The sequence below is a fragment of the Schistocerca cancellata genome, chromosome 1 (assembly GCF_023864275.1).
Source record: "Schistocerca cancellata isolate TAMUIC-IGC-003103 chromosome 1, iqSchCanc2.1, whole genome shotgun sequence".
Classification (NCBI taxonomy): domain Eukaryota; kingdom Metazoa; phylum Arthropoda; class Insecta; order Orthoptera; family Acrididae; genus Schistocerca; species Schistocerca cancellata.
In genome coordinates, this window is record NC_064626.1 from 664669014 (window position 1) to 664813192 (window position 144179).

Genomic DNA, 144179 nt, shown 5'->3' on the forward strand with positions numbered 1-144179 from the left:
CACGGGATACATGCGGACGTGCATTGTCCTGTTGGAACAGCAAGTTCCCTTGCCGGTCTAGGAATGGTAGAACGATGGGTTCGATGACGGTTTGGATGTACCGTGCACTATTCAGTGTCCCCTCGACGATCACCAGTGGTGTACGGCCAGTGTAGGAGATCGCTCCCCACACCATGATGCCGGGTGTTGGCCCTGTGTGCCTCGGTCATATGCAGTCCTGATTGTGGCGCTCACCTGCATGGCGCCAAACATGCATACGACCATCATTGGCACCAAGGCAGAAGCGACTCTCATCGCTGAAGACGACACGTCTCCATTCGTCCCTCCATTCACGCCTGTCGCGACACCACTGGAGGCGGGCTGCACGATGTTGGGGCGTGAGCGGAAGATCGCCTAACGGTGTGCGGGACCGTAGCCCAGCTTCATGGAGACGGTTGCGAATGGTCCTCGCCGATATCCCAGGAGCAACAGTGTCCCTAATTTGCTGGGAAGTGGCGGTGTGGTCCCCTACGGCACTGCGTAGGATCCTACGGTCTTGGCGTGCATCCGTGCATCGCTGCGGTCTGGTCCCAGGTCGACGGGCATGTGCACCTTCCGCCGACCACTGGTGACAACATCGATGTACTGTGGAGACCTCACGCCCCACATGTTGAGCAATTCGGCGGTACGTCCACCCGGCCTCCCTCATGCCCACTATACGCCCTCGCTCAAAGTCCGTCAACTGCACATACGGTTCACGTCCACGCTGTCGCGGCATGCTACCAGTGTTAAAGACTGTGATGGAGCTCTGTATGCCACGGCAAACTGGCTGACACTGACGGCAGCGGTGCACAAATGCTGCGCAGCTAGCGCCATTTGACGGCCAACACCGCGGTTCCTGGTGTGTCCGTTGTGCCGTGCGTGTGATCATTGCTTGTACAGCCCTCTCGCAGTGTCCGGAGCAAGTATGGTGGGTCTGACACACTGGTGTCAATGTGTTCTTTTTTCCATTTCCAGGACTGTATTTTTTCAGTTAACGATAGGACTGAGTTGAAATTTCGGTGGCAGTCGTTGCATTGATGAGTACTTACCGCAACTACGAGGGTGAGTCAAATGAAAGCCTTAAATATTTTTTTAAATATTATTTATTGTGCAGAAGTGGTACAAAGCTGTATCACTTTTCAACATAGTCTCCCCCACGCTCAATGCAAGTCCTCCAGCGCTTACAAAGTGCATAAATTCCTTTACAAAAAAAAAAAAAAAAAAAAAAATTCCTTTGGTAGTCCGCGCAGCCACTCGTGCACCACATGGCGTACCTCTTCATCAGAACGGAACTTCTTTCCTCCCATTGCGTCTTTGAGTGGTCCAAACATATGGAAATCACTTGGGGCAAGGTCTGGTGAGTATGGTGGATGAGGAAGACACTCAAATTGCAGGTCTGTGACTGTTGCAACTGTTGTACGGCCAGTGTGGGGCGTTGCATTGTCATATTGCAAAAGGACACCTGCTGACAGCAATCCACGTCACTTTGATTTGATTGCAGGCCGCAGATGATTTTTTAAGATATCTGTGTATGATGCACTGGTGACAGTGGTCCCTCTTGGCATGTAATGCTCGAAAATGACGCCTTTTTCGTCCCAAAAGAGAGTCTTTGGTTTTGGTGATGAGGAATGGCGCCATTCCTTGCTCGTTCTCTTAGTTTCCGGTTGTTGGAAGTGAACCCAGGTTTCTTCCCCGGTAACGATTCTTCCAAGGAAGCCATCACCTTCTCGTTCAAAGCGCCGAAGAAGTTCTTCACAAGCATCAACACGTCGTTCTTTCATTTCAAGAGTCAGCTGCCGTGGCACCCATCTTGCAGGCACTTTGTGAAACTAGAGCACATCATGCACAATGTGGTGTGCTGACGCATGACTAATCTGTAAACATGCTGCAATGTCATTCAGTGTCACTCGGCGGTTTTCCTTCACTATGGCTTCAACTGCTGCAGTGTTCTGTGGAGTCACAACTCGTTGTGCCTGACCTGGACGAGGAGCATCTTCCACTGAAGTCACACCATTTGCAAACTTCCTAATCCATTCGTAGACTTGCTGTTGTGACAAACATGCATCACCGTACTGAACCTTCATTCGTCGATGAATTTCAATACGTTTCTCACCTTCGCTAAGCAAAAACCGAATAACAGAACGCTGTTCTTCCCCGGTGAAAGTCGCAAGTGGGGCGGCCGTCTTTATAGTGATACTGCGACGGTATGTGTGCATCTGCAATATGATGCCACCTACAGGCCATTCTGTACGCTGTTTGTAGCACGCTTACCAACTTACAGGATAACGGCGCGAAATTTCGATTTGTTATTACAAATTTAAGGTTTTCATTTGACTCACCCTCTCGACTCTTTGACTTTTCTTCTTATTGATGGAAGAATCTCGTGGGTCCGAACAAATTTTCTTTTGCTACATCTGCACATTAAGTTAAGCCGTTAATTCTAGGAAAAATTACAATGAACGAACTGGCTCAAACAGAAGTGAGCAGGTGCTTAAATGTTGGTCTCCCGCATAGAAGGTGCACAGAAGGTTCATTCAACGACTGATATTCACTGTGTGCCATGGAAACGTTAAGAATCACTTCCCACACTAACAGCGGCTTGTGGCCGCTATCCGGTAGGTGTCGCGGAAAGATGCATGTATGTGCGACGTACACCGCCGCTCTTTCTGATTTAGTTAAACAATTAGTTTATTAGTTTGTTAATTAGTCATCCTCTTACGAGATCAGTGAGAGAAAGAGGGAAATAGACAGTTATGATCGACAACAGTACGACTCCCAGAAAGGTTATGTCACGCCTGTTGTTAGTTTATAATGACGACTGTGGAATAAGCGCATACCTCAGTCTGGCCACATAGCGCTGACACCGTGTCTCCTGTGTCGGTGCATGACGGCGGTAGCCAGCGACGAGACGGTTTTCCCACCCCCGCGTCAGCACTCGTCGCCTGCGGCAGCAGCTGACGGTAGCCGCATTGTGCTGATGTTCAGTCGGTGCCTGTCAACCTTGGCTGTATCGAATTCTGCCTCATATTCGTCTTCTATGCAGAACACGGTGGGTATGTTATATGGTGAAGAGCAGAGGTCGCTTCTCTGCTGAGATCGTGCGAAAGTTGTCTTTACCGCCGTTTTTTTTTTTTTTTTTTTTCGTAGAGGCACAACATCTCCGTGGTTATCATGTCTAACTGTCCTATAGCGGTCACAAATTGGGTACTACCAAATTTTTGCACTTGGCGGGATAATCAGAACGGCGTCGACACAGCCTCCTGAGGACCGCAAAAAAATGGTTCAAATGTCTCTGAGCACTGTGGGACTTAACTTCTAAGGTCATCAATCCCCTAGAACTTAGAACTACTTAAACCTAACTAACCTAAGGACATCACACACATCCACGCCCGAGGCAGGATTCGAACCTGCGACCGTAGCGGTCACGCGGTTCCAGACTGTGGCGCCTTTAACCGCTTGGCCACCTCGGCCGGCTTGAGGACCGCAAAGGATCTTGTTCCGAGAGAGAAGATTAACATAACACGCAAGCAGATCCTAGTGGTGAACGAAATTCTCATAAAGAGGATTTGAATAATCGCCGGCAGCGTGTTTCATCCTCTTCGCTCTCCAAACGCAAATCTGGCACTCCGCTTCGCACAACGTCGTGGCGCGACTGCTACGGTCGCAGGTTCGAATCCTGCCTCGGGCATGGATGTGTGTGATGTCCTTAGGTTAGTTAGGTTTAAGTAGTTCTAAGTTCCAGGGGACTGATGACCTCAGATGTTAAGTCCCATAGTGCTCAGAGCCATTTGAACAACGTCGTGGTCAACACTTCTGCTCAACATCATACTTAAATCCTAGCAGCCATACTGCGCAGAAAAGACACACGAAATAAGTTTGATTCTTTTATAATATAGCAGCTATATTACATATTAAAGTCGGTTAGCCACCTCAGTAACCACCTAGCGCGTCCGAGTACAGGGCAGCACATCTGAACTTTGGAATGATGCTGACTTTCGTCCTAAAAGCATGTAGCTGATTATCCCTGCAACAAAGTGCGTCTTAATATAGAAAAACGGTAAAAAATACAATTCTAAAGAGTGAGAAAAGCAAAGAAAATAATATTAAATAATAATTAATCAGAAGAAAGACAATAAGAAAGGTAAAGATTAAAATTAATTTCATTAATAATAATTGAATAATTTAATTAAATTGGTTAAAATTACATAGGCCACCGACAGAAGAAAGACATGAAAAGGGAACCTTCCGTTGACGAAATCATCTCGGCTTATTATTTTGACAATGTTTTGGCTAATTTTCTGTCAATCATCCTCAGGAAAAAGAATCATATCTAAAACATTTACTGAAAGCATGACAATTAAGAGCAGAATATAATCGGAAAAGAGGAGTTCAAAATGAGAATGTAAAATTCACACAGAGCAAGTTGGGGCAGATGTATAAGTAATCTACAGAATTACATTCATGGACAACAAGAAATTTCCTATCAAGCAATCAAAAAATTTAAAGACAAGAAAAAGATATGGTAAACGTTAACACAATCAACGAAAAACAATGAGAAGAACATAACAGAAAGTTGTGATATGGCGAATGAAGCTGAGAAAACGTTCATCAGAAGATACTTTAAAATCAAGGAAAAGCATAAAGGCAGCAAAAAAACTTTCCACTCTACTGGCTGACAGGTACAGTAACCATTACGAAACATTTAAAAAGAAAACGGTCTTCCTTGTAAAATAATGATCATTTAACTACAAAGAAGGGGAAAGAAAAATATTGATACGCGAAGGGGGCTCTCATGCATCTCTACAATGAGGAAATAAATAATTTAAAAAGTCGTCATAAGGGAAAACTTATGTAGTATTCTGTAAATAAGCATTAGTCAAAACTTACGAAATAAGACGTGGATCTATAAGGCAAATATCACGGTAAGAAGTTTTGAAAGTAATAGGCAAAAGGGACAAAAGTATAAAGAAGCCAGAGCAGAAACCACAAACCTTATCTTGAACACAACTGCATCCGCTGACGTAAAAGCGCAGAAATAGGACTACGCTTACAAATCTGGACAAATGTGGCATCATCTGTATACACAGCAGCAGTTTCCTCAAAACAGACACGTAAACGCATACTTCGCACTGGAGGAAAACGGTACGCCGCGAGAAACTTAGTAAAGAAAACTTCATCCTGTTGGCGCGGAAAGACGTAACACAGAAATTGTTGCATGTAAGACGTAGTGGACAGTTATAATATAGAACAACAATAAAACTACGAACTTTACACGGAATTACAAATAAAAAAAAGGAAAGATGAGTAAACTAGAAACATATTGATATTCAATTCGGATATGGATAGAGTGGTGCCGTTGAAACAGTAGCGCACAGTGCAGGCACTAACATGTACCACCAGATGAGATAAGATATAATTATCTGGTAGAAAAATAATTGTAAGGAGGATTAAAAGTAAATAAACAAAAATGCAAATTTCAGAATTAAAATAGAAAGCCACCAACATGTGGCACGAGTATGCAAGAAAATACCACTCACCAGGCAGCAATACAAGCCAAGAATTTTAGCAAGAACAACCGTAAAAAAAACAGAAGTTCATTGCGGCAGTCAAACAGAGGCCGAAAGCCATGAAACGACGGAAGCAAAATCAAAAATTTATAACTAAGGGAACTTTCTAAAAATTGACAATATTTAGTCGTAATAGGATTGAATTTTACTGACCTCGATTCTTCTTCTCTCGCTCAGAGAAAGAAAGAGTTTCCAGTCAGAAAGACTTCCAGAGTACTGGATAATGTACCAAAGGACAGTAAAACAGTAGTAATCTCATTGTAGTAATACAGTGTGCTGTTGTAGTGAGTTGTCTGTTTCTCTTGAATAATCAAGTATAGATTCTGAGCGCCTGTGCAGTAGTTACTCCTGATGTACTGGATCATAATCCTATATAGGGTGCCCCAGGAAGAATGATCGTACTAAGGGATGTAACAGCAACGCTCTATTCAAGCAAAAAAGTTCGTATGGATGTATGCCCTATTCCCAATGTTTTCTGGGACAGAACACGGGCTGAAGATCTTTTACACATTTGAGTAACAACAGCGGTCGTAAGACTGAGCCTTGGGGAACTACGTTAAGTGATTTCTCCTCAGTCGGAAGAATCTCCCCTCATTACATTGGTTTAATTACTAAGTACAATTTTCTGCATTCTTTTAGTTAGATATGACATATACACTAATTGGTTGTACCACCAACCCCATCAATTTATCTAGGAGAATATTGTAATTCGCTCAGTAAAACACCTTAGATAGGTCACAGAAAACACCAACTGATGATATTTTGTTATTAACTGCTTGTAAAATTTGGTGAGTGAACGTGTAAATGGTATTCTCAGTAGAACAACCCTTCTGAAACCTAAACTGTGGTTTACTGGCGATATTGTTGTTGCTCATGTGGGATACTATTCAGGAATACATGACCTTCTCAAAATTTTGGAAACGTATGTCAGCAGTTATAACATATCTTTTGATAAAGGCATATAGGTGAATGCTTGTATCTAACAAAATAATCATAAAACGACATGGTAGTAAATATGTCAAATGATATTCCTGCTTGTGGACTGCCACTTAACGGTTATTACTATGACTTCAGTCAAAATGTTTGCGACTTTCTGTTAATTCAGTAGAATAAACGGTAAAAGACTGTTTCTTTTGATTGTGCTTATGAAAAGGCAAAGTCTTGGAAAAGCCAATATCTTCAACATATTGATGTTTTTCTGGTCTTTGTTCTTTGTTTACAGTCCTCTCTCCCAATGTCTTCCTCTTCTAGTTCTTGCATTGTCACGATACTGATGTAAATTGCACTAGATGTACCTTTCGTCAATAATATCTGCAATATTACATTTGAAACTTTGTTTTCATTCTGTGAAACAACAAGGCTGTCAGTTCCCCTGTTTAAATTAAGTCATGTAGTTAATTTCTTGTCTTTTAAATTAAGTCTGAAGCGGCTTGTTTGGTGACGCAACGATAGAGTACCTTAAGTGTTCTATTATTAGTTGTTTTATTACTAAAGGTCGGGCCCGCGTGCTAATTCGAAGTCCGATCAACTTTTCATAAAATAATTTCTTTTCAATCACATTAACTACTTACGTGGTTATTCGTCACTAAGTGCACCATTAACCAACAGTGATCTTTTTGCCTCAAGCAATTAAAGTCAGTGAGTATAATTTCATTTGAAGTAAAAACAATCAGCATTTACGATAATTTCAGTTACCAACGATAATATCTACACTCCCTATTTTTATCCGCTTCGGACTGGATCGTTTTGTTTGAGACTTTATGCTAGCTTATAATCTGGATAATAGACCAATGTATATGAAAGGACCCACTTCACAGTGAACCAGGTCGGTGATGAATGACATTCCTCTCTTGCCGCCTTTCTTATAGACGGGTTTAGCTATGGCGTTTTTCAGTCTCTCCGGAAAAATGCCTTAAATCAGTGATACGTTACATATTTCAGGACGGGGTTAGTTATGTGGGAAAACAGCTGTAGTATTCCGTTTGAAATATCACCAAATCGAGTGATGCTTGGGGAACCGCATATGTGATTCGTCCCCAGTCAGGAGAATCTCCCTTGACTACATTGGTTTGAATTAGTAAGTACAAATTCCTGCGTTCTTTTGGTTAAATATAATCTTATCCACAATTTTTTAAGAGAATACTGGTATGTAATTTTCTTAATTTCACAAGCTGGTCGTACATCCATACGACTGAATTTATTGAGAGATGCTTTTTCAGCATACTGCTGCGATTCTTATCTTGAAGCTGAACACGTATTATGTTCGAGTATAATGACTTTTCTGGACACTAGAAATCTACTCTGTAGGAATCAGCATGGGTTTCGAAAAAGACGATCGTGTGAAACCCAGCTCGCGCTATTCGTCCACGAGACTCAGAGGGCCATAGACACGGGTTCCCAGGTAGATGCCGTGTTTCTTGACTTCCGCAAGGCGTTTGATACAGTTTCCCACAGTCGTTTAATGAGCAAAGTAAGAGCATATGGACTATCAGACCAATTGTGTGATTAGATTGAAGAGTTCCTAGATAACAGAACGCAGAATGTCATTCTCAATTGAGAGAAGTCTTCCGAAGTAAGAGTGATTTCAGGTGTGCCGCAAGGGAGTGTCGTAGGACCGTTGCTATTCACAATATACATAAATGAACTGGTGGATAACATCGGAAGTTCACTGAGGCTTTTTGCGGATATTGCTGTAGTATATCGTGAGGTTGTAACAATAGAAAATTGAACTGAAATGCACGAGGGTCTGCAACGAATTGACGCATGGTGCAGGGAACGGCAATTGAATTTCAATGTAGACAAGTGTAATGCGCTGCGAATACATAGAAAGAAAGATCCTTTACTATTTAGCTACAATATAGGTCAGCAACTGGAAGCAGTTAATTCCATAAGTTATCTGGGAGTAGGCATTAAGAGTGATTTAAAATGGAATGACCATATAAAATTAATCGTCGTAAAGCAGATGGCAGACTGTGATTCATTGGAAGAATCCTAAGGAAATGCAGTCCGAAAACAAAGAAAGTAGGTTACAGTACACTTGTTCGCCCACTGCTTGAATACTGCTCACCGGTGTGGGATCCGTACCAGATAGGGTTGATAGAAGAGATAGAGAAGATCCAGCGGAGAGCAGCGCGCTTCGTTACAGGATCATGTAGTAATCGCGAAAGCGTTACGGAGATGATTGATAAACTCCAGTGGAAGACTCTGCAAGAGAGACGCTCAGTAGCTCGATACGGGCTTTTGTTGAAGTTTCGAGAGCATACCTTCACCGAGGAGTCAAGCAGTATATTGCTCCCTCCTACGTGTATCTCGCGAAGAGACCATGAGGATAAAATCAGAGAGATTAGAGCCCACACAAAGGCATACAGACAATCCTTCTTTCCACGAACAATACGAGACTGGAATAGAAGGGAGAACCGATAGAGATACTCAAAGTATCCTCCGCCACACACCGTGAGGTGGCTTGCGGAGTGTGGATGTAGATGTAGATGAAGCGTTCGCCCCTATATTTCCTACTATATTTAAGAAATGATTTATATAACGTATGTAATTCAGTAGTGATACTATCCTTTTCTGTGGCGTATGTAATTCAGTAGTGATACTATCCTTTTCTGTGGCTGCATCTCGTATAGCCTTAAGTTCATTATTGTTGGAATTACTAATTTCTGACATAATGTGCACGTTACTTGATTTTTAAATAATTATTTATAATAAATCTGAATAGTTTTTGTAGTATTCAACAACTGCAAGATCTCTACTTGTTGTTTCCAGCATATATATTTCTCTTTTCCTTTCGCAAGATACTTTAATTTCTGTAGTGACACATGGCTTTTTACATGGGTGTTCAATGAGCTTTCTAATTAGCTTATTGGAAAGTTATTTTCAAATAATGACATGAATTTATTATGGAATAGATTAAATTTTGCCGGCCGGAGTGGCCGTGCGGTTCTAGGCGCTACAGTCTGGAACCGAGCGACTGCTACGGTCGCAGGTTCGAATCCTGCCTCGGGCACGGATGTGTGTGATGCCCTTAGATTGGTTAGGTTTAGTTAGTTCTAAGTTCTAGGCGACTGATGACCTCAGAAGTTAAGTCGCATAGTGCTCAGAGCCATTTGATTAAATTTTATGAAAACGTTTGTTTCATTATAAATTTCATCTAATGGCATATCTTCTAAACTATTCTTAAAAATATATGTTCTTGAGTCATTAATTTTTCTGATTTACACTGAGAAGCATCCCTACTGTAAGGCACTATCTTATTTATCTAACTATCTGTGCATCATGATAACAGAGAGCATATACTGCTGGGTATACAGGTACTTTCTTACTTTGAGCTTCATCAAAGAAAACGTTGTGAACTGGCGTCCTACTGTCTTTATCCACTCGTGTTGGGAAGTTCTTCCTCTGTGAAGCTACGTTACATAGAGTTTGTTTCTTACTCATTCTAAGTGATATTCTTGTTTCGCAATCAGAGCATACCGTTTGATGTCTTACTATAACATGACCTTCAGTTACTTCCAGAGATCTCCGGTTTCCCACTGTCTATATCTTAGCTGTCACACGATAACCTTTTCTGGGGGTGCTGTTTCTCAATTTGCTGCCATAATTCAATGATATTACTTGTAGCTAAGACGATTGTTTCGCAGGATGCAGATTTTCTCAGCGAAACGTCCCCTGAGTAGCGTCGTCATCCTCATCACTTACTATTTCAGCTAGGCCTTCTTAGCTCCATATTTTACTCGGGAGACCTGCGTCCCTCAGACGTTTTTTTTAGGGCTTCTGCCTTGTTTCATTCTGCTCACATGTTCCTTTCATTTCTGCTTATTTGTGTTGATTTCTGCTGTTATTGCAAATATTTCAAGCTTATTTCTAACATCTTTATAACTTAATCCACGTCCTAGTTTACATCCTTTAACTAGTCTGAGGAATTTCATTTCGGATGTCACTAATCGATTTGTATCTTCCTCCTTTGCTGTCCAAACCTAAATCCGTAAAACAGCGATGGAACAGCTAGCGTTTCATTGAATTTCAGTTGCGTTTCTGTGGTTGTCTTTTTGTTTAATGTTCCTTTTCTTGTTCCTCGAATATCCTGAAGTTTTACTGTTTTATTCTTTATATTTGTATCATGATCAAAAGTATTCCTGGTATCACATCTGTGGCCTTCCTCTCAGAATGGCGCAGTGCCAGTATCCAACTCAGCATCCCCACCAGACTCACTGGGATCAAATGGTTCAAATGGCTCTGAGCACTATGCGACTTAACTTCTGAGGTCATCAGTCACCTAGACTTAGAACTACTTAAACCTAACAAACCTAAGGACATCACACACATCCATGCCCGAGGCAGGATTCGAACCTGCGACCGTAGCAGTCGAGCGGCTCCGGACTGAAGGGCCTAGAACCGCTCGACCACAACGGCCGGCACACTGGAATCATTTCCGATTTCTCTTCCAGGTTTAGTTATTTAGTCACTGATATTCAGTAGACTCGTGACTACGTGCACCGTTGGAAAGGCCATGTGTTGAAAGTTATCCTGTCGTAACTTCAAGTAATGTTTCGCTATCTGTAGCGGTAGTTAGAACTTGCTGGCCTGTAATTCATAATGAACTGTTTTGGCTGCTACTAATTCACGCTCCAACGGTTTTGAATTTGAAGTTCAGTATTTATTCCGTAAACAGGCAACTGGACAAAAATATTTGTCCTAGTTGCTGAATGTACGACTGACTGTTACACACTTTCGTTTCATGCTATGCTTTCCCTGTGGTGCACATGTGATGAATTGTTCCTTCATTGTCAGCGGTGCTCCGATTGCAGTCCAATGTACGCGAGGCAATGTTCAAGCTGTTAAACTCTGCCATAATCCAAAGTGGTCATCGCAATTCCGTGACCAACTGAATGTCGTTCTGTTACGAAAATTATGCAGAGTGCCATAATTTGTGCTAAGGTCATTTGAAGCCTGCTGGCAGTGTATAAACCCATCACCTTCACTAGAGCAAAACTGTAGTTTAGTGAACCGCGCGGGGTAGCCGCGTGGTCTCGGGCGCCATGTAACGGTTCGCGCGGCTCTCCCCCTCTCCCCCCCCCCCCCCTCCCCGCCGTCGATGACCTCAGCAGTTTGATCCCACAGTTCTTTCCAATTTGTAGTTTAGTTTTATTATCTTCTTTTTTACTTATATTTACCAGTGACGCGTTTATTTAGCTATTAGTCTACGTCCTGCAACTATTACTTTTGGTATTCGTCTACAGGTGGATGAGTTTGGAAGGAAACAGACAACGTGAACAAGAACAACAAGAATAGAAAGTAATCGTTTTCAGTCTATCCCTTCACTAAAAATGCAATACTGACATTTACTCAATGTGTGAACTAGATTTCCGAAGATGATCTGACAGTTCGATCGGAAATAATGATAATATATGACTGAAGTGTCTTACAAGCTGTTACCAGAAACAGAATGGCCAATGTGCTGTTGTGTGCTCTTTAGACAGAACTATGGCGTGTATTTACCGAATCGCCAACAGCAAAGATTATCTCTTCAAGGAATTTTATCGGTAAATGAACCAAAATTCATACGTGGAAGAATTCAGACACAAAGGAATTACAAACATTGGCTGCAAGCGGGCATTGACTGAAATCAACGGGGAAAGTTGAAAATTTGTGTCGTAATTCATAATGGCTACTCGACAAATATAGTGTCTGCTCTTTCGGACATGTCCGAAAGAAAAGACGCCACATATATGCGGAAGAACTGAAACTGTGTTTCATAAGAAAAATAAGATAGTGTGCCACAAAAATTAGAATAAGAAAGAATTGGTTTTCATTAATGTAAACACCATTTACTGCGTATCTGAAAGCCATTCTACATGTTAAACAGTTTCATCTTTCTCTATATTTAGCACTGTGTATGTTACAAGTCACAAGTATTCAACAGCTAATTTTGGCTATGTTTTGTTGAAAATACAAGGTTCATATGATAACAGACACATAAATATACTGGACTGAAATATAATAAAACTGGAGCTCACGTGTACACACACACACATACACACACACACACAGACAGAGTTTCGAATAGTAAAGCTCATGTCTAAAACCCAAGTTCACATCTTGCCGAGTATGTTTTTAAATACTTCATTTTTCCTTAGGCAGCTCACAAAATGCGGTACTATTTACTGAAAGCACAGCCGTCCTCCTCCCGTATTCGAGTCCAGCGTGCTGGCCACTGCTTCAGCTCACTCAATGAAAGTTCGTGTAGTCCATACGACAGCACAACAGAGCTCATTAAATGGAGCACTTAAAGCGTCATTGTTCTCTCGGAGCAAAGGGGGTTAATGCAGTCGAGACACATTACGCAAACTTTTTATTGCCTCCATAGCATGTGTCCCGTGGTGAGGCCGAGAACAAGGTATGAGTGATTATGGTGCGTACGGAGGAAAATAATGAGTTACCTGAGAAAAATTGTCTTGACACGTATTAGTGGACATTAATAGGGAGGTGTGTCCATTCATTGCCTTCATGATGGCTTCAACTCTAGGATACTTTCAATGGAGTGTCTGAATGTCTGTGAAGCCCATTCCTCCTCAAAAGCCGAAACCATGAGAGGTAACGATGTTGCAGGCTGGGGTCTGCAGTAATGTCGACGTTCTCACTCATCTCAAAGATGTTCCATTACGTTTAGGTTGGGACTGGTCAAGCCAGTCCATTTCAGGGGAATATTATTGTACACAAACCAGTGCCTTGCAGACGCTGCTATAAGAAAGGGTCCAATATCTTGATCATAGAATCAGCGTCTCCAACTGTTCCTCTTCTGTGCGCAGTAAATAACGCTGTAAAATATATTGTCCGCAGCTCGTGGTCGCGCGGTAGCGTTCTCGCTTCCCGCGCCCGGGTTCCCGGGTTCGATTCCCGGCGGGGTCAGGGATTTTCTCTGCCTCGTGATGACTGGGTGTTGTGTGATGTCCTTAGGTTAGTTAGGTTTAAGTGGTTCTAAGTTCTAGGGGACTGATGACCATAGATGTTAAGTCCCATAGTGCTCAGAGCCATTTTGTAAAATATATTCCTATCCTTCTGCAATTAGCGTTTTCTTAATTGCAATAAGGGTGTTGTACGATAACCACGGCAGACAGCCCCACTCCGTAACAGTACCTCTTTACTGTCACTACACAGGCAGAGTTCTCCAGGCGTTCCCCAAAACCAAACCGTCCCATCGCATTGCCACATAGTACAGCGCGATTCATAACTCTAAACCACTCGCTTCCAGTCATCCGCTGTCCAGTGGCGTCGCTCTATAACACAGCCTCAAGCTTCGCTTACTGTTTACTACAGAAATATGTGACGTATGAACTGCTCGACCATTGTTGCCCCATTTTATTTCCTACGCGCAGTCACTGCACTACCTTGACTGCTGGCAGCACTAAGGAGCTCATGGGTGTTTCCCTCTGCTGATTTCATGTGATTTTTGACAACCACCTTTACAGTTTTCGGTGGCCCCTGCCCGTCAGTAGACTACACGAGGTCTGCCTGATCTTAGTTTAGGTTAGGGTGTTCTTTCCCGTTTCCACTTCGCAGTCACATCACCAACAGTCGACTGGATTAGCTTTAGATGAGTTTAAATGTCCCTGATGGATTTGTTATTCAATGGTTATTTGTTATCCAATGGTTAGTCCAAGTTCTAAGTCACTGAGCTGACCAATACTTCCTGCTTTTACTACGTCTCTATTGACAACATAGAACTCCTCACCTCCTTTTATACTGGCCTCTCGTGGCATCTAGTAGTTAATTCCGCATTACATAGGGTTGTCTGGATAATATTGATAAGGTAGGGTATGCATACTGAACAGTGCAGTGAGCAAGTAGGTTGTGGAATAGATATAAGTGTAGAACTTGAACGACACCTGCGTGTCCCACGTGCTTTGAAAAGCAAAGACTACTCCCGTAAGTAGTTATAATTAAGTGGGTAATTAAATCCTAATCCTCAGTCCTACATAATATTCCGACAGTGAGTGAGATTACGGGGCATAGTGTTTCACAAACAGCAATCAGCAAAACAGCACTCGTCGACGTACCTTTATCACCTCCTGAAACCTAACAGCAAACAAAGAATGTCGGCCTCTTATCAATATTTCTTAGTGGCCGGTCAGCAGGTGACTGCCCGTCCAACAGAATGTACATAAGTTGCGAAGCGAGCTCACACCAATAACAGCGACGTGGCACAGTCTCCAGCAATAAATAACAAAGAACGACCATGTTCCTTGAAATAAACCCAAAAGAATTAGAACAGTAATTTTTTCTGTTATCGGTCTTTCCCTAAGTTGCTTTAAATTCGTGGAAGGAATGTACCGTCTATGCAACTAATTGAAGGCAGTTTATTTATTGCCATATGCGTTCCGCTTCTTTTATTTGGGAGGAATCATCAGTGGCGATTTTAAGCGCCGTTAACGTATGCGTGTGGTCCTGGAGATGTATTCGCTATTTTTCATGCTCCAGCTGGCCGATTTTTGGCGTTCTTTCAGTCACATTTGTCACATCGCATATATCACTTGCCCTTTCCATTCTGTGATCAACATGTTGATATATGAAAGAACGCCATAAATCGGCCAGCTGGAGTATGGAAACTTACGCATACATCTCCAGGACCACATGCATAAAGTCACCTGTTGACCTGCCACTAACAAATATTGATAAGTGGCCGACATTCTTCATTTGCTGTTAGGTTTCAGGAGGTGATAAAGGTAGGTCGACGAGTGCTGTTTTGCTGATTGTCGTTTGTGAAACACAATGCCCCGTAATCTCACTCACTATCGGGATATTATGTAGGACATCATCGCCACTGATGATTCCTCCCAAATAAAAGAAGCGGAACGCATATGGCAATAAACAAACTGCCTTCAATTGGTTGCATAGACGGTACATACCTCCATGAATTAGAACAGTAAACGTTTACATTGTTTCAGCACGTGAATAAACAAGCTAACGAACCAGCATAGGCACGCGAATCCACAAGTACAAGCGTCATATTCACGACAAACAAACAGATAATCATGATCGCATCTGACGACTCTTTAAGAAGCAAGAATGTATTTTGTACTTAATGAGAGGGTAACAACCTCTAATTGAGAACAAGAATAAGAGAAAAGATAATTTACTGTGCTATAACCAGCTACATATAGGCAACATATGAGCATCCATTTTACGAGTATGACACACAGGCATATCGTCCGATGCCTACTCGCTGTGGTCACAGCTGAGCAATACCATTCTAATCTCGCCAATCTCAACAATTTCCAGCGAGATAAGTAAATTAAGTCTCGCCAAAAGTCTTTGCGCAATCTCCAAGACAGCATGTATCTCCACGAGAGCACGCATCTCCACCAGACAAAGGTAGTCCTCCTCTCAACATCTGAACACGGCAAAGACACGGTTACCAATTCGGAACAAGCAGAACTTCAAGATGTAGCAACGTCGTACGAATATTATTGGCAGAAAGGAAAAAACTGACTCCCCAAGACCTAAAACCGCTGCAGTAACTATGCAAAGAGATTGCTGCAGTGCTTATATCGTTTAATCGAAGCTGATTACAAATAAATATTCCGATCCACTGGAAAAACAATATAATAGGAACAAAGAAAAGTGTCAGATAAACAGACACCTGAGGACGATAACGTTCAGCCGAAACCCACATTGCCAACTTTATTGTCGAAAATATTTGCGGCTAACGTAGCACATGTGATTTTGTAGCGAAATTACAAATTTCATTTGCGGATATCAGCAAGTTCCGCATGTAAGATGAACATTTAAAGGCTCAGTGAATGATGCGTCAAGCAATACATTCATCGGTGCTAAAACTACCTTGTCACTGTTCTCCGCGCTTAACTAGGTTACAGACACCTCACCACTGTTACTCACGTAAATACAATTAGCTTCCAGGGATGGGATCAGCGTGTCATACGGGCACGGGGAAGATAACACTCGAACAAAGACCGAAACAGATCTGTTGAATGAACGAGACAATAGAATTGTCGACAACAGGGAAACTGCCGACAACAGGAAAACATTTGCTCTGTAAGTGAGAGCTTTGGTTACTACCATTCCAAATTACATAGCAGCTGAACAGAAAAATAGAGTGTGTTTTGGGAACTCATGTGCCGACAGATGTAGTTCACAAAGTAAATCTGATATCAAATGATACACCAACCGCAGGAAGTTCCGAACAATAGCGACACAACGGAATAAAAAGCTGACTTGTGTTAATAGCAACAAGGTATACGTTTTTCCTACGCTCGTCAGAACATAAAGCACATTGTAACTAGTTGATCTCATACTTGAAGACTACACTACAAGAGCGATTATCTTAGCTACAAAATACTTAAATACTGCATATTCATGGACGATATTCCTACTAACTTTTAACACCATTAAGCCAGAAATATTAAAGGAAAGGTGGTCCTACACATTCTTTTTTGAGTCATCAGTCTTCTCACTGGTTTGTTGAGCCCCGCCACAAATTTCTCATCTGTGCCGCCAACCTCTTCATCTCAGAGAAGCACTTGCAACCTTCGTCCTCAATCTCTGTCTTCCTCTACAGTTTTTACCCATACAGCTCCCTCCGGCACCAAAGAAGTTATTCCGTGACGTCTTAACAGGTGTCCTTAACAGCCTGTTTTCCATATATTCCTTTCCTCGCCAATGCTGCGCAGAACTACCTTCCTTAACTTATCAGTCCACCCAATTTTCAACATTCATCTGTAGCACTACATCTCAAATGCTTCCATTCTCTTCTGTTCCGGTTTACCCACAGTCCATGTTTCACCACAATACGATGCTGTGCTCAGAAATTTCTTCCTCAATTTAAGGCCTATGTACCATACTAGTTTTGCCTTGGTCAGGAATGTCCTTTTTGCCAATGCTAGTCTGCTTTTGATGCCCTCCTTGCTCCGTCCGTCATTGGTTATTTTTCTGCCTAGGTAGCAGAATTCTTTAACTTCATCTGCTTCGTGATCATTAATCCTGATGTTAAGTTTAACCCTGAGCCTCACTTCCTCTTTCTCCTACCGACATTCCTTCAGTGCCAAGGCACGTAATCGAGTGGTAAGACAATATTTTTCCGCGTCAGTCTGAAAAACGGCATGCGTAGAGGCACTCTATTTGCTTACTGTCTACCGGATAGTAGACGTAAACAATCGAGAAAATTACGAATTCCGTAAATGTGATGTTTTACGGGGGTGTTCGGGAAGTCATGCAAAACGTGTTTTCTGAAAGCAGGTTGATTTTCTAGTACAGCTTATTATTCCCACTCTTTTGGTTACAAGACGCTATTTTTCCAACATAATCTGTTAAAACTTTCATTTGTTTTACAATGATTCCTGGTCCTGAGAACCAAAGGCATCGAAGAAAGGTAATACGATTTACCCATAGCCGGCCGGTGTGGCCGTGCGCTTAAAGGCGCTTCAGTCTGGAACCGCGTGACCGCTACGGTCGCAGGTTCGAATCCTGCCTCGGGCATGGATGTGTGTGATGTCCTTAGGTTAGTTAGGTTTAATTAGTTCTAAGTTCTAGGCGACTGATGACCTCAGAAGTTGAGTCGCATAGTGCTCAGAGCCATTTGAAGCCATTTGATTTACCATATCTCTATTGTAGACCTCTGCGATCTGAAATGTCCGATATGCAATGGCGTCACGGCTGTTAAAACTTTCGAGACATGCAACTTTTATCGACTTTAGGTCCACGTACCAGAGCAACGGTGACCCAGCCATCACCGTGCTGATTGTTATCATTGTTGCTAAGGGTACCACAGAACATTGATGGACCATTCAAGATGACTTGTGCAGCTACATAGTTCTGGGTATTAATAGCAATATTGTCTATTGCTTTATACACTGTACGGCCTTCTCCTCATATAATATCGTGGCATTTTCTGTGTGACCGGTCCATTGCTGTTGCTCGCGCTGTCGATTGCGTGATGTGGCAACCCAGAGGTGCGTCCATAGAGAGCATCCCAGAGTGCCCCTGAGAGCTACAACACCAAGAAGAATCGCTTCTCGGCTTTTGGCAAGATCAATGTGTAGTTTTTACTGGTAAGGATGAAGGAAAGGAAACAATTTATTTAATTTCTATAATAATGGACCGGTGACACCGAAAATGCCACGATATTATAGGAGGAGAAGGGGTACCCCCGCCTTACAGTGTATAAAACACTCCGTCTACAGGCCACAAGTGGCCCATCGGGACCATTCGACCGCCGTGTCATCCTCCGAGGAGGATGCGGATAGGAGGGGCATGGACTCAGCACACCGCTCTCCCAGTCGTTATGATGGTATTCTTGACCGAAGCCGCAACTATTCGGTCGAGTAGCTCCTCAATTGGCATCACAAGGCTGAGTGCACCCCGAAAAATGGCAACAGCGCATGGCGGCCTGGATGGTCACCCATCCAAGTGCAGACCACGCCCGACAGCGCTTAATTTCGGTGATCTCACGGGAACCCGTGTATCCACTGCGGCAAGGCCGTCGTACAGTGTATAAAGCAATAGACAATGTTGCTATTAATACCGAGAACTACGTAGGTGCACAAGTCATGTTGCATGGTCCATCAGTGTTCTGTGGTATCCTTAGCAACAATGATAACAATCAGCACGGTAATGTCTGGGTCACCGTTGCTCTGGTACGGGGACCTAAAGTCGATAAAGTTGCAGGTCTAGAAAGTTTTAACAGCCATGACGTCATTGATTATCGGACATTTCAGATCGCAGAGGTCTACAATAGAGATGTGGGTATATCGTACTACCTTTCTTCGATGCCTTTGGTTCTCAAGACCAGGAGTCATCGTAAAATAAATGAATCTGAATCTGTGTCAGTGTGGGTGAAAGGTGTTGACAACTGCAAAAAAATTAAAATCGTGGGTGATCTCACGCACTGTTATAGAAATTAAATAAATTGTTTCCTTTCCTTTATCCTTACCAATAAAAACCAAGCATTGATCTTGCCAAAAGCCGAGAAGCGATTCTTCTTGGTGTTGTAGCTCTCAGGGGCACTCTGGGATTGTCTCTATGTGACGTATCTCTGGGTTGCCACATTACGCCACATTTTTGGAACGAACTGTATACCCGCAAGGTACCACTCTACTGGTCGACGTCGGAGCCAGAGTCTTGCTGCATCAGTAACCTCCCCACCATCCCGTACTGCTTCCTGCGGAGTGCATCCTTCATTGGGACAAACAGATGGAAGTCGGAAGGTGTGAGACCCGAGCTGTAGAGTGGGTGAGGAAGAACGGTCCAGTGAGGTTTCGTGGCTCCTCTCGGTTGCGCAGACTTGTGTGATGCCTTGTGCTGTCATGAAAAAGGAGAAGCTCGTTTGTATTTTTTTAGCGACGTATTCGTGAAATAATTTCTTCGGTTTCCTGAAGGTAGCACAGTACACTTCAGCATTGATCGTTGCCGCGTGAGGAAGGACGTCAAACAGAATAACCCTCTAGAGCACAGGAAGACAGTCGCCATGACTTCGAACTTTTTCTTCGGAGGAGAGGTGGTGTGGCTCAACTCCATGGATTGCCGTTTTGTTTCCGGTTCGAAGTGATTAACGACCAGCCTGGTAGCGCGCAAGTAGTCCGGCACAGAATGGCCTTCGTTGCTCTTCAGTCTCCCGTTGGGCGGCGATGAACCCAGCAGGCACACTTCTTGAGTACTGCAACACAGGGACTGGCGTGTCAGCACTACCTACAGAGCAGTGCAGTTCGGCAGAGACTCGTTTGATTGTGATCCGTCGATCACCTCGAATGAGAGTGTCCACATGTTCCAACACAGCAGGAGTCACAGCTGTGTGCAGCTGGCCGGCAAGCGGGAGATCGTACAGGTTTGTACGACCTCTTTCCAGTGATGACATACGCCTCGCCCAACGACTCATTGTGCTTTTATTCACTGCCAGATCTCCGTAGACACTCTGCAAGGATCTGTGAATATCTCCGAGGCTTTGATTTTCCTTCAAAAGAATCTTACAACTCTCTGCTTGGAAAGCACCTCCGTTACAGACGCCATTTTGAAGGCCACCAATCGGAACTTCATTGAACTGCAGGGGCGGAAGCGGGAATATTCCACGATGTCCGACAAAAAATTCCGCATTTTCCAACCGATCGAGAAAAAAAAGTGTTGCAATACTTACTGAACGCTCCTCGTATACCCACGACTAAAGCCATGCAACACAGAAAGTAATCATTTTAACGTGACATATGCCCCTGGCGTTAATTTTAACGTCAGCTGATGATACACTACCTGGGAGAAACGCGTACTAAATAGATTATAAATCTGCTTCCTACGACTGTGATGAACCCCACTTCGAATTTTAGTATCAGCACCAACCGATTAGAAGTCTGTGTCTCTAGTTTCGTTTGTTGCTACTCTTGCTGTGCATACACTGGTAGGGACCGTTCCCCTATGCTTTACACACTTGTGCATTCATCTACGTAGTTGGCTTGCGTTGTCAAGACTGGCTTCTGTGTGTGTAAATAATCACCTTGCGTGTCATCGTTTTCTGGTCGCAGTCTCCGTCGTGTTCAGTTGCCTTCCACCGTCGTAGCCGCCGCCGCCGCAGCAGCATCAGTCGTCCTATCCGCCTCTTTCGTCGCCGTCGCTGTCTCGGTCACCGCTACCGCCACCGCTGCAGTCTACTCGCCGCCGCCGCCTCCGTCTTCGTCTTCACCGCTGCCGCCGCCTCCATCCCCATCTGCTGTCAGCATATTACACCAGACGTCGCTGCTGTCATCCCCCACCATCCCGATGACTCTCCGCCACCGGTAATTATCATCGACCTTCTGTCCCTTGCTTCCTGTGACCCCAAACGCACTCCAACCACCTCTATTATTTACACCTTCCTGCACCTTCTCAGCTACCATCCACCACTACATGGAGCGTTTCTTCTGATCCACCGCCATATGTCCAGGCCCCCTCCCCTTCCCCACAGTTTCTTCCCCATCTGCAGTCCCCTACCTGCAACACCTTCACTACCCTCCACTTTTTCATTTACCTTCCCTCCACGCTCAACCTATCCCACACTCAACACTGCCCATGCAACACCTGTATGTGTTACATCTCAGCCGGCCGGAGTGGCCGTGCGGTTCTAGGCGCTACAGTCTGGAACCGCGAGACCGCTTCGGTCGCAGGTTCGAATCCTGCCTTGGGCATGGATGTTTGTGATGTCCTTAGGTTAGTTAGGTTTTGAGTAGTTCTAAGTTCTAGGGGACTGATGACCTCAGAAGTTGAGTCCCATAGTGCTCAGAGCCATTTGAACCATTTGTTACATCTCAGTGCGCCACCATCACTACACCAGACGCCACAACACCATCCATCAGCAGCCACAAAACTCTAGCCCATTGGAAGCACATGCCCAGTATAACATCCCACTCTATTTCCTCAATCCCCCACCCCACCTCATCCCATAGTCACCAAAAAGCCAGCGTTACCGCCAAAAAAAACAAACACAAACCAATACCCAGGCCCCACTAAACACTGCTCCCTCCCCTCTCCCCCGACTTTCCACACTTTCCTCCTATTCCACCCTGAACCTCAATTCCTAAATGCCAAATAAGTCTCTATAGAAATCAGAAAATCTGACCCCCAAATTCCTCACTCAGATCATCCCTGACAATATTTGGTCCTCATCAAATTCACCAGTCCTAACTTCCACACAGACCTTCTACTCGAACTCATCCATTTTGCCTTTGGTCCTCATGCACTTCCTACATCATTCAGCACCACCCTCGAACCAAACAGCTCTAGCCTCCTCACTGACTCCCACTTTCACTGCTGTGATCTCAAAGCTCTTCCCCGAGATCACAGCAGAGGAGGTGGTTGCAGAACTCATTTCTAATCCTTTCCTACAGATCCACTCCATCCACCATATCTACAATGACTCTGGTCTCACATTCCTCATGCTTCACAGAACATGCTCCCATCATCGATCGCCTCCTCACAAAGGGAGCCTTCATCTATAACAACTGTGACCAGGCTGAACCCTCCAAATCCCCTCCATCCCCCCCCTTAGTCCTAACAATGTCAAAAATGCCTCCTAAATAACCAATATATTACTGCTGCTTGTAAGAACCCTTCCATCTGGACCCACAGTAAGCAAACCCATTTCCTTAAGCAATGTGTCAATCTAGGTCCCCACCCCACGCCACCTGCAACACCTGCAATGAGGCTCCTCCTACTTTCTCTGCCAAATGCAAGATTGAACCCACACCTCTCAAACCTGAAATAACTGTGCTTCTCCAATCTATTTAACATCCCAGCTACTCCCTCCACCCACCCACCACAGCTGCCTTACCATCATCCAAAACTCTTCAGCAAAACGCTCCTTGTTGCCTGCTCAGAATTCAATCTGAAAACTCGAGCCACATACTCCCAAAACTGGCCCCACTCAGTTTTGACATCCTCATGTAAATCTCTCCACCTCGAAACTCTGCAACCCACTTCATAGCCTCTCATCATGGTGCAACAGCACTACAGCATATTATATAGCAACATTTGCTCCCTGTCTACCCACAAGCTCCTTTTTATGCATTGCCTGTCCCAAAACAACACTGACATCTTCATCCTTAATGAAACATTCCTCTAACCACACCATCCATACCTCTCCCTATATCCTCCACTGCACTGATAAAAGCCGGCCGCTGTGGCCGGGCGGTTCTAGGCGCTTCAGTCCAGAACAGCGCGACTGCTACGGTCGCAGGTTCGAATCCTGCCTCGAGCATGGATGTGTGTGATGTCCTTAGGTTAGTAAGGTTTAAGTAGTTCTAAGTTCTAGGGGACTGATGACCTCAGATGTTAAGTCCCATAGTGCTCAGAGCCTTTTGAACCATTTTTTGCACTGATAAACCTGTTCCCATGGCCAGAGATAGAGCAGAATTTGGCCCCCCACAGGAACATCCCTACCCAGCCATAAGCCTCACTCAACAGTCCCACTGAACACCTTACCTTTAGCCTCTTCTTCACAGTACTCTCTGTTACCCATGCTGCCATCTACATCAAACCTAACAAACTATCGCCTATGGTTTCCACACCCTTATCAACCTACATTACTGCTGCTTACCTCAACATCCATAATACATGCCCTGCAGAACTCCAGCAGTGGCATCCCTCCACAGTGACACTGTTCCCATTCCACAGCATGCCTGTCCTGAAAGCAACACCATCCCCAATGTTATCCTAGCATCCTACCATTTCCTTGGATACCTCACTGCCGAAGTCACCGATCCAATCGGAATTGAGCACCTATCTGTCCTCCTCAACATGTCCTGCACACTACTGCTGCTCTCCATGAACACACAAATACCACAATCTCAACCCTGGCTCCCAGCTTCCAGTACTTGAACAATATGCCAAAAACGGAATTAAACACCCCAATCACAGCACAAGAGATAAAACAAGTACTTGATAGAAAATGCAAAATCTCCTTTCTTACCACCCTTGCAACCCTGTATACCACTATTCTCCCCAGGGCTACTACCTCACCTACGGAAAACCTCAAAAATTCCATTTTTCTTCAAACTAAACGAACCCCCATTGATACTTCCTCATACCAACCCATCTGCCACACTTCAGTGTTTAGCAAAGTCTTTGAATTCATCCATTTCCGATACATCTGCTACCATCTGCACCAATGCCATCTGCTTCCTATTACCCAGTGTGGTTTCCATCCCTCCTTCTCTGCTAACTCTTACACCTCACCTGCCTCCTATCCTCACAGCACACCAACCATAAATCCGCCATGTTTGTCTCCTTTGACCTGGAACAAGCATACAACTGCATATGGCATTCCAATCATGTTTTCAAACTCCAGACTTTTGCACTTCCAATCAACTATGTCCATCTTTTTGCATACTTCCTCTTCAGTCGCCCATTCCATGTCATTGTTAACAACATAAATTCCTGTACCTCCCACCTCACTGTGGGAGTGCCTCAACGGTCCGTTCGCTCCTCTCTCCTTTACGTCTTATAAACTTTCAATATGTCCAAACCACCTCCACCAGTCCACCTCCTACAGTATGCTGATGCCACCGCTTTCCTCGCCCTCTGTCCTACGCCCCAGAAATCCCAGCGATCCCTCCAAATCCACATCAGTCAGTTTACTTCCTGGTATAATTAATGGCCCAATGAGACTAACCCCTCGAAATCCAAGGAAATAATTGTAGCAAGCACCACCTGCACCTTCTGTCTCCATGACTTATACCTCATCATTTACAACTGTCCTATCTAGCTAACTAACAAATTACCTTGGACTAACCTTGGGTCGACAACCAACGAGGAAACCAGCAGAAAGGTGCCAATTGACTAAAACTACTAACACTACAAACCGACCGAACACAGGGTCTACAATATCCACTGTCTTTCACAAGTACAAATCAATGATCCGCCCCATCCTTTGCTGTGCCATTGGTGCATGGATCTCCCCACCTTTCAAGTTCCATAGATCCCACCAGATCAATATTTTGACAAACTTTGGCAACGGTTAAGGAATAGCAGGTGAATAAGACAGCCAACCAATTGCAATAAGTAGTGGTTTTCGATTAACGTTAACCATAGTTTCAATGGATTCAAACCCGACTGCTTCAGAAGGGCAAGAAACCTGCATACAATGTGACAACATAAATTATAATTAAAACATCACAGTCTTGTAACTACTCCTTTATCGCGTGCCAGTTAGTTAAATGAGTTAACTGCCATTAAATCGATCACATTCAATAACGGGTATGACCAGTGCGTGGTAGAACACGTCTTCAGAAATAAAACCTCTCCAAAATGTTTGACGTTGTGCAACGACCTTTCCTCCCACAATAGAAATTCATATACGTTCATTTTTTAGGAACTAATTCTTATAGGATTAAACGTCTTTTAGCGAAAAAATATAACTGTACTGTCTCTTTCTCTACACACAATAGTTTGCAGAGAAGACTTTTGCATACAGTGGAAAATACTGGCGACTAGTTTTCCAATTCAGTTGTCTATAAATTAACCTGCAACAACTTCCCATGCTATTACATTGGTCAAACAGGCAGAGCTATGAGGACAAGATGTAAGGAGCACCTCTTAGGAAAGAAAGGAGCAAACATACGTAACACTACGTTTGCTGAACATCTGCTGAATGCCAATCACACTTCGAAAAGTTTAGAAGACACAGTTACTATTCACAGAGAAATCAAAGGGTGTAGGATAGATCTTTGGGAAGCAATAGAGATCTATAAACATCTAGACCATCAGTTGGGCTTTATAAAAGATAAAGGCACCAGAGAGGCAATTCTGACATTGTGGCTGATAATAGAAGCAAAACAAAAGAAAACTCAAGACACGTTCACAAGATTTGTCGGTCTGGAAAAACGTTGGACAATGTAAAATATTGCAAGATGTTCGAAATTCTGAGAAAAATAGGGACAAGCTACAGGGAGAGACGGGTGCTATACAGTATGTACAAGAGCCAAGAGAGAATAATAAGAGAGGACGACCAAGAACGAAGTAGTCGGATTAAAAAGGGTGTAAGACATGCATGCAGTCTTCCATCCCTACTGTTCAGTCTGTAGATCGAAGAAGCAATGATGGAAATAAAAGAAAGATTCAGGAGTGGAATTAAAATTCAAGGTGGAAGGATATCAATGATAGGATTCGCTGATGAAATCGCTGTCCTGAGTGAAAGTGAAGAAGAATTACATGATCTGTTGATTGGAATGAACAGTCTAATAAGTACAGAATATGGATTGAGAGTAAATTTAAGAAAGACGAAAGTAATGAGAAGTAGCAGAAATGAGAACAGCGGGAAACTTAACATCAGGATTGTCGGTCATGAAGTACATGAAGTTAAGGAATTCTACTACCTGGGCAGCCAAATAACCAACGACGGACGGGGCAAGGAGGACATCAAAAGGAGACTAGCACTGGACAAGAGAAGTCTAAATTTGAGAAAGAAATTTCTGAAATCGTGTGTTTGGAGCACAGCATTGTGTGGTAGTGAAACATGGACTGCGGGGAAACCGGAACAGAAGAGAATCAAAGCATTTGTGATGTGATGCTACAGACGAATGTTGAAAATTAGGTGGACTCATAAGGTAAGGAATGAGGAGGTTCTGCATAGAATCAGAGAGGAAAGGAGTATGTGGAAAACACTGAGAAGGAGAAGGGACAGGGTGATAGGACATCTTTTAAGACATCAGATAATGACTTCCATGGTACTAGAGGGGGGGGGGGGGGGGAGGGCTGTAGAGGGCAAAAGCTGTAGAAGAAGACAGAGACTGGAATACATCCAGCAAATAACTGAGGACGTACAGGTAGTTTGCAAGTGTTACTTTGACATGAAGAGGTTGGCACAGGAGAGGAAATCATGGCAGTTAGAAGACTGATGACTCAAAAAAAAAAAATGTAGAGGGAAAAGATAGAAATTTACTAAACGACCGGCTGCAGCTCGCCTGTAGACAATTTTTCGATGGTTTCAAACCCATACTGTTTACAACAAGAATCTTCATAGACTGCCGGTAGTATTTGCGAGTGTTTCATTGCCTCAAAATTCTATTATACAATTTTCGTGCTTACAGTTTCGTTTATGAATTTATGTTCTACTAAGATATGGATGCCACCCTTCTTGTTGCATTGTTACTATACAGGAACCTATGTCATTATACCGATGAATTTTGCTCTCTGCTGTCATTATGCTTATAATAAGGTATTTATGCACGGACATCATTATTTTGCTACGCTAATGTACTGACCGTCCTATAAGGGTCCTAATGTATGCTAGTGTATTTTTTGTGTTTGTCTTTTTTAACATTTTATTCTTTACTTGTTGATTTTTATGTTGTATTTCTGTAATTCTGTTAGTAATTTCAATATGCTTACACCTATTAGCTGTTTATGCCACCAAGCGTACTTGTTTGTCGACGCATGCGCATCAGGATTTGTTTTCCTGGTATCCACCCTCTCCACTTCCCCATAGTCGGCATGAAGCTTTTAATTTGTTCTGGTATTTTATGTGATTGATTTTACTGATGTGACAAGCCCTGATATTAGAGGCCTTAACTTTTCCAAATGGATGTACAGGTCGCTGCCGACACATTTTATATGTTGTTAGACTGCTTTAATAGTTGACTGAAAATATGAGGTTTATAAGTTGGTATATATTCTGCTGTTCCTGACATGCCAACACGTGTTATAGGTAGCAGTTTCCGTATGACTTGTAATATTGGTTGATGATGAATGATTTAATTTACACTACTGTCACACTGTATGCAATTTTCTTTTCCATCTGAAGAAGAAGGGTTTAAATCCGTCTAAACCGTGGTTAAGGTTAACTGAAAATCACTATTTATTGCAACTAGTTGGCTTCATTATTCACCTGCTATCCCCCCAGATCCTCGAAATCCTTGCTCTGCGCCTCGTTTCCCACATTCGTTTACACTCCCCCACAAGGACTCTTTACCAATGCATCAAATTTTCAGCTCTCGTCCCTCCAAATGAACACCTCCGAATAACTTACACCATCCATAAACTCGACTCTGTCAATCCTATTGTGTCCCGCCTCCTTTCCGAATCTATTGTCCTGCCACACCTATGCCTACACATCCCAAGAGCCCTTCACCAGCACCCCCTCCAGGTCTTCTCCCAAAGAAATTTCAATTGTCTCAGTCTCCCGGACCATGAACTCCACCCTGAGATATACCCATCCAACCAACTCTGAATTTACCCTATTCTGCCCCCCCCCCCCCCCCCCAGGGCCGCACCCATCTCCTTCCTCTCTACCACACCACCTCCTTTTCCCTGTCACCCCCCTCCCCCCACCTCCTTATCGCCTCGAATCTACAGCTCCCAACACCAGTTGCCACTCTCTTCTTGTCCCTCACAGCCAACTCTGACTCGTCACCACCTCTTACCAGTCCTCCATCGTTCTCACCATCAGTCGCCTATCTCACTACATACCCACTTTTCTTTTCATCTATAATCGACCGTCCCGCGGCAGATCCTTTTCCAGTTTTAGTGAAAGTGCACAGTGATCTGTTTTCTATGGTCAGTGTATTTTCTATCGTGTTCAGTGTTTTTCAAGTGTTTGATGTTCTTTACTGTTGCTCAAGTGTTTTAAGTGAGCTGCTATCCATATTTTTATCACTGTTTTCAACCAATTCACGAAGACAACATTATGTGATTTATACTTCTTTTCACGCCACCTTTTCAAACAATTCTAAATTCATAGTACAAGTGTCTCCTTATTTTCTTTTGTTGTTTTTGCATCTAAGTTAGCGTTCGGTTCTACTGGGTGAAGAGCGATTATTTGTACCGCTGCCAGCGCATCCTTCCCTCGCCCCGCCTACATGGAGCGAGGAGGGATGAAATAACGATAAAGAGAAAAGAAAAACTGCGACGAACATGTTCCAGTAGTTTCTTCAACTTCCTGACGTTAGCACAATATACTTCAGAGTTGATTGTGCACCATAATGGAGGATATCAAACATCTAACAGAGTACCGGAAGATCGTCACCGTGATTTTACCGGCTGTTGGTGCGGCCTTGAACTTTTTCTTCGGAAAAGACTCCACGGATTGGTTTTTTTTTTCAGTTCGAAGTGATGAATCCATGTTTCATCACCAGTGACGATGTTCGACAAAAACTGTCACGATCAGCCCGGTAGCGCGCAAGCAATTCCGCACAGATGGTCCTTCGTTGCTCTTCATGGTCTGTTAGGCGGCGAGGAACCTAGCAGATACCTTTGCGTACCACAACAGATAGACGAGCGTGTCATATCTACCTATACAGACGTCCAGTTGAGCAGGGAAATGTTTGATAATGATCCGTCGATCACCTTGAATGACAGTGTCCTCACGTTCCAACATCGCAGGACATTCTCCCTGTGTTTTCCAGATTTGGCTGTTGAGACGGCCGTGGAGCAGTTAATAAATTGTGTGCCGTATCCTGGTCACTGTTTAAATTAAAAACCCCGCCGGCCGATGCGGCCGAGCGGTTCTAGGCGCTTCAGTCCGGAACCGCGCTGCTGCTACGGTCGCAGGTTCGAATCCTGCCTCGGGCATGGATGTGCGTGATGTCCTTAGGTTATTTAGGTTTAAGTAGTTCTAAGTCTATGGGACTGATGACCTCAGATGTTAAGTCCCATAGTGCTTAGAGCCATTACAAACTCCACCAGGGCATATTTAGATGCAGTGTGTCTGTCTTTAATTTGGAACGAAAATCTTAACAGATACGATATTTAAGTGCCTATGTTGTTGAGAACGATGATGCAATATTCTTTCAGACATGCATGCATATGGCTTAGAAGTACGATGCACAAATGCAGTGCAACATCGGATTTATCCACTGACTTCTGGCAAGCCACTTTCAATTAATTCTTCTCCCCAGTACGAGAATATACATAATGGATGTAAGTGTGTAGACTGTAGACACATGGTTAACGACATAGAAGTTGGGATATGGTCGTGAAGCGTGCTCGGATCGGATAGCCTAAAAAAAAAAAAAAAAAAAAAAAAAAAAAGAAATACTACGGAGACCGCTCTTCGAGTTTCAGGCTGGCACAAATTTAATTTTCATTGTCGACGTTCCATCATGAAGCTGATGGTTGTCCACATTCGCAACAGCAAATACATGTCATATATTTTAATAGATGGTTCTACTTTGTCCTGAAATGCACCCTTAGCTAAGGCATTGCCGATTGGAAATCAATTAGCTGCACAAATAGCAGTCGTCGACGCCGTCATGCGTGAGTATAATTTTAACTAACGCAGTAGGATGTCCGAAACAACAGGCGATTCTCTCAGCATGTTAGACCCATCTAGACTTTAACACTGTCATGCTCAGTACATGGTTTCTACTACGACCAGTAAAGTAATGCACCTACAAATGTGTGAACTGTGAGCAGTGACCAACAGTGTGAATATGCTCGCCTGCCTACATTTAAATACGATTCCTGCATGGACACGCGATTAATTGCCATGCAATGTAACTGTTCACCTGCCAGATGCAGAATAAGGTACTGATACGTAGCATCGTTTCCGCAGACAGAATATTGTCTTCTTGTTTGCTGCTCATGCGACATGATCCCCTACTCCGGACGAAAACTTCTTACGGCTGCGTGTTAAGCTGAGCCTCTAAGCCCAAATTTGACACAAAGTGACGTTAAAGATAAGGAAATATAAAGCCGAAGGAAACCCGCAAAACAATTGCTGTTGGATGTACAGACGCTGTCACATAGTCTCGTTCTGCTGTTTATGCCCCTTCCTGGAATTCTCCGAGTTCCTAGTCATCTTACGTAGCGTTCGCCATTGCTGAACCTGCTGTTGACGAAACTCGAAAGCCCCTGCTTTACTTCTCCTCTACGAAATCCGTGGCTGTGTCGGCTTGGAACAGCGTCTTCGGCTGAAGATAAGGAGTAGGAAACTCTTCGAAAGTTTGTTGCAAGACGACACTGTTGCTCGACTGATAACTCGAAAAGATTTCATGAATGAAAATAGGGCTTTAAAGTCTCGTCAGCAGCACGGTCACCATTGGCGAATGCTACGTAACTGAGACTTCGCATGAAGATGATGAGCAAGAGACTCGGTGAATGTTCTTTCAAGACTCTTCTACCATTCTACTAGCAGATAAAATTTCATCAATGAATTTTTCTGAGGAATCCTGCATTGTTATGTACTTCACTTTCTCGCAAGATAATAGAGTTAAGCTCTGCTGGCACGGTTCTCACTGCACACATTTCTCTGCTTTTCATAGTAAAGTACACTACTGGCCACTAAAATTGCTACACCAAGAAGAAATGCAGTTGATAAACGGGTATTCATTGGACAAATATATTATACTAGAACTGACATGTGATTACATTTTCACGCAATTTGGGTACATAGATCCTGAGAAATCAGTACCCAGAACAACCACCTCTGGCCGTAATAAGGGCCTTGATACGCCTGGGCATTGAGTCAAACAGACCTTGGATTGCGAGTACAGGTACAGCTGTCCATGCAGCTTCAACACGATACCACAGTTCATCAAGAGTAGTGACTGGCGTATTCTGAACGAGCCAGTTGCTCGCCCACCATTGACCAGACGTTTTCAATTGGTGAGAGATCTGTAGAATGTGATGGCCAGGGCAGTTGTATTACTTAAAGTAAAGTAATCCACAGCCACAGCGTTCAACAGGATCACTTTCATTTCGGTAAACACCGCTACGTAAGTTCCCTACTTATCCAACATGAGAGACAGTGCGTGTTAACTCTAATGGTTCCGTTGTACACGTCGCAAATGAACCGCAGTGTGAGGTGAGAGGCGACAGGCCGCGTACCAGGCAGTCTCTTTACCGCGCTCAGCTCACGAATGGAATAGGAGAGAGAGTGGCAAATAACCCTAGTAAGTATTCTCTGTCATGTACACTACTGGCTATTAAAATTGCTACACCACGAAGACGACGCGCTACAGAGGCGAAATTTAACCGACAGGAAGAAGATGCTGTGATATGCAAATGATTAGCTTTTCAGAGCATTCACACAACGTTGCCGCCGATGGCGACACCTACAACGTCCTGACATGAGGAAAGTTTCCAACGGATTTCTCACACAAAAACAGCAGATGACCGGCGTTGCCTGGTGAAACGTTGTTGTGATGCCTCGTGTAAGGAGGAGAAATGCGTAACATCACGTTTCCGACTTTGATAAAGGTCGGATTGTAGCCTATCGCGATTGCGGTTCATCGTATCGCGACATTGCTGCTGGCGTTGGTCAAGATCCAATGACTGTTCGCAGGATATGGAATCGGTGCGATCAGGACGGTAATACGAAACGCCGTGCTGGATCCCAACGACCTCGTATCACTAGCAGTCGAGATGACAGGCATCTCATCCGCATGGGTGTAACGGATCGTGCAGCTACGTCTCGATCCCTGAGTCAACAGATGGGGACGTTTGCAAGACAACAACCATCAGCACGAACAGTTCGACGACGTTTGCAGCAGCATGGACTATCAGCTCGGAGACCATGGCTGCGGTTACCCTTGACGCTGCATCACAGACAGGAGAGCCTGAGATAGTGCACTCCACGACGAACCTGGGTGCACGAATGGCAAATCGTCATCTTTTTCGAATGAATCCAGGTTCTGTTTACAGCATCATGATGGTCGCATCCGTGTTTGGCGACATCGCGGTGAACGCACATTGGAAGCGTGTATTCGTCATCGCCATACTGGCGTATCAGCCGGCGTGATGGTACGGGGTGCCATTGGTTACACGTCACCTCTTGTTCGCATTGACCGCACTTTGAGCAGTGGACGCTACATTTCAGATGTGTTACAAATGGTGGCTCTACCGTTCATTCGATCCCTGCGAAACCCTATATTTCAGCAGGATAATTCACGACCGCATGTTGCAGGTCCTGTACTGGCCTTTCTGGATACAGAAAATGTTCGACTGCTGCCACTTCTTTATTTTTACCAGTACGCGGTTTGAGCTTTCGTCCACCTTCAGTTGGATTAATACATACGCTCTAAAACAAAACAAAAAAGACGTACAGCGTAGGAATTACCCAAATGGGACGAAAGTCGGTACATGTGAAGTACGTATACGTACAAAAGAAGCGATTACAATTACAAAAAAAACTGAATGATTTATTCAAGAGAAACAGTTTTAGAAATTGACCAAGTCGAAAACGCGTTGGTTCACCTCTGGCTCTTATGCAAGCAGTTATTCGGCTAAGCGTTGATTGATAATGTTGTTGGATGTCTTCCTAAGGGACATCGTGTCGTATTCTGTACAGTTGGCGCCTTAGCTACTCGAAATACCGAGGGAGCTGGTGGGCCCTACCCACAATACTCCAAATATTCTCAATTAGAGAGTTCCGGTGACGTTGCTGGCCATGGTAGGTGGCAAGCACGAACACAAGCAGTAGAAACTCTCACCGCGTGCGGGCGGGAATTACCTTGCAATGTAGGCCCAGGATGGCTTGCTATGAAGGGAAACAAAACGGGGCGTAGAATATCGTCGACGTACCCCTGTACTGTAGGATGCCACGGATGACAACCAAAGGGGTCCTGCTATGAAAACAGATGGCATCCCAGTCAATTACTTCTGGTTGTCGGGCCGTATCGCTGGCGACAGTCAGACTGGTATCCCACCGCTGTTTCTCATCATTGACATGAGGAGAATTTCTTCGGTGAAGAGTCCAGCTTCGAACTGAAGTCCGATGACCAGCGAAGGTATGTGTGTAGAAAACCTGGTCAGCAGTGGGATGCCAACCTGACTGTCGCTCGCCAAACGGCCTGACAACCAGGAGTGATGACCTGGCTTGCCATTTCTTTTCGTTGCAGGACCCCTTTGGTTATCATTCGCGGCATCCTTGCAGCATAGCGATACGACGACGATATTCTATGCCCATTTTGTTGGCCTTCGTGGTAATCCATCCCGAGCTTATATTTCATCAAAATAATTCCCACCCGCACAGGGCGAGGGTTTCCACTGCTTGTGAAACCCTACGTTGGCCAGCAAGAAGCCCAGATCTATCCACAATTGAGAACGTTTGTATGGGCAGGGCCCTTCAATCAGCTCAGGATTTTCACGATCTAATGCACCAAATGAAGACAATTTGGGACGATATCCCTCAGGAGGACATCCAAAAATTTTGTCAATCAGTGCCAAGCAGAATAACTGCTTGCTTGGGGGCCCTAGGTGGACCAATGCGTTATTGACTTTTTCAATTTCTGAAGCTTTCTTTTGAATAAATCACCCAATTTTCTGTGATTGTAATCATTTGTTTGCCTGTACACGTACATCACAGGTAGGATCTACCGATGTCCGTCTTTTCGGATAATTCTTTCGTGGTGCACATTTTTTTTTTTTTTTTTATTTGATGAGCATATCGTTAGAAGCATCGATTGCAATTTGGGTGCTACAACTGTCGCAATGCAAAGTAAGAATTGTATTTAACTACTACGAATTACAAGCTGTAGTTTACAAATTATTACTCATTAGATGCACTTACTTACTATTATACTTATTCCTGCTCCAATATTCCACATTTATAAGCGTAACACATACTCTTTTTCTTATTATGTTCGCATTCGGTAGGACGACGATCCATTCCCACGTCCGGCCATGCTGACTTAAGTTTTCCGTGATTTCCCTAAATCTGTTCAGGCAAATGCCGGGATGGTTCCTTTGATAGGGCACGGTCGACTTCCTTCCCTAAATCCGATGAGACCTACGACCTCGCTGTTTGGTCTCTGCTTTTGTGTACTTTATCTTTCGCTCGACGCCCATATTCAGCTATATGCAAGGCGAATATGGATTTTGTAATTACGTGATATTGTTAGGAGGAGAGCGCTCTCCACTGTATATCAATGTGAAAAAGCTTCTAAAATAGAAGTTTCATTGCCAAGATCGTAGTTGCAACATATACTGATGAACAGTTTTAGCAGAGTTATATTTCCATCTTCAGATCATCCGATACGGGAATTATAAAGCCACTATGTGGATATGTATAAGTTTTTAAACAAAGAGCATCCGTATGTTCACAGAATGGTATTTTGAAGTTACTTTCTGTTTGGGCAAAGTACACATATCTTCGGACAAGACTTTCGCTTAAGTTTGTACTTTCCAACCGGCTGTATGCCTAGTTCTTATTTTTAATATGGGGGTGGTTTCTTCCTTTATTTTGTTATTTGTGTAAATTGTGATTCTGATATTTGTTCCTCGGAAAAGGCTTGGTACTTTATTTGACAATTTTCCTGAAAAATAGCATGTGACATATTTTTCTGGCAGCTGTAAGGTGGTGTTATTTAGTGTTGGTTTGTCTTCGTGATTAGTTATGTGGAAATTTATTTCAAGATTTAGCATATCTATTAATTCTGGACTGTAACCATTATTGTAAGCAACTGCTTTAAAGGCCTTTGTTCAAGAGTTTGTCAGTTGTTTCTAATGAGATTCTGTGCATTTTGTTTTGTTCTGTTTAAAGCAAATTTGTGCCTATCTGACTGACATAAGGTTTTCAATAATTGATATTGTAGTTATATAGATGACGATGTTTGGTTTGTGGGGCGCTCAACTGCGCGGTTATCAGCGCCCGTACAAATCCCCAGCCTTTGCTCAGTCCAGTCTCGCTACTGTCATGAATGATGATGAAATGATGAGGACAACACAAACACCCAGTCATCTCGAGGCAGAGTCTATGGGTGAAGTCCTCGTATTGTGAAATTTGTTTCTTTGTCAGTTGAATGTTAATACTGGACGTCATGCATCTTCAAATCTGATGCCGGATTTCCTACGATATGTCGCCGCTCAGCGGCATTTAGTCCACGCGCATCATTCTCCCACTGTCCCAGTTCGTATGACATGACCATCAGTCACGTCTAGAAGGCTACCCGATTCCGCTGCGACAGTTCCGGAGTCTTTTAAAGACAGTGTACGGTCAGTAGCACGCAAGTACCCAGATCATGCAATGCTACTCGAAGGCGACTGTAACCTACCAGGTCTATAGATTCATTGCAGGTGGTACAGACAGATGTTCTCACGAAGCACTTTTGAACACGTTTTCTCAGAACTGTGGTGAGCAGGTAGTACGACAGCCAACACACAGTGGAAATACCTTACACCTTCCGGCTACAAACAAGCCAGACCTTATCGACAGTTTCAGTGTAGAGACGAGCATTAGTAATTATGGTGTCATTATAGCAACTGCGGTCGCTGACGTTATTAAATCAGCCAAGAAGGCAAGGAGAGTGTTTTTTCTAGAGAGCAGATAGGCTGTTGTTAGCGTCTCACTTTGACAGTGAATTGACATCACTTAAAACCATAGAGGTATTATGGGAAAAGTGTTAACAGATTGTAAAAAGTGGTCTGAAGAACCATGTGCTTAGGAACTGGATTAAGGACGGAAAAGACCCACTGTAGTTTAACAATGAAATTAGGAAAATTCTAAGTAAGCAAAGGCTGTTGCACTCTCGGTTCAGCCGGCCGGTGTGGCCGTGCGGTTCTAGGCGCTTCAGTCTGGAACCGCGTGACCGCTACGGTCGCAGGTTCGAATCCTGCCTCGGGCATGGATGTGTGTGATGTCCTTAGGTTAGTTAGGTTTAAGTAGTTCTGAGTTCTAGGGGACTGATGACCACAGCTGTTAAGTCCCATAGTGCTCAGAGCCATTTGAACTCTCGGTTCAGAAGAGAATTCGCAAATGGCGACAGGCAAAGATTATTAGAAATTCGTGCGTCTGTTGAAAGACCTATGCGCGAAGCATGCAACAACTACCACTGTCGTAAATTAGCAAAAGATTTGGCCGAGAAAATTCTGGTCCTACGCAGAATCGCTAAGCGAGTATATGGCTTCCATCCAGTCACTTCTTAACCAGTTTGGTGTGGCAGTTGAAGAGGACAAAACAGAAGTCAGACTTTTAAATTTCGCCTTTGAGAAATCGTTGCAGGAGAGATTCTCATAAACATACCGTCGTTTGACCATCGAACATACTCCCGTATGGACGACATAGTAGTAAGCATATCTGGCCTAGACATATCTGAAAGAGTTGAAAACAAATAAATCTCCAGGTCCGGATGGAAACCCAGTACGGTATTACAAAGAATAGTGTATGGCATTGGTCTCTTATTTAGCTTGCATTTATCCTGCATCTCTCGCGCAGCGTAAAGTCCGAAGCGACTGGAAAAAGGCGCAGGTGACTCTTGTTTATAAGAGGGCTAAAAGAACAAATTCGTAAAATTACAGACCAATATCCTTAAAATCGGTTTACTGCAGAATTATATAGCATATTCTGAGTTCGATTATAACAAGTTTCCTATAGACCGAAGAGTTGGTGTCCACGATTCAGCACTGCTTTAGAAAGCTTCGCTCGTGCGGAACCCTGCTTGCTCCTTCCTCGCATGATGTACTGTGAACTATGGATGAAGGGCAAGGGGCTGATCCCATATTTCTAGATTTCTGAAAAACATTCGACACGGTGCCCTATTGTTGTCTGTAAACGAAGGTTCGAGCATATGGGGACATAACAAGTATATACAAAGATGGAATAAAGGCCACTCTAAAGATCGTAACAGAACAGAACTACCTCACCCTCTAGAGAGAGTTCTGTATGCAAAAAGATGGCCTACCAATGGTCTCACCCATCAGTGGGTGCAAAGGCAAACTTATTTCTAAACCACACTGAAAACAAAATATTCAAAGAAATCATACATCCAAAACAGTACAAGATTATATACTGGTACCGGTATGTAGATGACTCCATTTGCTTGATTGATGAAACAGATATCCAAATAAAACAATTACACAGTGACATAAATACACTTCACCCAAAAATAAAATTCACCATTGAGACAGAAGAGGAAATGAATCGTAGTTTCTTAGACATTACCATACACAGGATCAACAACAAACATAGTTTTGAAATTTTCAGGAAACCTACAGCCACAAGTACAACCATTCACATCAACTCCAACGACCCACAAGCACACAAACTCTCAAGTTTCAGACACATGCTGCACAGGCTTAATAGGACTCCACTGTAAAAACTCAGCTACATACAGGAACTAAATACAACATGCCAAATAACCAGAGAGAGAATGGATACAATACACAAATGATAACCAAACAACAAAATTAAAAAACAAATTAAAAGAGAACATACCATCAACAAATCACCAGCCACAACAGAGAACCAAGAACACAACCTCCAGACAAACACAGGATACCAGGAACACCCTACAAACAGTACAGCATTGCCCACACTAACATACAGTAACAAAACGTACACAGGGTGGGAAACATACTGAAGGAACAAGGGCTACAGATATCATTCCTCACAAATAACACAATACAGAAGAATCTAAGAGCTAAGAACACCTCTGCAGACAAATTCTCCAAATCTGGAATATATCAGTTAACCTGCAGTTCATGCCAATCGGTCTACATAGTCCAAACACGCAGAAATTTCAAAACGAGGTACTCCGAACATCTCAGAGCCCTAAGAAGTGATAGTACACACTCCACTTTTGCAGACCATCTAATACAAGAAAACCACTACCCAAAAAACATGGAGACTGATCTGAAGATCCTCAGAGAAAGTAACAGTCTCTATCAAAAACTCACAATAGAGGAGAACTACCAGATACAAAAAGCAATAATACAGGGAAAGAGAGTAATGATTGAAAATACAACACTGTGCAACAAAACACTGTTTGGAACACTCAACGAACTGTACAAAAATGACTCCCCATAAAAAACTTTCGTTTTCTGGGTTCTCAACCCACCTCTCTTTCCATCTCTCTCTCTCTCTCTCTCTCTCTCTCTCTCTCTCTCTCTCTCTCACACACACACACACACACACACATTCAAAACCAGCACCATAGCAAACACAAGACCAACGATGAACAAGTAAGCAACGACAATAACATGTCACCTCTCATTCAGTGTGTTGTTAGGAGTGTCTGTGCATATCACATTTCGCTACATTTTGTGTAAGAGCATGTGAAGTGAAGTAGTGAGCGGAAATTTGTGATAAACTGAGTCAAAGCAATGCACTAAACAGCAGCTGATTGAGACACCAACCAGAGACACGAAACAGGACAGAAAATGTAAGTACAGAAACGTACATAACCTCTACCCTCGAGACAGCCCTCCACAAATACGTAATGATACAGTTAGCGACGTAATTTTAAGGCGAGTGTCCAAAAAAAAAACAAAGCAAATTGCAAATATTGTATTTCTTAGGCCTACATCAGTTAAATTATTACAAACATGATTACAAATGTGATGTTGTACTTGACAGTAATAAAATTTGACCCACAGAAGATGACACATTGGTGTCGAAACATGTCTGGGTAAATATAAAAAAAAAATAAGCTAATTGTGTTTGCATAAGGCTGATTTCCAGAGCCACCCAGTTTTTAAATAGCAAAGACAGAAGAAAGAAAAGAGGAGTTTCAAACCTTAGTAAAATGAGCATGTGGAATCAGTTCACAGATATGTGAGTGGCTCGAAGACTTCTTAAGTAACAGAACCCTGTGTGTTGTCCTCAACGACGAGTGTTCAACAGAGACAAGGATGTCGTCGGAGTGCCCCAGGTAATTGTGATAGGACCGCTATTATTTGCTAGAACTGGCGGATAGGATGGGCAGCGGTCTGCAGTTGTGTGCTAACGATGCTGTGGTGTAAGGGCAGGTGCCGAAGTTACGCGACTTTAGGAGGGTACAAGATGAAAGAAACAAAATTTCTAGTTGTGTAATGAATGACAACTAGATCTAAATGTAGAAAAATGTGAGTTAATGGCGATGGGGCGGAAAAACAAAACCTGTAACTTTTGGATACAGCATTAGAAGCGTCTTGCTTGATTCAGTCACGTCGTTTAAACATCTGGGCGTAACAGTGCCAAGCGATATGAAATGGAACGAGCATGTGAGGGAAGGGGAATGGTCGACTTCGGTTTACTCGGAGATATTCCTAGATTTCCAGAAGGCTTTTGATACTACTATCAATCAAATCGCGTGCATATGGAGTATCGTCTCAGTTGTGTGACTAGATTCGTGATTTCCTCTCAGAGAGGTCACAGTTCATAGTGATAGACGATAAATCATCGAGTAGAACAGAAGTGATATCTGGCATTCTACACGGTAGTGTCATAGACCCTCTGCTGTTCCTGATTTACATAAATGATCTAGATGATAATCTGAGCAGCCCCCCTAGATTGTTTGCAGATGATGCTGTAATTTACCGTATACTAAAATCATCAGACGATCAATTCCAGTTACAAAATGATTTACAGAGAATTTCTATATGGTGCGAAAAGTCGCAAGTGGCACTAAACAAAGAAAAGTGCGAGGTCATCCACGTGGGTACTAAAAGAAATCCGATAAATTTTGGGTATACGATAAATCGCACAAATCTAAGGGCTGTCAATTCGACTACATTACGAGCACCTTAAGTTGGAAAGACCACATAGATAATATAGTGGTGAAGGCGAAACAAAGACTGCGTTTTGTTGGCAGAATACGTAGAAGATGCGACAAACCCACTAAAGAGACAGTCTATATTACACTTGTCCGTCCTCTGCTCGAATATTGCTGCGCGGTGTGGGATCCTTACCAGGTAGGAATGACGGAGGACATCGAAAAAGTGCAAAGAAGGGCAGCCCGTTTCGTGTTATCGCGCAATAGGGGTGAGAGTGTCACTGATATGATACGCGAGTTGTGGTTCAAATGGCTCTAAGCACTATGGGACTTACCTGCTGAGGCCATCAGTCCCCTAGAACTTATAACTACTTAAACCTCACTAACCTAAGGACATCACACACATCCATGCCCGAGGCAGGATTCGAACCTGCGACCGTAGCGGTCACGCGGTTCCAGACTGTAGCGCCTAGAAACGCTCGGCCACCTCGGCCGGCTACGCGAGTTGGTGTGGCAGTCACTGAAACAAAGGCGGTTTTCTTTGCGGCGAGATCTATTTACGAAATTTCAATCACCAACTTTCTCTTCCGAATGCGAAAATATTTTTTTGACACCCACCTACGTAGGGAGAAATGATCATCATAATGAAATAAGAGAAATCAGAGCTCGAACGGAAAGATTTATGTGTTCCTTTTTCCCACGCGCCATTCGAGAGTGGAATACTAGAGAAGTAGTACGAAAATAGTTCGATGAACCATCTGCCAGACACTTAATTGTGAATGGCAGAGTAACCATGTAGATGTAGACGTAGATTCTAGGAAAGTGTGGTTCATCTGCAATGGAGGGCGCTAGTTTGACCTATTCCTGAATGTTTGTGGAGTATTTGAAATCGGCACCAGGTGGGATTAAACGAAGAACCAATTCAGAGGCGGGTTTTATGGAAATGCTTCATGAACTCCTTTGGGAATCCACGGAGGGAAGATGACTTCCTATTCGAGGAGCAATATTGAGAAAATTTAGACAATCGGCATCTGAGGCTGGCTGCAGAACGATTCTGCTGCGTCCGATATACATTTCACGTAAATACCACGAAAATAAGATACGAGAAATTAGAGCTTATACGGAGGCATATAGACAGTCGTTTTTTCCTCGCTCTATTCGCGAGTGGAGCAAGGAAGGAAACGAATAGTAGTGGAACAGGGTACCCTCGGCCACGCAGGGTTCAGTGCGCTTGCGGATTATGTACCCAAAGATAGACGTAGAAGCCGATTGGGTAAGCTGTCTTTTAAAATGACTTGCAACTCCACAGTAGCATATGCAGTCCTACACAATACACACTGCTGGCCATTAAAATTGCTACACCACGAAGATGACGTGATACATACGCCAAATTTAACCGACAGGAAGAAGATACTGTGATATGCAAGTGATCAGCTTTTCAGAGCATTCACATAAGGTCGGCGCTGGTGGCGACACCTACAACGTGCTGACATGAGGAAAGTTTCCAACCGATTTCTCATACACAAACAGCAGTTGACCAGCGTTGCCTGGTGAAACGTTGTTGTGATGCCTCGTGTAAGGAGGAGAAATGCGTAACATCACGTTTCCGACTTTGATAAAGGTCGGATTGTAGCCTATCGCGATTGCTGCTGGCGTTGGTCAGGATCCAATGACTGTTAGCAGAATATGGAATCGGTAGGTTCAGGAGGGTAATAAGGAATGCCGTGCTGGACACCAACGGCCTCGTATCACTAGCAGTCGAGATGACAGGCATCTTATCCGCATGGCTGTAACGGATAGTGCAGCCACGTCTCGGTCCCTGAGTCAACAGATGGGGACGTATGCAAAACAACAACCATCTGCACGAACAGTTCGAAGACGTTTGCAGCAGCATGGACTATCAGCTCGGAGACCATGGCTGCGGCTACCCTTGACGCTGCATCACAGACAGGAGCACCTGCGATGGTGTACTCGACGACGATCCTGGATGCACGAATGGCAAAACGTCATTTTTTCGGATGAATCCAGGTTCTGTTTACAGCATCATGATGGTCGCATCCGTGTTTGACGACATCGCGGTGAACACACATTGGAAGCGTGTATTCGTCATCGCCATACTGGCGTATCATCCGGCGTGATGGTATGGGGTGCCATTGGTTACACATCTCGGTCACCTCTTGTTCGCATTGGCGGCACTTTGAACAGTGGACGTTACATTTCAGATGTGTTACAACTGGTGGCTCTACCGTTCATTCGATCCCTGCGAAACCCTACATTTCAGCAGGATAATGCACGACCGCAAGTTGCAGCTCCTGACGGGCCTTTCTGGATACAGAAAATGTTTGACTGCTGTCCTGCCCAGCACATTCTCGATATCTCTCACCAATTGAAAACGTCTGGTCAATGGTGGCCGAGCAACTGACTATTCACAATACGCCAGTCACTACTCTTGATGATCTGTGGTATCGTGTTGAAGCTGCATGGGCATCTGTACCTGTACACGCCATCCAAGCTCTGTTTGACTCAATGCCTAGGCGTATCAAGGACGCTATTAAGGCCAGAGGTGGTTGTACTGGGTACTGATTTCTCAGGAACTATGCACATAAATTTCGTGAAAATGTAATCACACGTCAGTTCTAGTATAATACATTTGTCCAATGAATACCCGTTCATCATCTGCATTTCTTCTTGGTGTAGCAATTTTAATTGCCAGTAGTGTAGACAGTCGTTTTTTCCTCGCTCTATTCGCGAGTTGAGCAGAGAAGGAAACGAATAGTAGTGGAACAGGGTACCCTCGGCCACGCAGGTTTCGGTGCGCTTGCGGATTATGTACCCAAAGATATATGTAGAAGCCGATTGGGTAAGCTGTCTTTTATAATGACTTGCAACGCTACAATAGCATATGCAGTCCTACACAATATAGCAAATCGTTTCCCGGTAAGTCGCATAAACGCAAAAACGCGACAAGTTGTTGCAATTTGTTAAAATCAGATATTTGTTCCGCCAGCAGGTGAAACCGTACACCGCTCCGAAAAGTCAGTGTTCCGAGAATACCCTTGACGCACTGGCAGTGCGACGAAACAGCACTTACGCAGGCAGGGATTTGGGAACGGTCGCGGAAACTAGATCCGCTTCCGGAAGCGACGCGTCAGCTGGCAGCGGCGCGACAAAGGGGCAGAGCGGCGCGGACCGAGGTTCACGGAACGGCCCTTGTGCCAAGCCACGGCCAGCGTCCCTGGCGGCGCGGCGCCCGCCTATGAATAGCGGAGGCTGCGCTCGGCCGTGCCGGGCTGGCCCGCCGCGTCGGAAGGAAGCGCCTCTATTCCTGGGCGCGCGGACCTCCCCGCCGGCCACGTGGACTCGAGACGCCGGGGCCGCGGCGGACGTCGCGCTCCACTGTGCGTCATCAGGGGCCCCCGCCGCTATTCTGACGTCTGTGGTTGGGCTCCTGGCTGCCAAATGGCGAGACGACATTGCTGTTTATTTTTTGGTTTTCCAAATATAGGGTAAGAATTATTGAACTATACGAAAAAAAGCAAAATACTAACGCGAATTCTTTACAGACGAATGGAAAAACTGGTGGAAGCCAACCTCGGGGATGATCAGTTTGGATTCCGTAGAAATGTTGGAACACGTGAGGCAATACTGACCCTACGACTTATCTTAGAAGAAAGATTAAGGAAAGGCAAACCTACGTTTCTAGCGTTTGTAGTCATAGAGAAAGCTTTTGACAATGTTGACTGGAATACTCTCTTTCAAATTCCGAAGGTGGCAGGGGTAAAATACAGAGGAGCGAAAGGCTATTTACAATGTGTACAGAAACCAGATGGCAGTTATAAGAGTCGAGGGACATGAAAGGGAAGCAGTGGTTCGGAAGGGAGTGAGACAGAGTCGTAGCCTATCCTCGATGTTATTCAATCTGTATATTGAGCAAGCAGTAAAGGAAACTAAAGAAAATTTCGGAGTAGGTATTAAAATCCATGGAGAGGAAATAAAAATTTTGAGGTTCGCCGATGACATTGTAATTCTGTCAGAGACAGCAAAGGACTTGGAAGAGCATTTGAACGGAATGGACAGTGTCTTGGAGGGAGGGTATAAGATGAACATCAACAAAAGCAAAACGAGGGTAATGGAATGTAGTCGAGTTAATTCGGGTGATGCTGAGGGAATTAGATTGGGAAATTAGACACTTAAAGTAGTAAAGGAGTTTTCCTATTTGGGGAGCAAAATAACTGATGATAGTTGAAGTAGAGAGGACATAAAATGTAGACTGGCAATGGCAAGAAAAGCGATTTTGAAGAAGAGAAATTTGTTAACATCGAGTATAGATTTAAGTGTCAGGAAGTCATTTCTGAAAGTATTTGTATGGAGTGTGGCCGTGTATACAACTGAAACATGGACGATAAATAGTTTAGACAAGAAGAGAATAGAAGCTTTCAAAACATGGTGCCACAGAAGAATGCTGAAGATTACGTGGGTAGATCACATAACTAATGAGGAGGTATTGAATAGAATTGGGGACAAGAGGAGCTTGTGGCACAACTTGACTACAAGAAGGGATCGGGTGGTACGACATGTTCTGAGGCCTCAAGAGATCACCAATTTAGTAATGGAGGGCAGCGTGGATGGTAAAAATCGTAGAGGGAGACCAAGAGATGTATACACTAAGCAGGTTCAGAAGGATGTAGGCTGCAGTAGGTACTGGGAGATGAAGAAGCTTGCACAGGATACAGTAGCATGGAGAACTGCATCAAACCACTCTCAGGACTGAAGACCACAAAACAACAACAACCAATAAAACAACGTAAATAATTACAAACTACGGCGTGCACACACTTTATTCAACATGTAAACGTCACTACACATATTCGGATTTAGGTTATGACATGCTCAATATGCCTGCCATCATTGGCGATGATGTGGCGCAGACGAATAGTGAAATTCGATGACTTTCTGAATGGCTGTTTTCAGCTCAGTAATGCTGTACACGTCTTTAATATAGCCCCATAAAAGCAGTCGGATATGTTCAGATCCGAGGAATAAGTCCGCCAATCGAGTCTCATGCCAGTGGCACCTGGGTACCCCAGAGCCAAAATGCGGTCAGCAATGTGCTCCTACAGGATACCTCCTTTTTCGACAAGGTCGAGCTCCGTCTTGTATGAACCACATCTTGTCGAAATCAGGGTCACTTTGGATAATGGGGATGAAGTCATCTTCCAGAACCTTCACCTACAATCAGTGCCTTCTCTGCACGATACCAATAGAGATACTATCGAAGACAGTAATGCCTAAGCAGAGTTACTAAACACAGCCTTCCGAAATGCCTTCACAAAAGAAGACGAAGTAAATATTCCAGAATACGAATCGAGAACAGCTGTCAACATGAGTAACGTAGGAGTAAATATCGTCGGAGTAGTGAAGCAACTTAAATCACTTAATAAAAGCAAGTCTTCTGGTCCAGACTATACCAATTAGGTTCCTTTGAGAGTACGCTGATGCAGTAGCTCCATACGTAACAATCACATACAACCGTTCGCTCGACGAAAAATCCGTACCCAAAGACTAGAATGTTGCACAGGTCACACCAATATTCAAGAAAGGTAGTAGGAGTAATCCACTAAATTACAGGCCCATATCGTTAACGTCGATATGCAGCAGGATTTTAGAACATATATTGTGTTCGATCTTAATAAATTACCTCGAAGAAAACTGTCTATTGACACATTCAACATAAGTTTAGAAAACATTGTTCCTGTGAAACACAACTAGCTCTTACTCATATGAAGTGTTGAGTGCTATTGACAAGGGATTTCAGATCGATTCTGGATTTCTGGATTTCCAGAAGGCTTTTGACACTGTACCACACAAGCGGCTTGTAGTGAAATTGCATGCTTATGGAATATCGTCTCAGTTATGTAACTGGATTTGTGATTTCCTGTCGTAGTAATTGACGGAAAGTCATCGAGTAAAACAGAAGTGATTTCTGGCGTTCCCCAAGGTAGTGTTATAGGTCCTTTGCTGTTCCTTATCTATATAAACGATTTTGGAGACAATCTGAGCAGCCGTCTTCGATTGTTTGCTGATGACGCTGTCGTTTATCGACTAATAAAGTCATCAGAAAACCAAAAAAGTACAAAACGGTTTAGAAAAGATATCTGAATGGTCCGAAAAGTGGCAGTTGACCCTAAATAGCGAAAAGTGTGAGGTCATCCACATGAGTGCTAAAAGGAATTCGTTAAACTTCGGTTACACATATTAACAGAATCTTCCGTCGGTTCTTGGTACAATACAATATTGTAGAACAAAAGCACACTGGTGCTTTTCATTTATTCGGTTACACAATAAATCAGTCTAATCTAAAAGCCGTAAATTACCTAGGTATTACAATAACGAACAACTTAAATTGGTAGGAACACATAGAAGCCGTTGTGGGGAAGCCTAACCAAAGACTGCGTTTTATTGGCAGGACACTTAGAAAATGTGACAGACCTACTAAGGATACTGCCTACACTACGCTTGTCTGTCCTCTTTTAGAATACTGCAGGGTGGTGTGGGATCCTTACCAGATAGGACTGACGGAGTACATCGAAAAAGTTCAAAGAAAGGCAGCACGTTTTGTATTATCGCGAGTGTCACAGAAATGATACAGTATCTGGGCTCGACACCATTAAAAGAAAGGCGTTTTTCGTTGCGACGGAATCTTCTCACGAAATTCCAATCAGCAACTTTCTCTTCCAAATCAGAAAATATTTTGTTGACACCGACCTACATAGGGAGGAACGATCAAAAAGGTAAAATAAGGGAAATAAGAGCTCGTACGGAGAGATACTGGTGCTCATTCTTTCCACTCGCTATACGAGGTTGGAATAATAGGGAGTTGTGAAGGTGGTTCGATGAACCCTCTGCCAGGCACTTAAATGTGATTTGCAGAGCATCTATGTAGATGTATATGTACTCATAATGAGATTTTCACTCTGCAGCGAAGTGTGCGCTGATATGAAACATCCTGGCAGATCAAAACCGGATGCCGGACCGAGACTCGAACTCTGGACTTTTGCCTTTCGCGGGCAGGTGCTCTACCGACTAAGCTGCCCAAGCATGCCTAACGACCTTCCTCACAGCTTCAGTTCTGCGAGTACCTCGTCTCCTACCTTCCAGACTTCACAGAAGCTCTTCTGCGAACCCGAGTGCGAGTCTCGGTCGGCACACAGTTTTAATCTGCCAGGAAGTTTCCTTCACGTGCCGTTCGGTAGTCACTGTGCCATCAAGAAATATCGCACCGATTATTCCGTGGCAGGTCACTGTACACCACAGAGTCACACGTTAAGGGTGAAGAGCCTTCTCGATCGCGAAATGCGGTTTCAGTATTCCCAATTCACCTGTTTGGCTGCTTACCACCGCGGCAACACTGAGACGTTGCCACAGAAACTCACAAAAAACCGCGGTACGCGATTGTTGTGATAGACGCGATGCAGCCGGGCCACGCCACATCGTCTGTCAGGGATCTTCTCTTGCCGTACGGACTACAGGTGGCGTCTGTGTACAGAAGTGGCTTCAAGCACGAGTGGGCTGTTAGGCTGCTGCCGGCTGTGCTATATCGCGGTGGCAGAGGGCGGTCGCAGTATGGAGCTGCTGGATGTGTGGCACAGTGACCGTGCTCCATTGGGTCCACCGGATCCCGAACGACTGCTATCGGTGTCTGACGGAAACTTGCAGTTCCGTTGCCATCTTTAACACCTGTGAGGTGGTATCAATACGTGATACCACACCTTCCTTCTGTGCTTCGGGGCTTTCGTGACTTTGTATAATGTCAGGCCTCTTAACGATGTTGTGCAGTGGCAACAATAGCATAGCATAAACTCCGTTGATTTATGATGTATATGAGGGGGCACCCAAAAGGAGATGAACCGATTCAATCACTCATTAAATACAAACCTTCAATCCCCTTCTCAGTAACTCTCTACTCGGGGAGTGAGGAACAGGGGTCATACCGTTTTTGGTAAAGAACTGTCGTACAGACAAGGCTGTGTGAGCAGGGGCACTGTCATGATGGAGAAACGAGTCACCCGACTGCCACAAATCAGGCCAATTCCGCCACAAACTGTTGCGAAATGTTTTCAAAGTTTCCAAGTAAAAGCCTGGTTGTTTGTCTGACACTGCGGAACAAACTCCGAATGGACGACTCCTCCCACATCGGAAAAACAAATTAGCATTGCTTCTATGTTTCATTTCACCTGGCGAGCTTTCTTGGGGCGAGGTGAACTGGAAGTCTTCCATTGGCTTGATTGTTTTGATTCAGGATCGTAAACATAGCACCAAGTTTTGTCACGTGTGATAATTTTTTTAAAAAAATTTTGGATTATTTCGGGACTCCTCTTTCAAAGCGCGTGACTCTTCCACGCAATCTTGTTTTTCTTCAAGAGTCAGCAGTCGCGGCACGGATTTGGCAGCCACCCTTTCCAAATCTTCTGTCACAGTTCGCTGAGCTGAACTCCAAGTCACTCCCGACAGCTCCACAATTTCTTCAATGATCCTTCCTCGACCTTCATTGACGGCTGCACGAATTTTTTCAACTGTTCATGTGTTCAGGTCTTGGAAGGACGACTGGAATGAGGTTTGACATCAGCTGACATTTCACCATTTCTGAAACGGGAAAACCACTCAAATACTCCAGTTTTCCCCCAAAGTATCGTCCTTGCGCGCCACTTTTAACATTTTAAGAGTTTCTGTTCCACTTTTTCCGAGAAAAAAAATTAGAATTTCACCGTCGCACACCGTTCATGAAAATCACCGATTGCAAAAACGACAATCACACAAAACAGTTGTCACTATAAACCCTTTCGAAACTAGTCCTGACTTCCTTCAACGACGGCAGTCGGCCTACAGGCTCTGGACTATTCACTGTATGTTCTCCTAGCGGAAAACGAAGTTGTTTTGGGCGCTCTTCATATATGTAGACTGAAGCGACAAATGAAAATTTTTTACCACGACCGGGCTTCGAACCTAGGCCTCCCGCTCACTAGGCAGATCCGCTAACAACTATGCATCCCTGGCCACTGCAGGGTGGTGTGGTGGTGAGCCTATTTACCTAGAAAGCAGGAGACCTGAGTTCGAATCCCGGTCTTGGTAAAAATTTTTTCATTTGTCGCTTCAGTCTGCATACATACATCACAGATATTTGTAACTGCAACCATATAGGTTTCGATGAATTTGCAGGCCCATCTTGCTCCAAGAACTAAATATGACGAGAAATACACTATACTTACTGATTTTTAACGATTGATAATAATCCAGTTAATAGAGTTTTGAAGGTAGAAGGGGCAGTCAAACGAGAAGGTAAAACGAAACAGACGGGAACAAGTATGTAAATTCTTTATTATTTTAAAAGTAATAACCTTAACTGTAACACATTTATTCCGCTATGAGACAAGATGGCCAAAATTTTCATAAAAAAGTGTTTGCGGTTGACTACGAAACCACGTGCGGCGAAAAATAAGGGTGGTTGGTTGCATAATGTTATAAATCCAAATAGTGGCTGCTTGAGCTCGGTACGCTTCGCCGTATCAGGTGTCCGTCCCGATAACTGAGTAGAGCCAGCACGGTAGCTCAGCGTGTTCGGTCAGACAGCTGGTTGGCCCCTGTAACAAAAAAAACTGAGTGAAAGGATCAACAACGAACTTGAAAGGATGTCATATGACGTCCGCAACGACCGAACACAAAGATCAACAACGAACAAAATGAAAAAAAAAAGAAGTGGTCAGCGCGACGGATTGCGTCATCAAGGCAATCAGACGGCTGCACGATACAGGAATGACATCCTCCGACGTATTGTGCAACCATATCGGTAGCATTTCAGAGAGGGATTCGTGTTGACGGACGACAATTCTCGCGCCAATCGTCTACGTTTAGTGAATGCGTTCCTTCATGATAACGAAATCGCTAGATTAGAATAGCCACATGTTCTCCAGACATAAACCCTATCGAACATGCCTAGGATCCACGCCGAATCGCCGTTGCGGAGTGGGACAATCTGGACCAACAGTGCCTTGATTACCTACGCTGCGGCGAATACAGGCACGCATCAACGCATCAGGACGTGTTACTGGATGTCAGAGGTACTGGTGTATGCTGCAGTCTGGAACACAAATTCAGAATGTATAGTTTATTATTGTACAACTTGCAGTATTTTGTTCTCGTGAGCAATAAAGAGAGCTGAAATGTTGTTTTTGCATATCTCTATTCCATTTTTGTTGGCTCTGAGCACTATGGGACTTAACTTCTGAGGTCATCAGTCCCCTAGAACTTAGAACTACTTAAACCTAACTAACCTAAGGACATCACACAACACCCAGTCATCACGAGGCAGAGAAAATCCCTGACCCCGCCGGGAATCGAACCCGGGAACCCGGGCGTGGGAAGCGAGAGCGCTACCGCACGACCACGAGCTGCGGACTATTCCATTTTTGTGTAAAGGGTCAGGAAGTCTTAGACCACCGGTAATGCAATGTTTTTTTTATTATTTGTGTACATATGACCCTTAGGCCATACGTCAAAGTTACATCTTTTTTACATCTAAAAAATTATTCGTTTGTTTCGTGTCCCATTCATATTGTCGGAGGTCCTCTTGCTCCAAGCTATCCACGACGCCCCCAACTTGGAGTGTCAAAGCATATCTGTGTCCTTGTGCAGTAAGTGAGTGGCGTTCATCCCCGGACGACCCGCCGTTGCTCTCGTCGTTACAGCTCATGCACCCTCTGTACAAACACAGATTGGTGCGCATACTATCTGCTCCTTTTATCTACACCACACAACGTATATCAGCTACCACGGTCATCTTAAGCAGGTACGAATACTAAGAGTGAAGCAGAGTACTTGATAAAACGCCTTTTTACACTACACGTGATTATATCCCGGTCTCCTCCTCTTTGTCCGAAGCAAATCGACGACTACGAATGCCTTTCTTCACGGCTCCAAAATATGGAAATCGTAAGGGGAGATATCAAGGCTGTATGGAGGCCATGTATGGGTTTCAAAAAAAAACTTCTGCAGCGTAGTCGACACATCAGGCTCCCCAGCTCCGAGAAATTCATGACGAACTTTTTTTTTTACTGCTGTGGCGCGCTTCTGATTAACTTTCTGCAACACGGCGCCACAATTAAGGCACAGCAGTATGTGGACTCCTTGCAAAATGTGAACTGCGACATTAAGTCCAAACGCCCAGGAATGTAGGACGGCGGCATCATTCTGTTGCAGGATAATGCCTGCCCACTTGTCGCCAAAGTTGTTTCGACTACGTTGCAGAAGATTCTCTGGAAAGCTCTGACACAAACAGTCCCTATTTTTCCCCACGCGATGTACAATTTTTGAAACCCTGAGGAGAGACATTCGCAGCCGTCGATTTGCTTCTGACGGGTACAGTCATGCTTCCGTAGGCATCCGCAAACGTTTCTCCATGAAGACATTGACCGTCTCGTTTTACAGTAGCATAAGTGTGTTAACAGGTATGGCGATTACTTTTGATATAGTAAACAGTTTACTTACTTTTTTTCACCTGTCTAGTTTTTCTTTGACTGCCCCGTATAAATTATTTTAATGTCTAAAACACAGAGCATTTTTTTGTGTTAATAAGACGAAATGACGTCTTCATATGCGTATGTTCCGAAATAAAGATATAAAGTATTCACAAAATATATGAAGATGGATCAAAAAGTAATTCTTCTTGCGACACAAAAATTTAACCAAATTGCAACCGAATTAGTGCAGATCATATATTGGACTGTCGTCTTCACAACACTACCACGTTTATATACATTTGTGCCGTCGTTGAACCAAGGCATAACAACCGGTTTGGAAAAATTCAAGTTTTTGCTGCCTGACCCCGATTTTAAAACCTTAGAAAGTAAAACCCTAAACTTTTCTAAACTAGTTTTGATGTGTGCGTTCAGTGATTATGAAAATGTGTACAAATGCGTGGCCACTAGATTGAACGGTAGTGCTGTGCAAAGGACGGTCCAGGCTGTGATGTCTACTAATTCTGTTCTTAAATTTTGTTCATTATTAAATTTCTCATGACACAGCAGGCAATACTTTTTGATCCACCCTCGTATTTCTGTTTACTTGTCAGCTGCGTTAGGTTCAGAATGGAAAATAAAAACCGGAATTAAATAAATCCGAACAGTACATAAAAAACTTTCTGGATATCTGTAAAGTCAGTCAGTAACAAATGCTACTAACAATTAGGTAATACTCTTTAAAGTGGAGAAAAAAGAAATACTCGAAAATATCTCAAGTTTGATGTATCAAACTTTACTTCAAGATGACGTCAAATTCTACATCACACGAGGGAAACAGTACAATTTCCTGTGAATGTCCTGACAGATAGGTAATCCGATAGTATGTAGTTACTGATAAATCCCCACTACTTCCTGTCGCACTCGGAAATTTTAAACCTGCATTTCAGTAATATCGCAGACAATTATTTTTTTTAGAAATGAATTCCAGGAGGTGCTAGGTGCCCCCTCTTGCCACCCCTTGCAGGTGCCTATGGTAGCGTCTAACTTTGACCTAAGAGACAGCGTTAAAATTCTCACTACTTGAAACTCAATAATTTATGCTCTGTAGCTGTCCATCTGCTATCAGAAAGACTCCGAGATCCGACGACTCTGAATGTAATATGTACGCAGCCAACAGTTCACACAGCTTTCTCAGACTTGCTCCTGACAACTCCTGCCAGTAATCTCGGCAACAACAGAAGCAGAAATATATTTCAAAGTCACTTGACAAAGAGCTACACAAAACACCGCACTTCTATTTCTACGCAGACGGATATAATTTATTGGCTTAAATGAAAATCTCGCCTAATCCGCCTAGTTCAGTAAAACAAGAAATGTTCATCTGGCCTCTTGGCTCCACAACGTGATTTAAGGACTCCGCCTACTGCCGTTGCTATATGGCAACACACTCCTATCAGTGGATTTACACCCCGAACACATGTACAAGTCTCTGATTTAAATCCCCTTTTGATGGTGAATGGTATGAATGAGTTACAGAATATCTGACGCTTTTAAAAACTACTGTTGTAGACGCGCACTATAGTGTTTAGCTCCCTATTCTATTACTTGAAAGTTCCAGAACAGTATGAAACGTGGAAAATGCCTCAACCCGCCAAACTGTCACAGTTTTTATTAACGTGGAATCGATTTAGCATTGTCCCCGACGCCCGACATAAACTTCATTACAGCGTTGTACCTTTGAGGCAACATATTCCGAAAAGAAGTGTCTTCTTAAAATATATGGCGTGTGTTTTTTCCCACAGTACGATTACAATTGAATTTGTAACTATTTTCAACTCTATTTGCGATTTTCACAAAATCATTTACTTAAGTCATTATTATCTTCCACTGGTTTCTGTTATGTTCCCAGAATGGTGAATTTGTTGAAGAGATGATCCATAAAAACCTTAGCTAAATTGTTCATCAAAGATTTAAAAATAATTTTCTATATATGAATCTGTCACGCGACAACAGAAACGTATATCGCTAACATCTTTCATAAAATCTTTGACTTTCCTTCCTTACAACTGAACATATTTTCGGTCACTATTAATGATATATACTACTATTTCAATTAAACTTTCCTAGAATCGTCGCACTCTAGCACTACACCAGAATTGCTCTGTTTAATTACACTTGCTGTTCTTTTCTTTATTGTGTGTAGTAAAGCAGATCCATATTTTTAAAAATGACATACTTTGTGTAACTAAGCAGCCACTGAGAGGCGTCGAGACTTAACATTGTTAACACAGACGGGGACGGTTTACTTTCTTGTAAGGTCAGTAAGCTGCATTTGTGCTGTAAATTCCCAAATTCTTTCCCACCAAATTGTGCAGGGTGTTCCGAAGCTATTCGCTCAATTTGACGCAGGAGATAGAGAATATACTTAGTTATGGTACATAAGGTCGCTGACCGCGGTTTTCAATTGTAGGGAGGATTTATACAGAAGGTAGGGTAGCATACAATTAAAGGAGTGACATTCACAGGAACTGCTCGAATGCGTGACCATTAGCTCGTACGCACGCAATACATCGTTTGACTATTGACTATCGTGTGCGTTCGAAGATTCCTGGCATGTCCGAAATGGTACCAGCAGCGACGGCAATTGCAGAGAGGAGGTCTTCTTGTTTCCACAACGGTTTCACACACCAGCTGTTTCAGATGCCCCCAGAGGAAGAAATACACGTGAGGTCAGGTGGCCTGGGTGGGCAGGACACAGGTTCACCTCGGCCGATCTATCGATTCCCGAAGGTGGCTCTCAGATGATTTCTCACAGCAACGCTGCAATGGGCTGGTAAGCAGTCGTGCTGGAAGTACAGCCTTTGTCTTACATTCTGAGGTACATTCTGCAGCAGTTCTGGCAACACATGTTACACGAAGCAGATTGGAAGAACGTAAGGTCCAGCCTATCTATCACGGAGAATGCCGGCCCTCACATTAACAACGAAACCGGTATAACACAGACACTGCAATATCGTATTTCTCTGCCGAACCCGGCCAAGCGACTTTCAAGTACAACGTTTGACCTGTACAGGAATATACATAATAGATGTAAGAGCACAGGTCGTAGACGCATGGTTGACGACATATGGAAGTTTGTGTCTGGCCATGACTCATGCACGTATAGCCAAATGACGGCTAGCGATAAGCGGGAAACCCGGGTTCGACCCCCGGTCTGGCACAAAGTTTCATAGTCGTCATTCCAGTCTACAGCTGACGGTTGTCCTCGTTCGCAATTGCAAATACATTTAATGTATTAATACCGAAGAGCTGTTTATGCTAGCGAATCAGTCGGTTTGTTTCCAAGCAGACCTCAGAATCAAACTTTCGTACACAGAGCACTTATGAATGTCAGTACACATTCACAGTATGCACCACTAACAAAATGTTGCCTAACATTAAAAATTGACTTCAGAGGCCATATATTTCTTATCTAAACATATTTGTTTTGATCTATGAAATCTTCACGGGTTATCAGCCGAGTGGCGTCGTCTTCTAGTCGCCACGTTTCAGTGGATTGCGGCTAGAAGACGGCGTCACTCGGCTGATACCCCGTGAAGAATTCATAGCTGAGATACGCCGAGAAAGCCTGCAATCGCATATATTTGTTTTGTTGTTCTATACTTCTTGTATTACTTTGTTCGAATACTTTCGGAACATCTCGTATATTTCATAAACTATAGTGAAACATATTTGCTACCGCTACGTGGTTTTTGTGGAGACTCAGTTGTTGAAATAACCTCAGCGCATGTGCTTGTTTCAGGTTAAATAAATTAGCCACTTTGATAACCAATTGATCACAAAAGCATTGCCAATCTGGACTGGCGACCATACAAACAAACTATGTTTTAATGGTTTACGTGTCGCTAAATTAATTTCGAAGCACCTATTCCTACTTACCAGTATAAAATAACTGAAAATAAAATCTCTGCTGACCCAACAAGAAATGCCAATTTTGTCCGCTGTTTTGGAATGCTCGAAAGCTAAACCTGAAGTCAAATTCCGTTCTATTATTTGGCCACCGATGGAGTTTTGCACTAAGAGATCCCACGCAATATTTCTCGAAATTGCATCTGTATTCGGTAGAATATGTGCTGTAAATTTGTGTTTGAGGGCGTTAACTGTGAGCTATTCCTGAATGAACGAACATAATTGGCTGGCATCCAAAGACAGTGACACAGATCATCAGCGGATCAGGTCTAAATTTAGGCCGGCGTTCTCATGGGCTTCACTCGCTGAATCACGTTTCTCCCCATGACGGCGGTAAGTCGCTGCCAATACCAACACCCATGTCGCCAACTTCCTGCCTTTCTTCGTCTTCTGTCCTTTCTTTGTTATAGGATATTTACGATCTGTGATCAACGAGAATTTGCTGTGATATATGTATCCTTTTGTTCGTCAATGCTAATTGCATGAAACGTTCGCATATAAACATTTTGTTGCATCCATCGTACATAACACACTTTCTATGTTGCCGTGTTGACCGTAACTGGCTGACATGTATTTTATTAAGTAATTGTTCATGCAAAATTGCCCATAGCTTTTATTATTGTTCTCACCAACAGAATACTTGGCAACACCCTAGGAGATGAAATTAGTTAGTCGCAAAGGAAGTCAACTGTTTATTTTAAATCCGAAAAAACCTATATGAAGGAAAATATGTTTTTAATGGTTCCTTTGTACACTTTTAATTTCTTCGATGAATTAAGTAATTTTCTGTTGCTATTCTGTATTATTACAGTTATGTCAGATATTTTGCATTGAAACCTTATTTGACAGTACCGTCAAATCCGACATAAGTAAATAAAATTTATAAATAATTAAATAAAAGTAGAAAAATGGGTGCAGTTCGTCCTTGCACCTGATTGTTGTTTACCTGTGCTTTCCGCCAAAAGCAGCGAAACGAGTACCTTGAAATGTTAGGCGGAGCTTACAGAACGTTGCACAAAACGTTAGTCGCAGCCATACAGAAAATCTTATCGCTGCACCATACGAGACAAATTACGTATTGTGGGGCTCCGCTGACTTGATCGTAAGAATTGTTAGTGGACAGTAAATGGTACTTTTATGTTACACATGCCCATTTCTGGTGAACTCCACGACACTGACATCTACTTGCAGTACTGATGAAAAAGATGATGCAATGTTATAAAGCATCAGATCCGACGATGGCAAAGCTTTAATAGTGATCTTGGCGTTTGAAAGTTTCTTCAGAGTCCACATTACTGCAGATCACCCCCAGGCTGATACAATGTCAGGAATATACAACGTTAAACGTCTCACTACACAATAATCAGCAATTGAAGCCATCTAGCTAACTAGGTGCGTTTGAAGTTTAAGGCTGTAAATACCGCGATGATGAATACCACAGTAGGCAGTGTAGCTGCAAGGGCAATAAGAGAAGATGAACAGATAAATATTGTGACCAAGAAGATAACTGCGAGTAAACGTTGAGTAACAAAAGAAAAACGAAGACAATGTTAAAACGTTCAGGAGAAGTGATGTTTTCAGCAATATAAATCATTTTACAATGAAATAAACAGGAATTACGGGGAATCCAAGCCAAAATGTCTGTGGGAAAAGTGCGAAGAGATCGATACGGTGGTCGGAATGACTGACTTAGCGTTCAGGAGACTCAAAACAACCTTCGGTGACATTAAAAGCAAAGACGTCAAATTAAGAGTGCAAGAGGAATGTCACTGTTAAACGTAGAGACAGAGCGGGTAGGTGGAAAGAGTACATTAACGATGTCTACCAGGGGGATGAACCGTCTGAAATGATAAAAGAAGATATCGGAGTCAACATCAAAGACAGAGTAGATTCGGTATTTAAATCATAACTGATCATAATGTTGGAAGACTTGTCATCCAATAAGGTGGAAGGCGTGGCAAACACTCCAACGAAATTTCTAAAACCACGTGGGTGAAATGGAAATCGTTTATTGAAGTCAGTTTGCAGGATGCATAAGTCTAGAGACATACCACCAGACTTTCGAAAAAATATCATCCACACAATCCCGAAGATAGTAAGGGCGGATAAGTGTGCGAACATAGCAGAATCAATTTAACTGATCACGTATCCAATTTGCTGACAGTAATAATACACAGGAGAATGGAAAAGAAATTTGACAGCTGTTAGATGACGATTAGTTTCAAAATGTTCAAATGTTTGTGAATTCCTAAGGGACCAAACTGCTGAGGTCATCGGTCCCTAGACTTACACAGTACTTAAACTAGCTTATGCTAAGAACAACACACACACCAAGGCCCGAAGGAGGAATCGAACCTCAGGCAGGAGCTGTCGCGCAGTCCGTGACAAGACGCCTCAAACCGCGCTGCCACACCGCGCAGCCGATTAGTTTCGTAAAAGCATCAAAGTGCCAGCTCTGACACTGAACAGAATTATGACATAAGAAAAATCAGTGTACTTTAACAGGATTCGATGATTTAGGAAAAGAGTTCGGTAATGTAAAAATGTTGCAAATTTTAGGGAAGCATGTGTAAACTTTAGAGGAATACGGCCAACATACAATATCCACAAGTACCAAGATGAAAAATAAGCATGAAAGACTAGGTACGAAGTGATAGATTTAGCAAGGATATAGGACACAGGTTTTATCATTACCCCCAGTGTTCAATCTATACATCGAAGAAGCATTTACGGGAATAAAACAAGCTTCAAGAATGGGATTAAAGCTCGTGGTGAATTAATATCAAATAACATTGTCTGACGATATTTCTATCCTCGGTAAGGGTGGGAGAAAACTAAAGAATCCGTTGAATGGAACAAACACTCTAATGAGCGCACGCTATAAACTGATAGTAAACCGTAGAAAGATTAAAGTAACGAGATCTAGCAGAACTGAGTTTAGTGATGAAATCAAATATGGACACCAGGAAGCAGACGACGTGAAAGAATTTTATTACCTTGGAAGCTAAATAACAGCTCACGGACGAAGGAAGGAGGACATAGAAAGCAAACTGACACAGGCAACTAGGGCATCTTTGGCCGAAACAGGTGCACTAGTATCAAACATACACCCTATTCTAGTGAAGAAATTTCTGAGAAAATATATATTGTGAAAGCCAAGATCGTTTGTTTTTAAGATCTTTATTCCAATTACTAGTTTCGACAGAATCGTGCTGCAGTACACTGTATAAAAAGAAAATAGGTAATCGGTAAGCTGCACAAGATACAATCATTTTTGGGATGACCCAAATTTTACAACTTTTACATACCTTTGTGTACATGTTCACATACATGTGTCGTCGACATTTTGATAATAAATTGTAAAAACATTTTAAAAACTCCACGTGGTTTGTCATTTACAAAACGGAATGCTCCCAGATGGGTTGTCAAATGAATAAAAGGTAAAAGTACAACATACATGGCACCAATAGACTTAAAACTACACGCCATGTTGACGGCCTCAGTGGACTAAACTGAGACGCCGCAGAGCCCATGTGATTTGCCGTGTAGAAGTCAAGTGACTCTGTCGTGTTAAGCAGTGATGTACTGAAATATTTCGAAATTAGTCTCGTGAAAACTTTTTTGTACCCGATTTAGCGTATTAGATACTAGTTTTCACCCCCTCCCCAAACTTCGCCGCCCGTAGTGGCTGAGCGGTTCTAGGCGCTACAGTCTGGAAGAGCACGACCGCTACGGTCGCAGGATCGAATCCTGCCTCGGGCATGGATGTGTGAGATGTGCTTAGGTTAGTTAGGTTTCAGTGGTTCTAAGTCTAGGGGACTGATGACCTCAGATGTTAAGTCCCATAGTGCTCAGAGCCATTTGAACCATTTTTTCCCCAAACTTCCAGCCCCTCCTTCCACCCCCCCCCCCCCCCACCCGCGCCCACTCCCCTTCGCTGCCCCCTCCCTCTTTATCTTATTGTGTTTAAACACTTTGTACCATTTTTCAGTCTAATGTTTCAGATTCCTTTTTTCACTTCAATTGATTTTCTGTTTTAAATAAAAAGAAAAATACGTTCATTTGAAAATGAGCGTCACTATATATACCACAGTATGATTTCAATGTCTTCAAATTTGAGTATTGTTATTATGCTTCAGCACCTGTGAGGTTGCTATATATATATTTAACAATATATATTATGCTACTCATGAACCAACCTTTCCTCCTGTGTTATAGTAACTAATATACTACCTTTCACTGCTTCCAGAACTTTTCTTCTACACATTGACTTAGATAATCAACTTAGAAGTAAAACTTTTTTTTTAGTTTTTTTTGGTTTGATGCTGCCAGCCACGAATTACTCTCCTGCACCAGCCACTTGATCTCAGACTAACACTTGTATCCTACGTCCTCAATTATTTGCTGTATATATTCCAGTTTTTGTCTTCCTCTACATTTTTTGCCATCTATAGCTCCCTCTAGAACCATGAAAGTCATTCGCCGATGTTTTAACAGGTGTCCTATCATCCTGTCCTTTTCCTTGTCCATGTTTTCCACATATTCCTTTCCTCTCCGATTCTGTGCAGAAGCTCCTCATTCCTCATCTTTTCAGCCTATCTAATTTTCAACATTCGTCTGTAGCACCACATCTCAAATGCTTCGATTCTCTTCTGATTTGGTTTTCTCACAGTCCATGTTTTACTACCATATAGTGCTGTTGTCCAAACGTACATTCTCAGAACTGTCTTCCCGAAATTAAGGCCTATATTTGTTACTAGTAAACTTCATTTGGCCAGGAATGTCCTTTTTGCTAGTTCTAGTCTGCTTTTGAAGTCCTCCTTGCTCCGTCCGTCATTAGTTATTTTGCTGCGTTGTTGTTGTTGTTGTTGTGGTCTTCAGTCCTGCGACTGGTTTGATGCAGCTCTCCATGCTACTCTATCCTGTGCAAGCTTCTTCATCTCCCAGTACCTACTGCAGCCAACATCCTTCTGAATCTGCTTAGTGTATTCATCTCTTGGTCTCCCTCTATGGTTTTTACCCTCCACACTGCCCTCCAATATTAAATTGGTGATCCCTCGATGTCTCAGAACATGTCCTACCAACCGATCCCTTCTTCTAGTCAAGTTGTGCCACAAGTTCCTCTTCTCCCCAATTCTATTCAATACCTCCTCATTAGTTATGTGATCTACCCATGTAATCTTCAGCATTCTTCTGTAGCACCACATTTCGAAAGCTTGTATTCTCTTCTTGTCTAAACTATTTATCGTCCACGTTTCACTTCCATACATGGCTACGCTCCATAAAAATACTTTCAGAAACGACTTCCTGACACTTAAATCTATACTCGATGTTAACAAATTGTTCTTCTTCAGAAACGCTTTCCTTGCCATTGCCAGTCTACATTTTATATCCTCTCTACTTCGGCCATCATCAGTTATTTTGCTCCCCAGATAGCAAAACTCCTTCACTACTTTAAGTGTCTCATTTCCTAATCTAATTCCCTCAGCATCACCCGACATAATTTGACTACATTCATTATCCTCGTTTTGCATTTGTTGATGTTCATCTTATACCCTCCTTTCAAGACACTGTCCATTCCGTTCAACTGCTTTTCCAAGTCCTTTGCTGTCTCTGACAGAATTACAATGTCATCGGCGAACCTCAAAGTTTTTATTTCTTCTCCATGGATTTTAATACCTATTCCGAACTTTTCTTTTGTTCCCTTTATTGCTTGCTCAATATACAGATTGAATAACATCGGGGAGAGGCTACAACCCTGTCTCACTCCCTTCCCAACCACTGCTTCCCTTTCATACCCCTCGACTCTTATAACTGCCATCTACTTTCGGTACAAACTATAAATAGCCTTTCGCTCCCTGTATTTTACCCCTGCCACCTTCAGAATTTGAAAGAGAGTATTCCAATCAAAGCTTTCTCTAAGTCTACAAATGCTAGAAACGTAGGTTTGCCTTTCCTTAATCTTTCTTCTAAGATAAGTCGTAGGGTCAGTATTGCCTCACGTGTTCCAACATTTCTACGGAATCCAAACTGATCTTCCCCGAGGTCGGCTTCTATCAGTTTTTCCATTCGTCTGTAAAGAATTCGCGTTAGTATTTTGCAGCTGTGACTTATTTAACTGATAGTTCGGTAATTTTCACATCTGTCAACACCTGCTTTCTTTGGGATTGGAATTATTATATTCTTCTTGAAGTCTGAGGGTATTTCGCCTTTCTCATACATCTTGCTCACCATATGGTAGGGTTTTGTCAGGACTGGCTCTCCCAAGGTTGTCAGTAGTTCTAATGGAATGTTGTCTACTCCGGGGGCCTTATTTCGACTCAGGTCTTTCAGTGCTCTGTCAAACTCTTCACGCAGTATCGTATCTCCCATTTCATCTTCATCTACATCCTCTTTCATTTCCATAACATTGTCCTCAAGTACATCGCTCTTGTATAGACCTTCTATATACTCCTTCCACCTTTCTGCTTTCCCTTCTTTGCTTAGAACTGGGTTTCCATCAAAGCTCTTGATATTCATGCAAGTGGTTCTCCTTTCTCCAGAGGTCTCTTTAATTTTTCTGTACGCAGTATCTATTTTACCCCTAGTGAGATAAGCCTCTACATCCTTACATTTGTCTTCTAGGCATCCCTGCTTAGCCATTTTGCACTTCCTGTCGGTATCATTTTTGAGACGTTTGTATTCCTTTTTGCCTGCTTCATTTACTGCATTTTTATATTTTCTCCTTTCATCAATTAAATTCAATATTTCTTCTGTTACCCTAGGGTTTCTACTAGCCCTCGTCTTTTTACCTATTTGATCCTGTGCTGCCTTCATTATTTCATCCCTCAAAGTTACCCATTCTTCTTCTACTGTATTTCTTTCCCCCATTCCTGTCAATTGTTCCTTTATGCTCTCCCTGAAACTCTGTACAACCTCTGGTTCTTTCAGTTTATCCAGGTCCCATCTCCTTAAATTCCCACCTTTTTGCAGTTTCTTCAGTTTTAACCTACAGTTCATAACCAATAGATTGTGGTCAGAGTCCACATCTTCCCCTGGAAACGTCTTACAATTTAAAACCTGGTCCCTAAATCTCTGTCTTATCATTATACAATCTATCTGATACCTTTTAGTATCTCCAGGGTTCTTCCATGTATACAACCTTCTTTGCTGCGTAGGTAACAGAATTCCTTTACTTCATCTAATTCGTGACTATCAATCCTGGTGTTAAGTTTCTTCCTGTTCTCATTTCTGCTACTTCTCATTACTTTCGCCTTTCTTCCATTTACTCTCAGTCCATATTCTGTACTCAATAGACTGTTCATTCCATTCAGAAGATTCTGTAGTTCTTCTTCAGTTTCACTCAGGATAGCAACGTCATCAGCGAATCGTATCATTGATATCCTTTCACCTTGAATTGTAATTCCACTCCTGAACCTTTTTTTAAATTTCCATCATTGCTTCTTCGATGTACAGATTGAACAATAGGGGTGAAAGACTACATCCATGTGCTACACCCTTTTGATCTGAGCACTTCGTTCTTGGTCGTCCACTCGTATAATTCCCTCTTTGTTCTGTTACACATTCTGTATTACCTGTCTTTCCGTAGAGTTGACCCCAACTTTTCTGAGAATTTCGATCATCTTGCATCATTTTAAACTGTGGAACGCTTTTTCCAGGTCGACAAATCCAATGAAGGTGTCTTGATTTTTCTTTAGTCTTGGTTTTATTATCGACCGCAACGTCAGAATTGCCTCTCTGGTGCCTTTACTTTCCTAAAACCAAACTGATCGTCATCTAACACATCCTCAGTTTTCCTTTCCATTCTTCCGTATGTTATCCTTGTTAGCAACTTGGATGCATGAGCTGTTAAGCTGATCGTGCCATAATTCTCGCACTTATCAGCTCTTGCAGTCTTCGGAATTGTGTGGAGGATATTTTTCCGAAAGTGAGATGGTATGTCGCTTGACTCGTACATTCTACACACCAATGTGAATAGTCATTTTGTTGCGACTTCCCCTAATGATTTTAGAAATTCTGATGGAATGTTATCGATCCCTCTTACCTTATTTGATCTTAAGTCCTCCAAAGCTGTTTTAAATTCTGATTCTAATACTGGATCCACTATCTCTTCCAATTCGACTCCTGTGTCTTCTTCTATCACATCATACAAATCTTCCTCGTCATAGTGGCCACCAATGTATCCTTTCCACCTCTCTCCTCTGCATTTAACAATGGAATTCCCGTTGCACTCTTAATGTTACCACCCTTGCTTTTAATTTCACCGAAGATTGTTTTTTCTTTCCTATACGCTGAGTCAGTCCTTCCGACAATCATTTCATTTTCGATTTCTTCATATTTTTCTTGCAGGAATTTCATTTTGGTTTCCCTGCACTTCCCGTTTATTTCAATCCTCCGCCCCCGAGCCTAGGTGACTGTGAGTTTTACCACAACAACAGAACTGTAGTTTTGTTTAACTGCCACCCTGCTCTTATGATTATATTAGTTCATGCACACTGTGGCATTAGTGTATTATTATTTCCTTTTAAGCACCATATTTTACCTACTGATCTTTACAAACATACTGTAAATTCAATGTGACAAGCAAATGCTTTTATTCTTGTCATGACAAATAACTTTTAATCTTGTATCACCTCACCTCTTCTCTTTTTGTTCCCCTCCCCCTTCCTCTTTCTGTCCCCTTTCCTATACATTTCCCTAACCCTCTAGAATTCCTTCCCACTCTCACCCCTCTTCTCTCATTACCTCCCTTCCTCCATTTCCACTACCCCTCTCCCTATCCTCCCCTACCCAATCCTGCCCCCCCCGCCCCCAATTCCCCCACCCCACTCCCTCTGATTTTTGGATTTATTGTTCTATGGCGTGTACAATAACTTTTTGTATGACTAGGCTTGGATGGATTAGTAAATCGTATATGTAGGGCATAAATAAAAATATCGTCATGTACACTGGGCGAGCTCATCCGCTGTTGTAGCCTTGGACCACATAATGACAGGCTAGGAGGATTACAAATGTTTCTCAATACATGAAATTTGTATTGGTGAAATCGGCCACATCTGTATATATGAATCAGGTGTAGAGATTTACCTCTGTGATTCCTATAATATATAATAAGCTCTTTAAATTTGGTATAAAAAATTTCGCGAGACTAATTTCAAAATATTTCAGTATATCGCTGGTTAATACGATAGCGCCACCCAAAGTCTACACTACAGTCAGAATAGCTCTGTGGGGCCTCAGTTTAGTCCACGTGGGGTCGTCGACATGGCGAGTAGTTTTAACTGTATTGGTGCTTTGGATGTTGTACTTTTATCTTATAGTCATTTGACGACTCATCTAGGAGCATTCTCTTTTATAAATGACAGACCATGTGGTTTTTTAAATGTATTTACACTTTGTTCTCAAAATGTGAACGACAGTGTATGTGAACGTATACCAAAGGTATATAAAAGTTGTTTCTGTCTCGAATGATGTGCTTCGCTCCGATATTTATCCTTCCAACTCTGACCCTCCTCTTCCTTCCCCCTGATTCCTAGGGTTCCCTCTTCTTTCCCTCCCCCTATGACGTTTCCTCCCTCTTACTCTTCCTGTCCTTCTAACTTCTCCTTTCTCAGTCCTTGCGCTCCTTCCTGGGTTGCTCCCTTCTGCACCCTCGCCGTCTCCTTGGTGTGCTATCGGCTCCCCCCTTCCGCCCCTTCCTGCCCATCCTCCTCTCTCAACCTGTCTTCTCCCTCCCCTTCGTTGGCAAGTCCTCTCAGTTTTAATCCAGTCTGTCATATTTTGGTGCTTGCCATGTACGTTACGTAACTGCAGTGTGCTACTCCTTCGTCGAGTATAATCTATTAGTATGTGGATTTTGTGTACAAGTGCTTCGTTAAAGCCGCTCGGGGTAGCCGCGCGGTCTAGGGCACCTTGCCCGTCGGAAATTCGAGACCTCCCTCCGGCATACGTGTGTGTGTTGTACTTATCGTAAGTTTAAGTTAGATTAAGTAGTGTGTAAGCCTAGGGGCCAATGACCTCAGCAGTTCGGTTCCGTAGGAACTTACCACCACAACCACTGCCTCATTAAACTATCCTGTTTTGTATATTTTAACTCTAACTGTATAAACTTCACCTTTTATCCCCGTATTTTATATGTGTAACGTTTCTCGTGTGATATTTTATACAGTCTCTTGGCTGAAGAGCGGTGAATTGTGCTGCCCACATGGGGGAGGGGGGGGGGGGGGGGGGAGGCGTATGAAATAATAAAGGAAGAAAGAATAAAAGTTGTTCTAAAAGTTGGGTCATCGGAAAAAAATGGTTGTTTCTTGTACAGCTTACCGATTGCCTAATTTCTTTCCGTGCAGGGTAATGTCAATCTGAAGACAGCACGATTCTGTCGAAACTAGTAATTGGAATAAAAGTATTAAAATCAAGCGATTTTGGCTTCACAAAAAATATTTATATAATCAGAGATCGACCCCAGCAACATGTGTAACTCGTATCTAAGAATTTAGATTTGGAGCGCAGCATTAAACAGAAGTGAATCACAGGCTTCGGGAAACCGGAAAAGAAGAGAATCGAACGAGTTTAGATGTGATGTTATAAAAGTAAAGCCAAACTGATCGTCATCTAACGGATTCTGAATATTATTTCCCATTCTTGTGTAACTTATATTATTCTTGTCAGCAACATGGATGCATGAGCTTTTAAACTGATTGTGCCACAGTTCTCGCACTTACGTCACTTTGTTATCTTCGTAACTGTGTGGATTATGTTCTTCCAAAAGTTTGAAGGTATGTCTCGAGACTCACATATTCTACAAACAAATTTTGAATAGCCTTTTGGTTGCCATCTGCCCCAATGATTTTAAAAATTTCGAAGGAATCTTATCTATGCCTTGCACCTTCAGTGGCTCCAACGTACACTATAGCCACAGGATGATGACAAAGACACAGTTATGGAATAATATCTTACAAGCCGACCACTCGTTCCTTGTCTTACTGACGACGTTCTACCATGGGACCTGGAAGTGTTCGTGGACAAGGAACTTGGCGAGTTTAGTGACGTCACAGCGTGGAATTTCATGTTGCACTACATTGAGAAGCATGAGAGGAAGAATCAGCCAAGTCGGCATATTGTCTCGTGGAGAGGAGCGTAGCCAATGAGATGCAAGACAGCTTTTACGAAACATGGAGAACTTACCAGACACTGTACTGGATTAAGTGCTGTGGAGCTGGAGTCTGTGCCTGGTGGTTTTTATATTGTAACATGTTATGAATATAATGTATTTCAAAGCACCCGCTCATTGACGATCTCTAGTAAGCGAGCCTTTATGGTAGGATTTCTTGTAATAAAATGATGGGTACTTAGTATCGTTAGTTGAAGGGTTATCGTATTTCATGCTTTTCAAGTCTGCCGCAGTTGTTATATCGGTTACTGTTGCTACAGTAGCAGGTTATCAAGATTCAAGTGAGTTTGAATGTGGTGTTATAGTCGGCGCACGAGCGATGGGACAGAGCATATCCGAGGCAACGACGAAGTGGAGATTTTCAAGTATCACCATTTCACGAGTGTACTGTGAATATCACGAATTCTGCAAAACATCAAATCTCCGACATCGCTGCGGCCGGGAAAAGATTCTCCAAGAAGGGGACCACCGACGATTGAAGAGATTCGTTCAACGTCACAGAAACGCAACTCTTGTGCAAAGTGCTGCAGATTTTTATGCTGGGCCATCAAAAAGTGCCAGCGTGCGAACCATTCAACGAAACATCATCAATATGGGCTTTCGGAGCCGAAGGACTACTCGTGTACCCCCCATGACTGCACGGCACAAAGCTTTACGCCTCGCCTGAGCCCGTCAACACCGACATTGGACTGTTGATGACTGGAAACATGTGGCCTGATCGGACGAGTCTCGTTTCAAATTGTATCGAGCCGATGGACGTGTACGGGTATGGGGACAACGTCATGAATCGAAGGACCCCGTATGTCAGCAGGGGACTGTTCAAGCTGGTGGAGGCCCTGTATTGGTGTGGGGCATGTGCACTTGGAGTGATTTGGTATCACTGATGCCTCTAGATACGACTCTGACAAGTGACGTAGCATAGTTTCTGATCACCTACATCCATTCATGTCCGTTGTGCATTTCGACGGACTTGGGCACTTACAGCAGGACAATGCGACACCCCACACGTCCAGAATTGCTAGAGAACGCTCTTCTGAGTTTAAACACTTCCGTAGGTCACCAGACTCCCCAAACATAAACGTTATTGAGCGTATCTGCGTTGCCTTGCAACGTGCTGTTCAGAACAGGTCTCCACCCCCTCGTACTCTTGCGGATTTGTAGACAGCCCTGCAGGATTCATGGTGTCAGTTCCCTCCAGCACTAATGCACACATTAGTCGAGTCTGTGCCTCCTCGTGTTGTGGCACTTCTTCATGCTCGCAGGGTCCCTACACGATACTGGGCAGTTGTACCCGTTTCTTTGGCTCTTCAGTGTATATGGACACTCCCGGAAAAAATTGCAACACAAAAAAATAATAAATGTTGAAGGTAGAGGTGAGGGGTGAGTAGAGGAGAGGTGGGGAGAGGAGAGGAGGAGAGGAGAGGAGAACAGAGGAGTGGAGGGGGTAGAGAGGGTGCAGGGGGGGGGGTTACAGAGAAGAGAGGACCAGACAAGGGAAGGAAGAGAGGAGAGGTAAAATTTCGGTTACACATTTGTCTAGATGACGTATTTTACTGATTGACATTGCAAGATCACATGGGAAACACACCCTGGAATGCTGTTCATGAATGGCAGCACAACAGGTCGAATCACCAGACTGACGTACAAATATGAAGTCAGGTTGCGTGACATAGCCACGAGAACGATCCTACTGTCATACGCCATAACGCCAGATACCTGAAGCTCCGTGCAGCACACCCTTCGGCCTGGGAAAAGACTATGGAAATTGATGTGGGAAGAGATGGGTCGTTGTGCGACACGCTCTCGTCAGGTTGATCCGATGAGACCACTGTAACAGCAGTAATTGATGTAACAACTGCGCCAGAGACTTGTTTTCTTACAAAGATGTTGCCGACCGCAGCGCCGTATTCTACCTGTCTACATATCTCTGTATGTGAAAACGCATGTCTATACCACTCTCTCTGGCGCTTCAGTTTACATTTTCCACCTTATGTTTGCTAAAGTATTCTGAGACTTTTTCATTAATTTAATAGAAGCATGATAAATACATGATGCTGCTGCTCTAAACCTGAGGGAGAGTGTGCTCGATTTGGTGAATGTGCCACGTATCATGCACCAAAGGATTGAAAGGCTGCAGTCCATCTGACTGGCTCAATCCCTCGTTCTTTGACGACCAGTAACGCGGCAATTTTATGCGCGTCCATTTCGGTAAACAAACTGTGTGATTTGCGTGCCAAATGCAGCTGGTAACTGTAGGCTGGAGAGCGCTGCGATCGCAAATCACGACAAGGAGGGCGTTCCGAGACGTTAGCAGGTCGTTACAGAGCGCGCAGCAAACGCGACGGATACCACGTCCGGCGTGCTTCGCGATGAAGAACACGTCCCGTTTGAGGACGGCTTTCGGGAGATGCGAAGCCGACGTGCCTGAGCGGTGCGACAGAGGAGGCGAACGGCGTGGCAGAGGGACCAGGAGGCAGAAGGCGGCGGAGACCACCCGCTATCCGGTATTCGCCGGTCCCTCCACCCGCTGCCGGCCTGAGTGCAGTCAGTCACTCGTGGCCGGCGGCCAACCGCAAACTGCGCAGGAGTGCGAGCCACGGCGGCGGCTGCGCCTTCTCAGAACGCGACTGCGTCCGCGGCTGCCTGCTGCTATTTCAAACAGCGGCGGCGCACTGTTTTGAAAACAGGGCCGGCCACCTGCCGGCTGCGCACTTCCCGAGGCGTTGCACTCGGCGCGAGTCGTTTTTTGACCGACGGAGCAGTGGCCCGACAGCTGGCCGGTTGATGAACGATGGATGGTGAGAGGGTGGGGTGGGGAGGGGGGGGTGTCAAATCCCATCGATATTTTCTCGATAGTTCGCAAGCTGACAAAGTTGTATCAGAAAGTATATAAAATTCATCAAAAGTAGGCTGGTTAGGTTATTATGTTGGTAACACCACGTAGCGCTCTGTATGAAAATCACTGACTGTGCTGTGGGCAGTCTGTGGCTGGTTGGCGTTGTTGAAATATTTACTATTGTAGTGGTGGGCAGTTGGAAGTGAACAGCGCGTAGCGTTGCGCAGTTGGAGGTGAACCGCCAGCAGTGGTGAATGTGGGGAGAGAGATGGCAGAATTTTGAGAGCGGACGATCTGAACGTGTGTCCATCAGAAAGAGTAAATTTGTGATATTGGATATCATGAACTGATATATATATATGATGACTTTTGAACATTATTAAGGTAAACACATTGTTTGTTCTCTATCAAAATCTTTCATTTGCTAACTATGCCTATCAGTAATTAGTGCCTTCAGTAGTTAGAATCTTTTATTCAGCTGGCAGTACTGGCGCACGCTGTATTGCAGTAGTTTGAGTAACGAAGATTTTTGTGAGGTAAATGATTCATGAAAGGTATAGGTTATTGTTAGTCAGGGACATTGTTTTGTAGGGATTATTGAAAGTCAGATTGCGTTGCGATAAAAAAATATTGTGTGTCAGTTCATAACGTAAGAGGTTTATCAGTACAGTAATTCATTAATTTTTCAAAGGGGATATTTCAGATGTCACAAGAAGCTAACCCGCCATTAAAAAAGGAGGCGTGGAACTTGTTGTCAATAGAGAAGCAGTATCAGCAAAATGAGTGAGTCAGGAGAGCTCAGTGACTACGAATGTGGACCATTCATTGGATGCCATCTGAGCAACAAGTGCATCAGGAACATTTAAAACCATCCACACCTGCCCAACTAAACTATTGGCGATGTGATTGTCAAATGGAAACGCGAGGGAAGCAACACAGATAAATCAGGCAGATCTCCCATGTACTGATGGGCGGGGACCGTTGAGCACTGCAGAGCTTTTCTCTAAAAAAGTTGCGTAAAATCGGCGGAAGGAATTCTACATCTACATCTACATCCATACTCCGCAAGCCACCTGACGGTGTGTGGCGGAGGGTACCTTCAGTACCTCTATCGGTTCTCCCTTCTATTCCAGTCTCGTATTGTTCATGGAAAGAAGGATTGTCGGTATGCCTCTGTGTGGGCTCTAATCTCTCTGATTTTATCCTCATGGTCTCTTCGCGAGATATACGTAGGAGGGAGCAATATACTGCTTGACTCTTCGGTGAAGGTATGTTCTCGAAACTTTGACAAAAGCCCGTACCGAGCTACTGAGCGTCTCTCCTGCAGAGTCTTCCACTGGAGTTTATCTATCATCTCCGTAACGCTTTCGCGATTACTAAATGATCCTGTAACGAAGCGCGCTGCTCTCCGTTGGATCTTCTCTATGTCTTGTATCAACCCTATCTGGTACGGATCCCACACTGCTGAGCAGTATTCAAGCAGTGGGCGAACAAGCGTCCTGTAACCTACTTCCTTTGTTTTCGGATTGCATTTCCTTAGGATTCTTCCAATGAATCTCAGTCTGGCATCTGCTTTACCGACAATCAACATTATATGATCATTCCATTTTAAATAACTCCTAATGCGTACTCCCAGATAATTTATGGTATTAACTGCTTCCAGTTGCTGACCTGCTATTTTGTAGCTAAATGATAAAGGATCTATCTTTCTGTGTATTCGCAGCACATTACACTTGTCTACATTGAGATTCAGTTGCCATTCCCTGCACCATGCGTCAATTCGCTGCAGATCCTCCTGCATTTCAGTACAATTTTCCATTGTTACATCCTCTCGATACACCACAGCATCATCTGCAAAAAGCCTCAGTGAACTTCCGATGTCATCCACCAGGTCATTTATGTATATTGTGAATAGCAACGGTCCTATGACACTCCCCTGCGGCACACCTGAAATTACTCTTACTTCGGAAGACTTCTCTCCATTGAGAATAACATGCTGCGTCCTGTTATCTAGGAACTCCTCAATCCAATCACACAATTGGTCTGATAGTCCATATGCTCTTACTTTGTTCAATAAACGACTGTGGGGAACTGTATCGAACGCCTTGCGGAAGTTAAGAAACACGGCATCTACCTGTGAACCCGTGTCTATGGCCCTCTGAGTCTCGTGGACGAATAGCGCGAGCTGGGTTTCACATGACCGTCTTTTTCGAAATCCATGCTGATTCCTACAGAGTAGATTTCTAGTCTCCAGAAAAGTCATTATACTCGAACACAATACGTGTTCCAAAATTCTACAACTGATCGACGTTAGAGATATAGGTCTATAGTTCTGCACATCTGTTCGACGTCCCTTCTTGAAAACGGGGATGACCTGTGCCCTTTTCCAATCCTTTGGAACGCTACGCTCTTCTAGAGACCTACGGTACACCGCTGCAAGAAGGGGGGCAAGTTCCTTCGCGTACTCTGTGTAAAATTGAACTGGTATCCCATCAGGTCCAGAGGCCTTTCCTCTTTTGAGCGATTTTGGACCGGCCGAAGTGGCCGAGCGGTTCTAGGCCCTTCAGTCTGCAACCGCGCGACCGCTACGGTCGCAGGTTCGAATCCTGACTCGGGCATGGATGTGTGTGATGTCCTTAGGTTAGTGAGGTTTAAGTAGTTATAAGTTCTAGGGGACTGATGACCTCAGAAGTTAAGTCCCATAGTGCTCAGAGCAATTTGAACCTTTTGAACCAATTACTCACGAGTTCCATCGAGCTACCAGCAGTGTAACTGCCCCAATGAATGTGCGTAGGGAGTTAAAAAGATGGGGTCCAGTGATCAAGCAGCTCATAAGTCACACATTTCTGTAGTCAGTGCCAGGCGATGCTTGAGGAGCCGTATAAGAACCGACATCACTGGACTGTGGATGACTAGAAAAGAGTGATTCGGAGTGACGAACCACTCTATGCCTTGTAGCAATCCGATGCAAGTCTTTGGCGAAGGCCTGGAGAACGTAACCTCTCGTTGTGTGTAGTGCCAACAGCGAAAAACGCAGGAGGTGGTGGTGGTAAACTATGAGGCTGTTTTTCGTCGTTAGCGATTAAGAAAATGCTAAATGTGTTTTATAGCATTGTGTGTTGCGTACCGTAGAGGGACAGTTTATGTACGATGATAGTTTATGTCACCATGACAGTGTAGGCAGTCTAAAAGCAGCGTCTGTGCGGCAGTTGTTCTGTGGATTGCCCTACCCAGAGTCCCTGTCTCAACCCAATGGAACGTCTTTGAACGTCTACTTCGCTGCAGACCTTGGCGTCCAACAATAATACTTCGTCTAGTTCGTGTTCATGAGGAAGAATGGGCTGTCATTCCTCCACAGACATTCACACACGTCGATGAAAGTGTACACAACAGAGTTCGAGCTGTCATAACGGCGAAGGGTTGACATACCCCGTATTAATGTCCTGTATTGGTTGTCCAGACACATTCCATCACGCAGAGTACATCTTTCTTGAATCAGTGTGGCAAATGGCTGAAAACTCAGCTCTAGTGGGACAGCAGCTTTGTCGGCACATTGAACTTGTGCAGCACTGGCTACCGAGCTGGTCCAGCTAACCTGCAATGATGTGAGCACCTGCAGGCGAAAAAAAAGACGAGCAAAGAAGCAATATAGCATCGAATGTCGTTTAATTTTTAAAGAGAATGAAATAATATTTGACAAAACTCCAGTACTTCCGCACGCTTCTTAGGTGACCAGACGGAAAGCATTTTATGCTCACGTTCTCACCTGCCATGGTATTCTAATTACAAGAAAGAGTGATGAAAATTCCTAACTTAAACATAGGATTTTTTTCTGAGCAAGTTACGTGTGATGCAAAAGCACACTGTAGGGATTTCACCGTACTGTTGAATACTGAAGCCACTGGTATTAATGAGTCGTCTGGTGATCTCTTAGCTCCTTCCTTATCCGAATCCCAGAAATACATTTCAGCTCTAGAACTGTCATCTGCTACGTTGGTAACGAGTCGATCAAGAACAGAATCCTCGAAGCCACCCAGGCTCCGCATTTTCTCCTCTTCTTTTATGACGTGCCGTTGTATATCCCGCCAGCGTTCGGCAGGAAAGGTGAAAAAACTGTGTGCGTTAGTTCCTGTACGTCTGGCAGTTTGACAGTCGTATTATTTCTCGCGAAAAATCCCTGAACTTGGTTCAAAATCAGTTCTATTGTGTTTATGTTGTAGTGGTACAGTGGCATGTAAAACTGCAGCATTTGTGTGGTGTGCTCGATGCTGTGAGAATGATTGTTTTTCATGTTCTAAGGCATTTATCACTCTGGTTCGTGTGATACTGCATCTGTGGTATAAAACAATGGACACATTCCAAAATGAAGAGCATTTGGTTTTTCATTTTTGTCTCAAAAAATTAAATTGTTATCTTTTCTTAATTTCAGCAACCTTTAATAACAACCGTCCATAAAATATCCATAATTAAGATTTTATATTTGAAGCGAAAACAGGAATTTCGCGTGCAGTAGGTAATTAGAAACTAGGAGACGTGAATAATTCACAAAAAATGATGATTAATTTTACAATTACGACATGTAGGTGTTTCAGATTCAACGAAAAGAAAGGGAATGATTAAGGCGATATTTGAACCAGCGAGCCGCGAAAACAGGAATTTCGCGTGCAGTAGGTAATTAGAAACTAGGAGACGTGAATAATTCACAAAAAATGATGATTAATTTTACAATTACGACATGTAGGTGTTTCAGATTCAACGAAAAGAAAGGGAATGATTAAGGCGATATTTGAACCAGCGAGCCATGAACTGCATCATACACTCCTGGAAATTGAAATAAGAACACCGTGAATTCATTGTCCCAAGAAGGGGAAACTTTGACACATTCCTGGGGTCAGATACATCACATGATCACATTGGAAGGTAGGAGACGAGGTACTGGCAGAAGTAAAGCTGTGAGTACCGGGCGTGAGTCGTGCTTCGGTAGCTCAGATGGTAGAGCGCTTGCCCGCGAAAGGCAAAGGTCCCGAGTTCGAGTCTCGGTCGGGCACACAGTTTTAATCTGCCAGGAAGTTTCATGATCACACTGACAGAACCACAGGCACATAGACACAGGCAACAGAGCATGCACAATGTCGGCACTAGTACAGTGTATATCCACCTTTCGCAGCAATGCAGGCTGCTATTCTCCCATGGAGACGATCGTAGAGATGCTGGATGTAGTCCTGTGGAACGGCTTGCCATGCCATTTCCACCTGGCGCCTCAGTTGGACCAGCGTTCGTGCTGGACGTGCAGACCGCGTGAGACGACGCTTCATCCAGTCCCAAACATGCTCAATGGGGGACAGATCCGGAGATCTTGCTGGCCAGGGTAGTTGACTTACACCTTCTAGAGCACGTTGGGTGGCACGGGATACATGCGGACGTGCATTGTCCTGTTGGAACAGCAAGTTCCCTTGCCGGTCTAGGAATGGTAGAACGATGGGTTCGATGACGGTTTGGATGTACCGTGCACTATTCAGTGTCCCCTCGAAGATCACCAGTGGTGTACGGCCAGTGTAGGAGATCGCTCCCCACACCATGATGCCGGGTGTTGGCCCTGTGTGCCTCGGTCGTATGCAGTCCTGATTGTGGCGCTCACCTGCACGGCGCCAAACACGCATACGACCATCATTGGCACCAAGGCAGAAGCGACTCTCATCGCTGAAGACGACACGTCTCCATTCGTCCCTCCATTCACGCCTGTCGCGACACCACTGGAGGCGGGCTGCACGATGTTGGGGCGTGAGCGGAAGACGGCCTAACGGTGTGCGGGACCGTAGCCCAGCTTCATGGAGACGGTTGCGAATGGTCCTCGCCGATACCCCAGGAGCAACAGTGTCCCTAATTTGCTGGGAAGTGGCGGTGCGGTCCCCTACGGCACTGCGTAGGATCCTACGGTCTTGGCGTGCATCCGTGCGTCGCTGCGATCCGGTCCCAGGTCGACGGGCACGTGCACCTTCCGCCGACCACTGGCGACAACATCGATGTACTGTGGAGACCTCACGCCCCACGTGTTGAGCAATTCGGCGGTACGTCCACCCGGCCTCCCGCATGCCCACTATACGCCCTCACTCAAAGTCCGTCAACTGCACATACGGTTCACGTCCACGCTGTCGCGGCATGCTACCAGTGTTGAAGACTGCGATGGAGCTCCGTATGCCACGGCAAACTGGCTGACACTGACGGCGGCGGGTCACTAATGCTGCGCAGCTAGCGCCATTCGACGGCCAACACCGCGGTTCCTGGTGTGTCCGCTGTGCCGTGCGTGTGATCATTGCTTGTACAGCCCTCTCGCAGTGTCCGGAGCAAGTATGGTGGGTCTGACACACCGGTGTCAATGTGTTCTTTTTTCCATTTCCAGGAGTGTATTAGCAGTCTATTACACTGCCGATTCTGCTATTCATCCAACGTCTGTTTCAATCTCCACTGTATCAAATACAGTCCCTGGAAAACTTCAAAGCCGATTTTCTTTTATAAATTTATGAAAAACATTAAGAACAAACTATTATTCGGCACTTTTTAACAGTGCTCCACACGTGTGTTCCGCTATGGGGCAGGAAGCGGCCTCAGCCAATTTAATCTGCGTATTAACAGCGCACAATTAGAGCACAACAATATAGATATTATGACTGTACATGACTTTTGAAATAAAAACTACATAGCTAATGCGTGATTAAGAAAAACGTTGATGACTGTTAATACGTTAGAATATCTCAAAGTTTCATTTAATATAACTGAGTAAAAGCGTATCTTATAGATAAGTAGGGCCTACTTCTAAAAGCGTAACAACACCATCGTACGTGTGCTGCGGCTTCTGATCAATCATCGCGTTTGTGTTCGCTTACATGAGGTTTATTCTTACTATGAACAGAGTATAGCAGTCATTCTTCGTTAGGTGACACTCCTATCGCCTAGACCGGTTTATATTGATAGTATGTCGGTGGTCATAATGTTCTGGCTGATGAGCATATGTTGCAGTGAAACGAATTTTTATTAAAATTTTCATCTGACATTTAACCAGTATTCATTTTGTGTACTGTATTATATGTTTCTTGCTTGTTGAGTTCTCGTCAAAACTTTACTCTTTGAAGGTTATGTTACTTGTGCAGGTTCCCTCACAGTGACCAATGCGTTTTAAAAATATATTGATTAATACTCGTCCTACCGAACCTTTATAAGAAATGGGGTTAGGTAATCTTCAGTTTGCTTATGTATGTTAATGATAACGACGTATAAATACATCACAATAAAAATAGCACCCCACTTTGCAAATTGCGAAAGTGTCTCAGAATCGAAAAACAGGCGAACTACTTCAATACAGTTTTAGACTGTGTGGTTGGTTGGTTGTACCGGGGGAGGAGAGCAGACAGTGGGGTCTCCGGCCAAAAGGTCCAAATGGCTCTGAGCACTATGGGACTTAACTTCTTAGGTCATCAGTCCCCTAGAACTTAGAAGTACTTAAACCTAACTAACCTAAGGACATCACACACATCCATGCCCGAGGCAGGATTCGAACCTGCGACCGTAGCGGTCGCTCGGTTCCAGACTGTAGCGCCCAGAACCGCTCGGCTACCCCGGCCGGCGGTCATCGGCCCCATCAGATTAGGGAACGATGGGGAAGGAAATCGGCTGTACCCTTTCAAAGGAACCATCCTGGCATGTGCCTGAAGTAATTTAGGGAAACCACAGAAAACCTAAATCGGGATGGCCGGATGCGGGTTTGAACCGTCGTCCTCCAGAATGCGAGTGTAGTGTGCTAACCACAGCGCCACCTCGCTCGGTCCTACTGTGTGACGAAATGCAATTGTATACAACTGGTTTCATGTTTATAACTGTTTCTATAACAATATATTTACAATACACAAATGAGCACCGGGTCCTGGTTCCCAGTTGGCTCTGTGGCAATTTATGGACCAGCTTTTTCTTTGTTGGGAGTCACTTGGAAGTCGAAACACGCGAAAACCATTTTTGCAATGACTAGTGTTGCTGAGTAGCCACCCATATTTACGACGAATTCTTCATTACTTTAAATTAGAAAATTCCACTCGCCGTGACTCGTAGGTAAATAAGCATGAATATCCTATACTCTAGGGAAAACATGGCGGTCAGTTCAACTCAGGTTTTAGGACTGGTTGGCGAGTCTGAAGCGAGTATACGGAGTTCATTTCACATACGGTCCTTTGGGTTTTCAGCCAGATTTCGAGACAGAGTTTCGTTGTGAAAACTATTAAAATTATCTCGCTCTGAAATCCTCTCTAAATTTCGAGCTTGTGTAACAAAACAATGTCGGCATTGTTGGTAAAATGTGATAATGAGCTAGAAACAGACAGCCTTGAGCACAATTGAAGGGAACAGGGGAACAAAATGCACGTTGCTGTACTAATGTTGCGCAATCGGTTGCAAGTGCGTGGCTGCTGACGCTACGGAAATAGCCCCCACGCGCGCGGTTTGTGTGTAGGGTGACTGTGTGTGGGGGGGGGGGGGGGGGGTGCCGCCTGGCGGGCCGTGACTCAGGTCAGTGCAGCCGACCGCCTCCGTTAAGCCTCCAGCAGTGAGCACGCCTCTGCCTGCCCTACTCTAACCGCCAGCGGCAGCCACCAGCTCCAGACACCTGGCCCCAGTTTCCTTCCGGGAAGTGTGCAAGCTTACGCCGGCTGCAGGGTGTGATAGCTGCGCGCCTTCGCATTTACCTCGCTGCATCGTGCAATAGGGATGGCGGTTATCGCCTAAAAAACCGATTTTCGATTACAGCAGTTCTTTTCTTCTCCACGTGATCTGACTGTTAAACCCGTTCAATTTATCCGGTTTCTGAAATAATCAGTTTCTACTGTCGCGTCTTCTCAGTATACAACAGCATCGTATACAACAGTATCATCAGCGAAAAGCGCCAAATTACTTCCAACGTTATGTGCTAGGTCACTTACACACTGGGTGAAAGGTAATTGTCCCATAACATTCCTTTGGGGCACACCCGAAGTTACTTTTACAGCTGAAGGCGTGTCTCCGTTCAGATTGACATGCTGTGTCGTGTTTTCCAGAAATTCTTCAATTCAGTCACGTAGTTGATCTGATATTCCGTACGCTCGTATTTTGTTCATCTGGCGGCAGTGAGGAACTGTATCGAATGGCTTCCGGAAGTCAAGGAACGCGGCATCTGGCTGGGTGCCTGTTTCTACTGCTGCCTGGGTCTCGTGGCCGAACAGAGCGAGCTGGGTTTCACAAGATCTTTGTTTTCAGAGCCCATGTTCGTTCCTGCGAAAGAGATTTTCGGTCTCCAGAGATTTCGTAGAACGAAAGCATACAACATATTCCGAAAATCTACAAATGATCGACGTCAGAGATGCCAATATTTTCGTAAGTCGGTTCGACGACCCTTCTTGATAACGGGAACGATCTTTGCTTTTTTCCAATTACTAGGAGAACGTCACTTCTCCAAAGACCTACGGTACACCGATGCTACACGAGGGGCAAGTTCTTTCGCGTGTCCTATGCAAAATCATATCGGTATTCCCTGAAGTCCAGCGGCCTCGCCCTGTGTAGAGCGATTTCAGTTGATTTCCTATCTCGTAGTCACTTATTTCGGAATCAGCCAAACTGTCGCTTGTGAGACGATTAAGATATACCACAGAGCTATCTTCCTCCGTGAAATAGTTTCGAGAAAAGACATTTAGTATTTCGGCCTTTTCTTTGTCGTCCTCCGTCTCAGAGCCATAATGGTCACAGAGCGTCTGGACAGATTACTCTGTTTACTGATTTAACATAAAACCAAAACGTCTTAGGATTTTCTGTCAGCTTGGTAGACAGGACTTAATTTCGAATTCACTGAACATTTTACATATGGCTCGCCTTACGTAAATTTTTGCTTTGTGTAACTTTCCTTTGTCTGACACGCTTTCACTGCATTTTTTAAAAAAAGTTTTATCATCATCATCATCATCATCATTTAAGACTGATTATGCCTTTCAGCGTTCAGTCTGGAGCATAGCCCCCCTTATACAGTTCCTCCATGATCCCCTATTCAGTGCTAACATTGGTGCCTCTTCTGATGTTAAACCTATTACTTCAAAATCATTCTTAACCGAATCCAGGTACCTTCTCCTCGGTCTGCCCCGACTCCTCCTACCCTCTACTGCTGAATCCATGAGTCTCTTGGGTAACCTTGCTTCTCCCATGCGTGTAACATGACCCCACCATCTAAGCCTGTTCGCCCTGACTGCTACATCTATAGAGTTCATTCCCAGTTTTTCTTTGATTTCCTCATTGTGGACACCCTCCTGCCATTGTTCCCATCTACTAGTACCTGCAATCATCCTAGCTACTTTCATATCCGTAACCTCAACTTTGTTGATAAGGTAACCTGAGTCCACCCAGCTTTCGCTCCCATACAACAAAGTTGGTCGAAAGATTGAACGGTGCACAGATAACTTAGTCTTGGTACTGACTTCCTTCTTGCAGAAGAGAGTAGATCGTAGCTGAGCGCTCACTGCATTAGCTTTGCTACACCTCGCTTCCAGTTCTTTCACTATGTTGCCATCCTGTGAGAATATGCATCCTAAGTACTTGAAACCGTCCACCTGTTCTAACTTTGTTCCTCCTATTTGGCACTCAATTCGTTTATATTTCTTTCCCACTGACATTACTAAAAAAAGTTTTATTTAAAAATAAAAAAATTTAGCACTGCTAATATGCAAATTGATATGTTGTTTTTTTACCAAGTTATATGTAAACAAAGAAAAAAAACTGTTATAACTGAGACCAAACAAATACCGAAAAATAAAATATCGGTGTCGTTCAGCCGGGCGGCTATTCCCATCCCTATCGTTCAATGTGACACGGACTTCTAAAGACCAAGCGATCACCATCGCAAGAAAGTAAACCGTCGTCTGTTCTGCGTGTCCCGTTTCTAAATTGTTTAACTGCAGCAGTTTGTCACTTTCAAACACTTTATATCGTTCTCTCATATCAGATGATTCAATGATCGGAGTCATCGATGAACGTCACCAAGTAGTTCACCTGTATCATACTATTCTTCACACCCCACGTCATTTCTCAAACCCAGTTTCATTTGAGATACCTTTCATCGGCCTCGGGAAACTCTGGATAACTGCAGCTAAATTTATTTGACAAAATTCAGCCTGTAATGGGCTGTTTGGCACCACCAGTACACATTTAAGCGACCACCACCTACGTTTGACGTCCATATACAGGGTGTCCCAGCTATCTTGTCCACCCAAAATATCTCTGGAACAATAACAGCTATTGGAAAACGACTTTCACCGGTATCAATGTAGGGCTGGGCCCCATGAATGTACATATTTGGAAACATTCTAAAACGAAAGCATATGTGTTTTTTAACACAAACTTATGTTTTTTTAAATGGACATCCTATATTTTTTCTTCAGCAATCCATAGCATGACAAAGCACATACACAATGGCGTTGATTGCATCGCAATATTCCCATTACATCCCGAGATATTAAGACGCGAAGTTGACGCTTCAAACACCCGATATGCGCTGCTAGCGCACGTCCTGAGGCTCAGGCGTGAACCCCATGCTGCCCGTAATCGCGATGTGAGTGACATGCGTAATCACACTTCCATACTTATCAAGAGGTCCGAAACGAATAATACGGTCTGCTGCCATCCTGCTGCGATTACGGGCAGCATGGGATTCACGCCTGAGCCTCAGGACGTGCGCTAGCAGCGCATATCGGGTGTTTGAAGCGTCAACTTCGCGTCTTAATATCTCGGGATGTAATGGGAATATTGCGATGCAATCAACGCCATTGTGTATGTGCTTTGTCATGCTATGGATTGCTGAAGAAAAAATATAGGATGTCCATTTAAAAAAACATAAGTTTGTGTTAAAAAACACATATGCTTTCGTTTTAGAATGTTTCCAAATATGTACATTCATGGGGCCCAGCCCTACATTGATACCGGTGAAAGTCGTTTTCCAATAGCTGTTATTGTTCCAGAGATATTTTGGGTGGACAAGATAGCTGGGACACCCTGTATAATAACTACTCACAGACGGCAGGTGGAAGCACTAGTAATGGAGGGTATATAAATCGTGTCGATGGCGGGGGTAGGGTGGGGGGGGGGGGGGAGGGACACCGAAAACAGTGTAGTCGTCGTGGAGCTATCCAGAACATGAGTAGCGGCAACGTTGATGCACCACGGACGATAGATGACAGACATGGATGATGGCTGCGGGGATGTGTACGGGCAACTGTTCAGCTGGCGGAGGTTCCAGTCCTCCCTCGGGCATGGGTGTGTGTGTTTGTCCTTAGGATAATTTAGGGTAAGTAGTGTGTAAACTTGGGGACTGATGACCTTAGCAGCTAAGCCCCACAATATTTCACACATATTTGAGCATTTTTTGAACTGTTTAGCAGCTGGGGGCCCAGAAGAAACGAGGGGCTACCAACAGTATCAGCCCAACGACCGTTCAGCGAACATTGCTTCGCACGGGCCTCACCAGCACACGCCTGGTTCATACACCAGCGATGACTCCAGTTCATCGATGACGGAGGCTGGAATTTACACGCCAATACAGCAACGTCCACTCAGTTGCGGCGGGTGGCCATCGGACAGATGGCCATTAGCGTATACAGCCTGAAAGTGATCTCGTCTTTTTGGAAGGAATAATCGATCAACATAAACATACATCTATCTTTTCGGACCATGCCCATCCCTAGATACAGTTGGTTTTCCTCAGGACGGTGGCATCTATTAGCCGGACAATGCAACGTGTCACACAGTTCGCACTATATATGCGTGATTCCAAGACCACCAGGACGAGTTTACCGTACTGCCTGGGCCACCAGACTTCCCGGATTTAAACCCAATCGAAAATCTGTGGCACCACCTTGATCGGCCTGTACTCGCCACGTATCCTCACCTGGGAATTCTAGTGCAGTTGGCCACGGCACTCAAGTCAGCATGGCTCCTCATCGCTGTCGGTACCTTCCAGAACATAACTAGCTCTCTACCTACACATCTCGCAGCAGTGCACGGTGCAGATGGTGGTTACTCAGGCTTTTGACAGGTGGTCACATTAATGTGGTTCGATGAAACCTGTGCCTGGCACTTAAATGTGACTTGCAGAGTACCCATGTAGATGTAGATATTCACGAAAAACTTTTTTTGTATGTGTATACATGTTGCAAGCCATTTGCGGTACACTGATAAGCATCCACCGCGAGACTGAATGTTGCCTGGTGGCATAAGATCATGTGATTCACCAATCCACTAGTATAAGAAGAACAGAGACCAATGGGAAATCACTGTAACGATGACATTTGTTGCAAATGGTGAAATCCATTGAAATAAGCGACTTTGACAAAGGGCAGGAAGCAAGAGAACATCTGGTTAAGTGGTATTTTTTTATTTTATTTTTTGTCCCCAGCAAAAATCGCTTCTGGAATTGGTCAAAGACGTATCTACACCTGATCTATGTCAATAGTCCACAAGCCACCTTAAGTTGTGTGACGGGGTGTACTTCCGCTACCACTAACTGAACTCCTCTTCGCTGTTCCATTCGCGAAAGGCGCGTGTACTAGTTTCCCAGTGGATTTGCGTTGCGCACAGCAGAGGGTTACGGATTCAATGTCACTGAGGCAAATGTTATACCTGTCAAATCTTATCTCTCTCTGTCTTCGTGGCAAGATTTGCAGTAGAAGGCAGGTGAGGTTTTTTGAAAGTGCACACCATATTTTGCCATTCAGTAGGGAATTTTCCCTCCACCGATTCCATTCATATCGACTGAGTGTGCAGGGAACGACCAGAACTTCAAAGTATGCTAAGAGGAAGACGCAACTAAGAACCGTTTTGAGATGATAGAGTTTTAAAATTATAGGCGTGCTTACTTTGTTTCATCTTTGTCAATCAAGGAGTCTGGATCCAAGCGAGTAAGGGCTTAGTTTCATTAGCGCGAGGTCTGTGGATCGAATCTCACTGCAGGCACATTTTCTTTTTTTCCATTCCTATACAATTCTAACAAGAGATATGTGTTTTTCGGTTTAATATCAGCCCATATACTTTCTCACTAGCCCAATCCACTCAAGTTATTCACTTACATTGAGAATAGAAATGTCATCAGCGGATTTTCTCACTGATATTCTTTTACCTAAATCTTACTCCCACTCTTTGATCTTAAAAAATGGTTCAAATGGCTCTGAGCACTGTGGGACCCAACTGCTGAGGTCATTAGTCCCCTAGAACTTAGAACTAGTTAAACCTAACTAACCTAAGGACACACAAACATCCATGCCCGAGGCAGGATTCGAACCTGCGACCGTAGCGGTCTTGCGGTTCCAGACTGCAGCGCCTTTAACAGCACGGCCACTTCGGCCGGCTCTTTGATCTTACTTTCACTCATTACCGTTACATTTTGTCTGCATTTGCATTACGTTTAGCCATATGTTTTGGGTGTATTGTGCATTGTAAATGGCTCTGAGCACTATGGGACTTAACTGCGGAGGCAATCAGTCCCCTAGAACTTAGAACAACTTAAACCTAACTAATCTAAGGACATCACACACATCCATGCCCGAGGCAGGATTCGAACCTGCTACCGTAGCGGTCGCGCGGCTCCAGACTGTAGCGCCTAGAACCGCTTGGCCACTCCGGCCGGCTGTGCATTGTAAAGTAAGGATATTTTTAATATTTATCCACTATTTACATTGTCATTTTTGGAAGGGAATAACTTGACAGCAGTCATGTTATCGCTCTTCGGTCCTTGATTAAGTAATTAACTATCTCATTTACATATACGAGGGCGTGAAGAAAAGTGATGCCTCCTATTTTTTATATGAAAACTCATAAAGCTTTTTAAATGAAATAAACGCTGTTAACATTGTACATGTCTCTTCTTAATGTCTACATATTTATTTCTCAACGTTGCCACCCTGACGACGAACACATTTATTTCAACCGACCTGTTTGTCAACATGGTTACCGTAGAACGTTTGACTATGTTGACTGAGCCACAACATTACCTCTGCTTTCTCGCTATCAAAGTGAAATCTTACAAGGTGTTATTTAAGTTTTGAAAATAGGTTAAAATTGTTTGGGGCCAAGTCGGGACTCTATGGTCGATGATCGATGACAGTGAAGCCAGGGCGTCAGGTGTTACAGATGTCATAGAGCTCGTGTATGGTCTGACATTGTCATGCTGAAGCAGAGGGCTCTCCACGTGTGGGCGAACTCCTCAGATTCGAATCTCTGTTACAGAACTCTTCTTTTCATGCACCGACATAGTTAAGTTACACACCGCCACGTTACTTGCTACAATTTGGAGCCCTATAGCGGCAGAGGGCTGCAAATATGTGAACATGATCAAAGATGTAGAGTGTTATTTTATTTAAAAAGATGTAGAGTGTTGTTTTATTTAAAAAGCCTTGAGAGATTTCACGTATAAAATTCGTAGGCTCTTCACTATTAATGATATGCTGATGTGTAAGATTTCGTGATTTTGTCGGCTCCTGGTAACATTGTCTAGACGAGGACGATGGATACAGATGGGCGAGGAAGTGATACGAGAAATGATGTAGTGCTGCAATGCTTCATGATAGGTTGTAGGAGGCAGCTTTTTTCCCAGCTACGCAAGGAAAGCAATAATCGGAAACATTTGGAAACGGAAAAGGTAGGATGGTGTATGGATAGTCGTCCTGTGTCATTTCTATTCCCTGTAGTCGATAGATGAGCGAGAAAGAAAAAAGAATGATGCAGTACTTCTACGTCGTAAAAAAAGACTGCCCGTTTAGGCTAACGTTCAGTGCGATAGTCCGCGATACAGGGTGATGCGCCAGACAGACTGAATCCGCGCAGTGTATTCATAACCATTGGTCTGGTATACCGCCATGCCTGAGAGATAGAACAAATCTGTTTTAGGTAATTTTCCACGCTCTTTTAGGTAAATGCTCGGTCAGCTCCAATCTCCACCTCAAAAAGTGTGACACGCAGACAGTTTAAATGTAATAACATACAGAACAAAGCTTATACAATTCATATACAGATAGCGTGCACAGATTCTCTCCCTTAAGGTGAATCCACAGGAAGTCTTTCTCCTGCTCAATTCTGCGCATCCGCTTACACTGCAGACAGCGCAAGCACGGGTGGGTATTTTTTTCGAATTAGAGGGCTTGCGTCGTAGTACTTTGCTTGCCTGCTTTGATGGCAACACGGCACAATCACCAGTCAATGTTATTGCGACTGCATCGAATAGCGCAGGTGGAGCAGCTCTTGAAACGAGAGGATATTTAGCGAATGGACTGGCCTGCCCATTCCCTCTACTTAAGTCCCATCGAGCACGTGTGGGATGAATCTCGGGAGACATAATGCACCAACGACTACCCAGCAGGGGTCAACCGCGCTTGTGGACGATGGAATGCACCACCACAAGAACTCTGTACCAACCTTGTGGCCAGTCTACACTGTGTAAGGTTTCTTGCTTATTTTTGGTATTCAAAAAAAGCGTAAGCTGTATTTTCACTCAGTGTGTCATACTTCATACCTGTAAACTGGATATTTTTCACACAGATACCGTTTCCGTAATTATATCACTTGTGTTATTGAGAACAAACAGATACACGAAATTGAAGACAGGAAATCAGTCCAGGTTTAGTTCAAAACAAACATTTTATTTAGAAATATTACGATTGCCATCTCTGGTCATCACACATACTATTAAGAAACACTTCGGTAACATGGTGTAGCGGTTCTTCTACGTATGGTCCAATTTTCATCGACACATGATGTGAAAGTTGCTTTCGCTTTTACGTTTTGCAGACCAGTGTAGTCCCAGTGCTGCCGTCCTCCGCAGCCGAGGTCGTTACTGCCCGCCTGTGCTGTGGTGCTCGACTCTGAGGTACGCCGTTTCGAATACTGGTGGTGAAAAATTTTCACATTTGGCTGGAAAGGGGAAGAGAAGTGGTGGCACAATGTTCCCGATCACTGGTGGTCGCGCCAACGTACTGGATTAAATATCTAAACCTCTCCGCAGTATCTCATGAAATGAGGGCATATGACACTGTTGACTGTGATCCGTCCGTTGGATGGGGCGATACACTAGGCAATCCCCGTGGTGCTATTCGAGAGGAGCAGGCTATGCGCTGGCACCAGGTTTCACCTTTTCCCTTCATATACGACGCGTATGAGAAAAATAATGAGAGTGACAACAATGCGAACGATATAGCAACGCTGTGTAGTTCTACTTGGGTAGGCAGGTGTGTTCATCCCTTCCAGATGCTCAGTCCGAGTTTCAGCTCCGTACACCCATCAAGTTATTATTGAGGGCGCCATCAGTGGTGTGTTACGAATATGTAACAGCGGAATTTATAGCAACGTTATGCCATCAAGTTTTGTGATAAACTTGGGGAATCCACGAGTGTGACCTTTGAAAAAAATGAGACAGGCCTACGGGGAACATACCTTATCAAGTGCACAAGCTTTTCGCTGGCTGAAAACATTTTCGGAATGCCGAAAACATTTTTAGATGAACCTCGCTCAAAAAGACCTTCAACTTCAAAAATCGACGGAACCGTATTGTGAGATAAAACCGAGGTTTAGCAGTAACGATGATGGGTGACCTGTTAAGCACTTTCACCGTACATCAAATTTTGACCGACGTTTTGCACATGTATGCTGCATCATGACAACGGTCCATGTCACATGGCCACGTGTTTCACGGATTTTTTGACCTTAAAGGCATACCTGCTGTTCTGCAGTCCCCCATTCACCTTATCTGAGTCTTCGTGACTTTTTTCTTCCCTCGAAATGGAAAAATGTATTAAAAGGATGTCATTTTGGGGTTCTGAAGAACATTCAAAAGAATGTGACCGACATGTTAAAGGCCCTACCAGTTGAAGCCTTTCACTGCTGCTACCGAGATTGGGAACAACGACTCCGTCTGTATACAGTTACCGAAGGGAACTACTTTGACGGAGACAATATTGGTATTTGAAGAAATAAAAACTTTGATAAAAATCAGTCTCAATACTTTTCTCACACACCTCGTATGGGAACACAAGCGCTACACTTCACTCTACCAGCAGTCCGCCCCTGGTAGCTAAGTGGTCAGCACGACGGAATGTCATGACTAACGGGCCCGGTTCTATTCCCGGCTGGGTCGGAGATTTTCTCCGCTCAGGGACTGGGTGTTGTGTTGTCCTTGTCATCATCATTTCCTCGCCATCGACACGCAAATCCCCGACGTGGCGTCAACTCGAAAGACTTGCACCAGGCGAACGGTCTACCCGAGGAGAGACCCTAACCAGTCGGCATTTCCATTTTTACTGTACCAGCACTTATCACTGTCATCCAAATGCCACAGGTACACACTTGACATTTGATAATAGATCGGAAGAAGGCAAAAGCATACCACTTCCATTAAGATCTTGCACAGAACGGTAACTTTAGAGATATTATTTAAATAATGTTTAGCCATAGCAAAATTCGCGCTTTCTTCATCGCATCACAATAAATGGATCGCGAAGTCAACGAGAAAATTAGTTTGGAAATTTGTGGTAAGGTCTTATGGGACCAAACTGCTGAGGTCATTGTTCCCTAAGCCTATGTGCTACTTAATCTAACTTAAACTAACTTACGCTCGCGGGAGCACTCGAACCTCCGACGGACCGTGACAAGGCATCATAGACCGCGCGGTTACCCCGCGCGGCAGGAAATTGGTGGAAGACTGCTCGAAGCATGAGGCAATGTGTACACCCTAGGGACGCCGGCATACAGTACGTTCTTTCTTCTGAATTTTGCGCAAGAGCTTTTGTAGCCATGCATTGCGCTTACCCATGAGGAAAAGGGCTTCGTCTGGGCATACTTTCACGTTAACTGACGACCGTAGCGACAAAAAGGGCATTTGGATGCAGAGTTAGGATAACGAAAATTAATTAAGTAAATCACAGAAACAGCGGACACTGTACGGCGGCATAAACGCTAGGGAGGAGAGAAGCTGTGTGGACTGCCAATGCGGATAAGAACGCACGAGAGGAATGGAGAGGTGGCGTATGAAAGAAAGGGGGAGAAAGGAAGGAGCTAATATTACGGATGACATCCAACCAAACCTAGCGATGAGAAGGACACGTGTTTGGCAGCGGCTATAGCCAGAGTTCGCCGAACTCGGCTCTACGCTAAGTGTCCTGAAGAGGCGTCCAGATGGCACCAGAAGTCGGCTGCTACCTGATGGACCGTGTCTGGCGGGTGGGAGCTGCGCCTGCCAAGCGGCGCAGGTGGCGGCTTTGGAACGGTCTGCAGCGGGAATTTTCCGCTCCGGTTTTAGTGAAGGGGGTGCGGAGACGGCCGGATTAAAAGAAGCTCCTCTCGTTATTCGCCAACGTCAGCAGTTTATGAATAAACTAGAGCCGGAGACCTTTTCGGTGGTGACGACTGCGAACTGGGAAGAGATAAGACGCGAGGGTGGTAGCAGCTGGGGGTGGGAGGGGGGGGGGGCTGGAGAGGTCCGTTCCGCCAGAGAGGTATGTTCGCAGCTAATTAATGCCAGCCAGAAGCGCCTGTGGAGAACGTGGCAGCCGCCGTGTCGGCGCGCTCAGCTGTTGAGCTGTCGGGGAGCGCCGTTTGTGGGGCAGCGGAGCGTGGAGCGGCCGTGGCACAGAATCAAGGCGGTCACTCAACTCGGACCGGCTCAGGCTAGGGTCGGCGGCTCTCTCGGAGGACACCAGCTGCTCGACAAACTGCCGAAGCGCATCCACTTCTAGTTCAAGCCTATCCTTGCCTATATTTCTTCCCTTTTCTTTGTTGCAATAGCGTTCTTTCCTACAACACGTCTTCCATAATGCGCTAAAGATCTTTAAACAGTTGCAGTGCAAGCCACTATACTGTCAGTGGCGTGTCCACTACTACTAATTCCCTTCCCTATTCGACTCGCAAATGGAGTGACAGGAAAACGACTGTGTGTCTCCATGCGAGTCCTAATTTGTCTTACCTTACATTCGCCGTTCTTAAGCGAAATGTACGTTGGCGGCAGGTCTACATCTACATCTACGTTATTACTCTGCCATTCACAAGAAAGTGCCTGGCAGAGGGTTCAATGAACCACCTTCATGCTGTCGCTCTAGCGTTCAACTCTCGAACGGCACGCGGCAAAAACGAGCTCTTAAATTTTTCCGTGCGAGCCGTGATTTCTCTTATTTTATCGTGATGATCATTTTTCCCTATGTAGGTGTGTGCCAACAGAATGTTTTCGCAATCGGAGGAGAAAACCGGTGATTGAAATTTCATGAGAAGATCCCGTCGCAACGAAAAACGCCTTTGTTTTAATGATTGCCACTCCACTCCGATTCACGAATCATGTCTGTGACACTATCGCCCCTATTTCGCGATAATACAAAACGAGCTGCCCTTCTTTGTACTTTTTCAGATAGTTGCAGATGTCGGTTCACTAAATGTTCTCAACAATGCTTTGCAAAAAGAACGTCGTCTCCCCTCCAGGGATTCCCACTTGAGTTCACGAAGCATCTCCATAATATTTGCGTGTTGTTCGAACCCATCGGTAATAAATCCAGCAGTCCGTCTCTGAATTCCTTCAACGTCTTAGTTTAATCTTGCCTGGTACGTATCCCCAATACTAACAGTACTCAGTTCTTGGTCGCATCAGTGTTCTATACGCGTTCTTTATAGACAAGTTGCACTTTCCTAAAATTCTCCCAATAACCGAAGACTACCTAAAGAGCTCGTCCCATTTCATATCGCTTTGCAACATTGCTCCCAGATATTTAACCGACGTGACTGTGTCAAGCATCACACTACTGAATACTGTAATAGAAAATTACGGGATTTTTCCCCTACTCATCTGCTTTAGCTTACATTTTTCTGCACTTATAGCAAGCTGACTTTCATCACACCAAATAGACATTCTCACAAAGTCTTCAAGTATCCTCCTGCAAGCACTCGGCTACAACACTTTCCCGTACACCACAGCGTCATCACAAAACAGTCGCTGACTGCTGCCCACCCTGTCCGCAACTCATACAGGGTGTTCAGAAATTCCCGTTACCAACTTCTAGGATTTGAAGAGGGGAATGAGTACGTAATGTTTTGAATACGAATCCATACCCGGAAACGTACCGTTTCCGTTCTACAACGGTTTGAATTCAGATGTGTAACGCGCCCTCATCTGCTAAGGGAAAGAGAAAAGTATTAAAATTGCTTGTCCTGGTATGCAATAGGACAGAAAGGATGACGTGTACTACGTCAGACGTTCACCTGCTGTTGTAATACATCAGTACTGTTCTTGGTTCTTTTCTGTTTTGGAATAACGTAAACACGTAATGCTTAAGTGTTAATCAAAAGCCGGCCGGTGTGGCCGTGCGGTTCTGGGCGCTTCAGTCTGGAACCGCGTGACCGCTACCGTCGCAGGTTCGAATCCTGCCTCGCGCGTGTATGTGTGTGATGTCCTTAGGTTAGTTAGGTTTACGTTGTTCTAAGTTCTAGGGGACTGATGACCACAGATGTTAAGTCCCATAGTGCTCAGAGCCATTTGAACCATTTTTTGTTAATCAAAACAAATGCGCTTAAGTCGTAAATGGATGTTTAGCTATGTTTCCTTTCGAATTGTTACCTAATAAATGTACTGCGTCACGCCTAATTCGGTTCCTCTCAAGCAGAAGTGGATGTGTTAAACATCTGAGCTGAAACGATTCGTTTCCGTATACGGATTCTGTTCAAACTATTATGTACTCACTTACCTCTACGAGTCCTGGAATTAGGTAACGGGAATTTCCGATCACCCAGTATAAAAAACATATATGATCTTGTCACAGTTTCCTGGTACACTCCTGATGGTGCCTTGTCGCTGGTGAACACTCGTCGTCCACGACAGCGCTCTTTACTTAAAAAGCCATCGAGTCACTCGCATATGAGGAATGTAGCGTCCCCTTAGAAAAATTACTAAATTGCTGTGCTGGTAAGCCCCTACGTTATTTGATTTTCAAACAGCTGAGCAGAACTGAACGTACTCAGACATTTCGCATTTCGCTCTTTATCTATTCTGATCAATACTAAAATGACACACAATATTTTTAGCGCAACGCAATCTGACTTTCAATAATCCCTATAAAAGAATGGCCCTGACTAACATTAAAACTATACGTTTCACAAATCACTTACCTCACAAAAATCTTCGTTACTCAAGGTACTGCAATACAGCGAGCGCCACTACTGCCAGCTAAATAAAAGATTCAAACTACTGAAGGCACTAACTACTGATAGGCATAGTTAGCAAATGAAAGATTTTGATAGAGAAAAAACAATGTATTTACCATAATATTGTTCAAAAGTCATATTATATATATATCAGTTCATGACATGCAGTCTTACAAATTTACTGTCTCTGTCCAGATCATCCGCTCTCAAAACTCCGCCATCTCACTCCCCACATCCACCACTGTTGGCGGCTCACCTCCAACTGCGCAACGCTACGCGCTGTTAACAGCCAACTGCCCAACACTACAATAGCGAATGTTACAACAATGCTACCCCGCCACAGACTGCACACACCACAGCCAGTGATTTTCATATAAACCTAAACAGCCTACTTACACTATCCCGTACGCTCGGACCTTCATTAACTGTCTGCTGGGGAACACTGTGTCAGACGCATTCCAGAAATTTAGAAATATGGGATCTGCCTGTTGCCCTTCATTCGTGGTTCGCAGGATATCAAGTGAGAAACGGGCAAGTTAAATTCCGCACGAGCGATGCTTTCTAAATCCAAGCTGATCTGTCTATAGAAGCTTTTCTGTCTCAAGAAAATTTATTATAATCAAACAGAGAATATGTTAAAGACCTCTGCAGCTAACTCATGTTGAGCATATTGATCTGTAATTTTGTAAGTTCATTCTTTTATCCTCCTTACGTAAAGGAGTTATCTGCACTTTATTTCTAGTCGCTAGGGACTTTTCGCTGGCATAGAGATTCCCGATAAATGCACGCTAAGTAAGAAGCTGGTGGCGTAGAGTATTCTCTTTAAAACCGAATTGGGATTCCATCCTCAACTGACGACTTTTTTTCTTTTCAACTCTTTCAGTTGCTTCCCTACGTCGGGGTTGCCTATTACTATGTCCTCCATAGTGATCAAGTGTCCATTGATGTTTATACCATTCCGAGGTTAAGAAAAAACACCGCAATCACAGGTAACTAAAGTTCTTTAGGTTCTTTTCCTTTCCTATTTGGTGACCACTAATTCCGAATTGCAAACCAGCACTAAAACCACCCATTAAATATGCATTAATGTTCTCTGTATAGTGATCAGTTTGTTTGTTACTATTCATTCTCTACGCTTAAATGTTTGTAGGACCTATGAAACAGATGACATACCGTCAGACTTTCGGAAAAGTATCATCCATACAGTCCCGAAGATATAAAGGCAAGGAATTGCGAGAACTACCACACAATAAGCTCAGTAGCTCATGTATCCTAATCGTTGACCGGAATAATATACTGAAGAATGCCAAAGAAAACTGAGTATCTGTTATTATGATCGGTTTGGCTTTAGGAAATGTGAAGGCACCAGGGAGGCATTTCTGATGTTGCGCTTGATACTCGGAAGCTAGACTTAAGATAAATCAAGACACGTGCAAACGGTTTGTTGACTTCGAAAGGGGTTTCGCCAATGAAGAATCGTACAAGACGTTCGAAATTAGTCAGAAAGTAGGTGTAGCTATAGGGAATTACAGGTGAACCAAGAGGCGAAGATAAGAATGGGAGATTAAGAAAGAAGTGCTCGGATTTGACAGTGTATAAGACAAAAATGTAGTCTTTCATCCATACAGTTCACTCTGTACGTTGACAACCGGACAATATCCGAACATTTACGTTTGTGGGAGCGAACTGTGATACCAGTAACAATGAATGAAGGAGATGCAGATACATGAGGACTGTGTCAGGGGCACTGGAACGCTTTTGTGGCCCGTCGGGAGATGGCAATGAGGTCTCTTCGACAAAGAAAATAAAAAACTTCAGAAGTGGGATTAAAATTCAGGGGGAAAGGATATCAGTGATATTAGTGAGGGTGAATAAAAATTACAGAATATGTTGGGGAATGAACAGTGTAATGAATACAGAATATGGATTGAGAGTAAACCGAAGAAAGACGAAAGTAATGAGAGTAGCAGAAATGAGCACAGCGCAAACTTAACATCAAAACTCGTGTCATGAAGTAGAGAAAGTTAAGGAATTCTGCTATTTTGGAAGTAAAATAACTCACGACGGACGAAACAAGGAGGACATAAAAAGCAGGCTAGCATAAGCAAAGAGCATACTCCTCGCCAAAAGAAGTCTACTATTATCAAACATACGTCTTAATTTGAGGAAGAAATTTCTGAGAGTGTAGGTTTGTCGCACACCATTGAATGGAAGAGATCACGGACTGTGCAAAAACGAGTGCTACAGAAGGATGTTGAAACTTAGGGGGACAGATAAAGTAGAGAATGACGATATTGTATGCAGAATCGGCGAAGAAAGAAACATATAGAAAGCACTAACAAAAGTAGGGTTAGGATAATAGGATATGTGCTAAGACATCAGGCAGTAACGTCCATGGTGCTATAGAAAGCTGTAGATGAACCCTTACACTTGTAAGGATTCACTTGTTCAGTGTGAGTGGTTTCATTCAACCTTAGGAAGGAGGTAAGATTAGGGTTTAACATCCTGTCGATGTCGGTTTATCCTTGCTTAACACTGTGGTAAACTATAAACGAGAAAGATGAAATGAAACAATGAAACAGAACTAAAAGTGGTCTGGAAAGCTTTTATCAGGAGGAACTGCATACAACTGGACAATGTCCGATACATTTACGTTTAGAAGAGCGAACTGTGATACCAGTAACAATGAATCAAGGAGATCCAGATATATGAGGACAATGCCAGGGGCACTGGAAATTTTTGTGGCCCGTCGGGAGATACGGAATGAGGTCTCTTCGACAAAGAAGCTACCGTGACGATGGCAGATGTAATCATTGAAAATTTAATTTCAAATTCTAAGAAAGGAGATCAATGACATGAAAAAAATTAATTAAGAAGACTTACAAGTTCAGAGTACAAAGTGTGATTTCTGACGGAAATGTTTAGCGTTTTACTGAAGTGATATTTTACGGCAGGAAACAGGATACTGGTTCACAAATACGACTCGCGTTCCTTCAGATTATGAGGACAGCATTTAAAAGGATTGCCACCAGAGAATTTATCTTGAGGGATTTCTTGCTGTACCTGAAACATACGCTGTGTCAGTTCACGGAGATTGGCTGGGGGCTAATATGATAGTTTACGCCTTCTCATCGTATCTCAGACGTACAACTCCACGAGTGAACAATCACAGGACTAGGCAAGCCTCTCTGTAATCCGATGATTCCTCTTCATCTACACTCCGCGAGCCACCTTTTGGTGTATGGCTGTGTTTCACTACAACTTCCCCTTTCTGCAGTTCCAGTCGTGCACGATTCGCGGGAAGAGCGATTGCTGATAAGCCTCCGCGTGGACTCGACCCTCTCTAATTTTACCCTCATGGTCTTTTCGCGAGATACACTTAGGAAGAAGCACTCCATTAGTAGCCTCTTACAGGAACGTGCGTTCGCGGAATTTTAAAAGCAACCCACACCGTGAAGCAAAATGCCTTTCTTGGAGCGTCTGCCACTAAAGTTGCCTGAGCATCTCCGTTACACTTTCGCGCTTATTAAACGAACACGAAACGAAACGAGTTTTTCTTTGAATCTTCTCTATTACTCCTATCAACCCTATCTGGTTGGGATCCCTGACTGACGAGCAGTATTCAAGTATCGGCCGAACGAGCACCCTGTAAGCTATTTCCTTTGTTGATGGACTACATTTCGTGAGTTTCTTCCAATGAATCTCAGTCTGGCATCAGCCTTAGCCGCGATTAACTTTACGTTGTCGTTCCTCTTTAAATCGATCCCTCCGCTCATTTCTAGATATTTTATGGATGCGATTGATTTCTGAGATTGTTTTGCAGTCGTGTATTCATACAAAAATAGGTCTTTCTGTCGATGTGTATGCCATATGTTTATGCTGAGGATCAATTGAGACTCCTTGTAGTTCTTTGTAGGCAACAGCATCATTCTCGAAAACCCTCATCGAACTTCTGGCTTTATGTACTAGGTCATTTATACACAGTATTTTTGGGGTACAAGGGCAGATAAGAATGTACCCACTTCGGTGCTTAGTTTTTTTTCTCTGCAGCTGACAGTCTTCCCACAAACACATGACATAATTTTTTACCTGAGGTTTCCTGCACCGTCGTAACTGTGGCACTAAGTGGACTACGTCTGTCAGTATAGACTGACCGTTTTGCATCCACGCATCCATATAACACCTAACTTGCTGCCCAGTGGAAAATGAGCATTAAGGGCTTGCTCTAGCCACATGCACCTGAAGGTATTAACCAATCTGGAACCTGGTGGTAATCAAGGGAAGGCAGGATTCGGTTACGATTGTGGACGGGGCCGTAATCAGTTACTATTGGTTGCGTTTTACAGTTACACACAATTTATTTTAAACCAGTAATTCCAGACTCAACAATAAATAAAAAATACCACACGTTATTAATGAAGGAGTAAATAACAGTGTAAATAATAGTGTTTCCAGCGAGTTAAAATTTAGCAAATCACCATTAAATACAGGTACAACAGATAATGTTTTAGAAGCAAGCAACTGTGACCTGGGCAGAAGGCCTTACACACCAGGAATGGCAATAAATTAAGAATTGTTTAAAACTCGCAGCAACTTACAAAAAAAGTGTAAATGTGTGTGAAGTCTTATGAGACTTAACTGCTAAGGTCATCAGTCCCTAAGCTTACACATTACTTAACCTAAATTATCCTAAGGACAAACACACATACCCATGCCCAAGAGAGGACTCGAACCTCCACCGGGACCAGCCGTACAGTCCATGACTGCAGCGCCGCAGACCGCTCGGCTAATCGCGCGTGGCTGCAACTTACAAATTACAGGTATTGAAATATTAAAGGCAAGTCGCCACAAACGCAGCAGACGGCATCAGATTCCAGGAATGGCAGTAAATAAGGTTTTAAAGGCTTACTGCGTAGATACAAATACAAATTAGAATTTTAAGGCAAGCGACCACAGTCACGGCTGAAGGCCTTAGACGCCAAGAATGGCAATGATTAAGAATTGTGTAAGAACACGGTGCAATTTACAACTTACGGGTATTGAAATATTACGGTAAGTCACAACAAACACAGCAAAAGGCACCAAACGCCAGGAATGGCAGTAAATAATGTTTTAAGGCTTACTGCTAAAATACAAATACCAAATTTGAATGTTAAGGCAAATGACCACAATCACTGCTGAAGACCTGACACGCCAGGAACGACAATAATATAAAAATTTTGAAACTTGCTGTAAAACAGCAAATACAGTAGCAAAAGTTAATTAAAAAAACAAGCAACTGATCCAGACGGTGCTCCAGGAATCGACCTCTGAGAAGGTCCAGCAACAAACACTTTCGCGAGCGATGAGATAGGCAGCCAAGAGTTGCATTCACTTCACAAGATGGTAACTCAGACTTGTGGCAGTCTAACGAATGACTAATGATAATCTTGCTGAAATTACCTGACGTCCGATAAACCAAATGCAGCGATAGAACAATACGCCAAAGCCGGAACCGGCTGTCTGCACTACGTTCCCAGAATTCTGCGTTTAGAGCGCCCGGAACGAGAAAGGAACCACTACCACCAGAGTAGAAGAATCACCAACCGATCGCTGGTTGAAATTAACAAACTGTAATAAGCTGAACGCAGTAAATAGTAATAAGAAGTCGAGGAAAGCTAATGAGATCCACCTTCCCCAAACACTCCACTCGCTGCTCTTCGCCTCGGCCACACTACGAGCAGCAACACGAACCCAAGTCACTGGAGAATAGCGAGATATCACAATGGTGGAGGTTTCTCTACTTGGATTGAAATGCACCAAAGCGAGCCGCAGCACGGCTCACAACCTAAAAACGTACTTCTCCTTATAGTGAGAGGCACCCACATGCCTTGCTCATACTGTGGCATCAAGCAGTCAGGCCTGCAAGATGAGTGGTCTGCCAAGCGAGTGGATTCATTCTTATTTATCAAGTAACATGAGCTCTAGCACTCACAATTAAGTTACAAATTATTCTCCTGTTTGAATATTACGCAACGGGAACGGATAACGCACATCTGACTATTAGTAATTTACACAACTCTGACTGTTCACTACGCACTGGCAATACCACATTTTCTTTCTTACCCAACGGCTTTGATCAACACGTGGCCATCGCACTGAATATGAATGGCGCACACATTATAAATTCTGGATATCATGACAACATACTATTCGAAGGAAAAGGCCACCAATCTTTTTCTTTTCACTATCTTATTTAATTCCGATAAATTCTATAACCTAAACACACCATTACATTTTCTACAACAATTAACTCCGCCCAGTGGGCATGGCTTTACATTGGTGATTCTCTATCTTATGGTCTCGTAATTATCTAACACTACAGTGCACTTTCTGGATAGGATGGTGGATCTTTTGCTATATCTCACACTTCGACTCTCACACCCATCATCACGAAAATTTCCTCCAGACCGAGTGGTACAACAAGGAACATGCATAACCCACTGCCTCTCAAGCTATCTTGCTACTCTCCCATGCAAACCACACATACTTAAATTACATGAAATACACCACACTGGCAACATGGAATACAACACAAGGAATAGTCACAACGTTATAATCACATCACTTTCAGCTTTCCCACTTCAATTAGTATTCATCCCAGTTTCACACGACACTGCCCCACATCGTAACTTTTCTTTCCTACTATGAACTCTGGAGGATATATGCACGTCTTCTTGTGCAATGCAAGCCAAGTGGCGTTGCTGGATAGACGGCTGACTCACCTTGCTTCACCCTCAGAGTATTATAGTTTGAATCAAGCGTCACACGGAAACATAACACGCAAAGTAATATTAAGAACATAATCGTCACACACGCGAGTCCTCAACTGATACCATGGACGAGTTCTTCTCTTTATCCTTTGTCTCACACACAGATTGAGACTCACACAGTACTCACCACGTGGAAGTACTCGTCTCTAATTTCAAGTCCTGCATACGCCATTTCTTAAATATTTCCAACTTATAGTAAACACGCCAGTAATTCAGCTTAACTTTAGCACTCGGAAGTATTTCAACTTATTGCTACACGAGGTTTCATTGTGACCGTTGGTCACTTCCGAAGATTACTACGATCCCCTTAATATTACCTGCCTGACATTTAATTCTCCCCACAAAACTTCCTGAAATAGAGAAATTATTATTCCAAACTACTCTTAAGTATTCCACATGCATACCATTCTATCCACTCTTTTGTGTTTACGGAGCACACCTAAGACAGGTCTTGCCAACACAAGATCCAGCGTCAGAATGCTGAAACATGGCCGATCTCGCACCTCCGCCAAGGTGGGGGAGCACCATGCTACCGTATTAGTCAGCCACATTTCAGGCGCTCAAAGCTCAGGTAAATTTCATCTTTTAGGTCCCACCAAAGATGACCAAAGGACCGTCTCAAAGATGATCATATATTGCACAATCACTATCTGCAGTTAGCAGACGACCATACATTCATTCATTTCATAGATCTCACCAAATTGGATGTAGGGATTTATTTTGTGGGAGTGCACATGTAATCAATTGCATAAATAAATTGTCATTCTTTCCCCTTTTTTTTTTTCATCAGTCTACTGACTGGGGCCCGCCACGAATTCCTTTCCTGTGCTAACCTCTTCATCTCAGAGTAGCACTTGCAACCTACGTCCTCAATTATTTGCTTGACGTATTCCAATCTCCGTCTTCCTCCACAGTTTTTGCCCTCTACAGCTCCCTCTAGTACCATGGAAGTCATTCCCTCATGTCTTAGCAGATGTCCTATCATCCTGTCCCTTCTCCTTATCAGTGTTTTCCACATATTCCTTTCCTCTCCGATTCTGCGTAGAACCTCCTCATTCCTTACCTTATCAGTCCACCTAATTTTCAACATTTGTCTATAGCACCACATCTCAAATGCTTCGATTCTCTTCTGTTCCGGTTTTCCCACAGTCCATGTTTCACTACCATACAATGCTGTACTCCAGACGTACATCCTCAGAAATTTCTTCCTCAAATTAAGGCCGGTATTTGATATTAGTAGACTTCTCTTGGCCAGAAATGCCTTTTTTGCCATAGCGAGTCTGCTTTTGATGTCCTCCTTGTTCCGTCCGTCATTGGTTATTTTACTGCCTAGGTAGCAGAATTCCTTAAGTTCATTGACTTCGTGACCATCAATCCTGATGTTAAGTTTCTCGCTGTTCTCATTTCAAACCATACTGTGTACTCATTAGACTGTTCATTCCGTTCAGCAGATCATTTAATTCTTCTTCACTTTCACGGATAGCAATGTCATCAGCGAATCGTATCATTGATATCCTTTCACCTTGTATTTTAATTCCACTCCTGAACCTTTCTTTTATTTCCATCATTGCTTCCTCGATGTACAGATTGAAGAGTAGGGGCGAAAGGCTACAGCCTTGTCTTACATCCTTCTTGATACGAGCACTTCGTTCTTGATCGGCCACTCTTATTATTCCCTCTTGGTTGTTGTACATATTGTATATGACCCGTCTCTCCCTATAGCTTACCCCTACTTTTTTCAGAATCTCGAACAGCTTGCACCATTTTATATTGTCGAACGCTTTTTCCAGGTCGACAAATCCTATGAAAGTGTCTTGATTTTTCTTTAGCCTTGCTTCCATTATTAGCCGTAACGTCAGAATTGCCTCTCTCGTCCCTTTACTTTTCCTAAAGCCAAACTGATCGTCACCTAGCGCATTCTCAATTTTCTTTTCCATTCTTCTGTATATTATTCTTGTAAGCAGCTTCGATGCATGAGCTGTTAAGCTGATTGAGCGATAATTCTCACACTTGTCAGCTCTTGCCGTCTTCGGAATTGTGTGGATGATGCTTTTCCGAAAGTCAGATGGTATATCGCCAGACTCATATATTCTACACACCAACGTGAATAGTCGTTTTGTTGCCACTTCCCCCAATGATTTTAGAAATTCTGATGGAATGTTATCTATCCCTTCTGCCTTATTTGACCGTACGTCCTCCAAAGCTCTTTTAAATTCCGATTCTAATACTGGATCCCTTATCTCTTCTAAATCGACTCCTGTTTCTTCTTCTACCACATCAGACAAATCTTCACCCTCATAGTGGCTTTCAATGTATTCTTTCCACCTATCTGCTCTCTCCTCTGCATTTAACAGTGGAATTCCCGTTGCACTCTTAATGTTACCACCGTTGCTTTTAATGTCACCAAAGGTTGTTTTGACTTATCTGTACGCTGAGTCTGTCCTTCCGACAATCATATCTTTTTCGATGTCTTCACATTTTTCCTGCAGCCATTTCGTCTTAGCTTCCCTGCACTTCCTATTTATTTAATTCCTCAGCGACTTGTATTTCTGTATTCCTGATTTTCCCGGAACATGTTTGTACTTCCTCCTTTCATAAATCAACTGAAGTATTTCTTGTGTTACCCATGGTTTCTTCCCAGCTACCTTCTTTGTACCTATGTTTTCCTTCCCAACTTCTGTGATGGCCCTTTTTAGAGATGTCCACCCCTCTTCAACTGTACTGCCTACTGCGCTATTCCTTATTGCTGTATCTATAGCGTTAGAGAACTTCAAACGTATCTCGTCATTCCTTAGTACTTCCGTATCCCACTTCTTTGCGTATTGATTCTTCCTGACTAATGTCTTGAACTTCAGCCTACTCTTCAGCACTACTATATTGTGATCTGAGTTTATATCTGCTCCTGGGTACGAATTACAATCCAGTATCTGATTTAGGAATCTCTGTCTCACCATGATGTAGTCAAATTGAAATCTTCCCGTATCTCCCGGCCTTTTCCAAGTGTACCTCCTCCTCTTGCGATTCTTGAACAGGGTATTCGCTATTACTAGCTGAAACTTGTTACAGAACTCAATTAGTCTTTCTCCTCTTTCATTCCTTGTCCCAAGCCCATATTCTCCTATAACCTTTTCTTCTACTCCTTCCCCTACAACTGCATTCCAGTCGCCCATGACTATTAGATTTTCGTCCCCCTTTACATACTGCATTACCCTTTCAATATCCTCATACACTTTCTCTATCTGTTCATCTTCAGCTTGCGACGTCGGCATGTATACCTGAACTATCGTTCTCGGTGTTGGTCTGCTGTCGATTCTGATTAGAACAACCCGGTCACTGAACTGTTCACAGTAACACACCCTCTGCCCTACCTTCCTATTCATAACGAATACTACACCTGTTATACCATTTTCTGCTGCTGTTGATATTACCGGATACTCATCTGACCAGAAATCCTTGTCTTCCTTCCACTTCACTTCACTGACCCCTACTATATCTAGATTGAGCCTTTGCATTTCCCTTTTCAGATTTTCTAGTTTCCGTCCCACGTTCATGCTCCTGACATTCCACGCCCCGACTCGTAGAACGTTATCCTTTCGTTGATTAGTCAATCTTTTTCTCATGGTAATCTCCCCCTTGGCAGTCCCCTCCCGGAGTTCCGAATGGGGGACTATTCCGGAATCTTTTGCCAATGGAGAGATCATCATGACACTTCTTCAAATACAGGCCACATGTCCTGTGGATACACGTTACGTGTGTTTAATGCAGTGGTTTCCATAGCCTTCTGCATCCTCATGTCGTTGATCATTGCTGATTCTTCCGCCTTTAGGGGCAATTTCCCACCCCTAGGACAAGAGAGTGCCCTGAACCTCTATCCGCTCCTCCGCCCTCTTTGACAAGGCCGTTGGCAGAATGAGGCTGAATTCTTATGCCGGAAGTCTTCGGCCGCCAATGCTGATTATTTATCAAAATTTAGGCACTGGTATTAATTGAAATTGAGTTATTATTAGAAAAAATATGTTGTTCTGACAAGAATAACGAAGAATGTTGTACCTATTTTCAATGTCGGGCGGTACTGTACCCTTTCAATAGTTACATTTAGAAGACTGAAAATGAAGTCAATACTGAACTAAAGTTATTGAGTACAACGTCCTCAGTCACTAATTAAAATATCTGTACTTATACCAATAATACTTTGCGTATAGTGAAGAGTAGTAGTCTAATAACACTCTCCTGGGGCACGCCCGAAGTTACTTTTAGTCTGAAGACTTCTCTCCGTTCAGAACGACATGATGTGTTCTGTTTGCTACAGAATCTTCAAAACAGTTACACAGCTGGTCTGATATTCCGTACGCTCAAATTTTGTTCATTAGGCGGCAGTGTAGAGCAGTATCGAACGCCTTCCGGAAGTCAATGAAAGCGACATCCATCTGGGCGCCTGTCTGTACTGCTTTGTGGGGTCTCGTGGACGAACAGAGCGAGCTAGGTTTCACACGATCGTTGTTTTCGGAACCCATATCGATTCCTATAAAGGAGGTTTTCAGTCTTCAGGAATGTCAGTACGCGAGCGCACAACGCGTTCCAGAAGTCTAGAACAGACCGACGTCAGAAATATAGGCCTATTGTTTTGTTCACATTCTTGTAAAAGGGGATGACATTTGCTTTTTCCAGTCATTAGGAACGATTCGCTCCTCTAGGGACTATAGTACACTGGTGTTACTTCTCAAATCGTGAACTGCAGCGTCGCGATTAATTATATTACAATGGTTCTGAAGAACATAACAATAGCGTTCAGCATTCTTACCACACACTGATGAGATTTCAGCCTCCCATCAACAGTTACCAAAACATCCTTGTTGTCATGTCTGTTAGCTCCACACTGTGTTTCCAGTATCAGCGTTCGATTAAAAGACTTCATAAGATAACGCATCCCATTTTCGTCTCGGCGTTGTAACGCTTGATTGTTTTTCACCCATGAACTGTGTCTTTACCAAGTGGCACGCTTCTTGGAAAGCGATCAGTTCGCTGCCAGTAGACTAACAGTTTACTGCAGACATATTCTTGCGCCCCGCCAGAAAAAAGTGATGTACGAGACCTGACATAAAAAAGGGCCGGACTGACAACATAAATTTGTTCTCAGATAGCAATGGTCGGCTTCAAAACTACGTATGAATTCACACAGGTCTGCATTCGTTCTTTCCACTTCTCGAAATATTTTTACGAATCGTTCCCATGAGGTTTTGTGGGATCTGTACTTTTTGTACCTTCCGGCGAACCGCAAAAAACAACTTAAGGAAGTCCAAGAGAAAACAAACGACGCACCAATTACAATTCCAGAAAAACTGGATGATTTTTTCAAGAGAAAGCTTCACAAATTGAGCAAGTCAGTAACGCGTTAGTTTATTTCTGGACCTTATGCAGACAATTATTCGGCTTGTCATTGATTAACATTTTGAATGTCCTCCTGGAAGGTATCATGTCAGACTTTGTCGAACTGCTGTGTTAGAACATCAAAATCTTGAGTACCTTGTATGACCCTGCCCATAATGCTCCAAAACATTCTCAATTGCGAAGAGATCCGACGACCTTGCTGGCCAAGGTACAGTTTAGTAATTACGAAGACAAGCAGTAGAAACTCTCACCGTGTGTGGGCGGCCATTATCTTGCTGACCAGGATGGTCTGCTATTAAGGCAACAAAGCGGGGCATAGAATATCGTCGACGTACCGTTGTTCTGTAAGGGTACCGCAGGCGACAACCAGAACGATGCTGCCCTGAAAAAAAAAAAAAAAATGGTACCCAGACCATCACCCCTGGTTGTCGAGCCATATGGTAGGCGATTCGTGTCAGAGGTTCACTAAAATGAACACATATACAATACATATAAAGAAAACTATACAGTATTCAACCAGAATTGGGCAACTTTGATAGCATTGGATGCTGCAGACGTTAAGTCCTTCATGCTACAGCTGGTTGGGCACGAGTTACATTTGAAGAGATGCCGGGTTGTCTGTAATTCACCGCATTCGCACAGCGTTGTGTTGGCAGTTGGAAGTTCCATTTAAGGAGATTGTCCCTCGATCTTACGACTTCGGTCCGTAGTCTGTTCAAGGACTTCCAGATGACCCACTTCTCCACGTGTCCAGGCGGCAGGGATTCTCGTGGTGTTATCCAGTTTGGCATCTTTCTTTCCACTTGGTGAGTCGGGTTGCCGCAGCTGATCATTCTAAGGGCTGTGAAGTTGTTAGAAAACTCTTCCTGGACTTCAGTTTTGGCTTGGCAGGTTGATGTCCAAAGAGTGGATGTGAGGTCACTGTATTTGATTTATGCCTCTCGATGTTAGCGGCGACCTCTCTTCTGATATCACATGGAGCAATCCCTGCGAGACATGAACTTTGTCCATGGGGTTTGGCCTTAGGCAGCTGTCATTTACGGCTACATCGACCTGCTTTGCATGTACTGAATTGTACCACACTGGGCAAGCATACTCTCCTGCAGAATAGCATAAGGCAAGAGCTGTGGTTCTTAATGTTTGTGGATGTGTACCCCAGTTCGATCTCGCCAGTTTCTGAAGAAGGCAGTTTCTGGAGGATACTTTCTGCTTCAGCTTCAGACAATTTTCCTTGCAGGTCAGTGTACGGTCGAGAGTGACACCCAAATACCTGGGGCGGGAAGAATATTCTAGTGCAACTTCATTCCAGAATATTTTAAGTTTCCTGTCAGCTTGTTTATGTTTCAGATGGAATGAACACACTTGCATTTCCTTAGGATTAGGCGCGAGTTCATTCTTTTCATAGTAAGTACCAAGCTGCTGTAGACCGTGTGTAAGCATTAACTCTAGGCGACAATCAGACTGGTATCCCACCGTTGACTACAGACATGTCTTTGTTGTTCATCTGGGTTCAATTCGAGATCGGATTTATTACTGATAATTCTTCTCCATGCGATTGCAGGCTTTCTCAGCGTATTCCAGTGATGAACTCTTCTTGGGTGATCAGCCGAGTGGTGGCGTCGTCTTGTCGCAACGTTTCGATGAGATTCGTACCCATCATTCTCGCTTGAGGATATTCGACGCACCGTTTTGTTGCCCTTCACGGCAAGTCATCCTCGGCTTACATTTCTGCAAGATAATGCCTACCCGCAGACGGAGAGAGCTTCTACTGCTTGCCAAATCCTACCTTGGTCGGTAATTCCTCTGGCGCTCTCCTCAATGGACAACGTTTGGAGCATTGTGGCCAGGTCCCCCAAAGTGCTAGGGATTTTGACGATTTAATGCGTAACTGGACATAATCTGGGAGGATATCCCTCAGGATGACATCCAATAGATCTGTCGATCAATGCCAAGCCGAATAACTGCTTGCATAATGGCCAGAGGGGGACCAACGCGTTAGTGACTTGCACGGTTTGTGAAGTTCTTTCTGTTAAATAAATCATCCAATTTTCTGAAATTGCAACCATTTGTTTGTCTGTACGTGGACACCACATCTAGTGATTTTCGCACCATTCGGACAGTTCCTTCGTGGTGCTTCTTTTTTTTTCTTAGAGTGTAAATATATGAAAAACTACTCACTAAAATAATCAAAGCATGCAGAAAATATGTTTTAATGACTGCGTAGCCATCTAAACCGTTCAACTTTTCCCATTACACAGTTACTCAACAGCGGCTTGCATAAGGGCCAGTGGTGGATCAATGCGTGACTAACTTGGTCAAAATCTGAAGCTCTTTGTCTTAAATAGATCATCTAGTTTTTCTGAAACTGTAATCATATGTCTCCGTCTCGTAAACTGACATACGGCCGGGAGAGCGGTGTGCTGACCACATGCCTCTCCATATCCGCATGCAGTGACGCCTGTGGGCTAAGGATGAGACGGCGGCCAGTCGGTACCGTTGGGCCTCCCCAGGCCTATTCGGACGGAGTTTAATTTTTAATCATATGACTGCCTGCACATGTACATCACATCTACCGAGTTCCATCCCATTCGGATAATTCCTTCGTGATCCGTCGGTTTCTAGAAGCAGTTAGGCACTAAATACCCATTGACAAGTAAAAATCCCTCCAGGAGTACTGTGTGATTCAGTCTCTAGCCCTGATAATGATTCCAGATTGGTGACGAGACTTTACTAGAGTCTGCATATATATTACTTCTAGCTGAAGCAATCATCGGTGATTGCATTCCGTGGAACTACCAAATTACGGGGACGATGGTTGCTACGATTCACTCGCCGTTACAAACAGTCCCAGGTACGATATAAAAATAGTCTTGGTTGCGGAGGTTTTTATTTTCAAATTTCAATGACTCAATTAGTCTGTGGTAGGTATCTTCAGATCATAGAAACTGGTAACGGTGCACACCGTCTGTAAAATGATTACACGCCGCGAATAGATCGGCAAAATGCTACTAAGATATGAAAAAGTTGAAAATCCAGAAAGCCTGTCAAATGGGTTCCTTATGCGTTGCCGTTCGTAAAGGATGCCACACGAGGTAGGAATAGATGCACGGCAGAGCTTCACGGAGCAGGAGCTCAACATGTATAAGCGTTCCCGTCCGTGATCAGTTTCTATAGCTTAAAGGTCAGTTTCACTGATCTGAAAGTGTCTACCACAGGCTAAACGCATCATTGAAATCTGAAGGAACACGGCTGTTGTCTCTAGCGTCCGCAACGCGGTTTGAAGGTAACTCCTATTGACAAAGCCTGGCAGTCTACTCCGGTCCCTGTCAGGTAAGATATCTGTATGACGCCTGTGTTGTGCCGCGTTACTTGTCTGCGAGTAGTACATCATTCCTTGTATACAAGTTGGACGGTCCATGTTGATACACCATCAACTTGGACCATTTCATTCGCGGTGTTCTTATGGGAACATCTAATCACAATAGCTCGAATCTGCCTTTCTGTCACATCTTCACGTCTGTTTATCTTCCCGCACTGCGTAGGTGATTTTTAAATTAATGAAATTGTATTAGTAATTATCTGGTTGATTTGTTCACAACTGCGATAAAATGCGTAATTCTCAATAATTTTGCATAAAGACATCATCTAGCAACACGTCGATAAGGAAAATATGTTAACCTGATTTGAGGGTCGGATGGGGAACTGAGAATAAATCCCGTAAGTACTGAATGACCATCGCGAAGTGAGTTAGCAAAGTCCAGAACTGCTGAAGGTACGTGGACTTATGGAAGACAGTACCTCGCATCTGTTGTGGAATTTGGAGGGAAACGTCCCCGGATCTAGGGGCGTGGGGGTGGGGGGCAAAACAGGGTATCTGCAATTTAAGGGAGGGGGGAGGGTGCCAAATTCATATTCTTGATGGAAAGAAACCTTGTTTCACAAAGCACCTAGCAATCAGCGCACGTTGGTCTGTCGAGTTTTCATATGATTTTGAAACGCATTCCTGTCGGTTTTTGAACATTTTTTAACACGTTCTAAGTTTATTTCTGAACGAAACGTATGTTGATTTTTGAATACGCTCATAGTGCACATTATGTCTCTGCTAGGGGAATCCTCGCCACATCTAGAAATAACAAACTTTTCTGCAGACAAAAAGAGGCGGGGCTATACGAGCTAAGCCAAACAAACCTGAACGGGTTTGTTTGTTTTGTTTGTCGCTGTTTGTTTATGTGGTTGACTGGATGTGCAAATATGCAATGTTATAGTAATTAGCGAAATCCAAAGATTCGGGCTACCAGAGTGGAAATAAATGACTAACACGAATAATAGGTAAGAAAGATTACGTATTGTCTTCTCGGTGTATCCAAGAAAATGAAACTGACAGAAAATTTTTGCCAGATCGCTACACTACTAAAGGTCAGTTGCATAGTCCCAGGTCAGTAGTCGCTTAAGTTCTATTTTCGGAACAGCGCGTAACACACTTTGTACGAACACATGATAACGCGTTACTGTAGAATAAACACGGGATAACTGAACTGGTGATTGTGGCAGGGTTAGTAAAGTTAACCAGAGAATAAGTTTTCACAATGGCAAGAATGGTTACAGAATTAGTGATGACAAGATTGTTTCTTACAAAGAGGAAGGAGAAAAAAGAGGAACATCACAAACTATATGACGATTACAAATTCATATAAAAATTTCGTACTACTACTTTTCCATCTCATGCTTGAGGAAATGGAGCATATGAATGATACTTGAAATTATTTCCTAACATAAAACATGTTACTTGTGGTAGGCGCAATACGTCTTTGATTATGGCACATAGTGAATTATATTCCGTCGTGTTATATATGTAAATGAGGTACTGTACATGAAACTGACCATTTGTGCCAAAACTGTCTCGCTTATTTGGCGTGTGTTACAATTGCTACAATATGAGAAAGGCCTATTTCGTTTTATCTAGCAGACAGTGCCAAAACAGACGTAATCAAATCGAGAACCAAGCAAGTCTTGGGTAGTATATGTATTGACAGCTTTTTCAGTATTAACGAAATTTCGATTTTTCTCGTAGCTTAACGTTTGACGAACTTTGATGGGGTAATACATTCTTTCATGGAAAGGAAAGCACGCCGTGTAAGGCTGTAGCGAGGTTAGAGAGACAAAATTGCTAGGACTTAAGGACTGAAGAAATGTGTACTGTCTTGCTCATCTCTTCTCTGGTTTTATGTCTCCTATATTTAATTGTATACACAAAAGAGAAAGTTATTAACTAATAGGCAATAGAGAGTGCAAATTTTCTGAACAGTTCTAATTCTCCGATCACAAATAATTCCGCCCAGTATTAATTGTGAGTTTTTTTAGGTGGAGGGTAGGATGTCAAACCGGCCTACTGGGAGCAGGAGAGGCACCGTATGACATTTTAATTTCCGCTGTCCTGAATATATATTTGATGGCTTCCATTACAAAACGTCAAAACATAAACTTTTGAATTCTGCAGAGTGAAATACAGTGACGTGCGACAAAAGAATGCTGGGTGAAGAGGCATAGCACTAAACTTTGGCACACTTAAGACCAAATAAAAGTCTTACATTTCCTCGAAGATATATGTTTTAGATATCAAACTCTTCATAAACATGTGCGCTACAAGATGGACATATTTTTAAAAAATCGATTTTTTAATAATTTTTGATGTCCTGTTTCGAATGCTCGAGGGTAGGGGCACCCACTATCAGGCTTTTGCCCCGGTTCGGCAAAGAAGACTTACAAGATAAATTGTTAAAGTGCAACTCCAAGATTTGACTGTTCTGACTTTCCCTACTCTCACGCTGAAGCCGGCCGGAGTGGTCGAGCGGTTCTAGGCGCTACAGTCTGGAACAGCACGACCGCTACGGTCGCAGGTTCGAATCCTGCCTCGGGCATGGGTGTGTGTGATGTCCTTAGGTTAGTTAGGTTTAAGTAGTTCTAAGTTCTAGGGGACTGATGACCTCAGAAGTTAAGTCCCATAGCGCTCAGAGCCATTTGAACCTCACGCTGAAGCAGCTCGGTTTCGTCGCGTTGCAATTGTTGGTGGCAGAAATGGTGCGATCTCACTCTGCGGTAGTGTAAGCATCCTTCCTTCCAAGTTGGTGTCACGAGTTGAAGATCGGCGGAGAAGCCCTGCAAGGCGGCCAGGAGGCGAGAAACGCCCGATTAACTGTCTACTTACTGTGTGACGGCGTCCGTCACGGAAGTCTCACTTTACCCCTTTTTTCATTACGAGCTGGGTCTAATTGGCTGCATCTAATTCTTGCGAGCTCTGCTCATTAGAAAGACGTGTCTGAGAGCACAAATCCCTTTTTGTAGAGTATGTTTAATTTGGTTAACCAGTGAAGTTCTTCCTAACAGTTTCCTCGGAAAGAAGTCGTTCTTCACTCTTCCTGTCTCTTTCTTCAGCCAGTAACGGAGCTTCCTTTCGGCACTGCTGTATTCTTAGCCACTCTGGGAAAGAGTTCCGTATGAACCAGTGTCCGTCCTTCGTATATTTTTAAACAAAATTTTTGTTGTAAGAACTGCACGTTCAGCTGCGATTCACGGTTGTAAAATATTCGGGGTTTTCTTGTCATCTGCCCAGTATTGCTTTCTGGTGTCCATCCCAAAAGTGGTTTCCACGTTCCGCAGACAATAGCGCTCTCTGCTACGATTTCTCCTCACCCCATGTCATAACTCGTTTCCGCAGGTGGTCGCTACAGGAAGCTCTCCCTGTTGCAGAATGCACCCGGCGGCGCCACAGACCGTCAGAGGTGGCCCTGCCGGCTCCTAGCCATTGTATGACCGCCACCGAGCCTGGTCGGTTCTCTCAAGAAGTGTAAGAATATGGCGCCCGGCCATACCAACGTTCGGTTCACTGGCCGTGTCGTCCAGTTTTCTTCCAAAGCATTTCCTTACTTCCCAGTAGCATGAAAATCTATTTTTATACTACTGCGATTAACGATCACTAGTGCATTTAAGATCATTTAACTACGCAGATTCAGAGTGAGTAATTTGGATGTGATGAATTTGCATGTGTTGCAAGTCCGTTCCGAAAAACGGTCCTGAAACACTCATTCCATACGTCCGCTTCCATAGCTGAGTGGTCATTGGTTGATTGCCGTGTGATGGAGCCAGGTTCGATTCCCGCTACTGTCACTGATTTTTCCTCTGTGGGAGGCTAGGAAATGTGTGCACTCGGCCTCGCGATGCTAATTGAGAAGCTACTTGACCCAGTCGTAGCGACTCCAGGTTTTGGAAACTGACAACTGCCGGGAGAGTGGCGTGCTGACACCACGTCCATTCGTGCAGCAACCAGTGACGCCATTGGCAGAGGATGGCGGTGCCGATAGGCCCCCCATGGCCTGTGTACGGAGTTTGCCGGCCGCAGTGGCCGAGCGGTTCTAGGCGCTACAGTCTGGAACCGCGCGACCGCTACGGTCGCAGGTTCGAATCCTGCCTCGGGCATCGATGTGTGTGATGTCCTTAGGTTAGTTAGGTTTAAGTAGTTCTAAGTCTAGGGGACTGACGACCTCAGATGTTAAGTCCCATAGTGCTTAGAGCCGTTTGAACGATTTTGTACGGAGTTTACGTTACATTTACTCACTCCATACAACCAACAGACACACGCAGAGCAGTATTCAATCAGGGTAAAGTTGCGTTCGTCGTACTACAGCGTAAGTCGTACCCCAATAATATCTGACCCCATGTTTATAAAATGCGACATCAAATGGTGCGAAACTGAACCAAACAGGCGTGTGAGTAAGCAAAAGCAAGTTAGCGGTCCGATGGCTGCCGAGACAGAAAAATAATTAACATGTAAATTTGTTTCATTGTTTTTATTACATTCTCTAAGCAATTTCAGAGAAGAATGTGATGCTAAAGTAATTGTTTTGTGTCATTGAAACCTACAGTTATGGATAAAGGGATGTAAGGCGAAAGCTTAGGGCCCATGTACCGTCATAGGTTGTTTTCTGTTACTACTTTATTGACATTAATATCTCTGAAACAGGTAAACCTTCAGCAATCGAAGTTTCAATTACTTACAACACAGAATGAGTAAGATATCAGATATCAATAATGGGGCAATAAAAACAGGTAGGCCTTGATCAATAAGAGTTTCAACAAACCTAGATTATGAAATAGCTCTCAACCTAAAAGGGAACAGGTAGGCATTCAATAATAAAAACTTAAGTAAAATTGCCAAATAGAAAACAGGCAGGCGTTCTTTAATAACAGCTTCAGTTAAATAACCAAGAGTTTGAATTGCTTCCTCACAAGGGGTGCACCAGAAGGATTATACGCAAGGAGCACAAGACTACACCATATGGGAAGGCCAAGAAAAGTTACAACGAGAGGACAAGCCTTCCAAGGCCCTTCTCATTGGGTACAAACCGGTAAAGAAATATTAACGCACCAATGTTAATTACGTGACAGCAAGAATAACCAGCCAAACTGTATACACGCGTCACTGCAAGATACCGCCTCTCCAAAGACGGCGAAACGCCCGAAAGGAAACTAGGCTGCCAAACCCAATTACTCAGCATCAGCAATTGCAAATTTTGAGACGCAGGCACCCCCTAAGCCAAAATAGTTGGCAGAGCGATGTCGTCTGCATTGTCCGATGGTACCTAGAAACCGGCATCCGGCCGTCAAGGAACCAACAGGTGGTCAAAGAGGTTAGCTAAGAAATCGCAATCATCGCAACAGACGTATTGGTATTAATAAGAAAATAACAGTTAGGAGCTCGAAATCCAATACTTAACTGGAGTTCACGTATCTAAGCTGAAGCTTGACGGTTCCAAAGGGGTCCCAGAATACAGCACAGCGAAACTGGCTTCAACTCTCTAATCGATGTGCCACGTCCCAGAGCTGGCTGGCCAGGCTGCGCACGAAGTCGGCACTCAGGTTAGCCACGGTTTCAAATCGGCCCACAAATATACCCAGCAACCACCCGCCGGACTCTGTGCCCAAGACGCTTGTGCCAGTGCTCGCCTTAGTCGCCGGGTTGACCTCTCACACTGACCTCCTCGCTCTGTTACCACTCCCCTATTCGTCACGCCGCAACATGCCCATTAACAACCTCGAGTAAAGATCTTGGTGGCCTCAAACCAAAGGGTCATCACAAGACAGATCGAACTAGTGGCGCCAGAAATTTGAAAGGCAAAGCGAGCAGTCCCGCCACAGCTGGACTCTGCCATTCTTTTAAGCATGATCAGATGGTAGAAAATTTTGAGGTTACGCCTGTAGTTTGGTTCGAAATGGTAGAGGTCTCAGAGTCTAAGTCGTGCTTGTGGAGAATTCATTAATCGCACCGGTACGACTTAGACGTTGATGGAAATGACATACCAACTAAAAAATTTTTGTTTTAGTTAATTATTACGACGAAAAGATGGTACAGTAACTGGAAGCGGAAGGATATGGATGAAGCTTTACTTGAACATCGGAATGGTGGGATTGGATTTAATGAAGTATACAGAAGATATAACGCACCAAAAAATACACTTCGTCGTCATATGAAGAGTTTACATAAAACATCAAAATTTGGAAATGACATCCGAGGTGTTTATGGCGAATAGCGCCAAAATGTAAGAGTAGCGGTGCGGTTTTGTGTCGAAGAGTATCCAGATCACCCCAGGCACTCATACGATCTGTCTTTTCGAAGATTATAAAAAGATTATAAAAAAAGTTCTAGAAATTGAAGAGTGTAGGGTAAAGCATGCGGAATGAAACCAAAATTTCAGCAGCAATAGCACACAGTGAAAATTTCACTAGTAGGCATCTCAGTAGTACAAGAAGGATCAACCAAACGAGTGATCTGCGAACGCTGCATTCCATCGCATTTCATCCTTCTGACATTTCACTGCATTTTCCAGGATTGGTTACAGTTCTTTGAAGGAAGTCTACGAAAACTGCAAAGTGATTTTGCATAAGGAAAAAACGTCATTTACAAACCATGGCCAAGTCAATCTTTGCAATATTCACTAACCGTCAGTCAAAAATCCACGCTGACTCGAAGTACTCAACTGTTGGTGCGTGTTTTTCAAGACCCACATCATTGGTCCCAGTATTATGTGTGTGTGGAATCTTATGGGACTTGACTGCTAAGGTCATCAGTCCCTAAGCTTACACACTACTTAACCTAAATTATCCTAAGGACAAAAACACACACCCATGCCCGAGGGAGCAGTCGAACCTCCGCCGGGATCAGCCGCAGCTGCAGCGCCTTAGACCGCTCTGCTAATCCCACGCGGTCCCAATATTATCGAAGGCAATCAAAATATACTTAAATATTTCGAGTTCCTAAGGTACGAAGTTGGAAGACATATCACTGGACGTAAGGCAGTGTGGTACCAACATGATGGATGTCCCATTCCGTACATGTAATGACAGATCCTCGTAAGAGATCATTTGAAGAGCATTAGAATGGTAGTTTAGGAAACGCAGTACGGTCTGCACAGTCGCCAAACATCAGGAAATTCGCCGTAAATATAATTTAGCGAAAACTGCTCCTCGATATACTTGTTCATTGTGGATATATTTGGGGTGGCCCATCTTAGCTGCCTCATCCTGTATAGTATGAACCATCCCGGAATTTGCATGAAATGATTTAGAGGAAGCACGGGAAAACTAATTCGGGATGACAGGGTGAAGACTGGAACCTCCACACACTCTAATGCAAGACTAGTTTGTTCAAAACATTAGTACCTCATTCGGTTTATTCGTAATGTACAATACTGTTTACGAAAGAAGTCATCTGATAACGCAGATGACTTCAGGGAAAGGTGGGAAATATAGAATATGTAGAAGAACTAAGAGGAAACAATAAGACTGGGAGATCAAGAAAGAAACGCTCGGATTAAAAAGGGTGTAAGACAGGAATGTAGTCTTTCGCCCCTACTTTTCAATCTGTTTATCGAACCAGTGACGACGGAAACAAAGAAAAGGTCAAGAGTAAGATTAAAATTCAAGGTGCAAGGACATCAACGATAGGATTCGCTGATGATATTGCTATCCCCAATGAAAATGAAAATGTATTACAGTACCTGTTGAATGGAATGGACAATGTAATTGGTACAGAATACGGATTGAGAGAAAGCCGAAAAAAGACGAAAGTAATGAGAAGTAGCAGAAAAAGAACATCAGGAAATTAGCATCTGAATTGGGGATTAAGTGGCAGACGAAGTTAATGAATTCTGCTACGTGGGCAGAAAAACAATCCACGAAGGTCGGAACAAGGAGGCCGTGTAAAGCAGACTAGCACAGGCAAAAAAGGAAATCCTAGCCAAGAGAAGCCTACTAGTATTCAACACAGGCCTCAGAATGTACGTTTGGACCACAGCATCGAGGAGATTCTCACAGAATCTGGCAGGAAGGGAATATACGAGAAAACACTAACAAGAAGAAGAGACAGGATGATGAGACATCTGTTAGGAAATCAGGGAATAACCTCTACGGTATTAGTAGGAGCTGTGAGGGTAAACACTGTAAAGGAAGACAGAGACTGGAATACACCCAGCAACTAACTGTGGACTTAGGTTACTACCGCTATTTTGAGATAAAAGGTTGGCACAAGAGGGAAATTCGTGTCGGACCGCATCAAATCATCAGACACACAGACACTAATTAGTATGCATCCGGCAGCTTCCCTTTTCATTGTATATTGGTCACAGATTAACCACTTTGCACTACAAACATAAATACTGATTTTCACCATAATTCTCCCAACATCCATCCTTTGCTGTACGACCGATTACAAGAACCTCCACCCAAAGATACAACATACGTCTCTCCCAAACAGTTGTTTGGTTTTCGTATATATAACACAGTCTAAGTGTGGCAGTTTCATTGACTACAGTTGCATTACCTTGACACTAGTGTTAACATGAGTGCCGAGAAATACTGTTACAGTAATTAAAGGTTCTGAAAATGCAACTGTTATATTTGCAAGAACCTTGAATTTAGTGACCAAAACTGCGAAGTGAAGTACTGTCTATATCTGTTCTTATAAAACATGGCATGGAGTTATTGACTTATGGAGTACACTGGTGAAGATTATTGCAACTTTCGTGACACTATTTATATACTGGATTTAGTGTCCAACATTTATGTTTTTTTTTCATAGCTGTCATGCCATTTATTTTTAATTTTATTTGTAACAAATGAAGGCTCAAATATTAACTAAATAGCCAAGAACACGTAGCTGTTTCTCTCAGCACTTTGATATATACCTCCATTGTTGTTATTTGCGCAAAACTTTAACGGTTGCACCATGAACAGGAGCTCCCAAACATACGCTTATTGACAGTCGGGAAGTAAATACTTCTCCCACGCTGGCAGTATCATTCACGTCACAGCTGTACTCTTGGAGTGTACCCTGCTGGCTTATCTGGTGTTGTCTCAGTGGCCGTCTCAATTTGGAGCGTACAGCGCTCAGCTGATGTGGCGTTAGTCACGTCCGGCACGGATGACGTTCGAGGAAGGCGGCTTTATCAGGTGGCAGATACAACACCGCCATTCAGTATCAATCTGCCAATTTTCAGGAGCTGATTGTAGCAGCATTCAGTTGCGAAATGGTGATCAATGTTGTCACTGGATTGGTGCAGTCTGACATCTAATCTTCTCCCCTGCCAACCTCTTCATATCTCGGTATGTAGCATTAGCACCTAATGTCTTCAATTATTTGTTGGATACATCCAGATATATACACATTTTACCCTTCACAACTCCCATAAGTACCATGGAAGTTATTCTCTAATATCTTTATACATATCATATAAAGGAGACAATGTATGTCCTAGTACATTTTATTAGTGCGCATTGCATACATTCAGTGTCAAGCATACATTCAGGGGAGGGCCAAATTGACTGATTTATGACCTTAACCTATTGTTTTGCTAAGTGGTTTATAACCCTCTTGGGATAACCCATTCTTCTGAGAAACCCGGTACCCCACTCCATACCCTTTGACCCTCCCCAACCCAGCACCTCTCTCCCTCGCCAATACAAGGACACTTTTGATATCAAATTAATTGACTAGTTAATTAAATCGATCAATTAACCTCTCCCCCTCTGGGAAATGTCCCAGTCCTCCAATCCTCTCCCACACGTCCTCCCTCCCCCATCTGTAAATTGGTGGTAAAAGGACTTACTCTGTGCTGGAGAGGAAGAATATCACAACAGGAAATTCAAATGAGTGCCAGTTACACAGCAAAAAATATTCCACTTATTTATAAAATTCAATTCACAGGGGTTGGATCTCTCTTTTATTTGGTTGGAAAAGCTCACATTCTGCCACAACATGTTCTAATTACATAATTACACTGCTGCAGATTGACATGTAGAGATCGACTAAGATAGTGCACAATGTCACCACCAGAGGACGTCCCACCCTATCCCCTCACCCCCTCACCCCCTCCCTCCCCTCCCAGAAAAAACGGGAGGAAAGAGAGCTCACTCTGTGCTGAAGAACAAGGATCTCATGACACTAAATTCAAATCTAAGAAAATAATATATTGATGCATATTCTTTATTTAATCAGTTTACAGGAGACAGTGTTCCCCCACTTGGGTACAGCTCACATCAGCAATCCCCGCCCCCACTTCCTGTGATATAGAAACTGTAATCACCATTTGGGGTCTCCCAGGTGTGTATATCGTCATGGCGCTGCCACGAAGGTTAGAACTGTCCAATGTCCTAGTTACAGATCACATTACTAAATACCACCGACGACGGATCAGATATCAGCCTTCTCTGATCTCACGCCTCACAAACAAGTGGCAGGATTCTGTTGATCAGGAAAATCCAGAATCGCTTCCTGTCTCTGTCTCCCTCAAGAGGCCACTATCTGTATGGACCAAAGTCTCCAAACATGCAGACATTTTCATCTCTCCTCAGAATGGTGTGTTCCTACTGGCTAATGCTGGACACAATGGTAGATTTAACGCAATTTCTACATCAAAAGTAGAGTGAAATAATCGATTTGCACTAACCAGTCAAATTAATTCTTTAACAATTTAAAACACTCACCTCCCACTTACTATGATCGTCTTTTGAAATAAAATATCCTCAACGTTTGAGCATCACAAAGCATTTGTCGATGTGATAATTCGAATTTAAGTGACAGAACGTGTTTTGATAATTCGGTGTAAATAACATGTTGTCGTAGCTCTACCGACCGTGTACAGTCTGCAAGGCTAGCGCCAAACGAAGTTTTCCCCTGCAACACAAGGTAGTAAAAAACACTGTACGAGCAGTTACGGTGGTGTTTCTTATCGGGAAAGTTAGAACTCCACGTCATTTGGAAACTGGGAGAAGGACAAGAATTGCAGTGTATCTCCAAAATACATACAGGTGCTGTAGTCTGAAGGAGATCTGCGTCCCTTAGGATGCATTCATGTCTGCCACCAAAACATTTTCTATATCCTCGTTATTTTGTACCATCCAACAGAGAAAAGTTACGAACTATAAAAACTCCAATAACGCCGCCCAGTAGAGAACTAGATAAGACTACAGCTTAGTACACTGCCATACATCATGTTTTTCCACCATGACTTCGAAATGCGTGTCAGCTGTTAAACCAACATTAAGATGATCGATCCATTGGCTCTCACAGAAAGCTGGTCATTGCATGGTGTAAATTATGCTACTGCTGCTGCTGCTCTCCCATCACACATGATGACTGAAATAAACGACAGCGGCGTTGTTTCTTATGGACAAAAAATGTGGAAGACATCGCAACATATGAAAACTGAAGAGTTTGCGGCATTGTAGAGCATTTTCAAACGGATGTCTGAATGTGATGGTCTCTACATTTAATAATCATCTTTCACAGTGAGAGGGTAACAGATATCTGTGTGTTCCATTTTGAAGAGACCAAGAGCATTGATTCCTTACACTGCAGCCATGTATGAGATCATGTTTTGGTGCTTGCTGTTCCTGGAAGGTGTTGCTTCCACCAAGACTCTCTCCAACTCAAACAAGTGGTGTCAGTCAATCATTATGTGGTATTTAACAGCATGGCAGTGGATGTATGCAATGGAAAAGACACCATCGATATGGGCAGTGCACTGTAATAAGCGACCAATATTCCAGACATAGCATATTATGAATTCGCCTCTGAACATGGCTCCAGAAGTCCAAAGGTGGGTCCACCAGCGATAGGACTGGGTAATGGGAGCCATCTACAGCACACACACAGGCACCAACATACAGAAACAGAGCAAAGCCATTTCAACTGTAGAATATGTGGTTGGAAGTGGTTGGATACATTAGAGTGCAGTACTATTGTATTGTATTGTATTGTATGGAACTGGGGATCTAGAAACGATGGAGAGGCTTCATTCCCACCATAGCCCACAGTGGTACACAGCCCCACCACAAGCTACAGCTGCCCACTCACCCCATCGCCGCCGCACACGAAACCCAGGGTTATTGTGATGTTCAGTGGACCCCCCACCCCAGGAATGTCTCAGACCAGACGAGTGTAACCCCAATGTTTGCGTGGTAGAGTAATGATGGTGTACACGTACATGGAGAAAGTGTTTGCACAGCAATCGCCGACATAGTGTAACTGAGGCAGAATAAGGGGAACCAACCTGCATTCGCCGAGACAGATGGAAAACCACCTTAAAAACTATCCACAGACTGGCCTGCACACCAGACCTTGACATTAATCCACAAGGCGGATTTGTGCCGGGGGATGGCATGCCTTCCCCCCCGGATAGCAATGCATTAGACTGTACGGCTAACTGGGTACAGTACTATACTATACCATCCAATCAGAAAAATAGTGCATTTGTGCTAGATGCTGACAATTGTACTACTCTTACAATCAATTTTAGAGCACATGGTGAGAAGTGATATTGCGATCGCATGAGCCAAAGTGACATAAAATCGGCCGACCGGAGTGGCCGTGCGGTTCTAGGCGCTACAGTCTGGAGCCGAGCGACCGCTACGGTCGCAGGTTCGAATCTTGCCTCGGGCATGGATGTGTGTGATGTCCTTAGGTTAGTTAGGTTTAATTAGTTCTAAGTTCTAGGTGACTGATGACCTCGGAAGTTAAGTCGCATAGTGCTCAGAGCCATTTGTACCATTTTTTGACATAAAATCAATAAAATTACGAAAAATGACGGAAAATAGTGTAAGTCGAGGGAAAATACGGTAAAATGTGGGGAAGTTGAGGTAGCGTGTCTTCTGCTTAGTGCAGGAAAATTATTGTACATGGCAAGGAGTACGTGACAGCAAGGGGCATACAAGAAAAAGTTGACATGGCATGATTATGAAGTTAGTGTAGCATGATGTGTAATTTCAAATGTCGGACAATGCTGATATACATTTATCTGTTTCCTTTTAAGATGAATTTTCTGTTGCTGACGATTATTTTATCGGTATGATGTGTGAATAGTATAATTTCTGAACTTTAATTGGATGTGAAGAGTGGGCACTAAACATATCTGGAAAGCAATATTGTGCATGGTGTGGAAAGAAGTAGTTTTATCATCTTAAAATTTGTCACCATAATGAGTGGGATAGAAAACTTATAGGGTGACTGTGTGTCAGATGTTCGACATACATGTCCTGCATTAGAGTATTAAGAGCATTGCACGCCCCATGACTAATATTTCAGTAGCTACATGGCTTTAACATTATAGCGTGTTTAAGTGCAGAACCATGTAGCCTTAGGTTCAAATGGTTCAAATGGTTCAAATGGTTGTGAGCACTATGGGACTTAACATCTGAGGTCATCAGTCCCATAGACTTAGAACTTCTTAAATCTAACTAATCTAAGGACAGCACACACATCCATGCCCGAGGCAGGATTCAAACCTGCGACCGTAGCAGCAGCACGGTTCTGGACTGAAGCGCCTAGAACCGCTCGGTCACAACGGCCGGCTGTAACTTTAGGAGAGCATGTGTTTATGTTCTACCATCATTCCTCTCTTGCTGGTACCTTCATGGTACTGACCCGAAGACTTGAACATTATAACTGATAACACAGGTGATTTAAATAAAGTGCTTCGGCCGGCCGTGGTGGGCTAGCGGTTCTAGGCGCTTGAGTCCGGAACCGAGCGACTGCTACGCTCGCAGGTCCGAATCCTGCCTTGGGCATGGATGTGTGTGATGTCCTTAGTTAGTTAGGTTTAAGTTGTTCTAAGTTCTAGGGGACTGATGACCTCAGATGTTAAGTCCCATAGTGCTCAGAGCCATTTGAACCATAAACTACTCAAACTCTGTCTGTCTGGAGCTCTATCATGCATAAACAACAGCTTTCTTTTTTGCTGTCTGTTACATCATCACAACACTCTCATATCTACTATACACTGATAAGATGTGCTAACCACCTTAGCAAGCGCGCATCTGGAGAGATCTTGTGCACTTGGATGGGTGCTGTGAGTAAGATTCGTGTGTAATACACTTCTCTGAACAGCACGTATGGGCTCAGCTCGCTCTGTTTTTTCACAAGACATGGAACGTAGTGGGTATAGTACCCTCCTATTTCTGGTCAGCTGCAAGTTAAATCGGCGGCAGTGTTGTAGGGAGGATTGGCCAAAGACAATGTGGGCAGATCTCTCAATCTCCAAATTTATGCTAAGAATGCGAGAATACTCTGCGACTGTCGTCCACATAGGGAAAAATGGGCAATTGTAATCGTAAATTACACATTATGATCAAAATTCTATAAATATGTAGATAACGTAACTGCATCGGTATAGGACACTGTCTGGTAAACTTTGCTGTATATGTTCGAGCATTAACCGCGAATGGATGGACTGCACATTCATCTATCATACGGTACTCGCAAAGCAGTGAAGGGGTGATTTAGTGAGCATATGGAAATTGGGAAGCATGCTGGTGAGTCATTGGTTGGTGTTGAAATCATGAAATAGCTGGTAAAATTGCTAACAATTGATCATACTATCAACTGTGGTGATCATTACAGTACGTTGTCCCAAATCGATGGTGTCTTTTCCATCCCATCTGTTCAGTGGTACACTGTTCATTAACACATAGTCATTGACTGACAGCAACTGTTTGAGATGCACAGAGTCTTAGTGGGAGCAACACCTTCTGGGGGATGGCTAGCACCAAAACAGTGATCTTGTACATGGCTGCAATGTAAGAAATCAATGCTCTTGGTCTCTTCGAAATGCAACACTTGATAGATGAGGTTAGACCATTGCCTTCAGGCAGCTGTTTGGAAACTCTCGACAGTGCCACAAACTCTTCCAGTTTCCACATTTTGCAATGTCTTCCACATTTTTGTTAATAAGAAACACTGCTTCTGTCTTTTATTTCATCCATCCTGTGTGTTGTGGGAGCAACATAGTTTACATCACGTGATGTCCAGCTTTGTGATAGCCAATAGATTGGTCATGTTACTGTTGGTTTAGCACGTGACACAGACCTCGAAATCATGGTGGAAAGATAAAATGTATGGCGGTGTATTAAGCTGTAGTTATACACTGCTTGGATGTGTTACAGCAGAAAAAAAGTATCAAACTGCTTATGAAAGAACAACTCAGGGAACCTCTCTTGCGATTGATAGCTTGTGGGATATGGACCCTCTACAGCACAAGTGGCAGAACTTTACATTAGTCTGTGCACTGGCTACCTGCTCCAATGAATCAATACCTGTATATTTAATAGGTTTGCCGCATATGCTCGATGTCAGCATGCAGATGGCATTTGTTTTTGATATAGAGGAAGAGAGGGATCTGATAGTACCTTACCAAGTCATCTACTGGGTGATGTTAGTGAAGTTTTTATAGTTCGTAGTTTTTGTCTGTTGGATGGAAAAATAAGGATAGAATGTTTGGGTGGCAAGCATGAATCCTCCCTAAGGGATGCAAATCTTCTTCAGACTGCAGTACCTGTTTGTAGTTTGGGGATGCACCACAATGCAGTAGCAAATTCCTTGTCCTTCTTCCAGTTCCCATTGACGTGGAGTCTTCCTAACTTTTCCGATAAGACACACCACCATATCTGCTCATACAATCTTTTCTACAACCTTGTACTGCAGGAGAAAACTTCGATTGGCACTAGCCTTCCACATTGCACATGGTTGGTGGAGCTACGACAACATGTTCTCATACCCACCGAGTGGCCAAAACATGGTTCTGTCGCATTAACTCAGCTCACTTTGAAGAAGGTATTAGACATAGCACCCTCTGACTACCACTCAGTTCTGGCGTACAGTGGAACTATCAGATGGCCGAAGTTGCAGGAAGGGCAGGGCAGAGACTGAGGAACGGTTACAAGATACAGAAGGACTGTCTAAAGCCACGCTGGAGTTTTACTGTATGGGGTCCTTATCACACAGGTTCAAAGAAGGTGACTCATTTCGACATATGAGAGTGCCATGAATATGAATCACCAGTGGCTGTAATCACTAAGCGACATGTCCATAGGATCCAACACAAGAGTGTGATTGCATGGAGAGACTTGATTCCAAATCGCAACAGCATTTCTACCAGAAAATGAAACACTATAGATATCAAAAGCCAGTGTGTTGGTCTCAGAATTTTGTACATGTCTTACACGTCAGTCTAGTGATCCATTTTTAAGCGATTCCTCACATAGCACACCATCTACCGTATGTGATCATGCTCAATCAATCATCATCCACCATCGCCTATACCCCCTTGGATATATCACATAACCATTGTTACATCGTGTTATTGGTATCAAGATAGAATGCATTACAAATACTGTTTTTTAGCGTGGGAAGTATCTAACAATGGCAAGAGGGAGTTCCAAATATTGGCTTAATATCACGTTCCTTAGCCGAATCACTTTCTAAATTCGGTGATAAAGGTGGTTTTATTTCAGCTTATCCACTTTCAGTCTGTTAAAACACACCCTGTGATCAACATCTATATTCAATGTCGCGATATTTGTGTTGAAGAACACTTCAGTTGGAAGCAATATCATACCTCAATTTATAAAGCTTGTACAGTTTTTAACATAGATATTGTCAGCGTCTTTTGTCTGTGTCTGTAGATCCAAGACCACTTTTATGCAGGGTGACAGTAGCAATTGTTATGATTGCGGTTTTAGTAGCACAGTCCTTACATAAAATATATGTCGCTGGCGATGTAATCCTTCTGTGGTCAGCTTCAAATGTCAGTTCTCAGTAGTGTTCCTTGAAAAGTACATCGTGTTTACTCCAGGGATTCCCATTTCAGCTACCTGGTGAGTGTACTCTGGCTGCTGAAAAAAAAAATTACTCGCAGAGTGACTCATTATCAGTTTAATCAACTAGCCTATCAATTTGGTATCAATGATGTACCACTGGGCGGGTGGAAGCGTTGGCTAGGGTACCATTGATATGATTCAGCAGTGGCAGCAGTAATCCTTGAGGTTATATCTTTTAACTAAATTTCAGTCTCCCACCTAGACATGGAGAGACGACCATAGCAATAAAATCAGATGTATTACCGAATTTACGTAGTGATACGTAATATAAACCTGATATTTACGACTTCTCTGTCCTTTTACCTTAAGAGACTACGTATGTGGCGAGGCATTTGGTTACTTTAAGAGAGAAAGTGAGGAGGCATCCTGTGACAGAGGTAGGTCTTAGCACGCCATCATGAGCCAAAATGAGATTAATATTCTAGTCCTGTGGTGCAGAACGTAACAGCTATTGAGCTAATTAGAACAGATCTCTTTTTACCTGATGAGAGACCACTCAGAGGAAATATCGCCTATGCCACACTGTTACAGAATTTCCGCAAGAAGTAACGATACTTTAGCGATATGCAAATGCGTGTGTGCCCCGAATTCTTGTATCTTCGAAAATAACTCATCTAAAAGGAACAAATCTACATTTCGTGTGAGAAATTCAGGATGTATTGTCAGCAGCATCGCTGTCTCGGATTGGGAAAAGTGGATATTTTAAATTGGGTTGGGGTTGGGTTGATTTGGTGGAAGAGACCAAACAGCGAGGTCATCGGTCTCATCGGATTAGGGAAAGATGGGGAAGGAAGTCGGCCGTGCCCTGTCAGAGGAACCATCCCGGCATTTGCCTGAAGCGATTTAGTGAAATCACGGAAAACCTAAATCAGGATAGCCGGACGCGGGATTGAACTGTCGTCCTCCCGAATGTCAATCCAGTGTGTTAAATTGGGGGGGGGGGGGGTGTCTATGTCGAGGTGGAATTGGTTAGAGCTACTTTATACATCCAAGCTGCAGCTGTTTCTTTCGCAGTGCACCACAGCTGGCCGCAGAAGTGGTCATGAGGCTTGGGCGACCGGAAGTTGCCGATTAGCTCAGCCTGTGCCGGGCGGTTAGGTACAAGGAATGCGCCGGTATGTCTGACCCTGCTCGTGGCAGCGGGGACTGGCGAAGTGGCCAGTGTGCTGGGCGAGCAGCAACAGAAGCGGCCTTGGGTGTTGCATGGGAGGAATCAGTATAATGGGTGTTTGCATTGGACGAATATTGCTCCCAAGAAAATTGATTGGTCGACTGCTTGGTGACAGTTGCCCTGACCTCTGAGCGTTCAGTGCAGTGGGTGTTTGGATGCCGGGGATGGGAATGCAGCTGCCGGTATGGCTGGTGTGGGTGTGGGCACCGGTCTCTCCTGCCTGGCGCGGAAGGGCTTCCCTGCAGTCGGCGGACGGCGCGCACTTCGCCATCGATATGTTGTGCGGAGGGCACTGTTTCTGTTCTCAAACGTCGGTGCATTCAAGGCCTTGGGTACATTTAGCGCTATGAGATATTTGTGGCTGAAATTTCGTTACGTGATTTGCATACTGTTTACCTGTGATACTCAAACGTTGGAAGTATGCTTTATTACAAAGAAGGATTATCGTAAAGGGGAGGTGAGTGTTTTAAGCTATCTGAATGTATGCTTGACACTGAATGTATGCAACCTGTACTAACAAAATATGCTAGAACATAAATTGTGCCACTATTTCTATCACCATATCCCTCCTTGTACTCTGTGTTTTCCAAATATTCGTCTCCTCAGTGGTTCTGCTGAGGACCTTATTTCTTATCAATGTACTTAATTTTCAGCACACGACAATAATGACGCATATGAAACGGTTTTATTCGATTCTTTTCCGGTTTTTCCACATTCCATGATTCGCTTCCATATGGTACCGTGCTCCAAACGTATATCCTCAGAAGTTTCTCCCTCAAATTAAGGCTAAGAAGTGATACTAGTTGACTTCTTTTGGCCAGGAAGGCCCTATTTGTCTGTGTCAGCCTGCTTTTTATATTCTTCTTGCCTTTTCTGTCTTATGGTATTTTGCTTCCAAGACAGCAGAATTCCTCCATATTGTCTACTCAGTGGTCCTCAGTTGTTACGTCATGTTCGTCGGGAATTACATTTCTGCTACACTTCATTACTTTCATTTCATATATTGGAGACGATATTGGTTTACCGGAAAAATTCCATTTTTAAAGAATATTTTAGATTTAGATAAGACTTTAGTCTGTAAGAAAACTTTAAACTCTCAAAGAATTTTCGATTTAGTGAAAGATTCGTAGTCTCCAAAGACATTCTGTTTCTGGAAAGAAGAAATTTATTTTTCCACAAGAGTTTTAGATTCAGAGAAGAATATAGATTACAAAGTTGTTTTCAAGAATACTGTGGTGAACATTCTTGACAAGATAATTTTCCCAGCCTGTAACCTCCCCCTCACTTATCGACCTTAATGACAGTGAAAAATGAAATCGCGTGTACCTAATGGGAATTTTGGAAAAGCAATCGTCACCGAGGTTAATTTGTCGGTAAAGAGGGAGGAAAGGGTTACATCTCAATGAAAGGAAAAATACTAATGAAACTGGTGGAAATTAATTTTGAAATAGGGGTAAAGTTAATAAAGAAAGTAAATGTGCGGCCGTTACGTTAACAATCAACTAGCGGTAATTAGATATTTGAGATTTGGGGGAAATTACGGTCGCCAGTCCTAAGGACAATTACTATAGTAACTGAAAAAGAAAGGTTATTACACATATAATTAGCACTAGAAGCGTGGCAACTGAAGGTTGACACGTGTAGTGTGAAAACTGAAAGTTTGTCAGAAGTAATAAATTTCGTTACACTCTGACTTAATTTAGCAAAAGAATTAATGAAACCGAAAAATCGAAAGTTAATTTAGTGACTGAAGTTAATAGTGAGCTTTCTTTCTGAAGCACATCGAAATTCAGTAAAATACGGTTAGTCTTGGACTACCTCAACAATCATTTCAAAAGCTACTTGAATCTACGCAATTTAGAAATAAGAGATTTAACTTTGAACTTGAATTAAATGATTCTGAACAATTAACAGTAGTAAAATTTAGTACGTACCAAGCTGAGCTGCAGTCACAGGTAAGCTAAAATACGGTAACAAAACTCGCACTCTTAATTTGTGCTTGTGTAATCTAAATATTGTGGCCAGCTATGAACACTTTAACTGAACTTTGAAATTAAAGCATTGAAATCGAATTATAGTACTTTAATGCTGGCGTTTGAATTTCAACGACACTCGGATTCATTCCGGAAAAGGAAGGGACCCTGCTTGGTAATGCAATTGGGACAATGAGCAACAAATGTTCACGCTAAGTTGCTGTAATTATAGTTACGAAAATGGTACAGTTTGAAAAGCTGAGGTCTGCCATACAGTTCTAAAACTTTACGTGCTTCCAGTCTTCCTTGTTGGTTGATTGAAGGTTTGAAGCCGTCGATCGAGGAGGTGGCGACAGTCACTCATTGTCGGCCGTCGCTGTTGCAGAAGCTGGATGTTGGCGCGCCTTCTTCTCGACACGGTCACCAGACGAAACGGGCTCTTGATGTGCGCCAGCTAATGCTTCCCGTCCGCGACACCATGTCAGAAACTATCATCGCGAGTCGAGCGCAATTACATGCTGCCAAACCCCGAAAGCGCGGCAACTCGCGGGAGCTTCACACAACACACCTGCTTCACTCGCTACTCCAGCCAGACTCCCTCTCTGCTCAGCCCGCGCTCCACGCGACCGAGTTAACACTACCAAAGATCCTACCCACTTTGATTCTTCACACGACCTATCGATGTAATCGTTCGATAGCAGTTTTCCCTAGGCAAGACCCAGCGTAAAAATACAAATAATATTTACGAAACAAACCAAGTATACATCGATATAAATGCATAAATATATATATACAAATAGTAAAACAATTACAATATACGAAGACACAGAAATGTTATATATTCAGGTAACAAAAATAAGGAAAACAAATTTATAGTACAATAAATGGAAATAGGAGGATATGCATTTCCGGCGTTACAAGCCATGTGCTAAAACCGACTTAGATAGTTTGGCGAAAGTAAGGTTGGCTAGAATGCGAGCAGAGAAAAACCCACGATGGCTCAAAAAATATACAGAGGGTGTCCCAGGGCGAATGAAGTACTTAGGGATATGACAGGAACAATCTTTCGAAGCAAAAAAGTCTAGTAAACACGGATTCCAAAATACATACCTTAAAAGCAACGAGCATTTCTTCGATACTGTGAAACAAAACTCTTCCACTGCAAGCTTTTTGATTTCCACGTTTTGGAAGGAGATAGTGTGGACCAAAACGATAAAAAATTGTGTGGTGAATATGAGCTCTGACATGTGTAGTGTAAGAGCTGGTATCAGTTGTTCGGTAAAAGATATGCGTTTTACTCTAGCGAGTATGAACAAGTGCTCATAATTCTCAAGGTATACATTTTAGAGTCCATGTTTACTGTACTTCTGTTTTCTTGTGTTGGGCCATGTGAAAATCCTTATACAAGAGAAATGCTTATATTAATCTTGAAACTTTGTAGAATGTTTTCTGAAACAAATGAGGTATTGAATCGAATCACCCTCTGGATACCCGTAACTAGTTTTACTTAAACACGATTTTTAATTGCTATTAGTTACCTAAAACATCGACAAACATACATTGATAACTCTCGAAATACTTTTCCCAGACCAAACCCATTTTCATTTTGTAATCTTCTAATCAAAATGGATCACTTGATATGCATCACATTAACATTCTGTCTGATTTTTATTTTGGAAATTTTCTAGTGATTTTTGTTTCTGTGTGTTTCAATTCCTTGCACCGTGTTTCAACATAGCTGAATCACTGTATTACAAAAACGATTAGCATTAGAACGAGACTAGTAGTTTGTGAGGGATAACGAATGTCATTTAGATGCACTGAATTATCCATAAAACTGTCCACTTATTTTGGTTCATAAGACATGTCGTAACTCTGACGTAGTAGGGCTTTTTAGTTATTCAGTTACTTTTCTGTTTCAGGGATTATATGCACGAGTAATCGTGATGATACGAAATGTGTCATTTTACATTCATACTTCAAGGTCTGAATTAGAAACTCCTACCCTCCATTTTTTGAATGTTACATAAATAGATTTTTGCCTCTATGGAGAGAGAGATATTGACAATGAGAAACTTTTTCAGTTTGTTTTGAAATTTAACTTTGTGGCGTGTCAAATATTTTATATTGTTGTGTATGCGATTAAAATTTTTGTGGCAGCATTGTGCATTTCTTTTCATGCCAAAAACAACCTTAATGTGAAATAATAAACACTGTTTTTTTCTTTTGGCATTGCAGTTATGTATATCATTGTTCCTTCTGAACTGTGATGGGTTATTTACACGAACTTGAAGGAATAATACACTGTAAAGTGGGTGGTCAACTCCTTAAACAAGCTTAAAAAATGATCGTGGTTGTGCATATCGTAACATCCCCAGTGTGAAAAGCTTTGGCACTGTTTTATCTGTCTTATCGAGATCTTTGTATACTGTCTTCCATCTGACAAAACCTATTCAGTGTGTGCGTGCATGCGCGCGCGTGTGCGCGCGCGCGTATGTGCGCGTATGTGCGCATATGTGTGTGTATGTGCGCGTATGTGCGCGTATGTGCGCGAATGTGCGCGTATGTGAGCGTATGTGTGCGAGTGAGAAATGCTTTGGCCCTGTTTTATCTGTCATATCGAGATTTTTGTATACTGTCTTCCATCTGACAAAACCTATTCAGTGTGTGTGTGCGTGTGTGCGTGCGTGCATGTGTGCGTGCGCGCGTGCGTGCTCGCGTGCGTGCGCGTATGTGTGCGTATGTGTGCGTGCGTTTGTTGCTGTACAGTCTACACTATGTGCGTATTTATTTATCAACAAAGTGCTTTTTGTTGTTTCGTGAACACAGGCATCCAACACTGCAACATAATGACGCGGAAACTGCGACGTAAGTAACTTAAAACTTAAACAGTTCTATGCAAAATGGAAGATGGAGAAGGAAAGAAAGGAAAGGAAAGGTCAACGTCCGCGAGTGAAAATTTGTACTGGACTTGGATTCGAACCCAGACGTGTCCGAAAGAACACACACCAGGCATTTGTATAATTAAGCAGTTTTACCTCAAAGGTTTGTTTACATTGTTTTCATTCACTGTCAGGTACAGTTACCGTTAAACAGGCCGTTTCTCATGTCGTTTTTTCCTGTATGGCACCGTCACACCAGGAAACTTACACCACAGGAGGGGAAAACATCAAAGAACAACAACAAAAAGTGTAATATAAACATGAATAGCCGCCTGAAGATGAATCTGGCGGTTCGAAACAGGTAATGGTGCTATTATTTGTGTAAATGAATAGCATCGTTAACAATGGTTGGTTGCTGTTTTCTTCTACGCTTGTGCTTTGCGAATATTCTTGGTACTACAACGTTTAATCCTTTTTGGGTGACTTCTGAGCTCCTCTCAAAAAGAAAGAGCGTTTAATATTCTCCATAGTTTTCAGAGCTGCTTGAATCCGAGCCCGCGCAGTCCTTGCGCTGTTTGGTTGCGTGCAGTTTGAATTTATTCAGTCTGCTCTTGCTTTTGATTGTTTACACTGGTAATCTAGTCCGAATATTTTTGATCATTTTGTGGTAAATCTACTTCGATAATTATTTAGAAGAACAAAGTATTGAAGATTTTCAGAAAATCTTTACCAAAAAAAATACAATGTTGAAAAAATAAATATTTCTAGCTTTCTTTTCGCTGAAGCAGTTCCCAACGCAACTTCCATGACAAAGAAAACTGAAAAATGTGGAAGCCAAAGTACGAATTTCAGGCCATAAAATGGTGAAAATATAGTTAATTGTTTTTATGGATATACAGGTGACGTTTTATATACACGAGGTGACAGAAGTCATGAGGTAATATCGTGCTGGACCTCCTTTTACCTAGCGTGGTGCAGAAATTCGACGTGGCATGAATTCAACAACTCGTTGGAAGTCACCTGCACAAATACAGAGCCGTGCTGACCCTACAGCCATCCATAATTGCGAACTTGATGCCAGTGCAGGATTTTGTGCTCGAACTGACCTCTCTATTACGTCCCACAAATGTTTGATTGGATCATTCGGACGAACCGGGTAGCCAAATCATTCGCTCGAATTGTCCAGAATGTTCTTCATACCAATCGCGAACAATTGTGACCAGGTGTATGGCGCATTGTCATCCATGAGAATTCCATCGTTGTTTGGGAACATTGACGTCTATGAATAGCTGCAAAGGGCAGCTAAACATAACCATTTCCAGTCAATGATCGGTTCAGTTGGACCAGAGGACCCAGTCCGCGCATACCGTTATGGAGCCTCCATCAGCTTGCACAGCGCCTTGTTGACAACTTTGGTTCCTGGCTTCGTGGAGTCTGCGCCACACTAGAGCCCTACCCTGACCAACTGAAGTGGAGACACATTTGATCAGGCCACAGTTTGTCACTCGTCTACGGTCCAACTGGTATGGTCACCAGCGCAGGAGAGGTGTGCAGGTGATGCGCTGTTAGCAAACGTCCATCGTCTGCTGCCGTAGCCCATTAACGCGGAATTTTGCACTCCGTCCTAACGGTCGTCGTACGTCCCAGATTGATTTCTGCGGTTATTTCACGCAGTGTTGCTTGTCCATTAGCACTGACAACTTACACAAACGCTGCTGATCTCGGTCGTTAAGTGAAAGCCGTCGGCCACTGCATTATCCGCCGTGAGAGATAATGCCTGAAATCTGGTATTCTCGGTAGACTCTTTGCACTGTGGGTCTCGGAATATTGAATTCCCTAGCGATTTTCGGAATGTAATGTCCCATTCGTGCAGCTCCAATACCATTCCGCGTTAAAAGACTGTCAGTTCCCGTCGTGCGGACCTCTTTTCACGTGAACCACCTGAGTACAAATGACAGCTCCCCCATTGCATTGCACTTTTAAGCCATGTGTATACGTACATATCGCTGCCCATGACTTTCTCTTCTCAGTGCAAAGGGGTAACATTTCAGGTGTCATAATCGCTTGTGAGCTCACAGGTCAAAGAAGGCAGTAGTGGTAGGCTTTTAATTACACAGGCCAACGAAAAATTAGTTTTGAAAAACTTTTTGTACTTTGATAGCTGCATCTACATAGATTTTCATGAGCTGAATCCAAATCTAGCCTTAGTTTTTTGTATCACCCATAGTTTTCTAGCAATATGCTTTTTATTATATAGCATAAAAACCTATGCTATACAGTAAACGAGGAAATTAATGAAACGCTTTGTTACAACATAAGCATGGTTTGTATTTACAGTAAGCTACTTAAAACAATGATATGTGTAAATAGAGGTTTCATTTGTCAGGTGGAATTGGTTTGTATTTTCTTTCTCTATTTTCTTTGAAGCTTCTTTCTATGATGAATCGCTTGCTGAACTTCGAGGTGAAGTGACTAGCCGTAGTCACCCATTATGTTGGTGTTCCAGCGTCCTTGGTAGCGTTTTCCCATGACTAGTTTTGGATGAATCAATAAACAGCCTCCTGTCTTCCTTTTTGTAATCAAAACCAAACTCATTCATCAGATCAGGAATATTGGAGCAATACACTAAACGACCTTCTTGTTGAAAAAACTTGGAAAATTGCTGCTGTCTCTTTCTATACATGTATATGCTGGTTCCAACTGAAGTTCTATTCTTTTAATCTAGAGCCAATCAATTCAACTTTCTCTTTCGTTAAGCCCAGATCCCTGACCAAATCGTTAAGCTCGGTCTGAGTAAGCAATTTGGGCTCTAGACTTTCTCTATTACAATGGAATTCATCATCATCTGGTTCATCTAAATCAGATTCTACATCAAAAAATACTTTTGTTGGAATAGAATTTAAATCATCTGGTGGTTCAGGAACCAGCAAATCTACACCATGCCCTACCGGTCGGATGGGGGACGGAAGGTTAGTGTAGCTTATTACCTTCCTGTTTTTCGAATTATGACCATTAATATCAACAATGCAAAAGTAGCAATCATCGGAATGATTTTTTGGCTCCCTCCATATCACAGGACAGCAAATATAAAGGCTTTGTTCTCCTTTTTGGTCCATTTTCTCAGATCTTCAACACACACACATAACATACCTTATGTGGCGCCCAAGATTTATCTCGATTACCAAGTTTAGACCAAAAGTATGATAAATAAACCTTTTTCACTAAGCCTGTAATTTTTCTTTGGTGTTTTTTAATCACAAATTCATCACAAATATAACAAAAACTGTCAGCAGAGGTTTTACAACCACGATTAGACATTGTACTGAGCACATGTACAGGTTGACAGTAAACAAAACACTATATGTTAATACAAAAACAGAATCGACTTTTTTGCCAGCAAATGTTTTTCAGCAGTGCTACCAACGTCATCTACGTTCATTAACCTCCTTTTTAAATTATTTTACCTAAATAAAAACTGCTAAATTCTTTAAAAAATCGCTTAATTTAATAAATTTTACTGTAAAATCTGAAGAATGGTGGGTGGTATAATTTTTAAGTATCATATTTGGATTTCCCACTCTAAAAAACATAAGAATAAGGTATTTTGAGCAAAAACGTTTTTCCATCGTTGGCCTCTGTTATTGATGAGGACTCGTATTAACACCATTTCAAAGAACCGTAGGTACGAGGGTGATCTCAAAAGTAAGGTCTCCTATTTTTTAAGTACATAGACCTGTTTATTTCTACAATGGTTTACATCAGTTTACAGCTTGAACATTTAGCTATTTTTCGACATAATCACCATTTCTGTCGATGCATTTTTGTAGACGATGTAGCAGTTTTTATATGCCCATGTCGTATTAGCTCGTCGCCATGCTGTTCAGAAAGTTATGAACCTCTTCTTTCACCTCGTCGTCGGAGCTGGATCGCTGGGACCACAATTAACGCTGACAGGTACTGTGAGACTCTGAAAAAACTCAAATGGGCAATTCAGACCCGGAGAAGAGGAATGTTGAGCAAGAGCGTACACATTCTCCATGACAACGCTCGCCCACACATCGCTCGGCAAACCGTTGCTCTCCTGCAACAGTTTCAGTGGTACATAATCACCCACCCAGCCTATAGTCCTGACTTGGCACCCAGTGACTATCACCTGTTCCCTAGGTTAAAAGAACATTTGGCCGGAAAGCGATTCAACTCCGACGACGAGGCGAAAGAGGAGGTTCATAACATTCTGAATGGAATGACGGTGAGCTGGTATGACATGGGCATACAACAACTGCCAAAGCGTCCACAAAAATGCATCGACAGAAATGGTGATTATGGCGATAAATAGGTAAATTTCAAGCTGTAAACTGATGTAAACCATTGTAGAAATAAACAGGTCTACGTACTTATAAAAAATAGGAGACCTTCCTTTTGGGATTACCCTCGTAGAACTCAGTATGAACTAAAATCATGCGGAAGGTGAGCAGTCGGTGATCCGGCAATTCAGAACCGGAGAAGAGGAATGTTGAGCAAGGGCGTACACATTCTCCATGACAACGCTCGCCCACACATCGCTTGGCAAACTGTTGCTCTCCTGTAACAGTTTCAGTGGTACATAATCACTCAGCCAGCCTATAGTCCTGACTTGGCACCCAGTGACTATCACCTGTTCCCTAGGTTAAAAGAACATTTGGCCGGAAAGCGATTCAACTCCGACGACGAGGCGAAAGAGGAGGTTCATAACATTCTGAATGGAATGACGGTGAGCTGGTATGACATGGGCATACAACAACTGCCAAAGCGTCCACAAAAATGCATCGACAGAAATGGTGATTATGGCGATAAATAGGTAAATTTCAAGCTGCAATCTGATGTAAACCATTGTAGAAATAAACAGGTCTACGTTTTTTTTTTTTTTTTTTTTCATCAGTCTACTGACTGGTTTGATGCGGCCCGCCACGAATTCCTTTCCTGTGCTAACCTCTTCATCTCAGAGTAGCACTTGCAACCTACCCCTCAATTATTTGCTTGACGTATTCTAATCTCTGTCTTCCTCTACAGTTTTTGCCCTCTACCGCTCCCTCTAGTACCATGGAAGTCATTCCCTCATGTCTTAGCAGATGTCCTATCATTCTGTCCCGTCTCCTTATCAGTGTTTTCCACATATTCCTTTCCTCTCCGATTCTGCGTAGAACCTCCTCATTCCTTACCTTATAAGTCCACCTAATTTTCAACATTCGTCTGTAGCACCACATTTCAAATGCTTCGATTCTCTTCTGTTCCGGTTTTCCCACAGTCCATGTTTCACTACCATACAATGCTGTACTCCAGACGTACATCCTCAGAAATTTCTTCCTCAAATTAAGGCCGGTATTTGATATTAGTAGACTTCTCTTGGCCAGAAATGCCTTTTTTGCCATAGCGAGTCTGCTTTTGATGTCCTCCTTGCTCCGTCCGTCATTGATTATTTTATTGCCTAGGTAGCAGAATTCCTTAACTTCATTGACTTCGTGACCATCAATCCTGATGTTAAGTTTCTCGCTGTTCTCATTTCTACTACTTCTCATTACCTTCGTCTTTCTCCGATTTACTCTCAAACCATACTGTGTACTCATTAGACTGTTCATTCCGTTCAGCAGATCATTTAATTCTTCTTCACTTTCACTCAGGATAGCAATGTCATCAGCAAATCGTATCATTGATATCCTTTCACCTTGTATTTTAATTCCACTCCTGAACCTTTCTTTTATTTGCATCATTGCTTCCTCGATGCACAGATTGAAGAGTAGGGGCGAAAGGCTACAGCCTTGTCTTACACCCTTCTTAATACGAGCACTTCGTTCTTGATCGTCCACTCTTATTATTCCCTCTTGGTTGTTGTACATATTGTATATGACCCGTCTCTTCCTATAGCTTACCCCTACTTTTTTCAGAATCTCGAACAGCTTGCACCATTTTATATTGTCGAACGCTTTTTCCAGGTCGACAAATCCTATGAAAGTGTCTTGATTTTTCTTTAGCCTTGCTTCCATTATTAGCCGTAACGTCAGAATTGCCTCTCTCGTCCCTTTACTTTTCCTAAAGCCAAACTGATCGTCATCTACGTACTTATAAACAAATAGGAGACCTTCCTTTTGGGATTACCCTCGTAGAACTCAGTATTGAACTAAAATCATGCGGAAGGTGAGCAGTCGGCGATCTGTTGTGCGCCGGCTTCCCAGGTGGGTCGTGCTGGGCGGGCGCGCCGAGTTTTCCGGGTGAGCGTCACAGCCACTGACCGACCTCGGCTGGGCGCCGTCCCCTGGCAGGCTGCCCGCAGGCGTTCGTCCACCACGCCGACGCGCCGTCCCCCGCGGCATTCCTGTCCGTGCAGACACACACACACACACACACACACACACACACCAACAGGCCACTGAACCCGCGTCCGGCGACGTCAGTCGGCGCACGTCCACCTAATGTCGCGACGCACCGAGATTGTCGCACGTTTCCTATTGCCGTGTCGTGCGTTGGCTAGAACGCTTGTGTCTCTCTTTGTACAGCACTTTCAAGAATTCTAGAGGAGGAGCGTGGTCGACGTTAAAAAAAATGCCTAGCAAGATAGAATGCTTTCAATGTAGAGTGTTTCGAAAGTATCCATTCAATTGCTAGTCACTATCGAGCATCGGAGTATGAATTTCAGATACATTGCTGACTGCTGAAATCACATAACCGCTTCCGACTCATCCTGTACTATATGACTAAATCGAGTGAAACTGAACCCGCATTGTGTGTAAAACTGGGTGAGGCATGTTTACCAAAACTCAGACCCCTTTTTACCCTCTATTAGGCTTGCCTCCAGTTGCTTCTCATAAAACTGAGTGCAGAAGAGGGTGGATATTAATTTTAATTGAAATATTAACTGTCACATGGCTCTCGCGATCTGGAGTATTTAGATTTTCTTTATTCAAATTGTGTCGATCTCACCAAGTGTAATGGGAAAAATTGAACGGTTTTGATTGATAAGAAATCACTAAAAGATATTTTCTACATACTTTGAATATTTTATTGAGTGGTTTTTCGTATATTTACACATTAAGAAAAAAAAGAAAATACAAAAATCTGAAGATACGGCAGTACAACACAGTTGTAAAACCAGAATGTGTCTATGCAAGTGAATGTTTAGTACTGAACTACAAATTACACAAACTTGAAGTCCTACAAAGAAAAATCATTCGAAAAATACTTGGACCACCAAAAAATACAGAGCTACGGAAATTAAGAAGCAATGAAGAAGTTTATCGCAACATAGAAAACGTAAATGAAACACTACGAAAGAGGCGACTGCTACTTTTTGGACACTTATACAGAATGAACAGCAGCAGGTTAACCAAACAGATTTTTAAATATCTTTGGGACAAGAACTCAACAATAGCCTGGTTTCAAGAAGTTAGGAAAGATTTGGAAAGAAATAACGTGAGTGAAAAAGATGCAACAGAAAGAGAGAGTTTCAAGAGAAAAATGTTAAAATGGAAGGATTCCAACGCAGGAGGGAGAAGAAGACAGGGCCAAAATGGTTCAAGGAGAGAAAAAGGATACATAGTGAAAAGACGAAAGAATACTGGAGGAAAAAGAAAGAACTACAACGAAGGAAGCATTAAAATTGGTGCGTGGTCCTTAGATGACCCAAACGAAGAAAGAAAAAGAAGAAGACGCACCATAAAGGAATTATGCGAATGGGACGGAAATCGCTAGATATGATATCCATGTACAGACAAACAAATGATTATAGTTTCAGAAAAGTTGGTTGACTTATTCAAGAGAACGAACTTCACAATCGGAGCAAGTCACTACAGCACTGTTCACGTCTGGCCACTACGCAAGCACTTACTCGTCTTGGCATTGATTGACAGAGTCGTCGGATGTCCTCCTGAGGAATATCGTGCCATATTTTGTCCATTCGACGCGTTAGATCGACAGAATGCTGAGATGATTATAGCCGGCCCTGACCATAATTCTACAAAAAGTTCTCAACTCGTGAAAGATCTTGCTGGCCAAGGTGTGGGTTTGGCAAGCACGAAAACAAACAGCAGAAACTCTTGTCGTGCACAGGCGGCCATTACCTTGCTAAAATGTAAGCCCAGGATGGCTTCCCATGAAGGACAACAAAACGGGGCGTAGAATATCTTCGACGTATCGCTCTAGCTGTAAGGCTGCCGCGGATGACAACCAAAGAGGTCCAGCTAGGAAAATAAATGGCACGCCAGACCATCACTGCTGGCTGTCGCGCCGTGTGGAAGGCGACGGACGGTTTGGTATCCTAGCACTTTCCTGTGAGTCTCCAGACACGTCTTCGCTCCTGTGCGTCTCCAGACACGTCTTCGCTCCTGTGCGTCTCCAGACACGTCTTCGCTCCTGTGAGTCTCCAGACACGTCTTCGCTCCTGTGAGTCTCCAGACACGTCTTCGCTCCTGTGAGTCTCCAGACACGTCTTCGCTCCTGTGAGTCTCCAGACACGTCTTCGCTCCTGTGAGTCTCCAGACACGTCTTCGCTCCTGTGAGTCTCCAGACACGTCTTCGCTCCTGTGAGTCTCCAGACACGTCTTCGCTCCTGTGAGTCTCCAGACACGTCTTCACTCCTGTGCGTCTCCAGACACGTCTTCGCTCCTGTGAGTCTCCAGACACGTCTTCGCTCCTGTGAGTCTCCAGACACGTCTTCGCTCCTGTGAGTCTCCAGACACGTCTTCGCTCCTGTGCATCTCCAGACACGTCTTCGCTCCTGTGAGTCTCCAGACACGTCTTCGCTCCTGTAAGTCTCCAGACACGTCTTCTCTCCTGTGAGTCTCCAGACACGTCTTCACTCCTGTGAGTCTCCAGACACGTCTTCACTCCTGTGAGTCTCCAGACGCGTCTTCGCTCCTGTGCGTCTCCAGACACGTCTTCGCTCCTGTGAGTCTCCAGACACGTGTTCACTCCTGTGAGTCTCCAGACACGTCTTCGCTCCTGTGAGTCTCCAGACACGTCTTCACTCCTGTGAGTCTCCAGACACGTCTTCGCTCCTGTGCGTCTCCAGACACGTCTTCGCTCCTGTGAGTCTCCAGACACGTCTTCGCTCCTGTGAGTCTCCAGACACGTCTTCGCTCCTGTGAGTCTCCAGACACGTCTTCGCTCCTGTGCGTCTCCAGACACGGTCAGTGCGGCTCAGTTCGCAGCGGGACTCATCACTGAAGACTATTCTACTCCAATGATATTCGAGGGGGAACAAATGTCTGGAGACGTCCCGGACAGTGATCGGATTCCAAAATACATACCTTAAAAGCAACGAGCATTTCTTCGATACTGTGAAACAAAACTCTTCCACTGCAAGCTTTTTGATTTCCACGTTTTGGAAGGAGATAGTGTGGACCAAAACGATAAAAAATTGTGTGGTGAATATGAGCTCTGACATGTGTAGTGTAAGAGCTGGTATCAGTTGTTCGGTAAAAGATATGCGTTTTACTCTAGCGAGTATGAACAAGTGCTCATAATTCTCAAGGTATACATTTTAGAGTCCATGTTTACTGTACTTCTGTTTTCTTGTGTTGGGCCATGTGAAAATCCTTATACAAGAGAAATGCTTATATTAATCTTGAAACTTTGTAGAATGTTTTCTGAAACAAATGAGGTATTGAATCGAATCACCCTCTGGATACCCGTAACTAGTTTTACTTAAACACGATTTTTAATTGCTATTAGTTACCTAAAACATCGACAAACATACATTGATAACTCTCGAAATACTTTTCCCAGACCAAACCCATTTTCATTTTGTAATCTTCTAATCAAAATGGATCACTTGATATGCATCACATTAACATTCTGTCTGATTTTTATTTTGGAAATTTTCTAGTGATTTTTGTTTCTGTGTGTTTCAATTCCTTGCACCGTGTTTCAACATAGCTGAATCACTGTATTACAAAAACGATTAGCATTAGAACGAGACTAGTAGTTTGTGAGGGATAACGAATGTCATTTAGATGCACTGAATTATCCATAAAACTGTCCACTTATTTTGGTTCATAAGACATGTCGTAACTCTGACGTAGTAGGGCTTTTTAGTTATTCAGTTACTTTTCTGTTTCAGGGATTATATGCACGAGTAATCGTGATGATACGAAATGTGTCATTTTACATTCATACTTCAAGGTCTGAATTAGAAACTCCTACCCTCCATTTTTTGAATGTTACATAAATAGATTTTTGCCTCTATGGAGAGAGAGATATTGACAATGAGAAACTTTTTCAGTTTGTTTTGAAATTTAACTTTGTGGCGTGTCAAATATTTTATATTGTTGTGTATGCGATTAAAATTTTTGTGGCAGCATTGTGCATTTCTTTTCATGCCAAAAACAACCTTAATGTGAAATAATAAACACTGTTTTTTTCTTTTGGCATTGCAGTTATGTATATCATTGTTCCTTCTGAACTGTGATGGGTTATTTACACGAACTTGAAGGAATAATACACTGTAAAGTGGGTGGTCAACTCCTTAAACAAGCTTAAAAAATGATCGTGGTTGTGCATATCGTAACATCCCCAGTGTGAAAAGCTTTGGCACTGTTTTATCTGTCTTATCGAGATCTTTGTATACTGTCTTCCATCTGACAAAACCTATTCAGTGTGTGCGTGCATGCGCGCGCGTGTGCGCGCGCGCGTATGTGCGCGTATGTGCGCATATGTGTGTGTATGTGCGCGTATGTGCGCGTATGTGCGCGAATGTGCGCGTATGTGAGCGTATGTGTGCGAGTGAGAAATGCTTTGGCCCTGTTTTATCTGTCATATCGAGATTTTTGTATACTGTCTTCCATCTGACAAAACCTATTCAGTGTGTGTGTGCGTGTGTGCGTGCGTGCATGTGTGCGTGCGCGCGTGCGTGCTCGCGTGCGTGCGCGTATGTGTGCGTATGTGTGCGTGCGTTTGTTGCTGTACAGTCTACACTATGTGCGTATTTATTTATCAACAAAGTGCTTTTTGTTGTTTCGTGAACACAGGCATCCAACACTGCAACATAATGACGCGGAAACTGCGACGTAAGTAACTTAAAACTTAAACAGTTCTATGCAAAATGGAAGATGGAGAAGGAAAGAAAGGAAAGGAAAGGTCAACGTCCGCGAGTGAAAATTTGTACTGGACTTGGATTCGAACCCAGACGTGTCCGAAAGAACACACACCAGGCATTTGTATAATTAAGCAGTTTTACCTCAAAGGTTTGTTTACATTGTTTTCATTCACTGTCAGGTACAGTTACCGTTAAACAGGCCGTTTCTCATGTCGTTTTTTCCTGTATGGCACCGTCACACCAGGAAACTTACACCACAGGAGGGGAAAACATCAAAGAACAACAACAAAAAGTGTAATATAAACATGAATAGCCGCCTGAAGATGAATCTGGCGGTTCGAAACAGGTAATGGTGCTATTATTTGTGTAAATGAATAGCATCGTTAACAATGGTTGGTTGCTGTTTTCTTCTACGCTTGTGCTTTGCGAATATTCTTGGTACTACAACGTTTAATCCTTTTTGGGTGACTTCTGAGCTCCTCTCAAAAAGAAAGAGCGTTTAATATTCTCCATAGTTTTCAGAGCTGCTTGAATCCGAGCCCGCGCAGTCCTTGCGCTGTTTGGTTGCGTGCAGTTTGAATTTATTCAGTCTGCTCTTGCTTTTGATTGTTTACACTGGTAATCTAGTCCGAATATTTTTGATCATTTTGTGGTAAATCTACTTCGATAATTATTTAGAAGAACAAAGTATTGAAGATTTTCAGAAAATCTTTACCAAAAAAAATACAATGTTGAAAAAATAAATATTTCTAGCTTTCTTTTCGCTGAAGCAGTTCCCAACGCAACTTCCATGACAAAGAAAACTGAAAAATGTGGAAGCCAAAGTACGAATTTCAGGCCATAAAATGGTGAAAATATAGTTAATTGTTTTTATGGATATACAGGTGACGTTTTATATACACGAGGTGACAGAAGTCATGAGGTAATATCGTGCTGGACCTCCTTTTACCTAGCGTGGTGCAGAAATTCGACGTGGCATGAATTCAACAACTCGTTGGAAGTCACCTGCACAAATACAGAGCCGTGCTGACCCTACAGCCATCCATAATTGCGAACTTGATGCCAGTGCAGGATTTTGTGCTCGAACTGACCTCTCTATTACGTCCCACAAATGTTTGATTGGATCATTCGGACGAACCGGGTAGCCAAATCATTCGCTCGAATTGTCCAGAATGTTCTTCATACCAATCGCGAACAATTGTGACCAGGTGTATGGCGCATTGTCATCCATGAGAATTCCATCGTTGTTTGGGAACATTGACGTCTATGAATAGCTGCAAAGGGCAGCTAAACATAACCATTTCCAGTCAATGATCGGTTCAGTTGGACCAGAGGACCCAGTCCGCGCATACCGTTATGGAGCCTCCATCAGCTTGCACAGCGCCTTGTTGACAACTTTGGTTCCTGGCTTCGTGGAGTCTGCGCCACACTAGAGCCCTACCCTGACCAACTGAAGTGGAGACACATTTGATCAGGCCACAGTTTGTCACTCGTCTACGGTCCAACTGGTATGGTCACCAGCGCAGGAGAGGTGTGCAGGTGATGCGCTGTTAGCAAACGTCCATCGTCTGCTGCCGTAGCCCATTAACGCGGAATTTTGCACTCCGTCCTAACGGTCGTCGTACGTCCCAGATTGATTTCTGCGGTTATTTCACGCAGTGTTGCTTGTCCATTAGCACTGACAACTTACACAAACGCTGCTGATCTCGGTCGTTAAGTGAAAGCCGTCGGCCACTGCATTATCCGCCGTGAGAGATAATGCCTGAAATCTGGTATTCTCGGTAGACTCTTTGCACTGTGGGTCTCGGAATATTGAATTCCCTAGCGATTTTCGGAATGTAATGTCCCATTCGTGCAGCTCCAATACCATTCCGCGTTAAAAGACTGTCAGTTCCCGTCGTGCGGACCTCTTTTCACGTGAACCACCTGAGTACAAATGACAGCTCCCCCATTGCATTGCACTTTTAAGCCATGTGTATACGTACATATCGCTGCCCATGACTTTCTCTTCTCAGTGCAAAGGGGTAACATTTCAGGTGTCATAATCGCTTGTGAGCTCACAGGTCAAAGAAGGCAGTAGTGGTAGGCTTTTAATTACACAGGCCAACGAAAAATTAGTTTTGAAAAACTTTTTGTACTTTGATAGCTGCATCTACATAGATTTTCATGAGCTGAATCCAAATCTAGCCTTAGTTTTTTGTATCACCCATAGTTTTCTAGCAATATGCTTTTTATTATATAGCATAAAAACCTATGCTATACAGTAAACGAGGAAATTAATGAAACGCTTTGTTACAACATAAGCATGGTTTGTATTTACAGTAAGCTACTTAAAACAATGATATGTGTAAATAGAGGTTTCATTTGTCAGGTGGAATTGGTTTGTATTTTCTTTCTCTATTTTCTTTGAAGCTTCTTTCTATGATGAATCGCTTGCTGAACTTCGAGGTGAAGTGACTAGCCGTAGTCACCCATTATGTTGGTGTTCCAGCGTCCTTGGTAGCGTTTTCCC